Source organism: Neolamprologus brichardi, chromosome 8 (assembly GCF_056152115.1).
Source record: "Neolamprologus brichardi isolate AB-2024 chromosome 8, ASM5615211v1, whole genome shotgun sequence".
Taxonomy (NCBI): Eukaryota; Metazoa; Chordata; class Actinopteri; order Cichliformes; family Cichlidae; genus Neolamprologus; species Neolamprologus brichardi.
In genome coordinates this window covers 14,701,770-14,804,516 of record NC_142111.1, presented here as the reverse complement: position 1 = coordinate 14,804,516, position 102,747 = coordinate 14,701,770, and the positions used below count along the sequence as shown (strand labels likewise).

Sequence of the window (102,747 nt, the reverse complement as noted above, 5' to 3'; positions counted from 1 at the left end):
TGATTTCACACCACAACACCATGGCTGAGAAAAAATCTACCCAACATATAATTGCTCATGCGGCCACTATGATTTTCTGTCTCTAAAAAAAGATTTCAGCGTCCTAATGACTCCAAATGAAAGAGCTGCAGTTTGAGAAGACAGCCACATAAGAGGATACTAGTGACACCTTCCTGCTGGGTGTCAGAAAGCTGTATTAAACTAAATTCTTCTTCTTTACATTTACTTCTAGTTCCAAAACACTTACCACATTAAAGAAAAAAATCTCAACAGTCAGGATTAATTTCAGTCAAATGACTTGTGCTGTCACCAAATAAAGAAAAACGGAAACTCACAAGTTCCAAACTTGGGGATGATGTTACTTCCTAAAACTGCTGTGAACACTTTTTTTTTTTTTGGTTTGGGTCAACGTCACAGCACAAACGACTGCTGACCTGTGGTCAGTGTTGGGAAGGTTACTTTTAAAATGTATTCCATTACAGAATACAGAATACATGCCCCAAAATGTATTCTGTAACGTATTCCGTTACGTTACTCAATGAGAGTAACGTATTCTGAATACTTTGGATTACTTAATATATTATCATGCTGTTTACAACTACATGAATGTACTATTGCTGTGATTTATTACTGTTACTGAAGGTCCGCGGCTCCGAACCGTAGTAAAGGGACCTCTGGCTAATACGGTGGGTTCTGTGTCGGGCTCGTAGCCGAAAACTAGCTTTACTTTGTTGTCTGGGTCAACTTTGCTAGCGAGAGACAGAGAGAGGTGTTGAAAGGCTGCTCCAACAGAACTTATTGTTTCGGAGGAAAACACGAACACGGTGTACAGTCGAGTCTTAATAGCTTACTTACAACTGGGCTCGTCAGGCTCTCTTCTTGGCTGCAGTGGTTATTATTATATTTACATGCTTCCAGCTCCCGTTTCTGCTTGATGACAGCTCGTACTTTTCCTTTTTCTCCCTCCCTCGCTCACAGACACATAACGGGTATGGCAGTCCATTCTCCCTGCAGCACGGACTACACTGCCCATGATGCTACATTCTTTAGAGCTATATCGGTAGCATTCTGCCTATTAGCTTAGCACAACAACAACAGGCACTCTCTCACCCAGGAAACACGCAGAGAGAGAGCGTCACCCTGTAACCATGGCAACCGTAACGCTGCCACCTGGAACAACAGAACGTAGCTGTCAAACAAAACCCAAACAGTCCTGACCCGCCACAATATGAAACACGGAAGTACCGCCGTGTAATCCATTTATTTCAACAAAGTAACTGTATTCTAAATACCACCTTTTTAAACGGTAACTGTAACGGAATACAGTTACTCATATTTTGTATTTTAAATACGTAACGGCGGTACATGTATTCCGTTACTCCCCAACACTGCCTGTGGTGGAATGAGATTGAAGAACCGAGAAAGCATTGGTATATATTTATTCCCTGCTTGTAAACGGGTTTGTTCTGTCTCTCAAAGGGCTTCTACAAGCAACATGTAACTGTATTATTAAAGCTGATTAAAATGGCATGGTTAAGCAGCAAATTCTAACGTTTGGATACATGGTTTACAAAAATATCGATTATGCTAGTCCAAGAAGACCCTGAAATTAAACAGAATTAAAGATCTTAAAATTTGTTCTCTCCAAAACTGATAAATTATAAATATTTGAAATATGAGTCATGCCAAGCTACTTTAGCTGATTTTAGGAGTAAAAATATCAATATCTATATCACTCTGCTAACACTACTTTTGAAAAACTTCATATAAATCTAGAGTAAAAGTAGCCAGGTTGCTCAAATCTTTTCATTCAGGCATCAGCCGAGCCAGCCGCGGGTCTGTTCGGGAAAAGTGGGTGGCGTTGAAAGTGTGTAAGCATGGAGAGGAAAGGCGCAGAGCAGCTCGGCTCTTCTCGTGGCTAATGTGATGACAGCTGATTACATCGACACCCGCAGAGGACCACAGCCGGACCGCTTCTTGCGTGTCAACGTGTTTTAATGCCTTTCGCAAACAAACCCACACAGCTCTTCTAGGAAATAATGACTCGGCGCACAGCTCTGAGGCTGTGGGACGCGTAGCTGTTAAAAAGTTGCGGTGTCGTGGAGAAGGGCAACTCCGCCAACACCGCACCACATCACCAGGCTCGAGAAGTTGGGTATCTAGTCTGAGTGGATCTAACGGCCTGGTCCCAAAAGGTAAGCAAAGCGCACTGAAAGTCAAACGTTGACTGCTACACGGTGCCAGTCGAAGTTTATAAGCATCGGGGTTCAGTTACATAAAAATACGCGGTTTTTCGTCTATAGCCACGACATCAGTTTTTTCTCTACTAGACCTACTAGATTTACAATTTGTTCATTGAACTGTGAGCTCTAATAGCGGCACTTTTGGGGTGTACCCCATACATGACAGTCTGCAGACACGTCCTACGGTGTGTTAATACGCAGCTATTACTCCAGCGGACTACTGACGTGAGCTGAATGAGTGATGGCAGTAAACACAAGTGCTGCAGACTAAATAATCCCCCCGCTGTCTGTCTGTCACCTGTGGTCGTCGCTGTCAGTTGTTATGCCATGTGAGCGAGATCAGCACACACACACAGCCACACATACACAACCGTGTTTCCATCACCTCAGATGATACAGCATTAGTGATTTACCCCCCAACTCTTGACTAGTGTTGACGTGAAGCGGGATTTCTTCTTGATCTTTCAAGGAAGTCATCGCACACATTGTGATTTTGTAAACAGATGTCCTCAAAACGAGAACCACAGGCGATATTGTGGTCTGACGTAAGTGCACGGGATGTTCAACGTTACATCACATACTTCCGAGATTAGCGATCTGGTCATTTATCGATATGTATATAATGGCAATAATGTAACTTTGCAGATATCTTTGTAGATAAAAGGTTGATAACTTAGAAATAATCAGATCTGAGCGCGAGACAAACAGTGCTATATATGGTGGACCAGTCATGATACCAGTTTTCAAGTTAACAAAAAATATGATATTGTTATTTCATAAAGGAGGTGTTTTAGGGTTATATTTAAAAAGGAAACCGATCTGGTCATTGTTTATTACCATTCTAGTAACTTACCATGAACATGTAGCTTTCTCTGCCACTTTCTCTGCAGACAGAATAACAATAGTCCACTAAAGAATAGCTTTTTCTGTAACAAAAGCTTTCCTTCACAGGAAAACAGGAAAACACTTGATTCTCAGTACTGTTTTCAAGATGATAACAGGGTAAACTGAGAACAAAAAAACCCAGTAACATCATAGCACAAAAGTTGTCTGACGTAATGAAAAAATAATATATAGTAACGTTAAGTGTAAAGTGTGAGAATATTTTTATCTGGTTTGAGGTAGTGCTGTGTTTCTTGTGACTTGGCACCATGTTTTTTGTTGACGTTACTCAAATAGAGTTGGTAAAGTAGGCTGCTGCTGTTTCTGTCTAGATGCTAAATTCTAGCTGGTAGATTTTTCTGGACTTCAAAAGAAACATAACATATTTTCAACACAAACATTTTTTATTTTTGGTAAATTAATGCTGTCTGTAGACGTTACTGATAGGTAGGACTGAGGTTTGATTGCTGCCTGTCTCCAACATTTACGTTATTGTTTTATTATTATACATAGTTGCTAGTCAGTTTTGTATAATACTAACAGATGGCTATTGGGTAATTGCTAATGGTTAAACAGCTGGTGTTAACCTGTGCAACAGCCAAGTTAGAGTAAAATATCCAAGTGTTTTTGAAACAGAGCTGTACTGACCTTTGAAGTACCCCAGAAAGAGCTGTTTAGTGCTGTGAATTGTTCATGTGTTCAGCTGCTAGTGAGGGGAGGGGCTGTGTGCCTGCCTATCTGCACCCGTGATACTTGAGATGAGGATGGCACTGTTTGTATCAATATTGTTGCAAATGTGAGGCTAATCTGTTCATTTTTTTACAACCCTTACCTGGTATCAACTTTTATACACTGTTTGGGCCCCATGGTGGGTTTGTCATTGGAGATCAGTTCTGTACATATACATCCCACTAACTGCTTAACAAACAGAATATTTACAAGAGTGTTTACAAGACAGTAACTGTACTTTCAGTTTTAATGTGTCCATTTCCTGATGTGCATGCTTTTACAGTGAGTTAATAGGTAGAGTGATAGATTAACTAGTTCCCTCTTATGTACCATTTATTGCTGCATGTCCCTTGCAGGACAATGTATGTATGTATTTACTTTGACCGTGCAGACTAACTTATCAACATGGATTCACTCTGCTGGGTTGGTGATGTTTGAATCTTAGTTTATCGCCATCTTTGGTGTTTGTGGTTTTATTGTGCTCCATATCTGCATGAGCATAAGCAACGAAAATGGTTATGTTATTTCGGTTTTGCACCTTTGACATTTTTAACACAGCAGTAAAGTCATGTGCACATGTAGAATCACACCATCGACTGGCAATGAGTCAGAGTATCTGTAGTCTTTGCTTCAGTTTCTGTATTATACCCTCATGGTTAGCAATCGCACTGCTTTGGCAGTGACACACGTCTGTCAAACACTGTAATCCAACTAGAGTCAAAAAGTTACTAGCTTTAATGAAATTTTAGGTATCTGTTTCTGTTATCTTGCCCTCTTTTTGTGTTTACCATCCAGTCACAATTTTGGATGCACAGAAACTTCCTGCACACTAAATTATTAATACTGGCAACAGGGTCCTATATCAGCAAAGAAACCTGAGATGTTTGACTCAGTTTGCTTGTATTACACGCTGCACAAATGTTATACAGCATTATGATTGTTACAAAAAATAAAATGCACTCAACAGCTGCTGCACAGTATCCCGAAGGACAAGTAGCAAAAGTAAAAGTAACTTAAGAAAGCATGGGGAATTCCATTTTTTTCTTCCGATTACAAAGTATTCCATCACTTTCAAGACAAGGTATTTCCCACACCTTAACAATGACAGCATCGCTCGCAGTCTTTGTTAGCAGCACAGTTTTGGTTTGGTTGGCTTAATGATGAGAACGGTTAGTTATTTTGGTTAAGAACTTAAGCATGCATGTTTTGAAAGAGGTAACTAAGTAAATTAAGGCCTGCTCGTGTTCATACGAGCCAGTTATGTTGGCACAATAAGACACATTGTTGACAAAAAAGCTTAAATCCAACAGACAAGTTGGGACGGTCACCGAGGCAGAGACACTGACAGAAGTTTTTCTTACTTGTAATGTGATAGACTAAGAAAAAGAAACTCAAAACACTTCACCAAGGCTGAGTGATTTGCTCAGTTTGATAGCTGGTAGACATTACAATTATAGACCTTTACTTTACTTTACTTCTGAGTAAAGCTACATCTTGTACTTTTTCTTTCTATGACTCATCGTTAACTTTGTTGAGCTTTTACACCCTGTCTCATGCAACCATGTTCATTTTTCTCAGATATCTTCTTGTCATTGCACAGTGATTTAAAGATAGGTGTGGTTCGCACTTTAGTGTTTTTGGCAGAATTTGTGCCAAATTCCTACAAGGCTGGTATTTCAGTTTTGTGCCCAGATGATTCCAGGCCAGTCCCAGTAAAAGTTTTCCCAAGATATAATTAACAAACATCAAGCCCTGTAAGGAAAACGCGTTAAAGAAGGCTAGAAATTGCCATCTTGGAAGTCTCTCGCAGTGTCCTCAGTTCACCCCGAATTGTGTAAAAGTTTGGAGAGAACATGTGAGAGGTTTCACCCTCCATGAATTTATCATTTTTCTGCTGGCACGTCATGGTTTCATCCCTGAGGAAAGACATGTTATGTAACAGCTCATATGCAAGCTATTAGGAGTCATCCATGTTTTAAGGGTGCGGCATATCCTCGGGTACCTCTGGGGTCCTCTCAGGAAAAACCCTCTGCCATCCAAACACATCTCTTGTATCTATGACAACGAGGCCTCGGCTCTCTGAGTGCAGTCGTCTGAGCTGTGCTGCTCAGTGTGGAAATGTTTATGCAAACGAACAGTTCCACCCTGTGTGTGTGTGTGTCATGCAAGCCATTGATATTCAGCACGTGTAGGCTTTAGAAAGGAATGGAAGGACAGCTATGTGAGTGGAGCGAGTCATGGGAGGAAAGAAAAAAGTAGTCAGGATGAAGTGGAGTCTGAAAAATAACTGCATTCCCTTGTGGAATGTTTGTGCGCTGGCCAAGCTGCAGAGATGCAGGAAAGCAAACTCAATGAAAATGTGGAGGCGGAGGTGGATCTGGCTCTAAGGATGAGCCAAAAAAGAGTGTTTCCACCCAGGGTTTTCCCCTAAATTCAGCAGCGACACTTGCAATGTTACTTGAACTTTCCTCATAGCTTTAACCTTACCAGCCCCATAATGGGCATTTAAAGTCAAGTAAATAAGTGAAATACTAATTGTCATTGTGTCCAAAAGAATTGACTGCAGAAGATTTTGGTATCTAGAGGATTTATAAACAAGACTGGGTTGGCTGCACTGCTGGAAAACATAGGTGTGGAAGATGACTGATATGAAAGGCACCATAGATGGGCTTGTCTTACCATGACCCAGTTAACTGTTAGGAAAGAAAGCAAGTAAGAGCTGCTTTGTATTGCAGTATGTTTGGCTAACCACAGGATATTTTTGCGCAATACTGTAATTTTACAGTCCTCAGACAGATATGATATGTTTAAGATAAACAGCATAATGCACAGGTCTCAAGGAGTAAACTGCAGAAGATCTATAAAATAACGACAGGGCTTCAGGAGGTGGAGAAGTGCCTTCATTTGTTTTAAAGGCCAGGGGGGACCTATGACATACTCACTTAATTCTATACCTCGGGAGACACCTTCCCTAATGATTTCAAGGTTTCAATGACTAGTTTCAATCGAATCACATTTGTTTTCTAAAAACAAGTTGGTGACACCATGATGGTTAATTCCAATAATTATAGTTTCAATCAGTTTGTTACATTTTCAGAAATAGCTTAGTGACTTTCTTCTTCCTGAACATTACGTCGGCAGCTTCATATGTCTGAGTCACACAGGCGTAGAGACCAGTCGGAGATACCCCGCAAACATCTGTTAACGATTAATCACCAACCGTGAGTGGCTGGTGTAGGTTACTGACAGTCGTTAGCAGTCGTTGCCACAGCTGCCTGTCGTTTGCATGGCAAACACTGACTTGTCAGCAAACACTCGTGAACTAGTAGCCGAGCAGTATTTAAACTTGAGAAAGTGCGACTCAAACTGGAATCTTCGAATATTTGCCTTCAAAGTAAAAGTTGCACCTTTAGAAATGTGTTGGTGGTAACAGTGAGGCATAATGTTTGCTTTTTTTTTGGTGCTTTACGTGCAAGCTAATGGTGACCGCTGCGATCTAATGATCAAAGCAAGATTGCAAGATGTTTCTGTGCACAGCATATACCTCCTGGCGTCACGGAATATACATTTTTTGACGGTGGTTGCCAACCAGTATCTAGGCCTGTGTATTAGACTAGTGTCTAATATGAAAATCTAGTTGGCTCTGTCATATTGTTACCATTATCATTCTGTTCTTGTATTTATGTGTCCAAAATACTTGCGTTACATGATGTCTTGTATATTACTTCACCCTTTACACTTAACTTGAGTATGATTAGAAGTAAAAGGAACTGTTTTTTTTTCTACTATAGAAATAGTTTATACTGAAAGGCAAAGTTGGCGTGTTAACATGCTGTCTAGTAGGTTTGGATGCTTTTGCCGTTTTTCTCTGTGTAGTCACTGGGCCTGCTCACATGTCTGAGTAGAGCAACATGGGTCCGCCAAATATTTAAACAAGAATTTGGCATCTGCGGTCATTTGAATCAGCTCGCCAGATGTGTTCTCTACATGCAGCTGGCTGAGGCCATGGAAGTGCTGCCTCATCTGGATGAAATGCATTGTAAAGCAAGGCTTCACTCCTATTTCTTCTGTGCCCTTTTTATTTGTTTTTTAGAGCAATGCGAGCTGCTTTTTATGCATGCATGTGCATAAGTTGATTAATCCAGTATTCTATATGGCAGCGACTGCTAGAAAAACAATCAGCAAACATTATATGGAAGTAAACAGAATATTTTTGTACTTTGACATTTTTTTTTAAATTTTTCAGACATTTTTATTACTGATATTTTATAAAGCAGACATGGAATATAACATAAATTAGACCATCAATCATTATAATATCGTAAACTAAATAATCCCATGTTTACGCTCTGCTTCCGGTCTTTGTTTGTTTAAAATAAAACTCCACTGATATCTCAACTGGTCATGTCATCACCCCACAGGAGGCCTGAGAGCCATTCACTCTATAAACACATGGCCATAAAACCACATGACTTGTGTTGACAACTGTCAGGCCATCTCTTTCTCTCCCTCCATCCTATGTGCTGAAAGACCAGATGGCCAAAAGGGAGACAGCAGATGTCCCAGTATTTCTTTTTTTTTAATATCTAGAACAGTCCACCTGCTTTGATTATGCTGTTTCGGGGTGAATGTGTTTCGCTGGACTCAGCATTCTGGATGGAAGCACGCTGCACTGCTGCACAGCCAGAGTCCCCGGTAAACAAACTCAATGAAAAGACGCCCAGCCAACTCCAGAGGATTCTAACAGTGCGTTAGTGTGCGTTTGTGGGTTGCACGGGCACGTGCCAGCCTGCCACTTTAATATGTCTGAATAGGATGAATGGCACGGAGGTCACGCGTCGGTGCGAACCCTGTCCTGGCAGGCACGTAGATAATGAGGCAGCGGCTTTATTGTTGGCATCAGAGTGCGTTCAAATAAAAGATACAGGCAGTCAGCAGATCCCACTTTCTCCACTGTGGTCTCACACCGAGTCACTGCTTCAGCTGGAGGATACCTGTGTGCAGGGAAAAACTCGAGATGCCACGCAGCAGTGGCAAAGACGGATGAGCTGATGTAGTTGTAAGAACGCGCTGAACTCCTGTCGCGTCATTAAAAAGCAGTTATGGAGCGTAACAGCTGCAGCGACACAGTTTTGTTCTCATTAGTGATTCCTTTGCTGATTGGTTCCTGAACAATCAACTCACTGTTTGATCTCCAGAATGAAAAAACATGCAATCATTTTCAGTTCTGGCTTTTCCGAACTCTAGACAACAGCAAATGCTGGTTTTTATTAGTGAGTGGATGCCACAGCCTTCATCCAAAAGACAGCATTAATCTTGTCTTGAGTTTTGAGGTTTAGCTCATTAAGAGCTTGTTGTTAGCTTGATGGTTGTAAATCGACCAGTGCTCATTTTTTTCTCCCAGTAAGCTATAACCGGGAGGAAGCACGCCTCTGGAACAGATAAAAACATGCGTCCTTCATCCTCTATTCTAAACGCCACATACCTCAGTGCATTATTTACAAATCAAATTTTGTCTCCGACATGCTCAATATTACTTTTAGGTATATTACTGACATTTCTCTTAAAAAATGAAACAAACGGAAAAAAACATAAAGAATTAAAGTGTGTTAATCTATTTTTCTTAAACATATGCAGACAGACAGAGTTTACTAAAAGGTGAAGATGTTTCAGGGCCATGTCCCAGGTCAGACAGTTGGTTCATTGTGCGACGTGTCAGCTGTGAAGTGTGTGTATGTTTACACTGTGTGTGTGTGTGTGTGTGTGTCAGCTGTTGACTTAGCTGTCTGCCGTAATCCTGTTACTTTCTACAGGACGGTGCCAAGTGACACACGCTAGTCCCAATGAAGCTGTTTCATTCTCCCTGAAATAATCATTATGTACTGTTGTGTTTACTGTGAAGATGTATATAAACCTGATATTAAGCTTTAATGCAAGTCCAAGTGCTTATCAAGACCTCATGAATCATAATGGAAAGATGAGGTCTTCAGTGAGTCTTCTAAAGAGGATCTTCCACTCTGTGAAATGGCCCTTGTACTTTACAAAGAGGCATTTTATTGCTTTGGGTTAACGCCTAACACTTTACAGTCAATATCATTGATGAACGCATAATAAAAAGAACATGTGTCGATGGCTTCTAGCTTTCTGTGAGTTTTGTTGTGGGCATTTTCTAAAGTTAAAATGTGTTTTCTCTGGACATGCCTTTTCCCCCCTGACGCGACTTTGTTTTTTCTCTCGATGTTGTGAGTTAGGATGAGTCACTGACATCTTGAAGTGTGTTATTCTTTTACAAAGTCGGGGGGAAGAAACGACCAGCATGTTGATTATTAGACATGTGAAATGTGTTGTTGTTTTGGTATTTGAAACTGAGGGAACATAATAAAGGAGTATCCTGGCATTCTTTCTGTGTTTTTCATTGTTGGGATGAGTGGTCTGCTGTTTTTGGTCAAAATATGACACTGGCCTGATGAGTAAAATGAGCAATAATTAGCTGAGATGACACCAAACAGGCCGGCTGGGGAGTGTTTTTATAGTACAGCTGGGGCTTATTGTGGCTGAGAGTAGAGCAGGGCGATATGACCAAAGATATTTATCACGATATACATTTGAAAATTTGCGATAACGATATAGCTGACGATATAATTGACACTAGACAAAATACTTTACAACTCCACAACTTTATTAGTGCAAAAAATCCCATCAATGTATTTTCACTTAAACAAGCAGCGTTTTTAAGTGCTTTAAAGATATATAGAAATTTAACAGTGCAAATGCAAATTCCTTGCTGACAGTTTAACCAAAAGACATTTCCAGTGGAAATTGCCTGACATATCCTCAGCATAACCATGTATAATATCCACAAAACTTAAAAAGAGGTTATACACACACAACACTGTAATATGTATTATGTTGAAGCACAGTATGTATCACTCCGCGAGGCTCCTGACTACCGACAATCCATCAAGCGGTGCGGCTTCGTAGCTTAGCAAAGTCGTACTGAAACATTTGAAAGATTTTCGAGTGCTGTGTACCACATAAAATCGTTTCGAGGTCAGTAAGCACAACCAGAATTCATACATAAGGCACACAGGATTATAAGGGGCACTGTCAATTTTCTGTGTGCCGTATTTTCCAAAATATACGGTAATAACGACGGCCCGCTAGCATGCTTTACCAAAAATAGTGCTTTGTTGTGTATCTGACGGACGAAAGCTAAACCAGTTCCACACCACTGAAGTTGCAGCATTTTTACAAACCACTTCTGGTTCATTTGTTTCATTCAACGATCCACTTTCGCTCTTCTCATTCTGCATCGCCGCCATGCTTTTTCCGCCATGTGCGTATGAAAACAAAGGCACTGGCGCATGCACGTTTTACCCATATTATCGTTGCCCAACATTATACCAGTATTACCGTGAACGGTATGATATGGCCCAGCCCTAATTGAGAGCTTCAAGAAGTTTTGCCTTATATTATATATGGGAATATATGTTATGTTTTCCATATTTCTTAACTAATTCTATGCATCAAAAACACTAATACTGATATTAATATAATTGATTTTATAATGATGATTAGCACAGGTTGATTGCTCAGTGCTGTTAGTGCATTATCAAAGCTTTGCTTTAGTTTCCACAGAAAGTATAAAAGATGGATGTAGCTACTGCCACGTCGCTTTTTGGTGTCTGAAATCCTGTTTTGAACCCTCGAGATGAGCGTTTCTGTCATCACCATGTTGGCTACAAAAAAACGGATGTGGCGAGAAAGGCGGGTCTGACTGAAACTGTACACTCATTGGCTCCTTACTTGTGACGGACAAGTTTTTACCCAGTGAGTATCTGGTTTTGCAAAAAACCTGGTGCGACCAATATTTTAAAAATAGAAATAATTTTCTCATTTTCAATATTTTGTTCAATATAACCCAAAAATGTTTGAATGAGCCCATAAACTCAACAGGAAAGTGGTTACAGAGGTTGAGACGGTAACCTGTTTTCTCATAGACTTCAGTAGGACCGCAGAGATGGCAACTACAGCAATCGCCTTCTGCTGGTCTTTTGTTTTTAACCTAGAAGCCACCTCAGTGTTTTTAACTTTGTACAGCTCTTATGTGTTTTAAAATGCTAATCTCGCTTTAGAACGAAATTTCAGAAACCAGTGGATGATGTAGCAGTCGTCAAGTCTACCTTTTATCCTGTTCATGGTTGCTACCTGTGTGGACGCGTTCTGGTATTTTAACAGAGCAGAAAGTAAAGTGGAGGGATGGAGAATAGTTCCCGCATGCAAGAAGCATTTAATCCATGGTTATATTACAAGCAGCAAAGTTACTTTTTTACAGCGAGCAGAGTCGTTCGCAATGTTTCAGGTTTCAGTTCACTTTTCTACAGAGAGCGGTCTATAATGAAAACTTCAGAAAGCACAAAAGCCTCTGTGTTTGCTCTGTTTTTATTTAGCAGCATCTTTATTTACGAGTGCACACACACAGAGCTCTGCAACATCACTTTCATTTACCCCCTTTTAGTTGCCCATAGCTGACTATGAGTAAGATTCCTTTCTTTGACTTTAACAAATGCTTTAAGACTTAAAACAACTCACACATTTATTCACGTGACACATCAACAGTAAGTTCATTCACCAAAGCTCGCTCAGGATCTGATTGCAGATTATGTTTTAAGGTTTTATTCTACACATCCAACAGGTTGGGTGTAATAGGCAGATATATTTAGGTTTATACAGTGGACCTGTGTGTAATAACTACAACTGTGTTGAAGTTATTCAGCTGATTACTGTTATTGGGAGTTGTTTAGTTGTAACCTCATCAGATGTAGTAATTTGTGACCTGCTTTTGCACTGATCTTTGTGAACTGCACTGATGATGATGGCTGAAATGAACTGGCTGCATTTGATTAAAAGATGTGTGCATTGTCAGAATGCCTACAGAATTTTCCACTGCTTTCTGCCAAACAGGAATTTTGTTTTCTTAGTAAATCTGTTGCTCATTTATAGGTGTTTAAAGGAATTAGACAAATTGAAAGTTGGGCCTGATTAAGGTGTTAGAGGCATGTTATGCAATCAACAAAGTTTTCCACTTCTGGAATAGTTTGATTTTATCAGTTTATTTATTATTGTTTTATTATGCGTGTCTGAAACAGATCTCACTTGTGAATAAGACATTGAATCTCAGTGGGACAATCGGTATAAATAAAGGTTAAATGTAGTAGTTGTCATGGTATTTCACTCTTTCTACTCTAAAGTTTGCAACATTGCATGTCTGGGGACTGTTGTGTTGATATTGATTGACACACACACATAGATAGATAGATAGATTTATTTTCTTGCTTCTACTATCTGAAGTTAATAAGATATTTGATTTTGGCTTAAACCTTTTTTTCCTAGGAACTGGAGCCCTGAACCTTTTTAACTATAACCTGACAGATTTGCATATGAGAACACAAATAGCTGCTGCACTTGGATCACACATTAGCCAGTGTTAAACTGCCAGCTTGCTTGTAAACTCTGTGCAATGCTGCTTTGCATCAGTATGAAAATACTGATCAGTGCGTTGCATCATGCACGCACTGTCCAGCTCCTTCGCATAAAGCAACACAGGGTATTTTTTGGAGTGTGAAGACTTGTGAAGTGACACAAAGAGGACGGCTGTGAAGAAATGTGTCGACCTCCCAGAACTGTACAAAATTTGTTTGGGAAAAAGTTTCTTGTGTGCTTCATGCAACCTTTTTATCTGTAACAGAGCCAATAAACAAGTTTGTAGTCATGCTCAAGCATCGTTATAATATTCATTAATGTAGTAAATATTCTCAGTGCTACTTGTGTAAAATATTTAGTACTACATTTAGCGACGGCACAACCATTTATATTTCTTATCAACAGCATTTTAGGAGTGGAATTTCTGTGTGATATACATAAAAGCTTATTTTTATGTGAACTGATTCAAATTTCATTCAGACTGTGGTCAGTTGCTATATGCTTCTGCTGTACTGCTGGAAAACTTCTACCTGAAGGCAGCTTTTTTCATCTGCCAGGGCACGGTGGAAAAAGCGGCAGGGGCCGCTGACACACTGACGTACCCATAAATAAAACTAAGAAGCTTGTCTGGCTGGACGTGGATCTGAGGATTAACTTCAAAAAAGATCCAGGATCCCACTTACCTGTGGCAGGAAAGAGGTTTGGCTTTCTGGGTGCTGGTTGTTAGCTTTGCTGCGATGATGGACAAGACGAGGCTGGTTGAAGATTAAGAGACCGAGGAGTAAATATCACCTTTTTTCCCCCCAGTTGGAGATGCAATTTGAGCAGCATAATGTGACTTTGAATATCATTAACATAAACAAATACGACTTTTGCTGGTAAGATCGCCCATGTGTTTCACATTGGGTGATTTTTTTATTTTATTTTTTTTAAATTACGGGAAATTTGCTCAATGTTTACAAAACACTTGTTTTATATTTCATGATTCATGACCGATTTATCGTTAAGCAAACCAGGAGCAAACTGCTCATGAGTGCAAACACTTAAACTCTCACACCGTGAACGCATGCCAAACCATCAACCCATTTTATCTTGAGTTTTAATAGCAGACTGCTTTGTTTCAACTTCTGGTTTGGAGGTTTCAGCACAATCAGAATGGATTGGACACTTTGTACGCCACAACTGTACGTAACAAACCAGCCGGAAGTGGCTGAGCTTCGTAAAACCCAGCTGTGTGCTGGGTGTGGGTTCATAGTTTCACTTGTGTTTTGTAAAGCGTTTCAACGACTAAAGTTCGAAGTTTGAGTTGAGTTTGCATCGTTTTCATTTGTGACTAGCTTGACTACTCTTGTTCTGTGGCATTGAGAACTTTTTTAAACCTCTCTTACCTTTAATGATTTAGTGTCATTTACTCTAGGAGGGAAATAAATTCTTATTTATTCATTTCTTACTCACCAGACACAAAATTCAGGCACTTCTGTTAAATCTTCCAGTCTGTATTTCTTTACAGGAACTGGTCTTATTTACTCCCAGCCTGTCAGGCTGTGAGTGCCATAGATCAGTATCATTCATTGTTTCATGGAAACCATTCCTCAGAGGTGCGTGTCAGGGCATGTCTAATCATTGTGATGTTGAAGACGCAGCTGCTGTTTTCTTTTCAGGGGTTATGAGCCGATATATGCTGCTTAAGAAGTTAAGGAAACGCTTAAATGATACAGCGCGTCTTGATGAAAGAAATATTTAAATCCTTACTGACGTTAATATTTACTTTTACTCAAAAAGCAAGAAAAAAATGAATATTTGTATAGACTGTATGAGTAATTTTCTATTTAAATTGTTCATCGCTCTTTGTAAAGATATCTTTCAAGACAGGACTCTTCGTCCCAGCTGAGCCAGCAGCAGTGACCAAGCAAACTAGAGAGTGATTAATGAGAGGGAGTGATGTTGGCGGTTACAGTGGCTCAGAGAAATAAATGTGCTCTTAATTGTTTGACCACAATTCAATTCAGAAACACAAAAACATCTACGTTCACTCATTTGCAGCACTGCTGAAATGTGATGCTGAATGTTGCGTGAATGCAGCTGTCATCTGTGGCCTCTGTTTGTGTGTACGCGTAGCTTTTTATACAGATGTGACACAGACAGAGAGCAGCAGAGTGCAGTGTTCACAGAAGCTCGATCTGTTCGTGTGTTTTCAGTGGGAGAAACATTTCGTCACTCAACCAAATGACTAATGTAGTCTCAGCTGACTGCAATTTTCCCATACCCCATAAACAGCACATTTGCATAATGGCTGACCCTAGCACCGCTGGCTAACAATGGGCCGAGCGGTCAGTTTCGTGATCATTAATATGCAAATTGTCATGACCATCCAATGAGTACCATTGAGTAGAGTTGGGGAATGGCTGCAGTCACAGCATTGGAAGATGGTCCCTCCTCAATTCAGAGATGGACTTTTCACGTGAATGGCCCCCTTGACTCCTTGCTCAAACCAGCGTTCCTCCCTGTCCAGGATGTGCACATCATCAACACTGAAGAGAGGCCACTGGCCTGTAGTTGTGAGTAGACCATGGAGTCCTGGATTGATGTAGTAACTCAGCCAGAGGTTGTTTGGTTCACCAGAAATGGCCTTTGAATGTATATGTGTGTTGTTGTATGAGGTATGCCTGATTTTTGAGTCATCTGGGTTACTTCCTCATTCTCTTTAGAACTACTGTGGCCTGTTTACTGCACAAATAATAATAATCACTGAATAACATAGTGTTCTTTATAAATGATTAAATGGCCCATTTGTTTTTCATTGCCTGCACTGTTTTAAGCCTCTGGTTGGACCTCTCCCTTTGGCTTGCATTAGTTGCAGCCTCTGCTTAGGTTTCATTGAGGTCTTTATGACTGAGCGGTGTTGAGTTCACGACCTGCCACAGAGAGAGCACCAGTTATGCTGGTTACGCAAAACAGTGTTGGTTAACCTTAACAGTGTAAGAGACAATAACCCGAACACGCCCATAGACTCGGTTGCTTAGGAAACCTCTGTTTTTTAAACAGCTGGTCATCTGCTCCTTTATTCCCCTCATCAGCCACGTCCAGGATAATCTGGACCGCGTCTCTCTCCAGAGACAGTGGCACAGAACTGGGATACGGTCTTGTCCCCCCCCCCCCCCCCCCTTCAGAGACAGAGACCCCTTTCACTGTGACAAACTGCAGCTCTCTTCTCTCATTTCCAGTCTCCTTCAGCCTGTCTATCCCCACCTGTGGTTAGTCTGCCTGTCTCCAGATAATGATACACAAGGCTTTGGATGTTTTGGGTATTTGCTCATTTTACTGATAATTGGAAAAAGTCTGCTACAGAATACAAATGTGAATATTGATGCTCTGTGACCTGAAGTACAATTCATTATATACCAGTTACAGAGAAGCTGTAAATGCATTCATCCATGCATTTAATTATCCAAACACTGTGTGTTGTGCTCTTTCAACCATAGGTTTAGACGATTAGACATAATTGCTGAATTGGTTAAATTTGACCCAGTTATTATACTGGTGTAGTATCCCCTTAGTATCAGCTGAACATCAATTAAATGTCTGAGTATTTTTGGTGTCCATCCCTTTAAGGCTTCAGTGAACCATGTCACAGAGATTAAATAACCTCAGACTGGTTTCTTAAACATGACAGTGCCACTAAATCTCAATCCAACAGAGCACCTTTAGAATTTGTTGAAACAAGAGATTTCGATCATGGATGTGCAGATAACAAATCTGCAGCTACTGTGTGATGCTGTCATGTCAATATGGGAAAAAATCTCAGAGGGATGTTTTGGCACCTTCGCAGTGATTTTGTTTCTTTCCCACTGAGGTTTCTGCTTGGTTATTTATTAGAATATTATAATAATAATGTCAAAATCTTTAATCATTTGAGGCCTGATGAGTGAAGATTTATGTCGATGTGATGTAGAACATGTAAAATGCTAGGTTCATTGCATCATACCTAGGCATGGGTATTGTTTAGGTTTTATCCGATACCAGTACCAAACCGGTACTTTTGAAACGGTGCCGGTGCTTAAAGAATGGAGAACACAAACTTTGTCCAAAAACCTCATGTTTAGCTGGGTTTTTTTGTAAAAAGATAACAATGTTAGCCTTTTCTGCAGATATAGGGCATATATGGCATCACTCTTGGCTGGAAGCAGTGCTTAAACAATGGAAAAAACACAAACTTTGTCCAAAAACCTCTCATGTTTAGCTGTTTCCCTCTTTTTCTTTGGTCATTTTAGCCTTTTTGGCCAGGGTGAAGGGAGTGTCTGCCATCAAACAAGAAGACAGCCTCATGTAACTACGACGGTGTTTGCTAGTTCACCGTGCATTAATGTAATAACGTGGTTAGCCTACTCAACGTAAATTACACACTAACAACATTAAGCTACTCATGCAGAGAAGAACGGCTGCTGCTGCCATCATCATCCGTCATCATTTCTGCTACACTGGCAGGGCTAGCGGCCAGGACTCTCCTCTTCGGGTTTTTGGGGGATGTTGCAAACTCCGGGTCCGATAACAGGCACCACACCCGCAGTAGATGTGCACGGTGTGAGGTCTCGCAGTAAGGTATCAAATACGGTGCATTTCTCGGCTTTTAACAAAATGCTATACGTCGCCAGGTGTTTCATCAGATTCGAGGAGTTACCTCCTTTGCACAGTATCAGCTTAAAGCACTTGTTGCAGGCTGCATCTTTTGCATCTTTTGCTGTGAAATACAGCCAGACTTTTGACCGTTTTTAATCTGTAGCTCTGCTCTAAAAGAATGTACGTACCTGGGCCCGCCTACTACGCTTGCAAAGGTAAAATGATTGGCTAGAATCCAAAGTGTATGACATCTCAGGGAAGAAAAAGCACTGAAATGTGCGCTGCTTCTCGGTCTGGTTACTACTGTTTATGTCAGAACCATCATGGCATGATACCGGTACCCATCCCTAATTATACCCAAAACAAAAACAGTAGCTTAAACTTGTGACTCATATCCAGGTTTTCATCTAGGAACAGTTTATCTGACAGCCAGTTTTGCTCACTGCTCAGAGATGATGTCACTAGAAAATCTGCTGTTTGCATATTTCTGTGATACACAGCGTCCAGTCGAAGGAAGGAGTGTGCCATTTGAGCTGCTGTTGCTTTCCTTTGTAATGTTTATTTCCTCAGGAGAAAGAGGAGAATAGAGGAGGAATGTCCTTCAGCCTTCCTAAATGGAGGCTCTCTTTTTCTTTTTCTTGTCTGTCTCCTTTCTATTGATGGTTTCTCACGCTCTCGCTTCCCCTTTCATTTGCTGTTATTTCACCAAGGCTAGCTCTCTCCCAGAGGCTGTAGATCTTTTTTTTTTTAATGAATCACCCTTTTAATTGAAGTTGTACATGGACTAGTTTGAGAGTGACCTTTCAAATCTCTCTGTCTGCCTCTGCAGGTTATGAGTAATGGAAGCAGGATCTGTGGTGCGCGCTGTGTTTGAGTTTCTCCCCAGCGTCTCCGAGGAGCTACCACTATTTACTGGCGATGTCATCGAGGTGCTCAGTGTCGTAGATGAGTTCTGGTTGCTCGGCAACAAAGATGGCGTTACAGGTAAAGTGACTGTTTTCGTTATTACTGTTGAGGGATCTGCATGAATAAAGGTTTCCATAAAGACAAATAGAGACACCTACTAAGAGTTACTAAACATGGAAACAAGCTACATGGAATTTTAGTGACTTATTGCTATTTTGACATTCACACACTCATGCACGTGATCCTCCTTTCTTCTGTTTGTAACTTAACACTTTCATGACTGGTGAGGGTGAGACAGAGAGGTTTAAATTATTAACTAGTCTGGAAATAATCAAGTAGAAATGATTATTTGTGATCATCTGTTTTTGCCCTTGGGGGTTTGGGTGGGGGTCCAACCCAGAGAAATCCACTTAAGCTGTTTTTACACATGCCTGAACTTTCCTGTGTGTCCAGCTAGGGCTGTGCGATATGACCAAAATCTCATATCCTGATATAACAATTCTATCGTCCTGATAACGATATAAATCACAAAAATGTAACATTTTCTGTAAATTCTGTGAATCTCGGGCAGCTCGTCTTGCGGGAAGTGTTTCCAGCTGCACGTCATGTAGCTGGAGTCGAGTGTTTTAACCGATGCATGAAACGATACATTTTTAGACATAAGTTGTAAAGGCCGCCGTTTTCTTTGTGAGTATTTATTACACGGCGTGCTGCGGGGAAAAGCCTGTTCTAACGTTTGAGTCTAAGATTTATTTTTTAGCACCTGGCGGCTCTTTTTTAATTCTCATCCGTAAATAATCCGCTCTTTCACGTGATTCAGTTTATTTTGAAAAGTCTCAACAGGATCTTGAGCTTTATTGTGAAAGGTTTATGTGGAACATAAACAAGCGGACACGCGATGCTGTTACCGTTGTTGTTGCTAACCAAAACGCATAAAAACAGCCGCTTGTTCGTCCATAGTGTGGTTATATAAAATATAAGAGAAAGAGAGAACTTTAAGAAATGAATATAGCCACTACAGTGACCATCAAAACGATGAAAAAATATTGCCGTAAACAGTTTATTTTGCGACACCACGAAACAAACGATAGCGTAAAATGAAACGATAGACGTTTTTATATCGTCATCCGATATATATCGTTATATTGAACAGCCCTATGTCCAGCCAAACTGGGTATTACACAGTGTTTAACCTACAAGAGCACAACACAAATTCTGTGATTGATTTGCAGCACAATACATCAGTGTGAGAATAGTGCAGATGAATGCACAGTTAGCGAGTTCCCTTTATCCTGCAGCTTCTGACCAGGAAACCTCCTCACCTTAATCAAGTCGAGTTCCAGAAGTAAACCTGGATCTGAAGTGATCTGTGTTCATGTGTGAGAGAAGCCGAACAGTCAAACACCCCTACTCATGCAGAGGGGAAGTCAACAATAGCTTGTTCAGCTGATCCTGAAAATGGTATTTGTTGATATTCTGTAAACGTGTGCAAAATGTCAACAAAAAAAGTGAGATGGTGTTACATCGAAGCTGCAGGGAATAGCAGTAGTGAAGATAGATGAGTTTAAATATGTGGGTTCAGCCATCCAGAGCAATGGAATGTACACACGAGAGGTGAAGGAGGTTGGAGTGGGTGGAGATGGGGCGCTCATGGGGTGCCAGAAAGATAGCAGCAAGAGTGAAAGGGAAGGTTTGGTAGTGAGATCTGGTGTGATGGTTTGGAGACGATGGCACTGACAAAAAGACCGGAGGCTGAGCTGATGATGTGAAGATTTTTCATTGGGGCAAGCGGGATGGAAAGGTAGGGACAGCTCAGGTTGAGTGGTTTGGAGACAAAGTTGGAGAGGCAAGGCTGAGGTGGTTTGGACATTTGGGGGCACATGATCTGCTGTGGCAACCCCTAAAGAGAAGAATTATTCAGGAAGGTGTTGTCACTGCCTGACGTTTCAGGCATTTGTAGGAGATGTCTTTAATGAATTTACCGATGTTGTTCACATCTGTTCCTTCAGGTCAGTTCCCCAGCACCTTTGTGGAAGAGGTCACCATTCCCAGCACCAAGCCTGGAGACAGACTGTATGTGTGCATTAATGATTTCAGCTCAGCAGAGCCAGGAAATCTGTCCCTGAAGAGAGGTACGAACATACTGCACGCTCTTTCACACACAGCCGGTGCTGACTTGTAACATAATAGCAAAAGTGTGAATGACTGCTTTTGGTTTGTCGTCTGATACTTTATTTTGAACTTGTTGTGACTTAACACATGTGTTGCAAACAGTGGGGAATATAACACTAACAAATCATGTTTTCTCACTTAGCTTAACACTACTTGTTGATGTCGCAATACTCAGGTAAACTGGTTTTGTGTCAGAATGTTTATGTTATCTCAAAATTTCGAGTTATTAAATTGAAATTTTGAGATTCCTACCATGAGATTTTGAATTTTGAAATTCAAAATCTGTTATCTGATTGACTGGTAGGTATGAACTCCATGTATACATTAAGGTTAAAGCTGTACTAAGGTGTAAAGGCATATTAAGTTGGTGGATTCTAATTTCAGTATATTAGACAGAAATGAATGGGGGAGTCTTACATTTCTCTACAGAGGTCATAGCTCTTGGGGATTAGCGACCTACCAGCCAATCAGATAACAGTATTCCTTGTTGCTGGGGTACATTTTTTCCCCACCTTAATGTATATCAATATGTTACAAGCATTCATCCGTCAATGTAGTCCATCGTAGGATAATCAGAAACCGCGTTTCTTACATGTTGGCTGGTGCTGGTGGTATCCCATGAAGGCGCGGTGGCCATCTTTATCCAAAATGCTGACACGCCCACAAAAACAAAAAGGGTCAAAAGTCTGAAAACTGAAAAAAGGGTTTGAAACTAAAAAAAATTGAAAGTGTAAAAAAAGAAAAAAGGGATTTGCATGAAAACATAATTTATTCAAAATAAAAAAAATATTCATATTTATTTTTATCAAAACTTTGAATTTCAGTTTCAGTTTACTTTTTTCAAATGAATAAAACTTTCGACCCTGATTTAACTCTATTCGTTTAACTCAATCTAGTCACAAAAGCACGCGATGCTCTACACAGTAAGATTGGTTATTGACGTTAACACACATGATTGACGGTGAACATTATAGTGTTTTCTGCTGTTAGTACATTATTTTTTGTGCAAAAATGTGCCAAAGATATGAAACTCAATACAGCCTTTAGAGATTGTATCTCTATTCAAATCATTGTGCTTTTCTGCATGCAAGCATGATCGGATCATTCTTATTCACAATCCTCAAAGATCAAGGCCCAGTGAAATATTAGTAAATATGTCCGATTTTATTCATATAACATAAAACCAGCAGGTATTTTTTGATGGTAGCTGCTGTATGTACTTAAATAAAAGAGATAGGCTTAAATGATAAAAACACAAAGCTGATTCCAGAACTGGCCACTAGATGTCCTCATTGGCAAAATTTAAACCAACGTCCCTAGATGATGATTTTTTTTTTTTTGTTGTCTCTGCATGTTTCTGTTTCTCATTGTGGTGTTTTTTTCTTCTTTTTTGACGATTTGTCACTTGCAACACTCTCAGGCAGACAGCACAGATGTTTGCACAGATCTTTTATATTGGTAACACTTTTCATACTTTTAATGTTATTAGTGCTAGTAGTAGCAGTAGCCTTAGAAGTAGTTGAATTAAGTGACCTTTCACCCTGGGAGTTGCTATAGAACAGTAAAAACCCATGCGACTACACCAAAAAATACCCTTTTTTCCATGTTCTGTTGTGTGATTGACTTAACATCTTACCACACTGTTCTTCATACTCTGACTTATTTGATCAGTTTTTATTTTCCTTGTTCTTTTTATATGATCACTTCCTATTCAAATTCCTTATTTACTTAATTACTTTGTATTATTGAGAGATGGCAGTTTTGTTGTGTGTGAGTATTCATGTAATGAAAAGAAAGATCTTCACGATTTTCAGAATTCAACTGTAATTTCGATTTTAAACAACAGAATTATTTTAACTTCATGTAGCTGAGCACTGCTGGTCGTGCAGATAATTAGTTAATAATTCACCCAGCTTTCTTTTATTATCTGTACATACTTATCATTATGTTTGCTTATCATAGCCCATATCAGCCGTAGTCAATAACACTTGTGCTGCTGGTTTGGATGCAGTGTATGTTTGTATTGTCATAAATAGTAGAGGACACATAGGAAACAGTCATTACTGGCCATCCGAGAGCTGAAGCGTTCATTTCCAGTATGATTTCCACGGTCAGGATGGCTGTGTGCCAGTTTTGGTCCCAGACACAATGGGAGGTGGAGCTGCAGGTCTTTGGAATGTGACCTCCATGACTCCTCACCATCCAACCAACATTCCCATAATCCCGGATTCTCCAGTTCTATGTTAGGAACAGTGTAGACCCAAAACAGGTTATTAAAAATGCTACAATTAAGCAATTTACTTGAGCCAAGCAACTTGATTTCACACAAAAACATGAAAAAAAATCAATGTTCTGCAAAAAGTGAAGAAAAACAAGTAACTACATATCACTAAACTTGCTCTTAGTTTATGGCCGCACACAAGCAGGAGAGCTCTTGTTTAATTGGTTGAATAGTAAGAATATAGACAACATCTTTACTGTAGATTTATTTAGGGAACTAGCATGAGCTCTTGTGTGCTTAATGTGTATCTTAACAGTCATTTAAGTGACAGAACAGAAACTTTCTGTTGTCCTTTAACAATCTTATTTTCATTAATATCAAGATTAAATTAAATCCTCTTTATTCTCTGTCTCTTCAGGTGATGTGGTAGTTGGGGAGGCGGGAGGGTCCGTGGACCTCGGGGAAATCTGGCAACGTGGCTGTAATGCCTGGGGTGCCCGTGGTCTCTTCCCGACATCATGTGTGAAGGAGCTGACCCTTTCGTGCCGTTCCCGGCAGCTGTCTGAGCGCTCAGCCCAGGCCCAGGCGTCAGAGCTCCCACCTTATGCTCTAGGTCAAGCCCGGGCCCTTATGAGCCTCCATGCGCAGCTCAGTGAGGAGCTGGACTTCCGTGAGGGGGACGTGATCATCATCACAGGCCTGCCTGAGCCGGGCTGGTTCCAGGGCGAACTTGATGGCCGCAGGGGAAACTTCCCAGAGGGGTTTGTGGAGCTATCAGGTCCCCTTCGGTCTCCTCAGGAACCTGTAGACTCCCAGTATTTGAACAAAGACCCTCAGCCATGCATCTACGAGGAAGCCTTTGAGGCTGAAGAGGGGAATGAGGAGGCAGGAATGGAAGAAGAGGAGGAAACGTTGAGAGAGGAGGAAGAACAAAAAGTAGTAGAGGAAGAGCAGGAGGAAGAGGAGGGCGGAGTCTATGGAGTAGCACAGTATGAGTTTCGAGCCATGGAACCAGGCGAGTTGGACTTTGATGTGGGGGATCGAATCCGTATTGTTGGTACATTGGAAGATGGTTGGCTGGAGGGACAGGTGCGAGGGCAGCGGGGTATCTTTCCTCATCGCTTTGTCAAAATAGAGGGGCATGTTCAAAAAATTGCAGAAGAAACGGGTGTTGTTGAGACGGAAGAAGAGAAGGAGATCAGCAATACTGAACACACCTCTGATCATTTATGTCCCAATGATCCAGAGAAAGAGTGGAGCATGTATGAGGATCACACAGTGTGGGACCTGGACTATTTTGAGAGGGCTGAGGAGCACCGGTGGGCATGTGAAAACCAAAGTACTGTTGCTCAGACTGGTAACGCAGGGCAGACAGACTGTGGTCAAAGGGCTGACTCTCAGCCACGTAGACCTGCCCCCCCAGCACAAAGGGGGCCTCAGAGGCCGAAATCCACTCCTCCAGAAAGGCCCAGGCTGCCACCACGGCCTAACTTTCCCCCACATAGCCATAGGCAGCACGTTGGCCCAGCTACTAGCAGAAATCTGCCTACCTCTACCAATGGTAACCATCAGCCTCGACAACCCAAGCTAAGTCATAGCCTAACACTTCATAACACCCAACCTGGGTGGTCTAAAGACAGCAAATATTACCAGAGGCAGCAAAGAAAGAACGCCTCCTTCAATAACAGAGGTCAGGCATTAAACAGTGTGGAGGGCCAAAAGTATAAGAGGCTAACTCGCCATGCAAGTGCCAGCGATGCTGATATGATGAGCTCTGAGATCCGCCTGCGTAACCAACAGATGACACGTCGCTCTAATGGGCTACTGCCTACATCCGTAACCTTAGAAACCTTGGCAAGCTCGACCAGTGACCTGGAGACGAAGCTGTCACAGCAGCTCTTTGAATTTGAGAAAAGCTTGAGCAATCAGCCCCATATCTCACGGCACTTTTCTATCCTGGACTACAAAGACGAAAGGGATATCATTCGAGGCTCCTCGCACTCTCCTGTGTCCCACCTCCTGCAGTCTGACTCTCACTCTTTGGAAAGACGCAGAACCCTCCGCCCTCCGCCTCCTCGTCCCAGAGCCACGCGCCCACCAGCTCCAGCTGCGTACAAACCGACTCGCCCGGCTCCACGCCCTCCTCCCCGGTGCCCGAGACAGAATCGCACTACTCCTCCAACCGGCAACTCCCTCATCAACACACCCATCTTTTACACCCCCGACGAGCCGGCTGCAAACCTCCTCGACCAAACAACGGGAGGCCAGGTTGAGCAGGGCGACCCTGAAGCGGCCCAGGAACATGAGATCCAGTGTCAGCTTGAGGCAGAGCAAGAGCTGGAGAGAGATGGAGAGATGGAGCTAGAGACTCAGACACAGAGGGAGGAAGAGGAGGAGGAAAGGCAACAGCTGTTGCTACGGCTACAAGAAGTGGAACGCGACATGGAGGCTTACGCACACACGGCGGAGGAACTCAGGGCGATGCTGGAGGAGGAGGAGCAGGATGAGACAGCCCGCGTCCAGGCCTTGGAGAATCTAGAGTTCTGCAATTACACGCTGGAGACGCTGGCCCTGGAGCAGCAGCAGCTACAAGGTAAGATGGTAAAACTGTCGGAGGATCAGGTTAAACTAGGTATTCTCAGTAATGACGACATGATAGAAGTCATTGGAGTTGGAGATGAGGGCTCGATTTTAAACTTGTAAATATCTCAAGTACAGATTAAAATAGAGCTACGGGAAGAGCTGCAACAGTAAGTCGAATAATTAATTAGGTGACAGTCAACAAGAATCTAATATGCAAATATTCTGATTATTGATTTATCAATTAAATATTCATCGTCTGGAGATATAAGTTTGGATATTTGTAACTATATAACAGTGCGTGTTACAATTGTTCAACTGCTATTCCCAGCAAATGTATATTTATTTAGTCTGAATGTGATATTTTAACAGAAAGTTAGATTTGCTTCTTCAAAGTGCACATCGGCATCTCCATGTAGATGTTTTCCACAAGTTTAACGGTTTACTTACAGGATGAGTTGCATACACACAGAAACAATGCAGAACAAATCAAATCTGAGGAAAATCTTGTTTTTAGTTGATGTCATAGCTGCTCTTGTTGCCCGTGGGTTACTTCACGGGATAATCCTCATTCGCCAAAGACAAAATGTAATATAAAAAGAATTTTAAAATGAGACATCGGTGTTTACTAGATTTCCTCCTTGACCTGTTGTCCAAATCTCTGAGACACACACTTGTTTTCATATCTTAGTGAGGACATCTAATTGATATAACGCTTAAGCCCAACCTTAACACTTAGCCTAAACCTAACTACACGCTAAGCACATTTTGAGTCTCAAAAATGCCTTCAAACTAGTGGGAACAGGCATTTTGTCCCCATAAGGGACCATTGCTCCCCACAAGTGTAGTAGCATTCCAATCTTTGGTCCTCACAAAGATATCTAAACATGGTGCGCACACACACACACACACACACACACACACACACACACACACACAGACATAACACAAATATAAGCATTTTAAGCCAAACATCCCTATTTACTGTTTACATCAACGGAAGGGGAACTGTATATTTAAATTAAGGATTATCATAACAGTCTCCGTGTGTGTGTATGTACGTGTCGGGGGGGGTGCTTTCCCTCTGTACAGTGCTAATGATAAAACTACAGCGAATGTGGCAGAACCACTGTGGAGCGCCTTTACAGTGAGCTTTTTATTGCTGTTCACAGTTTTTGTATCTCGTTTGCTGTCAGTGATTTCCTGCTTCAGCAGTAAATTATTTCCATAACTAAGTGTAAGAGTATCTTAAAAACTTAATTATTTGATTGGTAGATAACATGAAATGAAATGATCTTCATCCAGAGTTGTAGATAAAATAAACCAGCAGTTGATAGATCACTGTCATTCAGAGCTATTAGGCTTTCATTGTTTGTACAGCTTGCTGCCGTCCGGGCGCACAGTGCTGTCTTTGGTAGCCCAACATTTTTTCACATAGATATGAATTGCATTCCTGCACATAGTGAGAGGGTTAGCAGTGCCACATAAGTGGCTTTCGTACTCACTCCAAGTTTCTCCCTCTGGACCTTTTCCCCCTGTTTCCCCCCTCCATCGTCGCTTCCTTTCCAAGAGGACTAAAGATCCCGGGGGAACTGGATGGGATTTGGGGAATTTTGTAATAGCGTAAAGTGGAGACGGAGCATGGCCCACTCTAGAGTGGGAACCAAAGTGTGGTTGTGGCGAGTTGTGACATGGCCTGTGGCACAGCTCTCCTTACTGTTTGGACTCGCGCAGAAAGCAACAGCACACAGAATGGCAGGTGAGACTGAATTCTATGGGGATGTAAGAGATGTGGTTATTAGATATTTACCAGTCTGTGTTGTATTGACTGAGTCATTTATTTTGGTTTGGACGTAAGCTGCACAACCAAAGTTACGGTCCGTGTGGGTTATAGCAGTATAGGAGTTGAAGGTTTAGTGCTACTCTGAAAATATTAAAAATATTCACTTATAACAGAATATTAAGTTATAAAATATTTTTCCTACGATAGCTACTACTTCTCAAGTTTTATATGGCTATTAAGGTAAATCCTGCATCATTTAGCATTAATGTAATAAATGATTTTGAGGTATTTTCCCAGCAGATAATGTCTTTAAACTTCTATATGATAAGGAGTTATATTACGCTAATATTTATCTACATCAGATAATTATGTCTGATATTATTTATGCCCTGAAACCATCTAGCAATGGGCTAAAATGTCCCATTTTTAGCATTTATACCCTTATAACTCTTATGAAGCATTGTATGATTTTAATTTCATGACAGAAGAGTCATTTATATTCACAAAGCTTGATTTTATTATATATATATGATGCACTGTGCAAGTCTTGAGCCACCCCTCATTTCTTTATCATTTGCTTCTGTTGAACCAGCCTTCATTTTTGCTAAAATGATTTGGAGCAATATTTCTCTAGGACTTTTGGAGGTCATTCAAGTTTTTCTGTGGACATTGAAAATGAGGGAAAAGGCAGCCAATCTAGTCCTTGTACCTGACCATTTTCAGAGGATTTTATTGCAGATAAATCCCTTCATAATGACCTAAACATCATTCAAACATAAACAAGACACCTAAGGAACCAGTGTTTCTAGACATAAATTCGAACTTTAGGCACTTTGTACTAGCAGCCTGTTGCAAAAACACCGAATTTTCTTTGGTGGAATTTGTGAAAAATATTAAAGATAGCACACCGTTTGGTAGGAATAAAATATTTTTGGACCAATTAGGTCAAGTCGAGTCAAATTTATGTGTAGTTTTCACTTTATTGCGTCACTACACATCCAAGTGCTTTACACAGGGATAGGAAGAGGAACACAAAGAGACATTTATAACATCTAAAATATATATCCTTGCATGCCCAAACAATCATGATAGAAATATAATAATACTTAGAAGTGGAAAACCACTATAAACTTGGTAAAAGCAAAACAACTGTAAAACTATGGGAGGAACCAATCCTCAGCTGTTTTACTGTCCACTGTAAATGAGTAATCTTTAGACCACATGCTGGCATGGGAACAGCCTATTAGAGAGAAACAAACTGTCTACACAGATGAATAGTATCTGACAGCCACGTACTTAAGAAGTATAAAGATGGATGACTTTTATTGATAGAATTGTACAAACTCAGATTTTTTGTCTTATATGCTGTTTACATGCATGTTTCTGTAAATTGAATCACGTATTTTTTCCACGTTCCCAGTAAAATAAAAAGAAATAAGAGATGTCTTTTTTCCCAGGACCTTTTCACAGTAGTGCATTTTGATGCCACCATCTGAGAATGGATTAAAATGACATTTTTATAGTAGTGAAGCTAAAAAAATGGACACTTAAAAAATCTGATCCATATTTATCTTCTGTTTGTATAAACAGCAATGTTTATTACTTTTTTCATAGTGAGTAAGTATATCACTTTATCAACAGTACAAGCAGACCAGATAACACTGTAGTATGGGCATGTACTAGTTTAATTAATGAATACACTTTAAAATAGTTTTTTAGTCTTTGTTCAGCCTTAAATCCAATCACTCATAATGATTATATTTTATCAATCACTCTCCTGTGTTTGAATTCTTGGTCTTGGTGTTTGCTACTAAAAACAATCAGCCTCAGGGCAGGAACAGGATCTGGTGGCTACAGGTCCCATTAAGGGTCATACAGCCACATATTTTCTGTTTCCTTACAAAACTGCAGGAATTCTTTCACCCTCCATTCACAGCAATAAATCAGATATCCAGTCTCCTTTTTCCTTTGGTATTTGCTGAAGAGGAAAACAGTGTTTGACATGGTAATCAAAGCATTGCAAAGAAAAGCTTTTAGTCTATAGTGTAAGTACAACATTAGATTTGTCTTTGTTATTCCCATTTAATGCTTAGCTGAGATAAAGGTGTGCACATATCAAGAATTTTTTCAGGATCTTTTTAGCAAAAAAACTTGTTTGTCATCCTGATGCTATGTGTCTGTATAGACACACGCGCCACTTAGGAATGAATGCTTTTACAGGGTGTGTTTATAAGCGTGACGTCAAAAAGACAATAGAAGCTTATTGTGACAAGGCAGGGAGTAACTTCAACACTGCTCTGCCTTTTATTTACTTTCCTGAGGCCACGTCAAAGCCCATAAACAGGGATAATATTTTTGAACACATGCTACATTAATGCAGGGTTTATTAATAAGTTTTAAGTGTTAAACACCTCCCTTTTGGGGTGAAATGTTAAACGATATTCCTCCCACTGAAAATGCTACATCCAGATGAACAGCATCAATGTTTTGGGAACAGCGTGTTATAAAAAGAGGAGAAAAATGCATTTAAGTATTGTTTGTATGGCTCAAACCTATAGCTGATGATGCATGTCACAATATGGCTTATTGAGGTTCATCATATAATCTCGATATGATTTATTTCATGTGCAGTTAGTATGAGTTTGTGGATATTGTAGGACAAAAATGTTTTATGTGATACGACTGTGCCAAAAGCTAATGTTTTGATCTTTTTGTCCAACTAGTACCATATGTTCTATATGCTATAGTAATTATGTGACAAAGCCGGTGTAAAAAAGCCTTTAAAAAGTGCTTGGTGGCAGTAAACAGTACTCCCTTTCTTACAGACAAGTGCAGGGTTTTCTTTTCTCTTTAAGCTCTTTGACCTTGAGTACCCTTTAATTAAAACGCCTCCCCTCAACTTTTACGACACCACAGCCCGATCCTGATCTGTTTGTCACGGTTTGCAGTATCCGTGTTGGCCCACTATGAGAAAGTAGAAAGGCTGCAGACATTTTAATATATGACCTTATTTCTGGATGTTGCTTTTGCAAGAAATCTAATTATTAATCAAGTCCCACACACACACGTAAGCTGACACAGCCACAGAGAGGAATGCTGTATTTGACATTCCTGCAGCCAAGCACACAAACACAGTTTCGGTCGTGTTCTGCTATTGAAAGCTGAGATGTTGAAAACTGATAATTAAACAAGTCTGATGTAAGAAAAGAACAATGTCTAAGTAGTATTTCTATGCTCAGTCCTACCTTGTGAAACTGAGGATTGACGGATGAGTTGCTAAATCATGGATATTAAATACTTACAGTAATCAAGACTAAAAACAGCTGTATTTTGTAATGTATTCACAGACTCTGAAGTCTGTTTTAGCTGCATCTGTGCTTGTGTTTCATTTTGACTTTTCTCCTCTGAATTTAACATTCGTAAAGCCTTTTATTGAGACATAAGCTCTGGTTTTATAAACTAGCCTGGTTTTATTTGCCCTGTAATTCCTAAACTAGGTATTCAGTGAACCAACCAGTTATGTTTTAGATTAAAACTAGTTCACGTCTATGTTTCCGTGTGTATCACATAAACATGTAAACATTTTAGTTTAGGCAGGTCCCTTTAAACCTGTCCCTTTGGAACTGATGGAGATTAAGGGAGGCGATCTTATACTCCCACTTTATGAATAGCCCAGTTTTTTCTCACACTCAAAGGATCGTGTCTCTTCTGAGCGTGGGGACAGTCTCCAACAATAGTTCATTGTACTCACCAGCAGCTACGTTTTCACTAGCTGCTCTGGCTTAATCAGGCTGCATATGCTTTCAAAGACTTTCCCTCTCCACACTCGGTGAATAAATACAGATACTTTACTTGTTTGCTGCTTCACACTCATCTTTTAATCATTTATACATTCAAAAGCGAAATTCTTTCCAACGACATCACGTGGCAGTCTTTGTGCCTTAGTGGTTGCACTTTCATGATATGCAGGGGCAAAGTCGAACTGCAAGGATGAAGTTAGTTCAAGGTTCAAGATAACGGCAGAAAGTTACAATAGCAATATTAAAGCTGGTTGGTCACGCAGCAGAAAGTGAGTTAGGTCAGTGATGTGGTGGGAATTGCACTGAAGCCCACCGGAAAGAACAAAAACAAAGAAAACAGGATACAAGAAAAGACAGGATTGTTCATGCGATGGGTGGGGGAGTGGGGGGGGGGGGGGGGGGGGTCATGCAAAGGCAGACTGTGAAGTTTGTCCTCATCTACCTTCAAAGAAAATCTCCAGACAGGCTGTTTTCCTGCAAACACAGCTACTAACCAGTTTAAACAATGGGAGGAGCTGTTGGGCTAAGCTTCCACTCATGTGACTCTACTGAATCATTAACCCAAGGAGGCCACTCCTTCCCTTCAATAACCCTACCCCTCCTCTCCTTCCATGATTTGCTGAGGTGGCTAAGGGGAGGACTGTTTCAGTTGCGCTGAGGGTTGGGGAGGTGCTTTGGCCAGGCAGTCCTGCGGAGGCAGTGGAGAGGAGGCAGAAAGAACAAGTGGAGAGTTACAGACAATATGTCAGGCAGGTGGAGTCTCCCACAGCGCTTTGTTATGGAATGCAGGACTTTGGAAATCGATTTTAAGCCACGTTGAGCAAGAAACAGTATCAGCTCCAGGCAGGCTGATTTAAACAGCAGGAGGCATGAAGAGCCCTGCAGTTTATGGCAACCCAGTCATGTTTGGTCCAGTGGATTGGAATCATCCAGGTGGTGCTCCAATGAGGAGAGGAAAAAGCGTGGAGGAGCTGGGGGACGCTGACTTGGCAAAAGAGAGGGAAAGGATTGCCCATCTGCAACATTTACAACAACTGCAGCTACAGCAGCAACAGGTTGGATATCCAGGGTATGGAGTCGTTCCTCCTGGCACTCCTCAGGGACCAGTCTTATTAGTGCATCCCGGTGACCCACTTCCAGCTCCACCTGTGCCAGTACATGGTGGCCCAATGGTGCCAGCTGGCCCAATGGTGCCCGTTGGCCCAATGGTGCCCGTTGGCTCAATGGTGCCCGTTGGCCCAGTACAGCCTCCTATGCATGTACCACCTCCGTGGCAAGTGCAGTACCAAGCCCAAGTTACACAGGGCAACGTCATGCACCAACAGAGCTGGGAGTATGAAGACCGTCATAGGGCAGCTTTCATGGATACAAGGCCTCAAGGCCAAGACGTTTACTTTCACCCTCGTTCAGAAGATGGTCACCTAGACTTGAGGATATCGAAATGGAAAGGCAAACATTGTTTTTATCAGGGTCCTGAAGATTACAGCCACCAGGACTACAACAGAGTGCCACAAGAACAAGGAACTCATGATTTCAGAACTCAAGAAGGTTATAGTACACTGGACAAGGACAGAAGGAGAGATGGCAGGGTAAGAGAAAGTGACTCTGAACGTTATGACCATCGTAGTCACAGTGACATGGAGGAGTATGAGTACAATGACAAATACAGGCACAGGGATTATTATGAAAGAAAATACAATGAGCGTTACGAAGACAAGGAAAAGAAATACTATGAAAGCCGGAAACACCGTAGACATGATCTCAGAGAGCATGAAAGTTACAACAGTGAGCTTGAAGACTACCATGATCATAAAAACGCTTATTCACACAGAGAGAATTACAGGGACCGTGAATACTACAGTGACCCTGACAGGGATTATTATGACTCGAAAGACAGGCATCGCTCCAGAGACAAGGACTATCACCATCGTCGAGATGAGGACCGCTACTATGATGAGCGAAAACAGAAGGACTATCACTACGATCGGCGTGCCGACGATCACTATGACCGCAGAGAAGATAACAGGGACACTCACCGAAGAGCTGACGAACGGTACACCAGTAGAGGAAGAGACCAGTATGACTCTGAAGTTGATGGACGCTGGAATTCTAAAGAGAGGGACCGGTATTACAGATACAAGGACGCAGGAGATGACTGGAGAGATGATCAGTGCGACCACAGACAGAACTACAAAACAAGGGAACACCTTGACCTGAGGGCTGCGGGCCACTATGACCACTACGACCGTGAGGATGATGGCCGATACTCTAAGGAAGAGTATCGAGACAAGTATCGAGACCGATACCGAGATTTGCGTTCACTGTCTATAGATTCACAATATGAGGAATACCCTACAAAAGATCGCAAGACTGAGGAGTGGGTTGAGCAGCAGAACCAAACATTGGCCCTCGGTGAAATACAACAATTTGAGGATCCTGTTGTGCACAGTGATGAGCAGGAGAAGGGATATGAGTCGAGCGGGGGCAGCGCAAGTTCAAAAATGGGCCGGAAGCCTGTTTACGTGGGCTCACTGGATCGTAACAGCATCTACAGGAAGACTGCTCCAAGCTCACTGCAACAGTCCCAGTATGCCACCACCAGGAAAAAAAAGCAAGGTAAACAAAAAGATACTGTCACATGAAAGAAGGTGCTTCCCATATTTGCACAAGTCAGGTCACTTGATCAGTTGTAATTCTGGTGAACATCACTCTATAGGCCATGAAGGCCTCAGTCACAGTTATTGTGGGTAAAACAGGCTTAAGAGGTTGACAGTCCTCACTTGTCATTTGTGACCTCTAGAGGTGCTTTTCTAATCAATGTTGGGGGGCCTCAGAGTGCTGACTAGTCAGACTCACCTCCTGCCTCCTTTAAGAGTGAGTGCTGAAAGTGGTGTGTGTGTCTCAGTATCACCTATCTCAGATGAAAGTTAGCTGTCATGTTTTTGTAGTCATAAGAAACTGCAGAACGGGTTTTGTAGGTTCTTTACTTGGCTCTTGTTGGCTCTCCTCATTTGTGTTTCCTGTTTGTGTTCATGCTCTCCACTCACTGATGGTGTGCACACGTAACTCGTCTGCTCAGTTCTTGCATGACTGAAAGGTCAAGATTTTGTCGACTTAATTGTTTTAATGAGCCTGGCTTACAGTTAATTCCCCACTTAAAAAGGTTGTTGCCTAAAGTGGCTCTGATTCTGACACAATTTGTTATGTTTTGTACACAAATGTTTTCTAAATTTATACATATACAGTTTTGGGCAGAAGTTCACCTACACTTATCGTTGTCTTTTAATATTTTTTTGAACTGTTCTTTTTCCAAGGTGGAAAAAATTTACAGCGTACATTTTTAAAAGACAAGAAATTAAATTACACTTAAAGCCAGGAAGTCAACCAATTTGAATGAACTTCCATTTCTGCTAAGTTAACTTAACCAAAAATTAGTCGAGGTATGTGTATATATATTTGAGCCTGTATGTATACCTTTGAAAAACAGTTAATTAAATTAACAGTAATTAATATTGAAAAGCCTAAATTTACCATGACATTCTCATGACTCTATGTAAACTTCCTACCATAATTTTACATTTGAGCCAAATGCAACAAAATCAAAATCACTCAAATTTTTTTTTTGAGTGAACAAAAGAGCAGCTTTTATGACTGGATAGTATTTGTAAATGGTCACGATACCTGAGTTTTAGTAAAAGAAGGAAAACAATATCAATCATTAAAAAAATATTGGCATTTCAAGAACCTCAGAGGAATTAATTCTCTTACATGTATAAAATTCAGTACCCGAATGAATGAAAGATGAATCTGTGCATTAAAAGTATTGACTCTAAAAACTCATAGTATACATTAGTTAATGGGAATGGTCATGTACATTTTTAATGACTAAAAGACAAGAATTCAACACACAAATTTCTTTGGCTACTTTGTTACTAAGTTATTAATATTAAGTTCCAAAAACTACATAAAACTTGGATGTGTGGGATTCTTTTGTGGGGGGGTTTTCATGGTAAATGTAAGTGAGGGAGAGCACTACTTTGACTCACTTTGTTTTGTCTGAGATGAAGCAGGTGGCGCCCCATGACCCCTCCCCCAGTCACCTAGAAACACTCACAGTCAGACACACAGAGTCCACATCAGCCCCCACCGCACATTTTGGCAGTCCAAGTATTAATCCCTAGCGTCAGCATGGTGAGTGGATGGCGGGGGTCTGTCTGGTGCCAGGCAGTGGCCGGCACTGCCCTGACTCCTTCTCTGCAGGACTAGACTGATACTCTGAGTTCATGCGTGCATGTGTGTGCGTGCATGTGTGCTAGAAAGGCCCTGGAGGCTTATTAAAGAAATAATTGCATTTTTCAAAACACACACGCGCACCACTTGCCTCAGCAGTGTCATCCGTTAATCTTGTTACACTGTTTCAGCCCTGTCAGGGGTTTGTCCTGAGTAAAGCATTTGATTGAAGGGCTAAAAACATTAGCCCATCTCCTTTACTGGGCTTACGCTGTGACATTGAGGTGTTGGTTAAGGCTTTTTGAGATGAACCTTACACATAGACAAGATCTTCTATTCTTTGTAGTCCAGCATTATTAAACAGCTCCCTAAAAAAAAAAAAACAACCCTATTGAGTTGAACTATAAAAATTACAAAATGAAAAATTAGCTTGTTTTTTTTGTCCGTCATTGCTTCTGTTACAGGCTTCCTTACTTTAAATAGGAGGGTAAAACAACTGGCAAAATTATTCTTGAAGGAAGACATATCTTAACAGTTGAGCCAATTTAATGCACAAACGAGCTTAATGAAGCAATTAAATTGTAGTGGTGGCTTTATGATCCCATTTTTGAACTTCTAACAAATATAATCTGCTGTATACGCAGTTTTTTATTGCCTGTGTGTGAGTAATGTGTCGTCATCCATCTATGATCTGGCAACATATGCTGTGTTGTCCGCTGTAATCCTTGAACAGTCTCTGCTATTGGTGGGCAGTGGGGAGGGAGCTCGGGTAGGGGAGCAAGGAGTTAAGACAGGAAATCTCACATCGTCTGACAGCTATGCTGTAAAGACGTCTTATCTCAATGCTGGCAAGCAAAAAAAAAAAAGTCAGTCGGCAAAAAATTAAGTCAGCTTACTCAAGTGTGCATGAGTCACCAGTAACCACGCTCGTATGGTGTGTCCATTTTTATACTTGGTACATCTTGGCGTCTTAAAGATTTTGTTTTTGAATTATGTCATCAGGCCTTCTTAAACCATTTGATAATCGTGCTAGTTTTGTCTAGATTTTGTGATAGTTTAGCCTTTCCATCTCATCTGAAGCCACTTTTCATTTACATAGCTTTTTATCCACTACTATGAAAAAGCTAAGCGATGTATTATTTAAGGTGTTTTATTTCGAATTTTAAATGTACCAACTTTTCCAAAGAGTTTGAAAGATTGATGGTGCCACAGCAACTACAGCATTCAGATCTCTACATGCTTTAGTTTTGTGTTAGATGACACTGCTGGTACCTGCATGAATCAAGACGGATGTTATCTGTTTATTTGACGTCACACTGTGGGAAAAGATGCAGCATATTTGTTTTTGACCTGGTGGACTTCCCACTTTTAGGACTAGTTGTCCTCCTGACAAGTACAAGTTTATTCATCAGGCTTATATAGTTGTCAGTCTTCACGTAGGAGCAAATTCCAGATATTTAATTCATTCACCAAAGACATTACTTAAATATTTTATGTTGCAACATTGGGTGTTTTTTCAAGACTTCGTCTGTGGCATTACGTCTTAATGTTTTTGGTTGAATGTGTGCATATGTGTTGGAGTTGTGGAGGGCACTTCTTGTAATTTTGAACAAACAGCCATTTGGACTCAAGGATGGTAGTCCGAGGTCAAGTTTATTGTGATGCAACATAATGAAAAATGTCATTCATATGAGTACAATCTCTCAGGCTGGCAAAAATCTTTTTGGACTCAAGAATGAAGCTTTTTGAATCTGGCCATCTTCATGATATATATCATGAGTTTTGCCAGACTTCGGCATTAACCTGGATGTTAACCTGTTTGACGTGCTGCCAGTCATACTAAAGATTGTATTAATTTAAACAAATCCCTTCAAATTCTCAAACTGTGCTTGTTGTCAGTGACGGCGTATCATCTGGATCTTTGTGGCAAAGGGTGCTAAAGCTGATATTTGTTATTAAGTACTGTATACAAAACCACCACAGTGGTCCACAGAGGTGATCTTGGCTATAATGACACTAGCTTGGGGAATTAATCTGTTTAGATGCTTTTACTGTTCTCTGGGGTGGAGATTTAATTTTGTTATTTGAGCTCAAACACTAAGGTGGCACGGTGGTTAGCACTGTTGCCACACAGCAAGAAGGTCCTAAGTTCAATTCCATCATCAGGCTGGGGTCTTTCTGTGTGGAGTTTGCATGTTCTATGATAGCTGGGATAGGCTCCTGCGACCCTGAAAAGAATAAGCGGAAGCGAATGGATGGATGGATGGAGCTCAAAACTATTATGACTACCTGAAGCGTACAAGCTTGGCTTATCTTTAGATGCTCTTTAGGAAGCATGAAGTTTACTATCTGCAGCGTTCAGACACTCATTGCAAGTGTACAACATATTTTTCTTTAGCTGTGGGAAAACCGACGATGCCCCAAGCAAGGTCTTTGTTATTACATGTCTAAAAATTAGCAAAAGGGATAAGCCCTCAAGTTTCGTCATCCCAAACTCTGAAAACCGTTCTCACACTCTGTTCACACTGCACTTATTTTCCCATGAAGAGCACTAGTTCTTGGGCCGTAGCTCTCAAAGTATACATGAGTGTGAAAATATAGCATAATGGCTTTTTTTAAAAAATGCATTTGCATGCATGAGCAGGTGACTGTTTAAAATAGTTCCACTGTTGAAGCACCTGTGAAGCACAAAAGACTCATTGTCTTCTTCCTTTCAGTAAGGCTGAAGACTGTACTGCATTTGTGATTGAATAGATCCCCACTTAATGCTTTTACTTCCTGCACATTTGCAAAACTCAAGTTCTCTTGAAGTAATTGCATATTGTTCCTTACAAAAGTCAGGAGAGCTGAGAAACTTAAAAGAAATGAGGGATCAGACTCTTGGCCCTATTTGGTATACATTGTACCAGCTTTTTTTTTTATTTCAGTATGTTAATTAAACTGTAGCCACATGTTGTTTAATTACCCCATGAGCTAGAGAAATTCTCTAGCTGTTTGTACACTTGGTCCTTTTTGTTAACAAGTTGGGTTATATCACTCGGCGTCCAAGAACGAGCAGTAAGGACAGAATTAAATCAGCACACGGCCTGCTTTTCTTATATGAGATTTGAAGCCAGCCGTGGTAGACAGGTTGCTGTGAGAGTTTTCCAGGAGCAGGAATGTGACCCTTCTGACATTTGAACCTAAAAAAGATAAACAGGATGGTATGTCGCTGAGTAAACTCCTTTTTTTCCCTCTCCATTTTTAACTGACCTTCTGCCTGGGACAACAGCTGGTCATACGCAACGTGTGAAAATCTAGCATATTGGCTTTTCTTGTGCATTTGCATGCACGAGCAGGTCGTTGTTTTGAATAGTTGCACAACTCTGACTAATAAAGAAAACCCTAATCTTTTTCAGTAAGCTGTGTGCTAACTCGATGAAGGTCTGAGAAAAATTGAAGAAGTTGACACAAACCGGTGTCACCTCTTTTTTTTTTTTTATTGCATCCAGTAATCACAAGTCAAGGCTTGTGAAGTTTAAAAGCTGTTGCAAGTGTTGGCATTTTATAGTGAGCTTGTGCTCAAGCAGCTGCATGTCCCATCACACACTCGCAGACGTGCCCGTGTGAGCATTTGAGTAAAAAAGCACTGCCGCCTTTTTAAAACTTTGTTTGATATAAGGAGGGGGGGGGGGGGGGGGGGGGAGCCCCTGCTATTCTTGTTGCTATGGCGACCGTGCACTGCGTGGTGAACTTTGAAGCACAGCACACAGCACTGATTGTGTCTGACCTTAGAGCGGCCTGTGCAGGGCAAACTTTCGACTTTGCACAGCTATTAGTGCAGCAGAGAGAGAGACAAGTGTTCTTGGCTGTGTTTGTGAAACAAAGTCACACATCATAAACTCACAGAAGTTCTTAAAAGGAAAGAATTTCGTTGACTTTTATATAATCTATAAAATCCTCAAAGGGTAAAAACCAAACAAACATATACTTAAGTGCAAGTTTAATAGAAAGATGATTTAGAGAGTAGATGCTTAATCTCAGCTTCCTAATTTTGAGAAAATTCAGGCTGGCACAGGAGGACCCCAGAAAGATGTCAGCACATTGGGAAACGTGAACTAGATTCGTTTCGGGAGTGGACTACACTTCCAGAAACTGGACTTCTCCCAATCTCTTTCACAACTGGTGCTGTAGCCACATGTGAGCTCATGTGGTGCAGTAAATCAAAAGTGTTTTTCCATCAAGAAAGCTGTGTGAAGAATCCAAGAAGTGGCATGGATTTTTTATTATTTATACAGCACATTTTATTACATTAAGGATACCTCATGTGCTTTACATGAGGTGAAATACATTTAGAATCACATATTTAGCTGAGATGCTTCTGTCTGCACTGTATTTGGGATCAAGAGGAAGTAATATATGAGAAGGAATTTGATTTTCCTCTATCAAAACAGCGAATTTGACATAAATTATTCCCACATATAGACTTAAATAGTATCAGTACATTCAATAGAGAAATCAGCTTTTGCATTCGGCGTATAAGGTTGAGCATGACACAGTGACAGATGATTTTAGCCAAGATAGATCTGTGCTCACACAGCAGCTCATAGCAAACCTTCCCAAATCTGCACAACATAATGATCCCAAGCAGATTATATATTAATAGAGTCAAAATAAAAGTATACTTACAGCCATACAACCGAACAGTTAGTTTTCTAGGATAACACTGATGCACACTGTATGCAGCATGGATTTAGGTCATAATTTAGTTAATGCAGGACACCTGAGCAGCAAGCAGGCACAGTCCAGCTCCAGGTTTTACCGTCCTCCCTGGTGTGTGCATGCTTGTGTGTAACGATGGTGGGCTCCCATCCATTCTCATGGTAATTGGAGCTCTGGAATGGACCTGCACGTCCTCCACAAGCCTCGCGAGCTGGACTTCAGATTGACAATGGTCTATCTTAGAATGGGTAGTATTGTTTGAAGCGCTATGCGTGAAGGGGCGTGTGCTTGTTTTTGGAGCGGTTTTGGAGGAAGTTGCACACAGCAGGTGGGTGAAGCCTCAACATCTTGTCTTCTCTCCCCTTTTTTTCCCTTGGTAAAAACACCTTGCTTTGGAGAGACATAGGGAATATGTAAAGCTTTGATAAAGGGCTGTGAAATTAAATCTATTTCTTTTATGCATTTTATATTTAGCCTACTTGGGAATTTTCTCCAGTCAAATCTCTTTTTTGTGCATCCATAACCCAGGGATTCTGACAGAGTTGCTGTTTGTTTGTTCTATCTGATATCTGAACTCATGGTGGCCCGTTCTAATGTATCAGCTGTGACTGTATCACTCACATATGAGTATGTGTGAGTCACCCCGGATGACAGAAGGTTGACAGCGCAGTTTAGCAAGAGCTGTGTCTGTCTTACATCACTTGATAGTGCTGCTGATTGACCTACACTCCCTGCTGAGGATTTGTGCTTTTATCTATAAGCTCAGTACTGAATGTGATTCATAAGGCGGAGGTTTGTCACTGAATTTCCATGAAAGTTTACTCAGTAAATCCCAGAACCATCCCAGCATGAAACTGAAGGAAAACGTTTTATTCTCAACTCTTCTCTCCACCTGTTCCAATTTCACCTGTTGAAGCCTGTTGATCACAAATAGTGGCACCATGCCTTTGTGAGCCCTGACTGTGGAAATAGACATTTAGTATCAGGAAGTCATAGATTATTTATCATTTGTTGTCCTCAAAAGAAGCCGTGACCGGTTCTTGTCATGTTTTTACAGTCGTCTTTCTGTATATAGGACTTCTTTTTTATTAAAGGTGCAGAAATATGGCAGTTTTTGCTCCAAAATCAGCAGATTCTGAAGTATTTCTATAGGACATTTAGTAAAAAAGATTTATTTTTAATCATGTCCCATATTAGTTATCCTGGTTAGGGCTTTAATATGAAGTCTTTGTTTGGTTTTAATGTAACCGGGTCAGTGTTTGAATGTAATTCACAGAAACCCCCCTCCCAGTCTCCTAAACTTTAGCAGGCACTGTGTATTTTAAATGTTTACTGGTTAGGAATCAATGGTGTTTAAAATGAACAAAATTAGACCTTTTTATGTTAAAAAGAACTAGTTTATAGAACTCATCTGGCTTCAGATCATTGAGAAAGCTCATTACTTATAACATTTACTGTTTGTACTGAGGGATCGGCCTGATTATTGGCAGTAGTCACAGGTGTCTCATTCCATACAGAGATATGGAATTATTGTTGTAAGGGTGTTTCCTGTTGGCTGAGTTTACTGCTAAGTGACTTGTTCTCGACCTGTTTCTGGGCTCGTATTCGCAGCCATTAAAGCAGGCCTACAATAAACCCTCTTTGCATTATTTTACACAACAAAGAAAAATAAAATTCCACACAAGTGGGTCAAAATCCGGTCTGGCGGCCTCGCGAGTCAGAAGCGTACGGAAAAACATGTGAAGTGGAGCATGTGCCATCGCCGCGTTTGTGTGAGCAGGATCAAATGTGGGAATGAGCCGATTGCTTCCAATTAAAGCGGGAGCCTTTTGTTTCTCCTCACCCGACTGTGTCACCGTGTGACTTTCAAAAACTAATTGGTGAACTACTTTCTCGTGGGTGGGAAGACACATGGGTGTGAGTGGTGAGAAAAGCTCCTTTGAGTTGAGCTTTAGCCCCGTCACGTGAGGAGGAGGGCGAGGAATGCGCACACAAACACACACTGCAGTTACAAAGTGTGGATTTATCCAGTTTTTGTTGGGCTTTTTTTTTTTTTTTTTTTATGTTTTCTAGAGTCTTTAAATTCGTCTTCAACACTCCTTTAACATGAAGGTAGTTTAGATAATCTAGTCCTGTTAGGGATGTGACGCAAAGCTGTGACTTTGTGGTCTGAATGTGTGTTTGTGTGGCATACTGCTGCGCTGGGGAACATGAGGGTAAGCAGAGTTAACTTCATTAGCCTCCGACAGCATCTGTCAGTGGAGGCAGGGTGACGTCACCCCGTCGGTCGGTCCAACACGCCACACGCTGGATCCACTCAGTGTTTCCTCTTCTTGAGCCAAAACCTAGATGGGAGGGTAAAAGTTTAAAGTCCCAGCAGGGTCAACAGATAGTACAGAAGAGAGAGAAACAGTGAGATGTTATGAGTTATGGTTCAATTAAAACCAAAAAAGATGAAACAAATAAATCTTTATGTGCATTTGCACTAATGTAAACATCTAATATGTAATATATGCCTTAATATGATGCTGTTTAATCGTTTTATCTGCCACACTGCAAACAGGAATATTTTCATTTCTTACTGTTCTAATATCAGATGATACATTAATGGCTAAATTGTTTAAATGCATAATGAATAATTTCAGTGCTCATACACTAACACTTTTTTTTCCCTCTAAGTGGACCTTGGACTTGCAGTGACGTTTATGTTTTGCTTTGTGGGATTGAAGGATTTGCATGTGTCTTCCACCTGCAATGGGTTCAGCGTACATGTGTGACACAGATGGATCCCGTTCTCATCACCCACCAGTTCTGTTATCTTTTCATCCTCTCTTCCCCTCTCTAACTGTCTCATCTAGAGCCTGTGTGTCTGTAGTTGCTGTTGCAAGCTATTGTCCTGCACACAAAAGGCCCGAGTCCACTCCAGTTTTATGTCCATTCATAAAAAGCAGCGGCGCGTAAACAAGGCTTTCCCTCCAGTTCAGGGCTCCCGAAGAGATCAGGCCTCCGTGAGTGATAGCGGAGACATTGATCAAAAGCTAGGCGACGAAGAGCAGCGGGCAGACCGGGTGGGTGGGCAAGAGTGTGTTTGGTTACAAATGAAGGGAGACGTGGGATGGGAAACTTCTTCTCTTGACTCTGCTTACTGTCACCTTCACAAGAGCTGCAAGTGATAAACTAGAGAGGAAATTCACCTCTAGATTTTAAAAAATGATTCTGACAAAAACTTAAAACACTGATGTAAAATGTTTGAACGCTCTCCTGTTTTTGCAGAGATGACGCTTTTGCCGTCTGAACCTAAAACTCTGGAGTCCGCCCCCGTCTCCGCGACGCCCAGCGCCAGCACGGGCTCTGAGGATCCAGAGACCAGGATGCTAGAAAAGAGGTCAAAGGTCATCGAGGAGCTGCTGCAGACAGAGAGGGACTACATCAAAGACCTTCAAATGTGTGTCGAGGAGATCATTGAGCCTCTGCAGCAGAAGCAGGTAAAAGGATGATGAACATTGTGTTTCCAGTCACGTTAGGACAAAAAGGGAGTTTAGCAAATACAAGATAAAGCAGCTGTGTGTGGGACAGTTGGTGCAGAAACATTGGGAAATTTGACAAATGGATAAATACATACAGGAATAATGGCATATAGCTGATATGTGGCGCCATATTCAATTAAAAAAAACAATAATTTTTGCTTTTTAACACGTTCTGTCTTCCCGAAGGTGAAGAATGTGGATTACGAGGGGCTCTTTGGCAACATCAGCTCAGTGATTGACCTGTCACAGCGGCTGTTGAATTCACTGCACGAGACTGACTCCATAGGTAAACAGCCTGATATTTAAGAAAAGCAATCCTTCTTTTCCATGTTATGCTTTGTACTTTTCTGCTTTAGTTCATCCAAATCTGTCACCTAGTTGAATTTTACTGACCAAATGAGCCTCTGAATATACTTAAAAATCAATCTGCCGTCAAGGAGGTAATCTGTGAATGTGCACGTGCGATTTTTAAGAAGAATTATGTTTTTTACAGAAAATCTCTGTGTAAAAATTTTCTTTTAATGAATGGACATCTTCCTGCACACTTTGCTTTTTATAATGAACACGTTGCATTTCTGTACCATTCCCTCTCAGGTAAGGTATTCCTGGACTTCAAGGTAGAATTGGAGGAGGTTTACAAGCTCTACTGCCAAAATCACGATGATGCCATCTCTTTGCTGGAGACCTACGAGAAAGATGACAGCATCCAACACCACGTGTTGGAGTGTCTAAAGAGACTGAGGTGAGTCTCACACACACACACAAAGCACCCTTTAAAGGTTCGCTCTTTAAGTTGAGATTTCAGCCATGTTTGCATGGGAGTGACTGAAAACATGCATGCTGTGTGAGCATGAAAACACAAAGGCAAGAGTGGGTTCAGTGGAACATTAACCGAGTGTTTGCCGAGCGAGTTCAAAAAGTGGAAAAATGATTGAAACTTGTTCTGTGTTTATTAAAAAAACAAACCATTTTCATAATGTCACCGGCTCATCATACTTTTTAAATTTAAATGAGTTTTCTAACTGAAAAGCTGAAAAAGAATACTAAATATACTATGTAATGAATCTTTGTATAGTGTACGTTGAGATTTTCCTGTTACTTCATAGCTTGTGGAAGCGATTTCTGAACTTTGAACTGTAGCGCGTAGGCGAGTTATGGAAGTGAAGTTCATTTTCTGGTTCATCTGCAAACTAAACAGCTGCTTAATCAGCGAAGACGAGAGAGACGTCTCATTTTTAGTCACTGCTGAAAGGAGTGTGCTCTGTATGTCTGTAGACTTGAGTTATGTGAAGCAGTTCAGAAATGTGCCCTACCTGGTTTCACCTGTCCAGTTTCAGCATAAGTGACTCAGATACTTGAGTTTACACTGGCGCGTTTCTGTTATGTGTGGTTATCGCTCTAAAGTTAAAGATAAACACGGGTTGTGTTAGGCTGGAAGATGTTAAAGGGGGGGGAAAGGAGGCTGTGTTTGGAAAACAAAAGGAAAGAGGACATTGTACAGCTCAACTATGCTCGCTGTTAATTCCTTGTTGACAACAGGTTGTTAGTGTCCTTTTTTAAAAAAACTTGGTAGCCTCCTCATGGCTTTGAAAAGGTCACGTGTGCTGGCCCGTTCCAGAAACTGCCAGTGGTTGTTGATTGCGCTCAAGTTTTACTGCCAGCCTGGGCATCCGTCCAGGTTTCAAAGAGAATCCACCAAACAAAACCATAACAACGGCGGGTGGAGCTGGCTTCAAAGTCTCATTCGTTTCGATTCGCCCTTTAGTTTTTAGTCAGATCGTAAGACAAAGTCAAAGAGATCTTTATTGTCGTCTCAGCCCCGTGGAAGTGAACAGAGACGAAACTATGAACGCTCCAGGTCCAGGGCCCATAGTGGGATTAATAAGACATTATGCTTAAATGCCAGGATTTACAAATATAAGCTACAATATACCAAATATATGTATAATATGTATAGACCAGTATGCAAAATGCAAAAGTGAACTCTATGGTTTAAGATTTTAACATTCCTGAAAGTTCAGGCTCAAGCTAACAGTGTAAACCTTGTTCCTGTCATTTCTCTATTTCTTTCCATTTATCCTTCAACAGGGCCATTTATCTCGAGTGGTAAGTCTCCATAACAAGTATTGTCATGATTTCCAGCATGAGAATCATTCTGACAGCATGACTGTCGCTAACTAACCTTTTAAAAGTGATCCGTGTTTGTGTATGTGTGTGTTTTACAACGTGCGATGGCTAAAAAATGAGTGTGGAGGACTTTAAAACCATCTCTCCTTTTTAATTATTTCCATTTTCCTTTTCTGGATTTAGCTGGAAAATGGAAAATATTGCGTTGTTTGTGTTTTGCATGCGCATGTGTTTTGTTTACTGTTGCTATGCAGACAAATGTTTATTTCAGTGTCTTTTTTAATCCTCTTCTTTCCCGGTGGTTGGATGAAAGAGTTTGATTAAAAAAATGAACTAATTATGGAAGCTTGCCTCCACTACTGAAGAAAACCTTTTTTTCTTCTTCTTCTTTTTGCCATTCAAAAATCCAGACTTGGGTTATTATCTCAAAATTTCAACTCCTATGCAAATTTCTGAGAAAATAACAAAATAACTTAAAAAAGGAATTATTAGGTTGAAATTTTGAGATAACTTGAAATTATTTTCAGTATTTTCAGTGGTGGAAATAAACTTCTATGCTCATCTAATGCCATCTCCTGGACTAAAATTGCAGCAGTCTTATATTTTTTGACAAAACACTTGAAGTATATTTATGGCCTGCTGGTCTGGACAGAATCAGGCTGTAATCAGTGTCATAAACATGTGAAATTTGGTGAACCTCACCTATGAATTAAAGCTGATACCCAGAAAAATGTAGTTCCAGCTGAAAACAACCAAATTAAATGATTACATTGTTTTCACTGTCTTAATTCATTCATTCATGTTTACTTGTGTCAAACATTAGTCCTGTAGATTGCATTAAAGCTAAGTAATTTTTTTCCTCTGCCTCCCCTGCTATGATACCTGCCATCATCAGAGTCCATGTATATGTGGTGATGGTTCCACGTCATTGGATAGTGCTATCCACATGATCGCCATCATGCTGAGACATGTACATGGGAGGAAGCTGTGGCTTATGTGCTGAAGTGTAACATGTTCTCATTTTCCTCTTACCCAAATGCTGCTTGTTGTCTCTGCCCTCCTTTCAGGGGTAAAACGAATTACATCAACCTGGGCTCATTCTTGATTAAGCCGGTGCAGCGAGTGATGCGTTACCCGCTGCTGCTGACGGAGTTGCTCGGGGCCACCCCGGAGAGCCACCACGACCGGGCCCAGCTCACTAAGGCTGTGCAGGCCGTCAAGGACATCAACGTGAACATCAACGAGTACAAGCGCCGAAAAGATCTCGGTAAAGCACCCGGGTGTTAATTAAAATCGACATTTTGGCCTCGCGTATTTCTGGCAAGCTCAAAATGTAGTCACAGGTGTCAGTTTGTTTTGTCTGTGCTTGAGTTGTGCTTATCAGGTCAGGGCTGGTTTGACGGCTCAAGTTTTCCCTCTGCTGTCCACAGTGGTGAAGTACAGGAAAGGGGACGAAGACACGTTCATCGACAAGATCTCCAAGCTGAGCATGCACTCGATTATCAAGAAGTCGAACCGCGTCAGCAGCCACCTGAAGCAACTCACAGGAATTTCACCGCAGGTAAATTTCCCGCCATCGGTGGAAGTGTTTGGAGAGAACGTTGCAGATGAGAGCGCGCTTGTCTGAAAAATGCTTGATCTGATGTTCTGTGTTTTTCCCCAGATTAAAGATGAAGCGTTTGATGAAGCTGAAAAAAGATTCAGGCTGCAAGAGAGACTCATCAAGTCTTTCATCAGAGATATTTCCCTGTACCTGCAGCATATCAGGGTAGGAGTTCATCATCTTAATAGTAACTGAAGCTTTTATTTATTTTTGCAGTCTTTAAAATGATGGTAGGCCATATTTGCATAGTGTTTGACGTATTAAATAAGACATTTTGATAGGAAAATACAACTCCTGCATATCTTTTCTTTTCATATACTGTATAATAACTGTGAAAATGCACCTGTCATCAGGAATCAGCATCTGTGAAGGTCCTGGCAGCCATCAGTTTCTGTGACATCTACACGGAGCGCAGTGTGCTGGATCCCGACCGATTTCAGAGAGCTCACCGCTACATCAGTGACAAAAAGTTTACAGAATTTGTAAGTGCTCTTCTTCTCCTTACCGTTACTTACACTGTGAAAGCACAACCTCTGACGATCCCTTATCCTTCTGCATCTGTCGAGCAGAAGGAGCGCACAGAGGCCTTAGTCATCAACCCGCTCACCCAGCTCCTCCTCATGTTTGCCGGGCCCCACAAACTCATCCAGAAGCGCTTCGATAAGCTGCTGGACTACGACAACTGCAAGGAGCGCGCCGATCGCTTTAAAGACAGACGCACCCAGGAAGAGCTGCAGGTGACACGCAATACTTACGAGGCGCTCAACGCCCAACTTCTGGACGAGCTACCGAAGTTCCACGGCGTGGCAGAAGAGCTTTTTACAGGCTGCGTGAGGGCTTTCGCTCAAGCCCAGAAGGACTTCATGAAGACGACGCTGGGCGAGCTGAAGCCACTCCTACAGGTTGTGAGTGTTTGTTTATGACAGTGTGGGAGGAGCATAAATCTGACTTTTTCTTAAAAAAATACGTTTGGGTATCTTTAATGTAAAAATACTGTTTAAAAGGTTTAGATGTAGGTGGCTGTGGCTCAGGACTATGATCGGGCCGTCTAAATGCAGTGTGAGTGTGTAATTTTATTTTTTTTTTTCTTTACCTTTATCTCCAGTTTTCTAACAAAGTTGGCACGGGGAGCAACCTGATTTCACAGTTTCAAGAAGAGCACAGTCAAGTCCTCCAGCTTCTTCAGAGCTTTAGCTTCTGCCCAGAGAACCTGCCTCCGGCCTCCGCCGCCGCAAAAAAGCCCTTTGAGAAGAAAACTCTGGAGAAGCAGACTTCTAAAAAGCAAGTCCAGGGACCTGTGAGTAGAATTGTGATGACATTTCATTTCTTATTCAAACAAAACAACAAAGGAGTTTTGCCAATGATCTAATCGAATGTCTTTGGCGTCCTTTAGCCCAGCCACGTCCCGCAGACAGACGAGCACCGTGCAGAACTTCTGGTGCGCTTTGGCCCTGAGAAACTTTACCAGGCAGATAGGAATTTTAATGCTGCGCAGGATCTGGATGTCTCTATACAAGAGGGCGACCTTGTGGGTGTAATCAAACAGCAGGACCCCATGGGAAGCCAGAACCGCTGGCTAATTGATAATGGAGGTAGTGTTTATTTTTTGTCTACTTTAATGGATATGCTCTTCAGCCAAATGTTGCAGCAATATAATCTTTATATTCTTGTTTTCCAGTCGGCACTGGTTTCGTATACAGCTCCTTCCTCAAACCCTACAATCCTCGAAGGAGCCATTCAGACGTCTCCATCGAGAGCCAGTCGTCCAATGAGTCGGGCTACGGCGGCTCCTCCCCTGTTTTCTCCCGCCAGAACAGCAACAGCACGCTGACCTTTAACCAGGAAACGGCCACTGTCAGCTTTACGCAATCCCAGAGCCATTCATCCCCACAGCCGTCGCTGGACTCCGCCTCATCTCGTAGGAGTCACCAGAAAGACGTACCGCACCCCGACTCTGCCAGTCAGAGCAACTCCATGAACTCTTCACCCCGAAACCCCTCAAACCGCAAGGAGTTTTCAGATCAAACGCACCGAAATACCTCCAGTCACAGAGACGTAGAGCCTTCTTACCGGCACTCGGGCAGTCACAGAGACTCGTACGACACGAGTTACGGAAGTTCAAGCGGACACAAGGAGATGTCGGACCTCTCTGAGACAGACTCTTATTCTTCGCAACGTGACAATCACTCGCAGCGGTATGGACACACAGACAAAAGCTACAGTTCATATCAGTGGAGAAACGGAGACAGCAACAATCAGAAGAAACCTGTTTATTCCAGAGAGGAGTACATCGAGCCAGAGCCAGAACCAGAACCAGAACAGGAGAGTGAAGTGGACGGACATCAGGTAAGATGTTATTTGCTCAAATGTCTCTATAAATGGATTTATGATGCCAAAAGAGCCGACTTCATTCAGGCGTTACTGGATGTGTAAATAGGCAAATATTCCAGTTGTATTGGAAAGATCTGCTCCCCCTAGTGACCAAAAACACTAATGGCATCTCTGACGTGTTCGTTTCAGATCTACTATGCCCTCTACTCCTTCACCGCCCGTTGCGCCAATGAACTGAGCATCTCAGCCAATGAGCGACTGCGAATTCTCGACTTCAAGGACATGAACGGCAACAGCGAATGGTGGCTGGGGGAGGCGGGCGGTCGGCGAGGATATGTGCCTTCCAACTACATACGCAAATCCGAATATACATGAACAAATGTTGCGGTGGAGAAATGAGACTGAACTTTAAGAGGCATTAAGAAGGTTTAACTCCGTGAGCACAGACAGAACAAAGAGACAAGAAAGTGAAGTGTTGTCTGACCAGTGCTGCAAACCGCCCCTGAAAGTCTATGTTTATAGACTTTTTCTTTTTTATTATTATTTTTTTTACTTGCTGAAAAACTGCACGCTCCCCAAGCCCCACTTAGTTTCCCGTGGGGGAAAAACCTGTGAATTGGAACAAACTTGCCATATTTCTTTTTTGGGGTTTCAGTTAAGAGAACAGTCTTTAGGATCAGCTCATTGGGAGATTGCAATGAAAATGTGAATGTTTTTGGTTCAGACTGACTCTTAAAGCATTGAGTGGTATGTGGACAGACTGACCTGACACTGTGTTAACTCCTTTTTTTCTTTTTTTTCCTGCATGTGGTTTGTTCCACCACTGTAGTGGTAACTATGAGATGAATTGATAACATTCAGTTGAATAATCAGTGTTTGAGGCAAAGTTTGAAGTGTCTGCAGAGCCATCGGCAGGAGTTTGGGGTGTTGGACTGAAATCAACATTCGTCATATAGTTTACAAGCACTCCTTTTAACTTTTGGGTGAATTGACTCCCTGTAAACTGGTTCTTTAAGAGAACAGGGAGAGGGAGACTTGCAGTCTGATTGGACCCTTCTCTAAATGCTACCCATGTATTTTATAGGATATATGATGCTGTATATTGAGATGGTATTGTACCCACTGTAAAGTGATCACTGAATAAAAAAACAAACTAGCTGAAAAAACTGGTGACATTGTTGGTGTTTTTTTCTGCTCAGCTTAGGCATAGTGGGGTTAGTAAACAGTGGAGTTACAGTGTTGTAATCTGTGCTACGTTCCCACAGGCACACGAACACAACACACACAAAAACAGCACAGTTCAAAAATGGTTTTTTATCCTCATAAAGCTATGGGTGGACACTGAGTGGACACTTGTTTCTGCTACTGAAAGCAAAAAACTCTTTTTACCATCAATAAGTCAAAAATTCAGATCATCTCAAAAATCTTGACTAAACTAAATGAACTAATAATAAGAATAACTTTAATGATCCCAAGAGGGAAATCAATGTGTCTGACTTGGCTCATCTGCTAAATTAATAAAGGTAAAGTTTAAGTTTAATAAAGTTTAATAAAATTGAAAAAACTAATGTAGAATTTGCAGTTGCAGGAGGAGGCTTCCATAGCATCTGAACTAGCTATTCTGAACTCTGTAAAACTTAAAGGACTGGTTTCCTTCTTCTGATAACTAAAATCAACAGAGATTTATATAAAGCAATAGTGACATATGACATAAAATACAACTCTGGGGCCAGGATGAACCCCCATCAATTGGGTTTTGAACAGGAAATATGACATTTGAACTTGTCACCGTGTTGCATCAAGCAGAATGATTTATAAGAAAGAGATCCAAAATTATGTCAGAGAGAGCAATCTAAAAGGCAGGAAATAAAATTGCCTAAAAACAAAACACACAGGGTAAGATCAAAGTAAAGACAGATGGATGAATTTCACTAACTTGTGCTCTGTGTTTATGAACGTAGGACACCAATTGTTGGATTCTTGAAAACAACATGCTTTGCTACTGCTGACTTTTTTTTTTTTTTAAATTCACACAAAAAATCTTGACATGTGGCAAATTGGCTCTCATCTGTATAGTTCTAGTTATAAACCATGCCGCTCAAACAGGTGCAGAATGTGGTTTGTTCGAGACATTATCTGAAATAACACATCTGGATTGGCTAGATGGCAACATATGTTGCTCTAAATTACTTAATATGTTAAGTATCAATTTGCTTTTTCCAGGGAAAAAAGTACATATGTTTATTTTGTTGTTTTTTAAAGAATATTCGCTTTTTTTGTGCCTTGCATTTATTTTCCATATCTGAGCTCACTTTACAGTTTGATAACTCTGCTATAGTTTATATACTTTTTGTCTACTTTTGTCATGTGACTGTTATATTGGAAATGGAGAGACATTCAAACTGGGGAAGATCCTTTCACCACATACTCAGATTTTCTGGGTCTCGGATGTAACACCGCAGGTATGTGTCTCGTGTAAATTCAGATGCCGAGGCCCTTTACAACGACACTGGTTTGCCACATGCAGTGTTTTAAATTCTTCCTTTTAAAAGGAAAATAAGACACGATAATTATTATAGCAGAACCTGTGAAGGATACAAATGCATGACATAGACACAGGGAAGCATGTTGGAGAATTTGAAGCTAAATAACTCAAAAAACAACTTAAAGTATGGAAAACCTCAGTTAGCAAACAGATTTTAACAAAGGGCAGCAGAAGGATTTATAAGAAAGACGTCCAAAATTATGTCAGAGAGAGCAATCTTGACAAAATGTAAAACAAGCACTGTGAGTACTTTCCGGATGCACTGTATGTCTTTTGAATTTGGAAGAGTTCTCAAGCACAAGCAGTTAAGAAAGTCAGAGACTTAATTTAAAGGCAACTTGTATTTTATTTTGTTTGTTCTATATCAAAGTAATCCAAAATTCTTGCAGATTGCTTTTACATCATAAGATGCATCAAAAATGTCAGTGATCCTTTACATAAAACATCTTGGTCTGTCTGACACTGCAGGCTGATTCTGGAGGCCCATTGGTGGATGGGGGGTTGTGTGAAAGTAATCACAAACAGCATGCACTATGTCACTCTAGCTGTGGTCAGAAGAACAAGCCTGGTGTCTACACCAGCGTCCATACATACAGCTAGATCAGGAGCAAGATCAACTCAACATCAGTCATGTGATTCACCTTACTTTGCTGTATGTTTTTCTGTACTTTAGCAGTCATTTGTATTCTGGGAATAAAAAGGGACAATAGCTTAGCTTGCCTGGGAAAACAACCCAACAAAAACAGTTTATTAATCATTGATAAAACCAAGAATTTACTCCGAGCCCAGCTTTGAGTTAAAAGAGACACAAACTCACAAAGCTGAACCTGCCAGACAAAAGTAGATCCCATCATTTCAGTAGGCTTATACTTAAGTGCATAAAATGATCAAACCTGTTTTGCAAGACTGCAACAAGGTTTTGTGCTTTCATCATTTGAACTTTCAGCATACAGTATTTATCAGATTTTTTTTAAAAAGGACCAAGCAAAGTGTAAAAAAATGAGTTTGAAATCCTTTGCACTCTGCATCAGTGGCCATATAACAATCTGGTCCAGCCCATATTTCTTCCAAATACACTCAGTATATGAAAGCAAAAACTTTCCTTCAGCAGTTTGACCTTCAACCTGCAATAACTTTAATTCAGCTTTGTTAATCCTGTCGTTTTGCTTGAATTTGCTAAAAATGGCTCTTCAATTGAAATTTACACCTTAGCACTCACACAAATACCAACAATCCTTCCAACAAACATCACTAGTGGTGTCCTGGTTCAACATGCTTAATCTCACTCTTAATCATATGAACTCTGCTGCAGTTTGTTATTACATCTATAGCAGCTCTGATAATATTGTGGCTTCTCATGTAACTGCAAAGTCACAATTATCGCTTCATCAAAGTAGTAAAATAACTCAGTCAAATATAAGCACACTTTCTAAAAGTGACCATCTCTGTCTCCAAATGTCTCCTTTGCTCTACGCTTCTTCTATGGCAGCAACTTTACTGGACTTGGTTGTGTTCTGAAGGGTGGCTGAAGACGAAGACGAGGTGGTGCTGGACTTCTTCTCCATGGATCTGAATGAAGTTGTGGTGGTGCTGGACTTTTTCTGCACGGTCTGGATGGTCTTCTTCCTCTTGACATGAAGAACTTCCATCGCATCCATGTTGACACCTCGCTGGATCTCCTCGCTGGTCTCCACCTGCTCAGAAGCTTGCTGTTGCTGTTGTTGCTGCTCCTCCATCATCTGCTGATAATGCAGCTGAAAGGAAGACAGAGAGGAAGTTTTCAAGACCCTTTGCTGTCTAAGGACTTCCTTATTTTATATATATATATATATTTTTTTTTTAAAGACACTGTACTAATCACTAGTGTCACCATTCCATGATAAACTTACCATCATGTGTTGCTGATACTTCGCAATAGCCTCATCAGCGCTAACTCCATCAGCCAGCCCCAACTCTGCAGCCCGGCGTGCAAGCTCTGCTTTATGAGAACCAGGAGGGGTCCAGCCCACTCCTCTGATCCAGTTCAGGTCCGACTTGTAGTTCACCTTGAATAAAAAAGAAAAGAAATGACAGTGGTATATTTCTACTACAAATAAGCAAGTGGCCCAAATTGAATACATGGCATTCTTAAATAACTTGGGGTTAATGTTATCAATACATTTCATACAATCTCTGGAAGATTTGGGTTAAGCCTGGGCTTATAGTTGGTTAGTTTTTTAATTAAAAAAACATGAATTATGATTCTGATTAAGGCAACAAAACAAGCCAAAAACCTAACAGTGCTTCTTCCCTAAATACATATCAATCAATAAATAAATGACACATCAATAAATGACAGTAATTATATTTTCAGATCCAGATCAGTTGCACGAGCATCACAACTTACATCACTCTGCAGTTTGTAGGCCTGCTTTGCATGCTTGACATTGAGCTGTTCGGGGTCACAGGTGTAGTCGTGGAGCTTGTGTCGATAGGTGAGGTCACTAGCCTGAGCTTGGCTCTTTTTGGCGTGCAGGAACTCGGGCTGATCCGGGCGGATGTTGTAGTGGGCACGTTCCTCCTTGGACTGACGTTTGTATTCTAAGTTGCTTTGGAGTTTGCTTGCTGCCAGAGAGTGCAACATCTTAGGGTCATCCTCCACGCAGCGCAGGCCTACCTGGTGGCCCTTCTCCTTCAGGTGAGCCTCCTTGTAGCGGAACTGTTGCAGGGAGAAATACAGGGTCAGCTTCCTTTAAATGCCTTTGTTTAATACTGTTACTGTTAGTATAAAAATGTTTGTCCTGGAATAATAGCCTCAAAAATGTATTTCAATGCAACAAGGCCCATAACTCACATCACTAGCGATTTCTCTGGAAGCCTTGGCAGTTTGGAAGGGAATAGCGTCCAGCCTCAGGTCATAGCCCGATGTCTTCACTTGCTCCCCAGACGCCTTGTAAACTTTCTTCACGGAAAAATAATGCTCAAGATTAAAATGTTATGTAGAGATATTATCATCTTTTTTTTGAAGGATTTTAAAAAATATTTTTTGCAAGTATTTAGCTGATAAATGTGCCTTACATCACTAATCTGCTGGGCATTCATCTTTGCTCTGATGAAGTCTGGATCATCTGGATGCAAGGTGTATTTATGCATGTCGTCATTCTTTCCAGATTTGTACAGCCTCTGTAGTGGATGAGAGGCACGGGCATGAACAAGGTAGCAATATCACCGCCAGCAGCTAAGACAGCAAAAGACTTAGAGCGGAATTAGGTTTTTGAATCATTTCTCTCTTATTAACATTTCCATCTTCTTCCTACCTCACTGCACTGCTGATAGCTAGTCTTAGCGTGGACTATATCAGGAGAGTCGGGCACTGAGGTAAACTTCAGGCTGTCTGGCAGCTGGCGATACCTCTTCTGCAAGAAGGAAGACCACACACACATTTAGACACAGATGGCGAAAGCTTTTAAAGCAATACTGCATAAATGCTAAATTCAGCTTCATATGCAGTCAGAGCTGGAGCTCATAACCTTACAGGAGTTTAATTAAAACCATAAACATGATGGATATATTACTTTAATTTGACAGTAAACTGCAGCAATATTATAAATTAACATGTTTCGGTGCATTGCTCACATCACTTATAAGTTCTCCAGCCTTTTTGGCAGACTCCAGCTGAGGCGCACCCACTCCATCCCAGGCTACCCCTTTTATGAAATTGAGGTCTGACTTGTAGAGTTTCTAAACATAAAGTAATAGAGCAATAGATGAGTCAGGACATTTGCACTTCCTATTAGTAATTTGATCTATTCTTCACTCTCAGCTCTCACCTCACTCTGCAGTTCATAAGCCTTTTTGGCCCATTTGACCTTCATGTCGTCAGGGAGCACCGTGTACTTGTGCAGCCTCGTCCTGTAGTCCTGGTCGCTGGCCAGTGCCTGCGCATTCTTAGCCGCCACCAGATTAATCATGTCTGGCGTGAGGTGGTACTGCCCGCTGGTTGTCAGTGCATCCTTGCGGTACTCCTGGTCGCTGGCCAATCGGCCGGCCTGCAGGCAGTGCAGCATATGTGGGTCGTCCATGATGCATTTGACCCCAATGTGCTTCCCCTTTTCCAGCAGGTGGTTGTGTTTGTACTTGTACTGCGGAGACACAAGTTAGATTAAACAACTGGAACTGATCTGCAAATTTTAATCAAAAGGATACAAAACCCTGCATACGATTCCTACTTTACCAGAGCTTAGAGTGAGCATTTTTTTTTAAACTTAATCATGGTTGATTTAACTCTTTAAATACTTGGGTTTTGCTGTGCTGCTCAACAAATGTGATCTTACATCACTGGCGATGCCCGTGGAGCTCTTGGCAGCCTGGAAGGGGATGTCCTGCATGGTGAGTTTGTATCCCTGAGCCCTCAGAGTGTGCCAGGACTCTCTGTACTTTATCTGCAAAGAAAAAAAAGTTATCTATATTGGAATAACGCATATAACATTTGAAAAGAACATGCTTATGATCACTGTATGCTGTTAAGTACCTCACTAAAGTTGGCTGCATTGATCTTTGCTTGTGTCATCTCTGGCCTCTCAGATGTAATTGTGTAGCTGTGTTGGTCATTCACCCCTTTCTCCTTATACAAACGCTGGGACAGAGAGATAAAACCCAGTTTATTATCATTCAAATCATCAAATATTTCCAGCAAAGTAACATGCCTGGTTATTTTTAGTAATCTTAAAAAGGAACGTTGCAGCTTAAGCAAGCAAAAAAAAAAAGACCTGTAGAGTACATTTACAAGAAAAGGAGAAACTAAAACAGAAACGTTATTGTCTTACTTCATTTGCGATCTGTGAACTGTGTTTGGCATGGATAATATCTGGAGAGTCAGCAACAGAGGTGTGCTTGAAGTTGTACGGCTGCTGACGGTACTTTTTCTGTTGCAGAGAGAATTAAACAGTTAGTTTTTGGTGTAAATCAAATCAATGTTTTGAACTCCCACCAACAAAATCAAAATTTAAACCCAGAAAAATTATAGTGAAACATTTCTACCACTGAAAACGTCAGATCCAGAATCAACTATACGATTTCCCTTGATCATGCATCAAGATACGGTGAATATAGGCAGCCTAACATGCACTGAACGCACTAAAAAGGGCAGAAAGTAAATGAAAAAACATAGGGGATATCTCACTTCACTGATGAGGTCTGTGGCCTTCTTGGATCCTTCAATCTGCAGAGCACCAGTGGCGATCCAGGCTGTGCCACGCAGGTAGTTCAGGTCAGAGCGATACAATTTCTGTAGGGTGGACAAAAAGGAATAAAATAGGAATATTACAGAAGCAAACATGATTTCATTTTATTACTGTCAGTTAATATCTAGTACAAGTTTCAGCCTTTAATAATCAATTTGCCTGGTAGATGTGTGCTGTCTGTTACAGAGATAAATAAACCAGCCTTGCAACCAGCCTCAAACACACTTTAAGTATCAGATACTAGCTGTTTCTTCAAAATAGCCTGGCCTCAACAACTGGCACTAAAAACTGAAAATCTTGATCACATCTCTGAATGTAAAAACAAGTCTCATTACATAGAAACAACCACTGCAAAGGGTTTTTTTTTTTATCTACAAATACAGCATTTTATGTCTTCATTGATTTAATGGTTTAAAATTGTAAAGTACAAATAATGTTGCCTTTTTCACAGCAAGCTCAGTTGTGACGGAAGAGCGTTGTTAAATCTATAAATAAAAGATGCTGCGTGCAGCTGTCTGCCATCACTCTCACCTCACTCTGCAGGGTGTATGCTTTCTTGGCAGCTAGCAGCTTCAAGTCATCCGGCAGCGCGGTGTATTGATGCAGGGACAGCCGGTATTCCTGGTCACTGACTAATGACTGTGCCTTTTTAGCATGTGCAACCTCCAGCATGTCCATGGGTAGGTGGAACTTTGAGAGTTCCTTTGCAGAGTCCTTCTTATACTTGATCTAGACGGGGAAATGTGATTACGAGAATATTGTATAATCATTAAAATATGATTTCTATCAGCTAAACTGCAGAAACTAAGGACTCACATCACTCTGTAGCTTGCTGGCATAGACTGAGTGAGCAATGTTCAAGTCATCCTGCAGTCCCTTCAGGCCGATCATCTTCCCTTTGGTCTTCTGAAATTCTTCTCTGTACTTTTGCTGAAATGACACACAAAACACACAAAGCTTAGTGAGGAGAGATATTTGAAAATCTGTGTTGACAAGAGCAGTTTGGGTTCAACTTTCTGCTAAAAAATAGTAATAATGTGGTTTCATATGATGAAATGGACTCTCACATCACTGAGGATCTCTGCAGATGCTTTGGCAGACTGGAAAGGAATGGCATCCAGACGCAGCTTGTAACCGCCATCACGTATCTTCTTCCAAGATTCCTTGTATTGCGTCTGAAATGTGTCGGATGGACAAACTCAGTTTCACAGCGAAAACATTATATAAAACCTGCCGCAGAGAAGAACTTTTCGACTGACTAAATGTGCCTATGTATGGTTTTACCTCACTGATATTCATGGCATTCAGCTTGGCTTGCACCAACTCGGGTAACTCTCCGCTCAGTGTGTAGTTGTGCTTCATGTTTTCACCCTTCTCCCTGTACAACCTCTGTAAAGAAGAAAGAACAGCACTAAAGATCAGTTTACCGCAATGAAACAAGCCTTAAAATAACTCAATCCGGTGAACTTCTAGGTGCTACAGTGGTTTTTGTGGCATATGTCAAGTGGGCCAAAAAAACTCAACAAGCTAGGTAACAACATGTTTGTTGTATGCTATATCACGCAATAATAACATATGGCTGAGGCTACAAAAGTCAGCTGAACTTACATCAATCGCAAGTTTGTTGCTTAGTTTGGCCTGGATCATCTCTGGAGTGTCTTCAACACTGGTGAACTTCAGAGCGCTCACATCCTGACGATACTTTTTCTGGAGAAGAAAAATACCCCAGTGATGAACACTAGGCTGTAACAATGGGAGGCAACCATAAAAAACTCAATGCATATACGTGTTGGGACCACTAGAGGGCACCCACTATATCATAAATATCCCACATAGCAAAATTGGTATGGCTCAGATCTGGCCCACACAATGTGCTTACACATGGCCCACATACCGAAAAGAATGACGGCCCCGATCTGATTTGCCAGAGGTGGCTCACACATGGGCCAGTTGCAGACACACTGCTGGCCCTGTGCTGGCCCAGAACATTTTGAGCTCTGGTCCCAGATGTCAGCCTAATGTGTACCTTAATCAAGCCATGTAATAACAACATGTGCTGGAACATAATAGTGGAAAACTAGCAAGACAAAACTCTGTTCAGACAGTGAATGGACTGATTCTTATATAATGCCTTTCTAGTCATCCAGATTACTCAAAGTGCTCTGTACAACATGCCACATTCACCCAATCACACACTTTGCCTAAAATGGGTGCTTCCTAACTATATTCTAACTCTTGACATGCAGACTGGAGGCAGGGATCGAATCACTTACCCTCTGATCAGTAGGTGACCTGCTCTACCTCCTGAGCTTCAGCCACCCAGTGGTAAACATGACTAAACCCTCACTAGGTTTAGGATAAAGTGTACATCACAAACCTGTCAAACCTGCAATTGAAACGTTGGCTACCATAGCAGTATAGTATCGCAACATGACATTTGGGTCTTCTAACTAAAATAGGAAAATAGGAACATAAATAGTGCCATCATTGCCAGACCTGGCCCACATCTGGTTGACATACACCCCGCCATGACACCAGTCAGTCAGAAGTGCCAGCTTGATGCCGGATCCGGGCCAGACCTGTTTTGTATGAGCCTGGGCCACATAAACCAAAACATAATAGGGCCAGATGTGGCATGCCATCGCATAAACAGTGCCATCTACACCAGGCCTGGCACATATCTGGATGACATATCACTTGCCATGCCAGAAGTCAGCCAGCTGTGCCGGCTTGACACCAGATCCAGGCCAGACTTTTCTGCTATGTGGGATGGATCCTAAAAAATAAACTACCTATAAAAATCAAAAAGATGGAAAAACAAAAGGAGACTTTGTTAGATAGATACATAACCACATGTTCACAAACAGTATACAGAAAAATGCTTGCTCAGGACGGGCTCCAAGATCTGTTCTATTTCATAAACTAATGGTGGTAACATGAGTGGAATGACAAATAAGTGGTTGCTCATGATGAGATTAAGAATAGTGCATGTAGATTCCAGCCTTGTGTATCATTTGTAGAACCTATTACATAAAAGACCTATTCCATAAAAAGACTCCACCAGATAAAAAGAAGTGAGTTCTGAGATATCAGATTCTTTACATGATGGGCTTCTGGAAAATGTAGGTACAAGAAAATGGCCAAAAGGATTTATCAAGAGTGTTTGCTAAGTAGGGGGCATGCAGACTTGAACCAGAGACCTCTTGATCTGCAGTCAAATGCTCTGCCACTGAGCTATACCCCCATTCCTCCTAATGCTCTAAAAGAACCCTGATAGCTAAGGCTTTGAATTGGATTGTGTCAGGAAACACTAAGAACAAGGAGAGTCAAAGGATAGGACAACATTTGGATGAAAATATAGTTTAGAAATGAACAAAGGTGAAATATTAAGGAACTGCGTTTATCTGAATGCAAAATCAGGCCTGGAAAAAGCCCTGATAGCTAAGGGTTTGACTCAGATTGTGTCTGAAAACGCTAAGATGCATGACAGTCAAGAACGTTTGCTAAGTAGAGGGCATCCGGACTTAAACCAGAGACCTTTTGATCTGCAGTCAAATGCTCTGCCATTGAGCTATACCCCCATTACCCCTGACCAATGAACCTGACAAAGCTTTCATGAAATTAAACGTTAGAAATGGACAAAAGGGAAATATTAAAGATTTAGATTTTTCTGAATGCAAAGTCAGGCCTGCAAAGAAAGTTTGCTACGTAGGGGGCATCCCGACTTGAACCCAAGACCTCTTGATTTGGGGTCAAATGCTCTAGAAGAACCCTGATAGCAAAGGCTTTGACTCGGATTGTGTCTGAAAACGCTAAGATGCTCTAGAGTCAAGAACGTTTGCTAAGTAGGGGGCATCTGGACTTTAACCAGAGACCTTTTGATCTGCAGTCAAATGCTTTGCCACTGAGCTATGCCACCATCACCCTTGACCAATGAACCTGACAAAGCTTTCATGAAATTATACGTTAGAAATGGACAAAAGGGAAATATTAAAGATTTTTCTGAATGCAAAGTCAGGCCTGCAAAGAAAGTTTGCTAAGTAGGGGGCATCCCGACTTGAACCGAAGACCTCTTGATTTGGGGTCAAATGCTCTAGAAGAACCCTGATAGCAAAGGCTTTGACTCGGATTGTGTCTGAAAACACCAAGATGCTCTAGAGTCAAAAACGCTTGCTAAGTAGGGGGCATACAGACTCAAACCAGAGACCTCTCTCCTGACTTCAACATAACACCTGGTTCGTTAGATTAGAACACCCATTATGCATCTGGAAATTATAGGAAGCAGAAGCAGGGAGCTATACGCCCTGAATCGAATTAAAAATCCACCCCTGTAGCTATCAAATTAAGATGAAATCCACATGAACTTATCAGTTAGGGCAACAAGAGATGCTAAATTACATAATGTCAAATTATATGTCTCCTGTACTCAAAGTGAGAACTGGTTCCACAGAGCAGAAGCCTGATAGGTTTGGGCTTCTGAATGGAAATTTAGCCCATAGGCCTGAAGGAACAGGTTTTCTCATAGTTGAAAGAATGCCTGGATATGTTGGATGAGCTTTATAGTTTTATGTTTTTTACCATGTAAAATCAGATTTCCTCAGATTTTAAAGTATGAATTTTAACTTGAATTGAAAAATATATAAACAGATATGATTTTAAACCTTGGAAGTTTCTGTGATATAACTCTCTAACCAAACTGAACACTAAGAAGATTGAGACTGATCTAAAAAATAATACTTTTGCCTCATTTTTACTAAAAAAGGGGGAAATATTAATAACATTTAACAGTGATTGTTTTATAGCTACTCGGAGCAATGCCTTGTGAGTCATAGTGTTAAACATTACCTCGCTGACCAGCTCCCCAGCTTTCTTTGCTTGCAGGACATCTAGAGATTTCGAGGCCTCCCAGCCAACGCCCTTCATCCAGTTCAAATCTGACTTGTACTGTTTCTGAAAACAGACGTGCGCACATATCAGTATCAAATTCTGCAGCACTTTTGCATGAAATGATTGGTCATTCCAGTGCCTAAAAGTAAGATTTACATCGCTTTGTAGTCCATAAGCCTTCTTCGCCCAGGCAACATTAATGTCAGTTGGCAGAGTAGTGTATTCATGGAGTATAGTCCTATAATTGGTCTCGGTTGCCAGGTCTTGAGCCTTCTTGGCATGGCTGATGTTCAGCATATCCAGGGAAACACTGGAAATGAAGATTAGTTTCAATGAGGAGCTTTGTTCCAAAACTGCAGAAAATTAAAGGTCAGTTATTGTTGAGTTATATTGAATCAGTGCTCTTTGCTGATTGGGGTCTACTTAATAAGAAGGATAATACACTTCATTTTACTTTGACTTTATCTGGGGTGATGGCTCATGCAGTCTTTATCAGAGCTTGTTTGACCTTTTGAAATGAGATGTTCTGTAAAACCTTCTAAATTGTTGCTGGCATGAAAAGAAAGCAGGATATTGCTAAGGAATCTGCTAATAATGTTTGTAATAATCTAAAAGCTTCTGTCAGTAGTTTTCCTCTTCAACTGATATCTGATAACTGATATAAGCGCTTTATCTCATTTTTAGAGTTACTGAAATGTTATAAGACATGCATCATTACCCTCTGAGGTATAAGAATAAAAATATTAGGGCTAAATGACCTCACTAACTCAGAAAATGCAAAATGAATGCAAAATGAATTGCTTCACTTATTACCAATTAATTGAATAAGACCATGCGATACAGATTTAAGAAACTATACCCAACTATAAATGACTCCCTTTACTTTATCTCTAGTACCAGATGCATCTGGGTGTGAAGAACTAAGCTGGGCCTCACCTGTATTTGGTCTTAGTGTCCTCGTAGTTCTTTTTGTAGTGGCGATCACTCTGTAGTTTGGTGGCCAGAGAGGAGTGAGCCATCTGAGAATCCTCACTGACCGCTTTAATGCCAATCATCTTGCCTTTGTTTTTCTCATACGTCTCTTTGTATTTCACCTGCAAAAAGACAAGAAATAAATGGTTCAAGATGCTAAATGCTACTTCTTAAAGAATCCAATGATTTAAAAATGCTGCAACTCAACCTAACCTAAGGTTATTGCAAATTCCAGAGTAAAAGAGAATAGAAACTCACATCACTAGCCAGGTCTCTCTTGGCTCTTGCTGTGAGTATAGATAGGGAGTCCAAACGGAGCTCAAAGCCCTTTTCCCTCTGCTTCTCCCAGTTGCTCTTGTACACTTTCTGCAAAGACAAATGCATGAAGAAAAAAATCATATCGGCACCTCACACGCACATATTGAGAAACTCGTTAAATTGCTTTCACCTTCAGGTGGAAACACAGAAAACTGTGAGGGCTGCGTGAGACAGACTAGAGACAATTTGTGAGACAAATTAAGCGTGAAAGACAATTTCCCATTGAACGGTGCGTGAGCTGCTACTTCAAAAGACTTAAAGTGCATTATATCACGTCATGTGGATTTTTAAAAACAAATCTAATTTTGATAATTTTAAATTATTGGACTGAATAACTGGCTAACCAGCTTGATTTTGTGCCATATGGAAACACTAAATAAGTTCAGCTGAATATAAGAAATTGGCTTAAATAGATTCCGCTTTCTGAGAACAACACTATGTCGAATCAGGTCACAGAATCAAACTTCCTTGGTGTTTTTAAGAAGATAAAATACAGTTTGTTTGTGACATTTTATATATATATATATATATATATATATATATATATATATATATATATATATATATATATATATATATATATATATGTTTGGTTGATATATGATATATGCAGTTTTGTGACGATACCCTATGATTCATTAACTTGTAGGATCATCTTCAGCAGCAATAACTTGAAGTAATCGTTTTCTGCAGATCCTGGTTGCTAGTTTTTTACCTTTTTAATTTCTATGAAAGAACAAAGGACATACTTGGTTTTCCACAAAAAGTCCCTTTAAAACATAATTTGTCAAATGATTGTATGCATGAACTTATAGCAGTTCAAGTGTAAGACACACGGCAGTCAAATGCACATTCTTGAGGAGCTTGTATAACGTAGCAGATGACAGATATAGTTTAAAAATGTGAATAATTGTTTTCTACATCAATTTTTTTTATAAATGAACTTACTGCACTGAGAAGGTCCGCGTTAGCCTTTGCTTGTCTGAAAAGAGGTTCGTCCTTTGTGATGGTGTACTGGTGCAGCATCTGCTCTGTGTTTGCTTTGTAGGCCAACTGAAAAGTCACATAGATTAGTATATACTGCAAGTATGCACTAGAATGAATGGCGTCTCATTCCGGCTCTAAAGTGGAGACTTACGTCGCTCTGCAGTTCCTGGCTTTTCTTTGCGTGCTTGATGGAGAGATCATCGGCCACCTGGGTGAACCTGATGCTGTCTGCCTTCTGACGGTATTTGGTCTGAGAGACAAAAGCCACATAACATAACAGCCATAACAGCCACATAAACAGTGTGCTTAAAAGAAAACAGCAACAAACTAAAATATAAACACAAGCACAAATTTCCACTCACATCACTAAGCAGCTCTCCAGCTTTCTTTGCCTGAGTGATGTTGAGACATCCTTCAGTCTCCCAGCCCACTCCTTTCATCCAGTTCAAGTCTGAACGATACTGGTTCTGCAGAGAGGAACAAATGTCAAGAAAGACTTCTCCAAAAGACTTCTCTTTGCCTTTTTCTTCATGTCTCTGCATTTAAAAGAGACCCCTTAACCAAAATATCGCCCTCAGATGGATCTCTCACCTCACTTTGGAGGGCATAAGCCTTTTTGGCCTGCTGGACCTTGATGTCATCTGCCATGACTGTGTAGTCGTGGAGCTTTGTGCGATATTCCAGGTCACTGGCGAGTGCCTGGGCCTTCTTGGCATGGCTTAGGTTGATCATGTCCAGAGGAAGGCTGTACTGGGCCTGGCTCTCTTTAGAGCCCTTCTTGTATTCAATCTGAAGTTGTAACAAAAAGCAATAGGTAACCTCTGAGGTTATACTCTGGGCTTGTGTGAGTCACACAAGTCTACACTATTACATTGCAGGTCAAGCAATTCTACTTACATCACTGCTCATCTTAGCCACTTGCAGAGAGTGAAGAGTCTTGGAGTCGCTCACGTTGACCCCCACAGCCTTCTTCTTGTTCTTCATGTAACTCTCTTTGTATTTAATCTGAAACACATGCCCGTCTGACTTGATTTCATTTGCCAGCTTTTACTCCTGATTAAAGCCACTTAGATTTTTGCTTAGATGTCTTTGCAGCAAAGAGAAGCGTGAGTTTACTTACGTTACTTGCAAGGTCTCGGGAGGCCTTGGCTGCTTTGACGCTCAGATCGTCCACACCAATTTCACAAGCTTTAGACTTTGTCTTCTCCCACTCCTCCTTATATTTAATCTGAAGAAACAGAAATGGGTTATGGCATCATAATGCCAATAATAAGATAGGACATGTGGATTGGTATTGAATTCTGGGTGCTTGCATGACGCGTGAAGGTAAGCTATTGATGCAAGTGTGAGAAGAGTAAACTTACATCGCTACACAAAGCAGCATTAGCTTTGGCTTTTTGGATTTGGGGCAGGTCTTGGGATAGTGTGTACTGATGCTTTGTCTTCTCATACCCAGCTTTGTAATTTAACTAGAGGCCACATGAATTACATGGTTAGAAAAACTAAGAAACTTATTAAGTGTTATGCCTGGTGTTATACTGTTTACTTACATTGCTGACAAGCTGAGCATTTTTCTTGGCCAAAACAATGTCAGGTGTGTCTGTCACCGACTTGTACTTCACCTGGTCAATGTGTTGCCTGTAGTTCTTCTGCAACCAAAATGACAACAGCGCTGGGATGAAGTTTGCTATCTGAGAACTGACTTTACATTTTAATAATTTTTCTGATTTTAAGTGCTTTTAAAAAAAACTTTTAGCGTTAAAATGTCCCTTTGTCTTAATTATATTGTTGGAGGCTGTACCTCTTTCAGTGGATCCAGTTTTCTTTGGCTTTGGTAACCTGGTGTAAGATTGGCCGGGTAGTTGTATTCAGCCTGCTCCTGCTCACAGCCTTGTTTATAAGTAATCTGAGATATGCAGGACAAAACCACCACATCAATAAAATCACTGGCACAGACAGTTAACAGTTTATCATTTTCTATTTACAAATTAAACATATAAAATAGTTTATTTTTATCTGTGTAATATGAAATCAAATCCAACCAAGCAGATCTAATACACTGATTTGATTCAAAATAAGACTTACATCACTTGCCAGCGTCCTCGCTTTCATGGCATGCATGGTCTTCTTATCAATACCCGAGTCTTCATAGTGGCCTTTCATACCAGTAGTGTATTTCTCTCTATATTTGTTCTATAGAAAATATTTTTTAAAAAAGAAACATTTTCATGTGCTGATATCAGGTATTAATATATAAATACGTTGTTTGTAGGGTGTCAAAAAATCTACAAAATTATCAAATTATATATATTTGACACTGTTTGCGATTAAACTTACATCACTGGTGAACTTGGCAACCTTGGCTGCATTTTGAAACTGTGGCGTCTCACAGAAATTGATGCTGTGTCCTTTGCTGTTCTCCAAGTCTTTTTTATACTCCACCTGTTAGCAAACGTAAGAATAAAGCAGCCAAGCTGTAACATTTTTCACTGCAACCTCGTTTTTCTGTTTTCCACAGTGAGAGCTGATCCTTTGTGGCACATAGGTGCCTACATGGCTAAATATACAGTAAAGTTCCTCCCACTAATCAGTCACCGTCACTGACACTCCATCATCAGTGTTGCCAACTTAGCGACTTTGTCGCTATATTTAGCGAGTTTTCAGACCCCCTAGCGACTTTTTTTAGAAAAAAAGTCGCTAAAAAAAAAGACGTGAAAGACATTACAAAAAACAATAATTGCTAAAAGAAATTAAATTTGTAGTTCTAAATAAATTCTAAATGCATTTAGGACGTTTTTTGCTCACTTTATGTCTCGTCCACGATGTTATTTCTCTCTCCAGCAGTGTAGGTTACAATTACATTAGCATGACCAATTATGCAAATTAGGTGATGACGTCATTTAGCGACTTCTAGCGACTTTTAGGACAACCAATAGCGATTTTCCTTACTGAGGAGTTGGCAACACTGTCCATCATCACTCAAGAGTCTCTGAGACCAACCTTTAATCTTAAACATGCTTTGCTGAGCTTAACATTAAAACCATTTCCCTATTTAACATGTCAGTCTCTTTATCATGAAAATATCACACAGGGGAAACCTCACCTTTAAACACTGGTGCTTGAAGTTATGTGATCATGGCTGTTATTGGGGCCGTCTTTTCTGCTAGCTTTATGCTCAAGTGCAAATAAAGTCACTGATCTTAACGTCTGCTGTTTGAATCGTTGGAGCTGTTTAAAATATTTTCATAAAATTATCTGAGAAATCTAATGCTTTGTGCTCCAGCGTGGTGTGTGAAATACCAGTATCACATTTAGTACTAATATAAAGTCTATTGATGCACCATGCTAATCAAGTTTGCTAGTGTTAGCTTGTGGTGGGCAGATTAATCCAACGCTGGTATTAGTTTTGGATCGACAGTAGTGCTATATGATTGATATTTTGTTTCTATCTTCTTACTTGAGTATGTAGTCCACTGAATTGGGTTAAATATTTGTTTTTTAATGCAAAAATATACCTCAGTCATCGTCTGTTCACTGTCAATTCTATAGCACAACAGAAACTGACACAAAGTGCTTTAGAGACAGGCACATTTACATTCCAGGTCTCCAAAAAACAGTTTCCATAAGCAATAAAAAGCTGAAAAGTGTGTTTTATTGTGTAAACTAAAACTGAAAGTGATTTAGTGTTTATTAAATGTGATGATGATGATGATGATGATGATTCATTTTTTAAAATCATGACATGCTGCTCTTTGCTACACAAGCTGCCTTTATAGGTTAAAAGTATCAGTGTGGGCATTGGTATCTGAAATACTTGCCCTGTATTTACTTAAAATACTTTACAATTCGCAGTATAGAGCAGCACTAGTGTTAGCTGATAACTTCTCATCCAAATATTTCTACTTTTGGATTAAAAAGCCAAAACGACTACACTCCAGGGTTTAAAATGCAACCCACCAACCATGCTATGTCCTTTATTTACGGTCTGTCATTATATCATAAACATTATTTGAAGCAAAAAACAAAAAAACAAAAACAAAACTGAGATAATGTGTCTGTGTGGTTTTGGTGGAAAATTAGATTCAGAATAAGAGCTAATTTCTAACATATTTTTAAGGCTAAGAATAGATTCTTAAAAATAAAGCGCAGTGTGAGGTAACCTTAGTTTGGCAGGATGTGCCATGACCTTGGAGGTAAGCTGTCACCTTACCACACAAGCATTTCAGAGATGCTGAAAATGCAATTCAGGAGGCTTCATGTCTGCTGGTCGCTGACACAGTACACCCAATATCTCCCACTCTTAAACACACATACATACATTTACCTGAGACTGACTGTTGCTTAGACAAAAAGCTATTTGAATATTCACGTTGTTCTTTCCCTGCACTCTGAATAAATCTAGACACACAAATGTATTTAGCAAAGGTTGTATGCTTCTCACGGGCCTCACCTCACTGACAATCTTGTTGATTTTTCGTGCGTTCTTCAGTGCCAGGTTATCCTCAGAGGTCAGACTGTGAAAGTGTGACGTGCCCTTCATCTTGTTTAAGTCTTTCTTGTATTTTAACTGGAAAGTGATGAAAAATTACTAAGCGTGTTGTAGGAGGAGAAGGACAAACAGTTTTGCTCCTGCAAGGTTGAGGAACACACACAAACAGAGTCTAATTCAGTCACTGCGGATAGTTTAGAGAATGATGACATCAAGTCTCCTCATTGTTGTCCCTCCTCTGCTATTCTGCCCGGTGTTGACAAGGACACTTGATTGATGAAGCTGAAACTCTTACACACTACACTGCAATGTTTTGACAACATTTACTACTAGTCCATATGTCTAGATGACAGATACAAGTTCCCTTTTTAACTACACGCAATCCTTCCAACATCTACACAATAAAGCATCTAAATGTTAGACTCAACATATTTGGGAGGTAAAGCAGGTCATCTGCTGATCGGAAGGTTTGTGATTTGATCCCTGGCTCCTCAGGTCTGCATGCCAAATATCCTTGGCAATATACTCTCCGATTCATCCATCAGAGTGTGAATGCTAGTGAGAAAGCACTGAAGAAAGTGAATGTGGCATGTTGTATAAAGCGTTTTGAGTGCGCTGGGAGAGTAGAAAAAGGCTAAATAAGAATCAGTCCATTTACCAAGATGGACCAATTACATGTTTGTCAAAGATACTTACAGCTTTTAGAAATATTTCACTGGGTCCACAGTCAGATTGATACTTACATCACTGGCAATTTCCTGTGCCTTCTTTGCAAGGTGATAACCAGGCGTAATCATGGCGGGGAAACTGCCTTTGCCTCGCTGTTGCTCGTATTCTTCAGTATAGGCAATCTGGAAACAGGAGAGCACTTTGCTTTATTTAGTTCACTTTGAATTAAAACAAACTGATGGAACAGTGACAGTAATTTTCATACGTGGCTGAAGTTCTCTGCATTTTCTTTGGCATGGACAATCTCAGCAGCGGCCGCTTCAGCGCTGGCTTTCCCCTTTATCTCCTGTTCGTACATCTGACGATACTTGATCTGGTTCAGCATGAAAACAACAGCATTTACACATTTAATCACAAACATGCATTAGTATTTACTTGCATATGTGTGTGCTGTTTTTTTTTGTTTTGTACTACTTACGTCACTGGCCAGCTCAGTGGCCTTCTTTGACATTTTGTATCCAGGCGTAAGGTGTGCAGGGAAACTACCTTTACCTCTCTGCTGCTCATATTCTTCTGTGTAGGCATACTGATGAAAAAGAGGTGACGCCATATTTATGGTGATATCCATAAATATATTATTGTAACAATATATATGTTTATAGTTGAGCAGAGCTAGTTAAAAAAAAAAGTCAACAATGTCTGAAGGGCTTACATCGCTAGCAATTTGTCCTTGTTTCTTGGCCAGAATCACCTCAGGGGGGTCCACAAATGTTGTGTATTTGGAAACTCTTTCCTCATGTCCTTTTTTATATTCCAGCTGAAGAGAAAGACATTAAAGCAATTTTATTTGGCCTCTTGAATTTTTGATAAACTTGCATGGATTGTTTAACAGAAAGGGAAAATCAGTGAATTTTAATCTTTTCTGTGAGGTACAGAAAGCTAAATGAAATCCACTTACATTACTTGCTAAGGTATTTGCCTTCTTGGCAGTTTGGTAGCCCGGTGTGATCATTGCAGGGAAGCTACCCTTTGCTTTTGACTGCTCATATTCTTCTGTGTATTTGACCTGCACCAAAAAGAAGCCACAAAATCAGCCACGTGACCAACACTGTTAAAAATTTTAAGGTTTTTTATATCAACTATTTAAATAGAACATACTCATGATACAACAACACAACAACCGGTGAGAAAAAAATGTGTACTCACATCACTGATGGTATTCTGTGCCTGGGACATTGTCACTATCTCCTGGTTGCTCACCATCCCTGAATACCAGGTCTGCTGCTGTGAGAACTCAGACTGAGACTGAAAGGCCTGTTTATATATAAAAGATAAACATGATCAATTACAAATGTTCCTAAACCAGGTAATTATGCATCTTGCAAGGTTTTTATGAACTTGTTAAATAAGCCATGCAATTCTTTTATGTGAAATGATACAAAAAATAAACAAGTGCTTACTCATGACAGACAAAAGATTTGGCTGAATTAAAATACTAAAGTAGAAGAAATTAGGAAGTTTGAAGAATAATTTTAAATTCTTCTCTCTTTTATTTGATAAAGATAAGAATTTGGGTTGAAAATTCCCTTTAAAAGGGTTCAATGGCCAGTTGCTCTCCCAGGAGCTCACCTGGCTGGCCATCTGATTGGCTAGGCAAGCCTTCTCCAGCTCCATGGATCTCGTGTCACAGTGGAAGGTGGACATAAAGCGTTCGCCATCTTCGCGATACTTCAGCTACAAAGATGGCACATGGATGACAAGCATTAAGCCAAGGCCAGCGAGCATTTGCACATGCAGACGCTGCACATGTTACTGCAGCATCCATTTTGGTAGTTGGATGCTACTAATCAGCTAAAAATAAGAATATTGTTTTTACTGCTAGTCCTAACTGGTATTGCTTTACTTCAACAGTGCCAAACATCTCTCTATTCTTGTGCTGCAGGAGAACCTGAGCTGAAAAGCTAAATGATGAAGGGATAATGTTAGAGAGCTGGTATTAATAACTAAGATGTTCCACTCAAGATGGTACAAGACCTGCCCAGAACAAACCAGAATAGAGTACATTGTATGTCATCCTAGAGCTGTAAAAACCATCCCAAACTAATCTTAGAATAGCTCTATGTCAGAGGAAGAGACAGGACAGAGTGACGTCTCTAGAGCATCATCGCCTAAAGGGTATAAAGTACAATCAATAGGAATAAGAAAGCAAAAGCTGCATGTTAACCCAAGCAAGATGTATACTTTTTAAATGTTCAGTGGGGTAAATCTAGACAGGGGGTTGAGGGCCACTCATGATCCGAGGTCAGCCCTCAGATCAAATGTCCAAATGTTAATTCCCATATCCCTCCAGTGGCTTAAAACAGTAGCCGAGGCGCTTGCTAGCCTACTGCTAATATAAGCACGAGAGCCTTGCGTGAACTTAGAGACACAGACAGACAGAAACAGGTGGGTGAGCAGAGGAGAGGAAGGGATGTGAAGCTGTTTTTCCTGACATATAATTTTAGCCCGTTGAAGCATAAAGTGGGCTAAGTGGAAGGGGGTATCTAGCCCCTGTCAGGGAAACAGAAATAACCTGAGCCAGTCTCCATTCCAAACCACGTCCGTCACCACGGCCTCAGAACCACCGACCACCTCTCGTAAAGAAGGAATTAGACCTTTGTGATCCAACAGTAATGGATAGAAATGCTCAGGGTCAAATCTCAAGTTTTTTGCTGCCTTTTTAGACCTCGGTGTTCAGTATAAATAACAATCTTTAGACTAGACACAGCCATAAACTGTCTTTCCTCTAGTGCCATAGACAGTAACAGTGAGTCAGAGGACTGAAACATGTTGTATGGCATGCATGATGCTGCTGTGGTTTTGCTCATGATGTCCTCTTACCTCACTGCTGGCCTTACTTTGCTTCTTTGCGTTAATGTTGATGGGGGTCTCATAGACGCTTGTGAATGTGTTGTTCCTTGGATTGTGCCTGAAAGGATGAGATACACATATAGTTGCCAACATGGTCACACCAGGTGTAATTCACAGCGTTAAAAATGGGACCCTGGCTATTGTGCAATCGTGGTTTACTAAGATGCAGTTAATTTGCCTCCTCTGTGCTTTACTCATTAAAAAAAGACTATGTTTTTATTTATTTTTATCATGTCTGGTGATCAATAGGCAAACGATCAATAGGCATTGCAGTAGTATTGACTCCTACTTACACAGAGCAGTACGGCCTCTTCTTGTGGCTGACAAAGTTATTTGGAGTGAGTACCATTTTGCAGACATCACAATGAAAACATGCTTTGTGCCAATTCTGCCAAAAATGAAAGAAAGAAAAAGAAAGACAGACCATGAATCTTTAAATCCGTGTTCAGAGGAAACATGACTGGAAGTGAAGTTCATTAAGCAGAGAAAAAACGCTGGACAAGTAATTTCTGGTATATCTGATTAATAAGAGGCCCAGAATAACATCAGTAATCACATCACATTTTTCCACATGGACTTAATGACTGATTCTCTAAAGCTTTAATGTCACTGTTAAACTGTAAGTCTTTTTTGTCCAGTCTTTTAATTAAAAACAATCTTCTATCCATAACTATTGTGCAGCTGTTATTAGTTTTATGGCTAACACAGACACATTCGAGTGTTCACTTTAACCCAAGAAGGCATTTATTTATAAATGCTTTAATGTATTACCTGGTCAATGCAGTTGATCTTCTCAGCTGGGTAGACCACAAACCCACACCTGGCACAAGACTGCATGGCGAATGTTTTCCCTTCTTCTCAAAATCTCTCGGAAAAACCAATAAAACTAGCGTGAAGTATTGGCCAAAATGAAGTCGGGTCAGTCAGACGGACAGACGGCCGTTTAGCTGAGGAACTGGGAATCCCAGACAGTAGCGGTAGTGCGTCTCTGGTGGCTGAAAACTTAGCTCTGTGACTGTGGGACTGTGAAACTGGCTCTTACTTCACACCGTGTCCCATGATGGACCACCCCCCCTTCTGTGCCCCGTGCTCAAAGACTGGCCGAGTCCAGCTGTCTGTCTGCAGAGAGGGGGAAACAGAGTGACAGAGAGTTCACATGTCAATCTATATGTGTAATGATCCTCAGTTGGACAGCTACCTCAACTTTGAGTATCTCCACATGACTAACAAGATAAAACTGTGATTCCCTGTGTAATACTTTTACTTAGTCAAGTCATCAGCCATGCATGTAAACACAAAGTGTAGGCTGCTTGTTTAAGGCAGGTTTCTGTAGACTTACAAAAGATTTAAAGAACAATGACACAGTATTAATACAGACATACGAGAAAAAATACACATGTAGTGAATACTAAAGAAAAGGGTTAACCCAACATTAGCAAACAGCTTTATTGACACAAAATGAGGCAATCAAGACCCCTCTGAAGCTCAAAAGGGTCAGGACTGTATTCACTGTAGGAAGACTGTCATGAGGTTGAGGTTTTTAATCTAACTGTGATAATAGGTCACATACCTTGACCTCATAGGATTTTTTTTGTGATTTTTGATAGATTAAATTTGCAATAGGAGTAAATATTTAATGCTTTGAAATTAATTGTTTATAGAGTATTCTTATACTTGAAGGAAATAGTTTCATATTAGGGAATTAGTCAGTTATAACATATTACTTTTCTTTGCGTGATCAGAGACGTTCAATGTTTGAGGTTATTAACTTCAGTCCATAATGTGACATTTTATCTGTGATGTCTTAAAATGCTTCTTTGATTTTCTAATGGATCAACTGTTTTAGTCTAAGATACAGTAAGACTTCTTGTGCCTTTTACAATTTCATTACAATAAGAATAGAAACAGGAGCAGAAACAGAAATACTCTGTTAGAGTAAAAACTGCAAAGATAATTTTAAAAATAACTAAATAAGCTTGAATTACTAGCAACCAAGATACAGAAAATAACAATTAAATGTCTTAGTGTAATAGCCACAGATAGAATGGATCTCTTGGAGTGCTCAGAGATCCTTTGGGCCAATGAGGCTGTTGCTGTGTGTGCTGCAGTGACCAATCAGAGAGGCATGTGTCGGGTGGGATAGATTGCCCATGATGCTGAGGAGTTTCTTCAGCATCCTGCTCTCACACCTCTACTGTAGTCTGACGCTCCACTCCCAGAACTGAACCAGCCTTTTAGTTTGTTCATTCTGCTGGCATCAGCTGCTTGCACTCTGCTGCCCCAGCTCACATAGAAAATCACACTTGCCACCAGAGTGATAAACATAGACTGATATTGAAGGTTCTGAGCTTCCTTAATAGATGCAGGAGACTCTGGTCCTTATTAAAGACAACCTCTGTTCTCTTGGACCGGTCCAGTTTCTTGTCTATGTGTGCTCTTAGGTATCTGTATTTTTCAACAGCATCAGTTCCCTTCACAATAACAGGGGAGGGAGGAGGAACATGGCTCAGTGGTAGAGCCAAGAAAAGCTTGTCTTAAGTCTAAAATGTAGAGGGTGAAGAAGAAGGATCATAAAACAGTTCCCTGTGCTGCTCAGTGTACTGTCAAAGCAGCAGCTCCCCAGCCAGAACTGCCTGGTAGTCTAATGACTATGAGTGGAGCATCGACCTGCACAGATTCCCCCAGTACTAATGGTCGTAATGGTGTTAAAAGCACTGGAGAGCAGGTAGATGAAGGCATCCTCCGCATCTGTGCCCTCGGTAAGAAAACTGCAAGGGGTCCAGCTAAGGCTCCACCAGATGCAGATAACAGAGGATTAGCATACAGTTTTAATTTGGTATATTTGATAGGTGCTTTTCAATACCCGGCGAGGCACTGAATAAGATTTTCTTTAAACTTTAAACAGTGATTAAGAGACAGAAAAAATATATAAGAAACAAACTGCATTTGTAATTTAGGGCAACATTAAACAAATGAATATACATACCTGGCATAGATTAATCGCTTTATGCTGAATTATTATGTCTTCACCGGCCAGCACAGAAAAAAGTCTTAATTTACGTTTGTGGATATAAATTTGATCAATATACTACAGGTAAATGCTGTCACGAATATTTCTGCTCCAGAGCAACGAAAACCTTTCCCATTTGGAAGAGAAAAAAGATAAACCTTCATAAATTAATCTTGCTTTTACTGCACCCTTTATTATTATTGTTGTTGTGGTTGTTATTATTATTATTATTTGCAAACAACTAGTCGTTTTTCTCCTTTCAGAAAACAAGTGTGCCAAGTGTGCAGGTAGGAGGGACGCAGTGCTGTGACGCAGTTACGCAGTCGCGACAAGTCAAACCGTACTTTCTCTTTCTTTCACAAGGAAGAAGGGACAGAAACTCAGAAGGAGACACTTTGGAGAACGAAAATAAGTCAGGTAACTTTAGTGCTACAGCAAAGTTCGCGTAACACAGTACGATTCAGCTTAACTTCACTCCTGTGTATCAATCTCTTTAGGTATACTTAAAGAAAATGAAAAGTTTATTTATGTATTTTAGCTAAGTCGCTTTTCTGCTACATGCTAACCAGACATGAAGCTAACAAATCAAGTTGAATGCCTCAATGTGACAAAGTGTTAATAAAAGCAGTCTAAATTTAGCTAGCTGTCCGTTTTCAAACCGTTGAGGTGGGACTGAAGAAGATTAAGGAAGTGAGGCAAACTTGTCTCAAAATAACGCCAATGTGTGGTTAGTTTACACCTAATGTACGGAAAGCAGTAGGTTTAGTAAACCATAACGTTATGTATATTTGTGTGCTAGAAGAAGATGGCTGGATACGCCGGTGAACCCTCTGAACTTGGAGAGGGTGGGGGAGATGGGCCGGTGACAGACGAAACAGACGCCAAGCCTGACCGCAAAGGGAGATTTCTGCTATTTGGGAGGTGACTTCCTTTTTATTGTTTCTAAACATGAAAACCAGTGAACCTTCGAGGGGAAAAAGGTCATAAGTTTGGGCCCTAAAAATAAACTCAGTATAACTCAAATAATTTACGTACTGTAATAATATAGGTATTAAGCTTTGGGTTTTGCTTTCATTATTATTCCCTCACTCATTTACAAGGTGTGTGTTCATTTACTGTGGTTGTATCAAGATAAGGTACATGTTAGGTACGCCGTACTAGTACTGGATTGGACCTTTTTTTTCCTTCAGAAGTGCTTTAATTATGGAAAGGTGCTTGAAACGTCCCTCAGAGATTTTGGTCCATATTGACATGACAGCATCACACAGCTGTGTAGGAGATTTGTTGGATGTACATCCATAGTGGGATTCTCACTCTCTGCCGCATCCCAAAGGTGGACTGAGATCTTGGGGATCATCTCAAGTTCAAGAAACCAGTTTGAAATTATCTGGATTTGTGACACAGCACGTAATTGTGCTGCAGGAAGCCATCAGGCGGTTATTATACTGCAAGCATAAAGGGATGGTTAACATCCCTCAGATAGACTGTAGTGTTGAAAAAATGTTAAGCTGGTGAGCCAGTGTGAAGGTGAGAGATGCTCTTCTACTTAAATTGATTGTTACGAATGTTATCAGCTTGACGGAGTCTGGCTGACCTCATCTAACCTCGCTGGATAGTTTCTCTTTTTTTGGACCTTCCTCTCTAAACCCCAGAGACCGTCGTGTGACAAGATCTCAGTAGATCAGTAGTTGAAATACTCGGACCGTCCCATCTGCTACCAGTAACCATGCCACATTTAGTCACTTAAGTCACCTTTCTTCCCCGTTCTGATGCTCAGTTTTGAACTTTAGCAGATCATCTTGACCATGTCTACATTCATAAATGCACTGAGTTCCTGCCATGTGATCGGTTGATTAGATGTTTGCAATAACAAGCAATTGAGCAGATGTACCTAATGAGGTGGCTGGTGAGTGTGTAGTTTTTAAACCATCCTATCATCTGTAGCATAATCTATGTCTGTTTTAATTTGCTTATATTTTTCTGGTGATATTGTCACCTGTTAGGATTTATTTGTGTTGGATGTGCAGACTTTCTTTGTTTTTTTCATGGTTCTTCCACATCTGTATATGCCCCACAGATCTTACAGTACACGCATCATAACACATAAACATAGCAAGCAAGCTCGCACTTTGCATAAAATTCAAATGATGGTTTTTACAGAATAGAATAACAAAAGTTTTAACAAAACTCTATTTCTGACTGCTTCAGTATTCCTGTAGATACTATTATAGTTGGTTTGCAAGTAATTTGTGGCTTGTCTTTTTATTTCAATGGTAGTCTTCTGTTGAAATTTGCTTTATTATTCTCTAATTTAGAAAAGAAATAAAACCCAAAGTGCATTGATTTAAATTACTCAGACATGTATTTGCTCATTTTCTCAAGTAAAACTATTGTGGTGATAAACCACTTCCACATAGGATTTATGTCCACAACCACACAGTTATTTTTGGACCACACACAGCCGAGCACTCTCAGTAAGATCCTGGATTCAGTATCTGAAGGTGACTGTGGTTTCACAGCTAATCAAAACCTAAAAAAGTAGACTGCAAAAATACCCTTGATTTTACACAGCGACCTGGTTTTGAATAGCCCAATTAAGGCAATGGGTCACAGAACATGAAATCAATCTTAAGTCTAATTCAGGGACAGGGGTCAGTCCTCAAGTGGCTTCTCAAAATTAGACCATAGCTGAGGCCAAAATCATTCAAAATGTGCATTCACTATATTATGGAGTGTGGGCCTTTTGACAGTATGCAAATTTGTTTTGTAAACTGATCACTGACACAAAGAGCTGTTTATTCCAGTCTCACTCACAAGGTGGCACTCTGGACCTTTTTAATGGAGAAGTATAAAGTACGGCAGCTGTGTTTTCCCTCAGACACTGGTAATCAAGCAAAAAGGCTCTGCGCTCCGTCTGGAATTTAGATTCTTACCCAAAAATATCAAGATAGCAAGCAATAGAAGATGTAAAAAATACTATATTAAGGAATTATTAATGAAATTCACATTCATTTTTTAATCATTTGTGGTGTGCTTTGGTGTTCATCAAAGGAATATCTTCTTGGAAAGGAATATTTTCTTTATTTACGTCTTTATTTAGTTGCCTTTTTGTCACAAGTGTAGATAACAAGTATGAAAATCCATACAGGTGGATTCTGTACCTGTCAGCAGAGGAGCTACTTGTTGCCCTGTCTGACCTCAGCAGGGAGAGCGAGGCACAGGGGCCATGTGTGAATAGGCCTTTAGAAAGCACTGGTGTGATGGTGAGGTTGCTGACTCAGGGGCCTCACAGTGCGCCGCCCCAGTCAGGTCTCCATCCAGAACAGAGAGCATGTCAGTATCCTAGCACACAACCAAAAATTACGCTTCCAGGTTTGGAGAAACTTGTTTTTTTGTGAGGGAACAAAAGACACAAGACGAAAGCAACGCATTTCAGATGCAGAGTGGCGTAGCGTTTAATGACGAACCAAGGTAAGACAGACGCAACGGCCTCCTATTCCGCTCGACTGTCTTCCTGCTGTACCTGCAGTGCCCAGGGTCTCAGCTCTTTGCACAGCCTCGTGCAGTTGTTTGGTACAGTTGGCACAATTTGGAAGTGGGAGGGGGCTAGAAAAAGTTCTGGATCACATGTTTTTTTTTTGTTTGTTTTTTTCTAATATGGCTGGGCAGCCTGTGAGTGAGCATGCAAGACTGTTGGTACACATTGCTGTGCATTGTTCCCATGCTTGAGTAAGCTGTTGACTAGGCTCTTCTGGAAAAAGCCTTGATTTTGTGAGTCCCTAATGGGTCACTGTTGGCTAAGCTATCTGGATGGATCTTGTAAAGAATGGAAATATGACAGGTGTGTGAGAATTACCACTCGTGGAGGATTTCTTCTTGCTCAGTATAGATTGCTGTTTTTATGATTTTTTTTTTCCAATTATCCGCGCTAAGCAAAAATGTTCTAGTTTCTCCTTAAATCTTCCTTTGGATTTCTGCAACCAACTTTGGCCGTGACTTTAATGCCTTATTTGGAAATGTATGTACCCTTTGGTTTCTAAGTAAGTGGTTCGTGTTGTTTTCAGTTTAATGTGTGTTACTTGTTTTGAAAATTTTACTTAAGGATCATTCATTTGTAGTATTTTTTTGTATTTAAATAGACATCTCAGCTGCAGGAAATTTTAACTGAGAGAAATTCTGTTTTAGCCATGCAATATAATATAACTGTTTTTTTTTATTGTCATTATATAAAAGCAGGAAGAATAAGGATGGCCAGACGCGGGAGCAGGACTACTCTTCTGAAAGCCATTACAGAATTGTTTCACCAACATTCCAGTATAAGATGAGCCACCGGCGAGTGGGAAAGTGCATCATCATCAATAACAAAAACTTTGATGAAAAGACGGGTATAGCAAACCTTACTCAAACGTATAAATTCAGTTTGGCTCAGTGTTATTGCATATTGAGTTTGTAATGTAAGCGTTCTTTTTTGACAGGGATGAATGTACGCAATGGCACGGATCGAGACGCAGGCGAGCTTTACAAGTGCTTCAAGAACCTGGGCTTTGATGTCATTCTTTACAATGATCAGACATGTGAGAAGATGGAGCGTCTTCTCCAAGAGGGTAAGTCATGTCATGTAGATAACGAGACTTTTTTTTTTTTTTACATGTTTCTTTTTGTTGTCATGGTGTTTCATATTTAATATTTAGATCCAAATGTAGGCACATATTTTCTTTTGTAAGCCATTGTAGTTGACGGAAGGGTTAGCAGCACAAAGTGTATTATTTCTGATATGCATATAGTTACATACTAGTAATCTGGTGCCTTCTAATGTGTAAAACAGGGAGGCCTTTGGTCATATACACCCTCTTTGATCTTTTGTGGGCCCGACCAGTGAAACTTCCTTCTCTGTCAATGTACAGATATTTAACTACACATTTAGTCACTTAGATATTTTTATATTAGAAAAATGAGCACAAGTTCAACATTGCATCTATGTTTTTCAACATGATAAAGAAATGCTGCTTTAGTAGATGAAAGAAATGTGTCAGTATGAGTCTTAAATTGTAAGAAGCAAATGTGTAAAATTACAGAAATCTATTATTTACTTACTTAAGTGAAATATGAATGGTGATAGGGAGATCTCTATCAGTAGGCAAACCTGTAAAAAGTACAAAACTTGTGCTCTCCTTCAAATTTTTCAAAGCCATCCAGTAGAGCTGTTCAGTATAATGATATATATCGGATGACGATATGAAAATGTCTATTGTTTCATTTTACGCTATTGTTTGTTTTGTGGTGTCGCAAAATAAACCGTTTACGGTAATATTTTTTCATCGTTTTGATGGTCACTGTAGTGCCTTTATTAATTTCTTAAAGTTCTCTCTTTCTTTTATATTTAAAATAACCACACTACGGACAGACAAGCCACTATTTTTACGTGTGGCGCCACCGTCCTTTGTTTATTTTCCACATAAACCTTTCACAATAAAGCTGAAGATCCTGTTGAGATTTTTCAAAATAAACTGAAATGATGACAAACTAAAGGACCTGTCAAAACAAAGTGAGGAACTTATTTTTAAACGAGGGGCCACCTCTGTAGCATGGACATGGTTTGGTTATGAAAAGTCTGACACGGACCAGAAAACTGTACTATGCAAATTATACAGGAAACCAGTCCCCACCTCACACTCAAACACGGCTCTTCTACCACCTATGCAAGAATCTGAGTACGGAGAAAGTTTATGTCAGGTGCTCAAAATAAACCTTGGACTTAAATGTTAAAACAGGCTTTTCCCAGCAGCACGCCGTGTAATAAATACTCATAAAGAAAATGCCTAAAAATGTATAGTTTCATGCATCGGTCAAAACAGTCGACTCCAGTTACACGACACCCAGCTGAAAACACTTCACGTAAGCTGAGTTGCCTGAGATTCACATAATTTACAGAAAATGTAAAATTTTTCTGATCTATATCGTTGTCAGGACGATAAATGTCTTATATTGGGATATGAGATTTTTGGTCATATTGCTCAGTCCTACCATCCAGTGGCCTGGATTAAAGTCTTCCTTGGCCTGATTCTGCCTTATGTTAGACATCCCTGTTGTAAAATGACCAAGATGTGCAAGTTTAAATTAATAATTCTTGTTTCTTAACAACCACCACTGGTATAAAAGTAACACATCCTACTACTTAAATTTAGCCAAATGTGTCTCTAATCAATGTAACTGGAAGTCCAGTAATCAGGTTTTATGATCATAAGACTATATGAACCTGTCATGTCAGTGATGCTGATAAATTTCTTCTTATAACAAAGGGCTCACTGGCATATTAAATATTTTGATGGGCTGCATTATAAATCATTCTTTATCAGTTAAAAATATAACTTAGCTGAAATCTCAAATTCACGCTAAATAAACTTCAGACGTATCTATTAGGGACTGACTTTACTCATTGATCTAGACAGGTTTAACAAGGCCTGAGTCGAGCTAGGAGTTCAGTGTTTGTTTGTTTGTGTGTGTGGTTCAGCCTCGGAAGAAGACCACAGTGACAGCTCGTGTTTCGCCTGCATCCTGCTGAGCCACGGCGAGGAAGGCATGATCTACGGCACAGACGGAGCCATGCCCATCAAAACGATGACCTCGCTGTTCAGGGGGGACAAGTGCAAAAGCTTAGTGGGAAAGCCAAAACTCTTCTTCATCCAGGTGTGCATGGTTCATACTTGATTGTGTGACTAAAGTCTTTTATTGTAACAATAGCAGTGTTAAGTTACAGATTTGTGTGAACTTCTATTTGCTACTTTTCACCCAAATGGGCAGTTTGAACAGTTCTTTGCTGTGGAAATAGGTGAATTTGGCTTATCTCAGCTTTTAAAAACAGTTAATTTTGAATTGCTTCACCAGGTCATCGATGAGAAAGCTACTCAGGATCACAATGAAATGTCATTTCATTTACTTCACCAGGCTTGTAGGGGTTCAGAATTTGATGATGGTATACAGACAGATTCAGGTCCACCAAATGATGCCCTGGAGACAGATGCAAATCCAAGACATAAGATCCCCGTAGAGGCTGATTTCCTCTTTGCCTACTCTACTGTGCCAGGTAAACCTGAAATCCCAGTTTAAACAACATATTTTTCCTGACAGTAAAATACCATTGGTATATATAAGTGGAGAAGCATTTCCTGAAGAGTTTAGTTTGACTGATTTCTAGTTTCATTGCTCACAAATGATGCTTATTTTCCAGGATATTACTCATGGAGGAATCCTGGGCGTGGCTCCTGGTTTGTACAGGCGCTCTGCAACGTCCTGAATGAGTTTGGAAAACAGCTGGAGATAATGCAGATCCTGACACGGGTCAATTACATGGTGGCCACCAGCTTTGAGTCCTGGTCTGAAGACCCCCGCTTCAGTGAGAAAAAGCAGATTCCCTGTGTGGTCTCTATGCTGACAAAAGAACTGTATTTCAACTGACTGCCGATCCACCTGACTGTACTGTAATGGTGCCACAGACTGACCGACTGACTAACTAGACTGACTAGACTAGACTGTTTCAGGTACTGATTAAGCAGTCAAAGCATTCAGGGATGATTCAGACATTTTGCATGTGGACTTGGGGCCGAAAAGCACTACATGAGAAACAAAAACATTACAGTGGCACACGGCGTTCATGTGTTGATAGTGAAACTTCTTCCTCTTCTTCACATTCTTCCACTTCTTCAGAATAATGGTGTCACATTTGATCTGATCTTCGTTGACAGGCGTTGTGAAATATCCATGTTATTCTACCAGCCCAGAAAATTTGCTGCCAGGTTTTGTGGGTTTATAGAATCTATAGTCTATACGTCGCACCATTTTCCAGCATTTGCAGTAGATGTTTGAAGGGACTGAACCCTATGAACACGGGCAAGCAAGGATGGGCAAAAGTTGGCTTTTGGTATTCTACGACTCTCAGTGGAAAAACATCTTGTCGTTTTGACTGATCTAATATGATTTGAAAAACTAAATTAAGCCCCTTTTAAGATTCATTAGGCAGTTTATAGAAATCTTCAGTAGGAAACTGAAATGAGTGATTACTAGAACTTTGATTGCTGTAGGAGTGTTGAGGGACCTGCCTTCATTACAGACCCTGTGCAATGAATTGTTAAAGAGAAAAATGCCTTTTAAAATGACTTCGATCATTTTCAGCTACCTGTATTTTAAAGTTTCTACTGTCAATTGTCAGAAAAAGAGACAAAAGAAAAGACAAACAGATCAGAAACATGTCAACCTTCTTGCCAAAGGCTTCTTGTCTCAGCCTTCCTAGCAAATTTTAGTTTGTAGCAGAAAGCTGGTATCCTCAGGTTCTTTAATGTCCATGAAGTGGGTAAATGTCATGTTAATTTCATATCCATAGTGGTTAGGAAGATGTGATTGTTTGCTGTGTAATGATTAGTTCAGTGAGGTTTTGGGTCAAGTGCATAGCATAGAGTCCGCCCTATTAAAAACAAGGACCATTTTGAGAACCACTGTTCTCAATGTAATGTTGAAGGCTTCACTTCTTTAAACTCAAATAAGTTAATCTATGCACCATTCAGCAGTCAAAAAACTGTAATGGATTCTGCTTGTTATCTTTAGAGTTCTTCTTCAATATTTTTACTAATTAATGAAATAAATGCTGTATGATCATAACACTAGATAGACAAAAGAATGTCCAAAGCTGTGTTGTAAATTTGTTAAATATCATAGTCTTAACTTGAACTGGGGCCTTAAGCACAAATGCCAAATCATTTTACTGGATACATTTATGTTCTCTGCTTATACACTACACAGTAGTAAACTATCAGTCTCATACCAAATCTCTTTTATTCATTTTTTTAAACTGTCGCTATGCTTTCCTTATGCAATTAGGGCATATAACCACCACAAGAGCTCATGACCAAGACACCAAAGACCCTAAACTCCCCCAGTTAGGGTATTAACTTGTCCCAGACCTGAAGTGGGCTCTGTACCATTAAAAAGCATGGCCTCTGACTTAGAGGGGCTGATTCTCATTCCCATCACTTCACACTTGAGGGGTCGAGTGTGAAGTGATGGGTCGCTCTACGGGTCTCTCTGCATTCCTGCCCTTAAAGATAGGTGGAGTAGAGCCACTACCTCTTCATATAGCAAGGAACCAGTTGCCCGGGGCAAACCCAGGACTCTGGGGAGATTACAACTCTTGGCTGGTTTGGGAACGACTTCGTGTCTCCCAGATGAGCTGGAAGAGGTGGTGGGATGAGGGAAGCCTGGGTTCTCTGCTTAGAGTGCTACCCCTGCAATCTGAACTCTGATAGGTGGCAGAGAATGGCTGGATGGTACAGACAAATTTCTAAACAATTTAATGAATTAATTAATTTGTTACAACTTAAACAAAGTTTGTTTCTGCAGATAATGTGTTATTGAGTGTTTTTAATTACAAAGGCAGCTATTACTGACATTCTGAACATACACACTCCACATGTCCACAATCTCACTTTTTCTAAAAGGTTTTCACCATAATTCATATAACTGCATGTCTCAGTACCTTAGAGGGGGAAGTTCAGCAGTTGGTTTCATTTTTTTTTTTTTTTTTTAGCTCTTTATGCTTTTTTAATTAAAGAAATATATATTATTATTTTATTTTTTTTAATCAGGATGGTATTCCCCATCCATGTCCATTGTACCCACAAGTGTTAAATCTTCTCAACACATGGATCTGTGATGAGCGATGTAGTGCCTAACCTGTGCCAAAAGGAGTTTTTGCACCACTTATTGTGGAATGGAGTTGAAAAAGGGGGAAAATGTGTTTAGGGGTAAAATTTTAAATGCTTTCAGGTTTTAAATGCTGTTGTCCTCAGGAATATATTTGAAAAGATTTGGGAAAATGAATGACTGAATTCATGATTTATTTCTTTTTTATTTGGGGCAATACATTATTTAAACAACTTCAAAATAAAGAAATGCTCATGTAAACAGTTCATTGTATTAAACTTACACACTTTATAATGTAGTGAAGTCTGTATCATTTGTCTTGCACATTTGTAAACAGACCCCATTGAAAACATTGTTTTTTGGTAGGATGGTGCTTACATACATACAAACAAATTATGAAGTCACTGGGTATTTTTAAATGTTTCCATGTGTTTCACTCAGTGCTCACTTAAAATTTGCGAGTTGTACTTGTATGGGTAAAAACATTCCAGGATCAAAATGGATATTAAAGCCTTTCAAAACATTTCTCTCATTGTCATCTTAAAAACATTAATGTTTTTTTTTAGATCGTGAATGTCAAACCATAAGACCTGCAGGCCAGCCGTGCCCTAGCAAAGTGTCTAATCTGGCTCACTGAATGGGTTTATAAGCTGTGAAAAGCACAGAGAAGGAGGGGCTCATTTTTGGACCTTTTGTATTTCCCACTAGGAAGCAGTTGTGTTGTGATAATAGTTGTTCACTTTGCTCATTTCAACCAAGCCAAAGATCTGAATCATCTTACTGATAACATCATGCCCGTGGCGTCCTATAATGAGATTTTTACCGTAAGTCAATCTATGCTGGCACATCTCTTTGAATTATGAAAACAGTTCTTTGTAAAAAAAAAAAAAAGCGGATGAACTACTGATATCATATTTTCCGTAAGACAACTCGGGTGATTTTTTTCTGCTATTTTCAGGTTTGCATCTGTGTTTAGTCCATGAACTAAAATCTGCAATAAAAATGCAAATAAACTCTTAACACTGATGTATTAATCATTCAAACCTAAAAATAAAATAAAAATCATTTAAACTGTAAATGCAGTAAAACCATACCTGGATAGAAAAACGCACAATGGAACACTATCAGTCATGGATTGGCCTCCCCAGAGCCTGGATGTGAAAGTTATTGAACGAGTGTGGGATCGTCTTAATAGAGAACGGGAAAAAAGACAGCTAAGACCCTAAGAAGACCTCTGAACGTCCTTCAGGAAACCTGGATAATGATTCCTGAAGAGTAGCTAAAGAAATAATGAGAGCATAAGAAAGCTTGCTTAAGAAAGTTGAGGATTTATTGAAAATTCAGGGTGTTTCAAATATTGACTTTCAAGCTTATTTGAGTTGAACAAACTTCCACTTTTCCTTTGCCTACTTAATTTTACCATGTATGTTTGCATGTTTCAATAAATTGTTGCAATAATTGTTTAATTGTTGTTTCAATAATCCTATTACATCACATACTGGATATACATACCAAAGCTTATTTAACTCTAAAGATATGTAAGCTCTGGTATGCATACACGTGAATGATGGTAAACAACATGCGCAGTAAATCTAAAACAGAAATGCTTTAAAAATTACTTCATACTAACATAGACCTGCTTGTAATCAGGGCTGCGGTGCTGTATCAACAAAGTAAACAAAACAAACGACTCACGGTCCGGTACTAGTCCATGGCCCGGGGGTTGGGGACAGGAAAGCACAGAGCAGGCTGTACCTGCTGCGGAGGCTCAGGTCGTTTGGAGTGAACGGCCCACTCCTAAAGACCTTCTATGACTCTGTGGTGGCCTCTGACATTTTTTTACAGTGTGGTCTGCTGAGGCGGCAGCATCTCTGCTGGAGAACATCTCCCACCCCGTTCAGGAGACTGACAGCACTGAGCAGCTCCTTCAGTGGCAGGCTGCAGCACCCACGATGTGGGACGGAGAGATTTCGCAGGCCTTTCCTCCCCACTGCTGTCAGACTCTACAACACGGTCTCTGCAGAGGCCCACAGATGTGCAGACAGACACACACACACACACACATCCCATACACATTTGTAACTGCCTCCCTATCTCCTTGATGTGCAATGGCACATGTTTATCTTATTCTATTCTATTGTTTTTTCTCTTCTTTCTCTTAATTTTTCACTGTTCTTGTACTTTCTGCCGTGACCAAAAATTTCCCACGTGTGGGACTAATAAAGGTTTATCTTATCTTTTCTTATTTCTGGGTAAACTCATAGCTTGCAACGTCTTTTCAGTGACAGGATCGTAGGATCTGATGAACAACAATAGACTGATGTAAGACTTAGAAGCTGTTTAATCTCGAAGTCATCCATCTCAGTCAGGTCTGGATCAGCCAGTTTCAGTGTCTGAGAAATTCCAATTTCACAAAAAAGAAAGAGATTAAAGAAGTGATGAAAAGCTAAAGAGGTGTTTTTAATAACTGTCAATCAAAATTCTAACCAGAGGTTTCTGCTTTGAGGTTTAATCTAAACACTGGATCTTGTTAGTCAACTAAGAATCGATTTGTCATTCCACTGCACCAGGAAATGCTCCATTTGTTTTCAGTAAGGAAAAACAGGCTGTGCAGTAAATAAAGTGGCTCAAGGTACTGGTAAACGTCACAACTTGATTTTCAGGGTATTCTCCCCTCTCGGCATTTCCCCCCAAATATGTTTGGTATGTCTGGGCACTCTGCTCTGTTAAAATATTGTACTGTAGGTACCTATTGTGTCACATGTGAATAATATATACCTCACACAAAGAGGTTTTGAAGCAAGCTGTTACCTCAGAAAATGTGACTGTTTCTAGATCCTGTTAAAGATATATCAAAGAACATATGATAATGCTATTTAATGCCAGTGAGAGAGATATGCATTGAAATTCAATGAGTGGCCCAAGCTGGGCTCATTATTTTATGTCTACCTGAATATTACTTTCCTCAGCAGTGATGTTGACCAGTTTCTAGCTCCTCTGTGGCCTCGAGCCATCTACAATTCACTTTGCATCATCCTGTCTCTTTTTTATTTGATCCTTTCCTGGTCTAGTCTTTATCTGAAGTTAAAGTGGCCAAGGATTTAACACCTGAGCAGATTACAATTTAAAGAACAAGTGTAGTGAAATGTCTTGGATAGAAGTCAAACTGTAGGCAGAGCTTTGTTTTCAGGCATGCCAGGCACCAAATCGGTCACAGTGATAAATGTTTGTGCAAGAAAAGGAGGCCAGTTCAAAAGTTCATAACATAGTGTAACAGCAAAGAAAAGACACTAGAATAAGGATTTATTTAGTTGTTTATTTATTTTTGGTGTGAAGAAGAAAAACATTATTAAACAAAACATTGTTAAAATGTTTCACTTGCAAATATTTTTGTGCTGAAAACTAAACTGTCAATGTATTGATCAAATACCTAATCTAATATTTTTAAAATTATTTTTTAAGTGCACCTCTCCATGAATTGCACAATTTGCTTCCCCAGTTGACAGCAGGAGGTTAGCTAGCAGGGGTACCTCGCCTCTGGAAGGGTCTCCCAAGGCAATCTTGTCCTGTGTGAGGAGCCAAAAGCAAGAATGATTCATAACAGCTCTATAAATACACAAACAACCCAGAAACCTTGCCATTAATAGGGACACCAGGTCCCTGCCCTGGAACAATACCTGGAAGAAGTGGCCTTTGGTGACTCTCTTGTAAGCCCATTACTTGCAGAGGGAGCTGCTGAGTCATTGAGTGCTTTTTAGATGAGATAACACTCAAAGTCAGAGGCCTTGGTAGGCTGATTCCTAACTATTAAAATTAGCTTTAAGGATATTGTGTATAGCTTGAGAAATTAATATAGACTGGTCCATCAAAATTTACAGCACAGCTTCTTGGATCAGCTTCCTGTTTTGGCTGAGAGGGGTGGTTGGTGGTCTGACTGTTGTGTATGTATTCTTTGTTTATTTTTCCTAATGAAGGGAGATTTGATAATGCTTTCCAACTTCGAGTAGATGAACTTTCCGAGCCTCTGTGGAAAGGTCTCTGGGAGGGAACTTGGAAGTTTGCCCGGCCAGGCTATGTGATCACTGTACAGCCCTTGTGAAAGCATTGCAAGTAATGATCCATGGTGGCTGTTAATCTCCTCCAGAGTTGTCCTTTGTCAAGAATTCTGTTCAGAAGTTGTTAGGTTGTTGTTTGGTATTTGGCATGATGATACAAATGGTTTGGATGAAAATTGCTGTTTTTCGATTATATATACAAAATCAAATTCTTCCTATTTTTTTTAAAACTATACTGACCAAGTTCAGGTGGGTTCAGCATATGAAAGCAGTCCACTAGTGCAGATGAACAGCAACAAAATGCAAATAAAATTATAAACTAATCGCAGATGTCAATCAGTATTTGTATTGTATTCTTTTTACTGAGACCCAAACACTTAAAAGTTAAAGAGAACAATAGACATACTGTTATTTCCACCTGCATGGCTGCCAGTTACTGGGCAGCTATGCCTCTCTTTGCCACTGCAGGTGCTGCTGATGTTTCAAAAGCATTTTCTGAAATACATACAGGCAGAAAATATGAAGAAAATTAAAAGAAAGAGTTCAAGAACTCCAGGTAAAAGAAGTCCAAACACCATGAAATGAATCAAAGTCATTGAAAAGTCTTCTTGAAAAGTGGACGCGCCCTACGTCAGCTGTGCCCTTCCCACCAACTTTGCTAATACAGAAGTACAGTACTTACAGAAGTGCTACTTCAACCTCACTAACCAGAGGCAGCACAACCACAAGGGCTCTTATTGCCCCCCCCCCCCTCCCCCAACTGATGAGGCTTGGGTTAATATATGTCACCTACTGCCTCTACTGTACTAGTGCCTTAAAAACTTTGAACACATGAAGTTTTCTGGCAAAGATGGTCAAAAAGACAGTTAAACTGTCAGAATTTCTGAAGAGTTATTCCATGTCCTACTAAACATGAAGCCCCTAGGAGCTCTATTAATACCAGCCTGACACTGGCCTTGATGCATGTGTGAGAGTACTTGTGACCCACATGCGCATTTGAAGTAGTTTGTGAAGTTTTTGAAACATGGATGGTGCTTTGACGTTCATGGACAGTGCCTAATTATTTATATATCAAGTGCACACATGAGTGCCTGCTGCCAGAAAAAATTCAATTCATCCTGTTAATACTTGTTTAAAAATTCTTGCCATGACCTTCATGCCAGGTACAAATGGCTCAGCAGAGAGACACTCCGTACACCAAAAGCAGCTCTCTACAGTACTTAAAATGATGACAGGTTTTGGTCATTCTAACATCATAGCATGTACATCTGAAACCTGCCATTTTTGAATCAGTCTGTTCCGTCTCTTCTTGGCATATTACTAATTAGAGGACATGGAAGAAGTGGCACAGCACTGCGGGGGGCACGCTTCCCCCTGAGAGCTACATCAGCTGTGATCATTGATTCACATGCATTGCAAGATCATTTCTGAAATAGATTTCCTAAAGCCACTATTAGCATTTCATTTCACAACATCTGATATTACCTCCTACACAAATCAGTGCACAAATCACTTCACATAGTTGCAGTCAGATAAATAAAATAATAATTTAAATACATATAAAAGTAATATATGAATAACAGAGTGTAAAAAAGTAATGGCAATATATTAAAACCAGTTGTGTTAGTATCAATCCGATACCAATCCTAGTGTTGGTAACGATACTATCAATAAGTGGATCGATCCACCCACTTCTGTTTTGCTGCATTTTTCTATCCTGTGTTGTTTTCTTAAGTTGCTCTGCATGTGTGTATGGTCAGAGGGGGGCCTATTTCACTGGAAAAGTGACAATTAAAAGCTTAATCAATCTTAATCAATGTGACCTGTTAGGGCTACTATGCATTTTGCATCATGTTTAAGATAACTGGATTTAGTAGGGGGAAAAAAAATTGTGGGTATTGGCAAAATAGAAAAAAAAGACCATTTACATCTGAAATGCTGAGCTGAACATATATGAAAAATCAGCAGCTCTCATTGTTTAGATAGCTGTAATGCTTTGAGCATATCTTCTTGGAATCGCCTCTTCCGAGAAGGTGCAATTGAAGTTGTCACTCCAGTAACCAGAAATTCCAGTTCATATTAGATTTTTCCAGTCACTGTAAGAACAACCTGGCTTCTTAAGCAGTTGCGCAGCTTGCCAGAGACAGTGCGAGGTGAACAGCTGTTCCACAGGTAAGAATACTTATGCTGTACTTGTGTTGCAAATAGTAGTTTTTCTGTCTTTGTACAGTTTAAAGTCCATTTAACAGCAAGTTAGTGAGATAGGTTAATGCTCTTTATGAGTTCATACTTTGAATTCGCTGATTGTAAACGACTCACTTTCCTCCCTCGTGTGCTTGCACATGGGCATTTTTTCTCAGTGTTTAAATTCAAGGATGTTTTTCCTGACATAAGCTTTGTGTTTGAATAGATTTTGACTTTATGTGGTGCATTTATAGAGGAATGGGCATAATAAGGATAGTTTTTAAAAAAAAATTTGAAAGGTTGAGTTTCAGAGAGTGATACATTCTCATGTTATCATCTTCATCTTTTCAAAGGTTTGGTGTAAAAATGAAGCCAGGTATTGTATGAGATCTGGGAAACTTGATGGGGGGTTTTTGTTTTTGGTGCTGGTATTTCCTGGTGTTTTGTCAGCGCTTACGGTGTATTAGAAAACCTGTTTTTGCAGATGAGCACAAAAGGTTAATCTGACAAAGACAGAATCTAATGTACAAATCTGACACGTTTATTAACAGCTGATTTCGTCAGCTAGCCGGAATTAAAACTTTTCAGTTCTTACATATTTTGGTGGTATTCAGCAAAATATGTAAGAACATGCAAACATAGAACTGGAAATACAGATTTTTGTTAATAAGGCTAATCTTTAAGGTCACCTTTAAGCAAAAAACTACTGAACAGCCTTTTTGTTGCTCTCAGTTAGAGGCAGTTTGTTCTATGGACTTCCCAAAGCAGTGACAGAAGTAAGAGCTGGATACCTGCATAAGTCTCCTCCTCCAAAAAAGATGACAACAGAGGTAATATAACCTGCTCAGTGATCCAGTAATTGTACTTATATTTGCAGTTCTTTGCGAAAAGTACAAAACATTGTTTAACCTTTTTTCTTTTTGCAGAAAGCATGGAAGAAACGTTTTTTTATCCTGTTCAAGCTCAGTGACACAGAATATCAGCTCAAGTACTTCAGAAAAGAGGACAAGGATAAGGCAGTTGGAGAAATAGACTTGTCACAGTAAGTTCTTGCATAACACTTTAAAAGCTCACCTTAAGCCATTAAGGTGAGCCACCTTAATGGCTCACCTTAATGGCTCACCTTAACCAGCATACTTTTCTCTCCTTTGTTTTCCAGCATATTCTTTCACCAACACAAATGTGTGTTGAACTTTTAAAATACCAAATCTAAAAATACAATTTCATGTACATACATGTTAGAATTTGAAGTGGCACGATGCAAATAAGCAGCTCTGCTTTTGAGGGTTTAACTTTTTTCAATCCTCCATCAGGGTCTCACTGTTGCAAGTGAGTCCGCAGCATCAACCAAAATTTAACTGGATCCAGAAAAGCTTTAAATGCTCCCCTTCCTGTGTGCTCTTCATCAAGACTACGGATCGGGATTACTTCCTTGTCGGGGAGAACAGGTCAGTCAGCAGGGCTTTATGGGCTACATAAAGCTGGCATGCATTTTCTATATCCCAATTTATCATTCGTGCATTTTATTACACTGTCCTGTAAAAGCTCTAGGCAAACCGCAGTGCAGATTGTCATGTGACGTTTTTCTGTTTCTTTTGTCTGTTGTGCCCAAGTACTGACTGCTGTTGTGTGTATGGACCCCTAGAATACAGAATTAAAAACAAAAACAAAAAGAGGAATCATAAATGCTTTTCAAAATAAACTACAGTCATTTTGTTATAACAATGTCTGACTCATCTGAAGTGTGGATAAAAGCAGCCAACTTTAATGGGTGTAACTTTTTCAAAAGAGATTGGTTTATATTGTTGTTGTTGTTGTTTTTTTGTTGGGTTTTTTTTTTTGGGGGGGGGGGGGGGGGGGGGGTTGTCCATAATATGTTCCTGTAAAAGTAAACTGCATTAATTTGAAAGTCAGCAATGGCAAAACCAAGACAACAGGCTTTAAATGACACTTTCTCACCTCCCTTCACACCCTAGTACTATTTTAGGAGGTTTGAACAATCAAAAAGACGCCATAATGCTGCTTTCCGGTTTAGTAACATTTATCATCTGGTGACGGCTTTGCTCAAACTAAATTGCCCCTTTTTACTAAATTGTTATTATTTCCACTCTGCGTTTAGTTTTGGTATTGAATTTTAAATTAAACCCAGTAGTTGTCATTTGTGGAGCCTAAAAAGACCTTGATTGGTATCCTTTATTCTTCCAGCGACGATGTGGATGGCTGGTTCTCTGACCTGTTTGATGCAATGAAAAGCCGACCTCATCAACTCTCCTCTTCAGGGGTACATTTAACCTTTTTTTTTTTCGTAAAAATAATAAATAAAATGTAATTTTATGCAGTGTTTGCTTCTTGTGTCACTGACTTGGACCATCCTGCTCCTACAGGAGTTCCCTTATAAGCAGGCAACGATTGAGGTAAATACTCAAAATCTACTTGGCGATATCTACTCAACACATGCACAGCATCTGAGGAAAGCTTTGACATTTAAAAAAAAATACATTCACTTCACATGGAGTCAGTAGCTGGTTACCTCAGCTTAGTTAAGACTGTAAACAGCTTGCCAGCTAACAAAATCCACCTACCAGCAGCGATCCGACCTATATCTTATTTGAAATCTGTATAAAAAATAAAAAGTCACATTTTTATTAACTGTCAAAGTATTTAATGGTTTACAGAAAGACAGTAAGCTGTACGTTCAACAAGTTAATCACCTGCAAACCCCTTTGTTTCCAGTCTTTGTGTTGAGATAAACAAGCTATACTACTTCTATGTTTGATCTCTAGAAAAGGAAGCAGATAACCTTGATATAAATATACCTCCTTCTATGACAAAAATAACAACAAAAAAAATTTTTTTACAGGTAATTTCAAAGCCACTCCTCAAAAAAACGAATTCTTTCGCAGAGGCTGAAAAGGTTAGTCACCAAAAGCTCTGTGTTAATTTGGCTCATGCTTTCAAAACCAGAAAGCATCCAAATGCTAAATTATATCCTAATTTTTTTTTCTTTCTGCAATTTTCTTTGTTCTTCCAATCCACGCTTCTCAATTGCATAAAATATTTTTATGGGGTTTGTCTTGTCAGGACAATGCAAATGTTTGAATGTGTGTGTGTGTGATTTTACTTGTCAGGGATTCCTAAAAATCCGGTCAATGTCCGATCCGTCCTCAAACACTTTGGAGAATGTCACTGAAAAACCCGAGGTGCAACATCTTCACTTGACTTTTCGTAGATAGTAAACAAAATTACCTCCCTTCATTTGGGAATTAGACTTGACTGTATGCATTATTGCTTTGCATCTTACTCAACAGGAGCAAGCGGATCCTAAAAGACGCGCATCTGAGCCTGTGGAACCAATCTATGAAGTTCCAAGACCACAAAAAGTACAACTGGGATTAAAAATTATTTTCATTGCTAATTCTTAGGCCTGATCAATCATGTGTTTTCTCTATAAAATGACAAATAGAATATGTTCATGTTAGAGTTTTCCAAAGTCCAGGTTTGAAAAAAAAAAAGCAACACAAAACCTAAAGATAAACAGTTTCGTAGCATATTTGACAAATGATGAATCACATCTTTGATCAAAAGTAAAGTGACTAAGACTTTTAGTAAAACCAATTTCTTTTTTCTTTTTTTAATTATGCACAGAATGTGAATAAAGATGGACCAACAAGTGGGAAACAACGCAACAGTGTGGAATCATTGTAAGTATTAATTAATGTTTCCATTGTCATATAGACTTCTTTAAAACTTGTCATAATGTTTGTTCTCATTTAGATATGTAACAATGAGTGGCTTCAGATATATTGAAGAATCAGCCCAGCCAGAGTAAGCATACAGAATCTTTTAAGATAATGACAATAATAATGATAGCTAACTGCTTATGGTTGCTGAAAATGTAACCGTACCAAATGCCTCTAGGGACCATGAAGTTGAGGACGTTAACAAAAGCACGCTGATGAGGACCGTCATTCAGACCTTTGACAAAATGAAGACACAGGTGTCCCCGCTGCCCCCGTTTGCTGAGGAGCCAGATGACGACAACAACAGGTAGCTCTCACGCAGTTAATGGTCCTATCTCTGTTTGGCTTGTTTACTTCAATCTTCTATATCAGCGCCCTGGAGACCTTCGTGACATGTGTTGTGAGCACCCTTCAAAAATAATAATCACAGGTAACTGTGGTGCCACGGGCACAAACACATTGACAACAGCCAGACTTATTTTTAGCACACGGAGCTGTTTACACTCCAGGAAGAGGCAAGAATTTATAAAAGGCAGCGTTTCAGAGCCAGTTTAGCAACAAATGTGCTTGACAACATGAAACATATCTTCTTATCTTGGGAAAGAAGTTGTGTCTCAACACGCACTCTGCCTCTACACTTGGACTGAACATCTTTACTGATTCATTTACAGTTAGGCTATGAATGTGTGTTATGGCACAACTGAAAAAGGCCTGTATATAAGCTAAACATATCAATCATATATCTCTCAGATTGGGTGAAACAGTTTAACATAATCTGTGTTATCTGTTCGTGAATCCAAAGGCGCTTTTAAACTAAACTTACTTGTGTGCATTGTCTACTGTTGATGTCTGTTACAGATTATTAATACAAATTAATGTTTTTAAAGTCATTTTGCTTCTTATGTAAAAGCTTCTTGGCTTGTGTACAATAAAAACATTGTGAAAAGGTCAACTCAGGTAGCTTGCCTGGCAAAGTGTCTCTTTTGTTCTGTCTTCCTGCCCTCACCCACAGCCGATCGCAACAGATTTTTTCTGTTAAAAATGAGTTTTTTCTTCCCACTGTCGCCCAGTGCTTCCTTATAGGCGAGTCTTTGTATTATTTTACAGTCTTTAACTTACAGTATAAAGCGCCTTGAGGTGACTCTTATTGTTATTTTGCACTCTACAGACAGAATTCAATTAAACTGAATTTTGTCCTGTACAAACGTTTTATGCTTTTTGCAGAGGATTGGGTTCCCTTTAATTCCTATACTGCAAATCACTCACTCGTCATGATGTCTTTCTTAATAAATAAAAAGGAATCCCATCAAACAATACAAGGTTTCATCATCATCCTATATTTAAAGCACTGACGACAAACTATTTCTTTCTTGCATTCATGCGTCTCTGTTTAACAATGATGTTCTTTGTGCAGCGAGGCTAGAAGGAACTAAAATTTTTAAGTGCGTCAATCTGAGGTGCAGTCTGCAGTGCAAGTTTTAACCAATCAGATTGACCTTCCCACGCTGATCACCAGAGCAACAGACCGGTGTTTCTTGCCTATTGCAGTTTTTAGCCATTATCTCCTGCTGCTGTTTGCCTTACTAAAATTTCTGTGATGCTGACCTGTGTAGTAATTCTTCCATTTCACACCAATGTGGCTAACTGGTGTGCTGCAACACTGAAAAATTGCTTCTGTACTCCCTCTCTCTACAGTGTGGCATAAAAACTCCTTTCCTCCACTGCTTCTACATTTTGCCTTTTTGAATGTTTTGCCTCGTCCATGCTGCATTTATGACACATTTGGTCCTCTTTTTTGAGTAACTGCAAAAGACACTATCATGGGGGTAAATGTGGATGTCTGTCCATTCCAGACTTGCAATACAGTGCCAATGCCTGTTGTTGTATGCATGCAAAGTGTATGCAGCCAGACTACACATTTACTAATATCTGGTGTTTTATTTCCTTATGCCATACAGTAAACACTGGTCTACAGATTTAAGCAGCAGCTCTAGTGACCGTGGTGCCATGTCCCCTGTTGAACTATTGGATGCATCTGAAAAAAATGACTCCAATGAGAGGTGAGATTAGACAGGAAGTTGTTTTTTTTTAAATTCAGTTTCATAATAAGCAAACACAAAGTGCCAGTAGGTGTTACCCTGTATTAGGGATAAGTTGCTTTGCTTGACACATGGACATGGTAGCATTTTAAAACCCAACTATAGCAATGTCTGTCATATAAAAATAAAAAAGTTGTCAACTCAGTCTGACTTAACCAGAATTGAATGCTGACATGTTAGACTGGTTGGCGTGGTTTCTGGAGGTTTCTACAAGAAGGCGATGACAGCTTAAGCAGCCTTTCAAAACAAAACAACAATAAGTCATTGAAGTTTTAGCCAAGAATTTAAATAGGTTATGTGTAAGAGTCCTGCCTGTTATCGTTTTCTTTTGTGTCTTCATGTCTATGCATGTCCCATGTCTCCATTTCAGTGACATCATGGTCTATACTGAATGCTTTTTTTTCTAATATGGGACCTTTTAATGCCTTTGTCTTACTTATTACCCTTCTCTTCCTGGCCTATATTTAGTCTGTGTGCTTCCCCTTTGCTTTTGTTGTTCACAGGTTGCGATCTTCCCCTCATTTCACTTATTGTTAACTAATTTGATTAAAACTGTGTATTTTTCATAATTTTTTGGGGGGGAAATTAGTACAATTAATGAGTACAATAATATAAATACGATTCAAGTTGTGAGGAAAGGTAGCTGGATGATTAGATTTAGCTTTAGCTTTAGATGTACTTCTCTTACGGATACAAGATATAACACTCCCTAATAAAGCTTTTGTTGTCTTTTAATTTTCTTTCAAGTATTTACAGAGAGATTGATGTGAAAGACATGTATTTCAGAAGGCAGTGCACACTAACTGAAGTAAATGGACAATCAAGTTATAAACGTGATATTAAAGCATGAAAGATCACCCCGTTTGAACTGATTTGAGTCATACCTTTAAAGATTTGATAGAACGGTGGATGTTGTTGTCTTTTGTCTTTCTTTCAAGCTCTGACCACAGCACAGAAGAGCGGGATATTATGGTGAAACAGGCAGACCTTAAAAACTACCTGACCCTAACAGAGGTGGATAGGAAGCCCAGGTGGGTTTATCAAAAATCAGGATGAAATCCAACAATCCTCAAACTGAAAATGTATTCACAGAGGACTGCTTTGAGTCAGATAACTGAGAGGCCTGGTCTAAATGGAAAATGTAGTGTCAAATGTTTGACTAAATGCTTTCCAACTTATTAATATTTATGGAAACACAAAAATCTCAGACATTTGTGCCATATTTACTCAGGTCTGTTGATCAGGTTTCGTTTAATCCTGTGTATCACTGGCAAAGCTGGCCACAGTTACTTGCGCTTTTACAGCTGACGAGGCTTAATATTGTTTATTCATGGCATGTTTGAATTTATTAGGCTATTTCTTATGTCAGTTAAATTGCTTTTCTCTGATATGTTTGTGCTGATATTTTGCATGCCACTATGCATAGCGGCGGTCTCACCTGTTCATCCAACATTTAACATGCTAACTGAGACCTGTAGAATCTCAGATGTAGATCTTGTGTTTTTTGTAATTTCTTGGAGTGAATTTGCTTCGACATCCACTCCTTAGAAGACTGAGGCATTGCGTTAACACACAAATGCTCATGAAAACTGCCAAAGCTGCTTTCATAACATGCTCAGACTTGCTGATGATCAAGTGCATACGATTATAAGCACCTGAACTCTAATGAAATGAAATGAAATGCCCATGGAAGCAGTAAGCATGCACTTTAAAGGACTGTATACAGTCCTGTGAAAACCTTTTTCTGCGGTATGCTAAATAGAAGAGCCAGAAGCTACAGAGTGCTTGGAAAACTGAAACCTCTCTTTGTGTATGTGTGTCAGTGTGTCTGGGTGGACGGGACAGCCACAGACCGTGTGTCTGTTTCACAAAGGCGACCAGATTCTGGCAGTTAATGACCTGCAGGTCAGCACTGTGGAGGAGTTCACCACGTTTATCGGCAAGTCACTCAAGAATGAGGTATGCTCATAACTTGCAACCAACCAAATTGACAACGCACTAACAGATTATAAGAGTCGATGATATAGATGTGTTAATTCATGCATGCATTCAGTCTATCTGAAAAGCAAATCTGCTTTCAGGTGAAAGTGACCCTCCTACGTCAACCTAGAAACCAGCAGCTGCACCTGCCAAACTTCACCTGCACTGATTGGCAAAATGCTAATTAGAAATGAGAAATTTCCTTCTTCTACAAGCCAGCATGTGTTTATATGACCTGTGCTGACCACTTATAATAGCTGACAGTATTTTCCCTTCCCTTGCTTTTGTTTTTTGTTTTGTTTTTAAATCTGTCACCAGTTTACTCAACAAATGAAGGATGAAAATGATTTTGCACCTTGCATAAACCATATTTGTGACCAGATAGATGTGATCTTCTTTTGGACAAGTACTCAGTGTATGTTTCAGTGCTTGTTTAATTAACTGCAGATCAGAGGAAACTGTCAAAAGTTACCAAAGAAGGAAACAAAAGGCAGACATTAGGCAGAAAAATAGTTCCTCATGCTGCATTAACGGTGCCTTTTCCCTGATGTCAGGCTGATGTCAGTGTCTGCAAGATATTAAATTGTACATGACATGCTGTGAAGAAATGGTGTAAATATGCAGATGACAGTAAATATTGAGCCTATTCGAATGTCTTCAAGTACAATGTCAAGTACGTTTTCCTAACATAACCTAAACAATTGTGTGTTTTCAATTGTAAGATCACCAGAGGCACCAGCTAACAGATTTAACCTAAAAAGTTACGGTTGAGTTCTTTTTGACAAAGTTATATATTTTATGTATTTTGAAAATATACACGTGTGCATTTAAAGTATTAAAATCCCATTTTATTATATTCCTGCAGCTTAGGAAAGACAGATATCTAATGTGAATGCTATCACCAAGGGATGCTGATAAATCTCTGGTTTACCTTGTAACCACTGAAGTCTGGTGATTGAGAGCAGAGTACCAAAATCAAACCCACGTGCAGAGAACCCAAAGTGGAGGCAGAGGAAAGGGTTTAACAAAGTTTTATTAGCTAGCACAAGGGTGATGTTTACAATGGCACTGGACTTAAGGCTTGACACATGGAGCGTGGCGGTCTTGGCTAGGAGAGAGGGATAAAGCAAGGGGACAGGTCCAAGAAAGCAACGGCAGCTGGCTGGTGATTAGGTACGCACTGGAAGAGAGGGGAGCAGTGTTAGAGCGGTAGCCAATGTGGAGTTCTGGAGAGGGTGGAAGCTATGGAAACTGTGCAGGTGGGAGATGGAAACGTTGAAGGAGAGGTGGTGCGGTCCAGGTGGGTTTGGTGGTGTGTGGCAGCTGTCCTGAGCGGTGAAGGTCCTGTGGTAGTGTAAGGACAGGGGGGCAGGCAGGTGAGGCAAGGAGATGATTCTGAAAGCAGGCGGGCTAACCAGATTTCCAGGATAAGTTATTCAGTGTGATGGAATTCCCAGGAGCAACTAGAACACAAGATTGCAAGGTTAGTAGAGCACTTGAGAATCATAGACATGAAGCGTGAGGCCTGGTTACCAACATAGGGTTGTTGAGGAACTGGCGAGGAAGCAGTGTCAGCAAGCAGCTTAAATCTCCAACCTAATTGCCTCAATCAGCTCCAGGTGAGGGAGGCTGTAGGCCCTGCCCATGGGTGGATACCAGGGAGACCCAGACCTTCAGCCGAATTTTACAGCCACACACCCGGACCATGACACAGAGAATCTTTGTATGTATGCAGTGATTACATGAGTGCACAAATAAAATGCTGGCATACATTATTTTTTTCTGTTTGGCTTTTTTTTTTACGCAAGGGATTCCTTGATAGTAAGTCAAGGCAAGTAGGAGATGAACAATGAAGAGACCATTAGCTGATGTCCTCAGCACCTTGGGGAACATTAATATGTAGACAGAATCGTGTTGCTTCACCTATTTGTGCTGTTTTGAGACATGTAGTATTGACTCAAATAACTGAGGACACTTGCACACTTTACTTTGTAGAAACTGTACTTTGTACTTGGTTGTAATCTGTTTTGTATTGTGCCAAATAACCAGCGCCGTTCCAGGTGAAGGTCCAGCATTAAATGGACTCTATCTGCAAGGCCTGGTCCCTTGAACTGCTGCAAACCAGTTTGTTCGGAATCGATTCATTCTTTCATTTTTTTTTACGCAAAATACTGTTTGAATGTGGCAGCAGAAATTGAGACTCATCAGACCAGGTAATATTTTTCTAATCTTTGGTTGTCCAGTTTTAGTGAGCATGGTTAAACTGTTTCTTCAGTTTCCTGTTATCTAACGGGAGATGGCCCTGGTGAGGTCTTCTGCTGCTGTAGCCCGTCTGCCTCGAGGTTTGAATGTTACTTAAATCACCTTTCTTCTCAGTTTGAACTTCAGCAGGTCATCTCCACCATGTCTACACGGTCTAAATGAATGGTGTTACTGCCATGTAACTGTATGATTTGATATTTCCATAGCATAACACATAAAATAAAATGAGAGGGAAGAGGGACATTGAATGAAATGCCTATATATATTAGTTTTTGGGGTTTTTTGCCAAAAACTACCTAAAGTGGTTAAATTTAAAAGCTGTGAATTAATATTCCAAGCAGCTCTTCTGAGTGCTTTTATGCAAAGAGGTGATGTGGAAACCAAATTCCTAGATTAACCTTCTAAGACCCGAACTCTTTCACAGCATGCATTTTTTAATTTCTCTTTGATATTTGGGTATATTGGGACCCGATGAATGTAAAACCAAAGAATCAGCAGATTTGTTTTTTTTACCTGATTTTTGTTCCTAACAAAAATGAGAGCCACGTATGAGGATATTAGTTTTAAATTTTGATGGAACAGTGGCAGTATAATGTCCTTGTAAGTGGATATCAGGCCCTTGTAGAGCAAAATTTAGTATTTTGGTCTAGACAACCCAAAATGTGATGTCCACATATGTGGACGCCAGATCCTAGGAGGTTAAAATTGTATAAATCAATTGCACCCTGCAGTGTGCTACACGGTGTTTCTCACATGGTGGAATCTACAGGACACATTTCTGAAGTGCAGA

The 102,747-nt window shown here is 40.2% G+C and overlaps 4 protein-coding genes and 2 non-coding genes across 15 annotated transcripts; 3 read left to right on the top strand and 3 right to left on the bottom strand.

Annotated features, from left to right (window-relative positions):
- Window positions 1-1,885: 1,885 nt before the first annotated feature.
- On the top strand, window positions 1,886-51,089 carry dnmbp (dynamin binding protein). Of its 5 annotated transcripts, none has more exons than XM_087844660.1 (17): window positions 1,886-2,195; window positions 18,784-18,938; window positions 20,870-20,992; window positions 23,672-25,846; window positions 43,621-43,832; window positions 44,061-44,160; window positions 44,469-44,616; window positions 45,963-45,980; window positions 47,069-47,268; window positions 47,432-47,562; window positions 47,665-47,769; window positions 47,958-48,086; window positions 48,174-48,506; window positions 48,710-48,901; window positions 48,998-49,196; window positions 49,283-49,950; window positions 50,125-51,089. In XM_087844660.1, exons 2-17 carry the CDS (start codon window positions 18,794-18,796, stop codon window positions 50,308-50,310), a joined length of 5,064 nt encoding a protein of 1,687 aa, XP_087700786.1. In that variant the 5' UTR covers window positions 1,886-2,195; window positions 18,784-18,793; the 3' UTR covers window positions 50,311-51,089. The 5 variants fall into 5 exon arrangements, with proteins under 5 accessions (XP_087700786.1, XP_087700785.1, XP_087700787.1 ...); XM_087844659.1 differs by having other exon boundaries at window positions 48,174-48,509; XM_087844661.1 differs by lacking the exon at window positions 45,963-45,980 and having other exon boundaries at window positions 48,174-48,509.
- Window positions 51,090-52,806: 1,717 nt separating this feature from the next.
- On the bottom strand, window positions 52,807-74,005 carry nrap (nebulin-related anchoring protein). Of its 2 annotated transcripts, XM_006791216.3 has the most exons (43): window positions 73,706-74,005; window positions 73,228-73,322; window positions 72,905-72,992; window positions 71,654-71,758; window positions 71,231-71,338; window positions 70,983-71,090; window positions 70,737-70,841; window positions 70,503-70,610; window positions 70,290-70,397; window positions 70,099-70,206; window positions 69,317-69,433; window positions 67,204-67,308; window positions 66,952-67,059; window positions 66,668-66,772; window positions 66,417-66,515; window positions 66,231-66,335; window positions 65,987-66,094; window positions 65,764-65,871; window positions 65,458-65,655; window positions 65,229-65,333; window positions 65,018-65,116; window positions 64,828-64,932; window positions 63,820-63,927; window positions 63,526-63,683; window positions 62,746-62,899; window positions 62,548-62,652; window positions 59,311-59,409; window positions 58,987-59,091; window positions 58,770-58,877; window positions 58,519-58,632; window positions 58,234-58,431; window positions 57,642-57,746; window positions 57,286-57,384; window positions 56,991-57,095; window positions 56,794-56,901; window positions 56,290-56,601; window positions 56,096-56,200; window positions 55,777-55,875; window positions 55,538-55,642; window positions 55,314-55,421; window positions 54,867-55,178; window positions 54,370-54,525; window positions 52,807-54,234 (listed from the first exon to the last, which is right to left on the bottom strand). In XM_006791216.3, exons 1-43 carry the CDS (start codon window positions 73,769-73,771, stop codon window positions 53,950-53,952), a joined length of 5,409 nt encoding a protein of 1,802 aa, XP_006791279.2. In that variant the 5' UTR covers window positions 73,772-74,005; the 3' UTR covers window positions 52,807-53,949. The 2 variants fall into 2 exon arrangements, with proteins under 2 accessions (XP_006791279.2, XP_006791280.2); XM_006791217.3 differs by lacking the exon at window positions 71,654-71,758.
- Window positions 61,212-61,283, bottom strand: trnac-gca (transfer RNA cysteine (anticodon GCA)). Its single transcript has one exon. It is a non-coding gene; the product is annotated as a tRNA-Cys (tRNA).
- Window positions 61,550-61,621, bottom strand: trnac-gca (transfer RNA cysteine (anticodon GCA)). The gene has a single exon. It is a non-coding gene; the product is annotated as a tRNA-Cys (tRNA).
- A 2,271-nt stretch (window positions 74,006-76,276) lies between the features above and the next one.
- Window positions 76,277-86,633, top strand: casp7 (caspase 7, apoptosis-related cysteine peptidase). Of its 4 annotated transcripts, none has more exons than XM_006791219.3 (7): window positions 76,277-76,361; window positions 76,744-76,865; window positions 80,181-80,329; window positions 80,420-80,548; window positions 82,456-82,631; window positions 82,890-83,028; window positions 83,173-86,633. In XM_006791219.3, exons 2-7 carry the CDS (start codon window positions 76,750-76,752, stop codon window positions 83,397-83,399), a joined length of 936 nt encoding a protein of 311 aa, XP_006791282.1. In that variant the 5' UTR covers window positions 76,277-76,361; window positions 76,744-76,749; the 3' UTR covers window positions 83,400-86,633. The 4 variants fall into 4 exon arrangements, with proteins under 4 accessions (XP_006791282.1, XP_006791281.1, XP_035763784.1 ...); XM_006791218.3 differs by having other exon boundaries at window positions 80,178-80,329; XM_035907891.2 differs by having other exon boundaries at window positions 76,285-76,361; window positions 76,747-76,865; window positions 80,178-80,329.
- Window positions 86,634-91,824: 5,191 nt separating this feature from the next.
- Window positions 91,825-101,457, top strand: LOC102788914 (pleckstrin homology domain-containing family S member 1-like). Of its 2 annotated transcripts, XM_006791220.3 has the most exons (17): window positions 91,825-91,864; window positions 92,230-92,252; window positions 92,609-92,706; window positions 92,803-92,918; window positions 93,190-93,324; window positions 94,082-94,157; window positions 94,261-94,290; window positions 94,737-94,790; window positions 95,005-95,076; window positions 95,185-95,256; window positions 95,522-95,577; window positions 95,651-95,701; window positions 95,795-95,923; window positions 97,575-97,676; window positions 98,654-98,746; window positions 99,539-99,674; window positions 99,797-101,457. In XM_006791220.3, the coding sequence occupies exons 2-17, from the start codon at window positions 92,243-92,245 to the stop codon at window positions 99,881-99,883; spliced, it is 1,317 nt and encodes a 438-aa protein (XP_006791283.2). In that variant the 5' UTR covers window positions 91,825-91,864; window positions 92,230-92,242; the 3' UTR covers window positions 99,884-101,457. The 2 variants fall into 2 exon arrangements, with proteins under 2 accessions (XP_006791283.2, XP_087701226.1); XM_087845100.1 differs by lacking the exon at window positions 91,825-91,864 and having other exon boundaries at window positions 92,204-92,252.
- The last annotated feature ends 1,290 nt before the right edge of the window (window positions 101,458-102,747 follow it).

Coding starts and splice junctions, on each gene's coding strand:
- dnmbp (XM_087844659.1), top strand. CDS start 18,794: ATGGAAGCAGGATCTGTGGTGCGCGCTGTGTTTGAGTTTCTCCCCAGC. Junction 47,563..47,664: donor TCACAGGAATTTCACCGCAG/GTAAATTTCCCG, acceptor GTTTTTCCCCAG/ATTAAAGATGAAGCGTTTGA. Junction 48,087..48,173: donor ACAAAAAGTTTACAGAATTT/GTAAGTGCTCTT, acceptor TCTGTCGAGCAG/AAGGAGCGCACAGAGGCCTT.
- casp7 (XM_006791218.3), top strand. CDS start 76,750: ATGGCTGGATACGCCGGTGAACCCTCTGAACTTGGAGAGGGTGGGGGA. Junction 76,866..80,177: donor AGATTTCTGCTATTTGGGAG/GTGACTTCCTTT, acceptor ATTATATAAAAG/CAGGAAGAATAAGGATGGCC. Junction 82,632..82,889: donor CAAAACTCTTCTTCATCCAG/GTGTGCATGGTT, acceptor TTACTTCACCAG/GCTTGTAGGGGTTCAGAATT.
- nrap (XM_006791216.3), bottom strand. CDS start 73,771: ATGCAGTCTTGTGCCAGGTGTGGGTTTGTGGTCTACCCAGCTGAGAAG. Junction 65,117..65,228: donor CTGGAGAGCTGCTTAGTGAT/GTGAGTGGAAAT, acceptor TTTGTCTCTCAG/ACCAAATACCGTCAGAAGGC. Junction 55,179..55,313: donor CCAGAGAAATCGCTAGTGAT/GTGAGTTATGGG, acceptor TCCCTGCAACAG/TTCCGCTACAAGGAGGCTCA.
- LOC102788914 (XM_087845100.1), top strand. CDS start 92,204: ATGTTATCATCTTCATCTTTTCAAAGGTTTGGTGTAAAAATGAAGCCA. Junction 94,791..95,004: donor CTTTCGCAGAGGCTGAAAAG/GTTAGTCACCAA, acceptor TTTACTTGTCAG/GGATTCCTAAAAATCCGGTC. Junction 95,702..95,794: donor GAAGAATCAGCCCAGCCAGA/GTAAGCATACAG, acceptor AAATGCCTCTAG/GGACCATGAAGTTGAGGACG.